This window comes from Somniosus microcephalus, chromosome 19 (genome assembly GCF_052327205.1).
Source record: "Somniosus microcephalus isolate GS21.2 chromosome 19, FLI_Smic_1.0, whole genome shotgun sequence".
Classification (NCBI taxonomy): domain Eukaryota; kingdom Metazoa; phylum Chordata; class Chondrichthyes; order Squaliformes; family Somniosidae; genus Somniosus; species Somniosus microcephalus.
Genome location: NC_141005.1, coordinates 13,791,695 through 13,935,873, shown reverse-complemented (window position 1 = coordinate 13,935,873; position 144,179 = coordinate 13,791,695).

The following is a 144,179-nucleotide window of genomic DNA, read 5'->3' as shown; positions in this document are numbered from 1 at the left end:
GCCGACCCCTCTGATCCTCTGTGCTGTCAGACTGCTAGTCTCACATCCAATCTTGGTTGAACCGTAAGTTCCTACAGCTAAACATTGGGAAGACTGAAGTCATCATCTTCTGAACCTGCCACAAGCTTCATATCTTGTCATTGACTCCCCTCCACCTCCCTGTTTGACCGAGTAGAGCTTCCAACCCTTGTCCTCTCCATCACAAAGACCGCCTCTGTAACATGGTCCACCTCAGCCCATCTGCTGCTCAAACCCTCGCTCGTACCTTTATCACCTGTAGACCTAAATACCGTTCTCCCATCCTCCACTCTCTGTAAACTTCAGCCCATCCAACACTGGGCTATCCCTATCCTATCGCACCCACCACCCCTGTCCTCGCCGACCTACATTGGCGCCCAGAGACCCAACATCTCAAATGTAAAATTCAGATAGCCAGGTGGTGAAGGATAGAAGGCTAGAGCCTAGTCTTCAGTCGCTTACAAGCCTTTATTTACAGAGACACACATTACGTACCCAACGTGCGCCCCCAAGATAAGCTTCCCCACTTCCTGAGCCTGCTCCTATATATAGGAACACAAGAGAGTCCCCAATTAATACCCATCTCCTGAATACAATTAACACCCAATTGATATACAGGACCCGAATACAGTTAACATGGACCATCGCAATCTCTGCTGCACAAAATTATCTCCGAATTCACTCGATTGCAGGGTATTTTTGCCGCTGTTCATCGTCTCTCTTTTACCACCTGGCGTGCACAGGAATCGATGTCTGACTGACTTCACAGCGAATGCCTTTCAATTGCTTTGAACGCAAGCGAATTTTCAAGAGTCCCACTTCAGAACTGGTGTCCTCTTCTGGTTAGGTGATTAAACAAATTGTCTGTAACTTAATTAAACTTTAAATAAACCTTAACAAATTAAATTAAAGTTTGATTGGCCGGGGGGTGATGATGCACTCCAGTCACCACGGCGCCCACTGGTCGGGGACGGCCTCGAGCGTGCCGGCGGACACCGCGCGCTCCGTCTCCAGGGCCACCGTAGAACTGGTGTAAAGAGACACCGCGACTTTAGGGGATCAGTTGTGGGAGCACTCTCTTAAAATTCACCACAGACCAATGAAAAGGCCTCCCGAACGTGAGGCCCACATGATGAGGCCCATCTGAGCTCATCCATCGCAACCTCCGCCTGCTTCTTCAATAATCCCAAGGTTTTCACCTTTACCTTACCTGGGAGTCCCTTCCATTTGTTGATCACTCGTCCTGTGAAGAAGAAGAATTTCCAGATACTCGTCTCAGATTTGCCTTTAACTAGTTTGAACCTGTAACCCCCCTTGCCTCAGTGCTGGAGTTTAGTACGAAGCATTGCTTCAGGTTAACTTTGTCGATACTCTTTATTGTCTCATCGTAGAATCGCACAGCAGAGAAGGAGGCCATTCGGCCCATCGTGCCTGTGCCGGCTCTTTGAAGGAGCTGTCGAATTAGTCCCACTCTCCCGCTCTTTCCCCATAGCCAAATTTGAGATTGCGTCGATTGCGCTGTTTCGAGAAGGCTCTTCAAATTCCACTCATTTTCTGATGCGCACAGGCACGTTTTTAAAGTTTTCTCATATCGAAAAGTATTTATTTTACTAAGAAACCGACTCGTGTACACCAATGAAACTATTAAATGGTTCAGTGTAGTTTTTTAAAGTCATTTTCAGTGATTTTAAATCGGGTTACTCACAGGTGAAGGACTGATTAAAAAATGCTTATTTTTTTTGTGATGAACCCATTTTCAGCTGGATTAATAAAACTGCACCAGGTCACCACTCCAGCCAATGCTTTTTTAATAGAGAACAAAGAAACAATTACGTCCTATTAGGCTGCCCGATTGAGCTGGTTCACGGAAGATTTGAACTTTGTGATTATGCAGATGAAGTTCAGCGGCAACTTGAAGCCTAACCCGAGCCAGCGCAATCCCAAGCGCATTGCGGACGCGGTTTCGCCATGCCGCCTAAGTTGTAAACTCGACCTCCAAGTTCTCTTCCAATTTCATCCATTGATGTAGCACCCCAGATCACCAAGAGGTGGCAGCATGGATGCACTTGGACCCGACTCCAGGTTTTCTCTTCCTGCGATCAGGGCCGCCCGCGGGGTTGTACAGTGACCGAATAAATCAAATTCCCTTTTAATTACGTGGGATGTTTCCCCATTGCTTTGGGCATTGTATTCCAGCTGTATTTCCCTGAAAACCAAATCCCAGCGACCCCTCGCGATAACTAAAATCATGAAATATATAGAAATTTCCATGCACTAAAGCTAAACTGATTTCATCAGTAAAATTCTATATATCAGAGCATCATTTACACATCAGGACAGAAGGCGGGGGACTGAATTGAACCTTATCGAATTATCCCGCACCCTCTAACCCTGCTTCACACTTGGTCTTCAGCCCAACAGTGTGGGACATTGACTAGTCTATCAATATTATATACATTTATAAATATTATATATCGTTATTTTGTTGAGCTTAAAGCACCACAGGGAGTTCTTTCAAACCCGGCCAAGATCGGGAGTGTGCGACCTGATGTAATGGCCTGTCCCTTTAAGCGAATGCATTTGTTTTTATCTCCCATGTCACCAACATAACTGAAATATTCCACATGCCTGAAGCAGCCACACTGTACTTGGACAGCAATACTTCAACTTGGAGCAATCTTCATGTCCCTGCTGCCCGTGTCCTAACTCGCACCAAGTCCCGGTCGCCCATCACCCCCCCGCCCCCTCCCCCCCCGTGCTCGCTGACCTACATTGGTTCCCAGGCCAGCAACGCCTCGAATTTAAATTCTCGTCCCAGTGTTCAAATACCCTCCATGGACCTACGCCCCCTGCCTATCTCTGTAACATCCTACAGCCCTCCCAGATCTCTACGCTCCTCCAATTCTGGCCTATTGCGCATCCCCGATTTTAACCGCTCCGCCATTGGCGGTCGTGCTTTCAGCTGCCTTGGCCCTAATCTCTGGAATTCCCTCCCTAAACCTCTCCGTCTCTCTGCCTCTCTTTCCTCCTTTAAAACGCTCCTTAAAACCTTTCTCTTTGGCTAAGCTTTTGGTCACCTGTCCTAATATCTCCTTATGTGGCCCGGTGTTAATTTTTTTTTGATAATCACTCCTGTAAGAGGCCGAGGGCAGAGAGATCAGGGTGGGAGTGAAGCGGAGAATTAAAGTGACACTCTGATCTCTCTGTCCTCGGCCTATTACACTGTTCCAATGAAGCTCAACGTAAGCTCGAGGAACAGCACCTCATCTTTCGATTAGACACTTTACAGCCTTCTGGACTCAACATCGAGTTCAACAATTTCAAACTATAACCCCAGCCCCCATTTTTCATGCTGTATGATTTTGCCATTCCCATTTGCAACATTTTATCTTTCCTGCCTCTTACGTAAGCACAGTATGTTCCTTCAATTCCTTCCTCCCCCCCTAACCACCCCACCCCCGGCTCTGCACCTGCTTAATATCTGTTACATCTCCAGCTTTTTCCAGTTCTGATGAAGGGTCCCAGACCTGAAACGTTAACTCTGTTTCTCTCTCCACGGATGCTGCCTGGCCTGCTGAGTATTTCCAGCATTTTCTGTTGTTATTTCAGATTTCCAGCATCTGCAGTGTTTTGCAATTGAAGAAAAAAATCATGATGGGTTTTTATTTTATTTTCTATGAACATTTTTTGTTTATCAGTTATAAAATTATTGGAGGTTGGGCGGGGGAGTGGGTGTTGTGGGGGGTGGGGGGGGGGTGGGCGCTGTTGGACCAGACGGGACAGTTGGAGGCAGGGAGGTCAAGCGATAACCACCTCCAGGAATAAGTCCAACCAGAGTTGGTGACCCCACTACGTGGCAACGTAGCGAAGCACTCCCTTCAACCGCGAGGCTCGGCTACTTCAAGAGCTCCCGCGGAGAGCGACAGTGGTGGCTGGTGGTGGCCCTTTCCCCGCACTGATCTGGCACAACGGGCGGAAGTGTCCCCGTTCACTAAGAACGAGGGAAAAATCAGCCCCATTGTTCAGCAAGAAGCTCGCGTGCAAATGCAGCTTTGGTTCAGGTCGAGCTATTGGCGCCCCCGTGTAAACCTATCATTTTCTGACCCTTTCCCGTGAAGGAAACAGAAAGGCGGGTGTCATGAATCTTATCATGACTGATGAAGTAACACTGGGCGGCCAGCTGGTGGCGCCATCCAAGGAGTATAAATACTCGGGCGTGGGCCCAGCTTGCTCAGGATGATTCTGTAACCAGGAACTAGTGATGTAACTAGAATCTCATGGTTGTGAAACAGTTGATTAAAGCCTTGTTTTATACTCAAACCAAGCACTCGGTAGTCTTTTTACATCAGCGGGCCTGCTGTCGGTGGGACGGTTGCCCGTGGTTACCGCGAGGGCACTGAGCTATTTTGTTCTCGTTCTTTTCAAAGGCAGAAAATAAAAAGGAACCAAAATAAATTAGCCATGGCATCCACAGATTGGCTGCTAATAACAACTTGCACATTGCCTGAAGTGATCAACAAAATAAAAGCTGAAAAAACAGGCGTTTTATCACAATAATTCACCGCCAGGTTTCTCTCTCCAATTTTCTCCGCTTCTGAACGCATCGATCCACAAAATAATTACCCATGAGGAAAACCATTCGGCCCATCAAAGTACATCCATCCAGAATTACCCTATAGTCCCTCTATATCAGCATCCAATTTGCATCCTTGATCTTAATCGCTCCACCATTGACGGCCGTGCCTTCAGCTGCCTAGGCCCTAAGCTCTGGAATTCCCTCCCTAAACCTCTCTGCCTCTCTACCTCTGTCTCCTCCTTTAAGAGGCGCCTTAAAACCTACCTCTTTGATCAAGCTTTTGTTCGCCCATCCTAATATCTTCTTCTTTGGCTTTGTGTCAAATTTTGTTTGATAATCGCTCCTGTGAAACACATTGGGATGTTTCACTATGTTTAAAGGTGCTATATAAATACAAGTTGTTGTTGTTGTTGTTCTTGTCTGATTCCAGGGATTTCACCTCCCCGCTCTATCTGGGATTCCACCTCCCCGCTCTATCTGGGATTTCACCTCCCCGCTCTATCTGGGATTCCACCTCCCCGCTCTATCTGGGATTTCACCTCCCCGCTCTATCTGGGATTCCGCCTCCCCGCTCTATCTGGGATTCCCCCTCCCCGCTCTATCTGGGATTCCATTCCACGAGTTAATCACTCTGTGTAAAGAACTTCCTGCTATCGATCCTAAAATTGCCCTTTAACTATAGAAAGAAAGACAGACTTGCATTTCTACAGCACCTTTCACGACCACCGGACGTCCCAAAGCGCTTTGCAGCCAATGAAGTACTTTTGGAGTGCAGTCACTGTTGTTATTTTTATTAGTTCCTGGGATGTGGGCGTCGCTGACAAGGCCAGCATTTACTGCCCATCCCCAACTGCCCTCGAGAAGGTGGCGGTGAGCCGCCTTCTTGAATAGCTGCAGTCCATGTGGTGAAGGTGCTCCCACAGTGCTGTTAGGGAGGGAGTTCCAGGATTTTGACCCAGCGACGATGATATACTTCCAAGTCAGGATGGTGTGTGACTTGGAGGTGGTGGTGTTCCCATGCGCCTGCTGCCGTTGTCCTTCTAGGTGGAAGAGGTCGCGGGTTTGAGAGGTGCTGCCGAAGAAGCCTTGGCGAGTTGCTGCAGTGCATCTTGTAGATGGTACACACTGCAGCCACGGTACGCTGATGGTGGAGGGAGTGAATGTTTAAGGTGGTGGATGGGGTGCCAATCAAGCGGGCTGCTTTGTCCTGGATGGTGTCGAGCTTCTTGAGTGTTGTTGGAGCTGCACTCATCCAGGCAAGTGGAGAGTATTCCCATCACACTCCTGTAATGTAGGAAACACGGCAGCCAATTTGCGCACAGCAAGCTCCCACAAACAGCAATGAGATAATGACCAGATAATCTGTTTTTAGTGATGTTGATTGAGGGATAAACATTGGCCCCAGGACACTGGGGAGAACTCACTTGCTCTTCTTCAAAATAGTGCCGCGGGATCTCTTACGTCCACCTGAGAGAGCAGACGGGGCCTCAGTTTAGCTCAGCACTGCACTGGGAGTGTCAGCCTAGCTTTATGTGCTCAAATCCCTGGAGTGGGACTCGAACCCACAACCTTCTAGAATCAGAGGCGAGAGTGTGCTACCCACTGAGTCACGACTGACACTGGCAGGAGAGTCAGAATTGGTAGACCAAGAACAAAAATCAGAACACCAAGCCCCCGAACCTATCAGCAGTTTTGCCATCTGTGCAGATTAATGGGAGCATGGATTTGGATTATGGATTGGGCCCCAGGAGGAGGGTATCACAGACACCTAAGTGGCCCAAGAAGACAAAAAGCTCGGGTACTCCTGCCGTAACCCACTCATTCCTATTGAGCAAACCCAGCAAGGCCCGTGTGTCCTTGAGCAAGTCTTAAAGAGGACTTCCCACCGATGGGAGCACCATTAACCGACAGCACCTGGATTATTATTATTGTTGTTGCTCTTGGTTTAAAATGGAAAGGAGTTATGTTACATAGATCAGAGGAAATTAAATACAGATTAGACAGAATTGAAGATCTCCACTCACGCCCGGAGCATTCACCTTGATCAAACACAGTCTGTTCTGTCTCCTTCGCCTCAGTATTAGCCCCCACCCCACCCACAACCTATTATCATATTGGTTAAATGATATGTTTTTAAATGAAATGTGTTTTTTTTTTCTCCAAACAATGGATTATTTAATGCTCGGCTCTGCCGGCTCAGTGAGTACAATGGACAGCACGATCCGCTCTCGGGTCCCCTGGTTCAATTCCTCATCTGTTTCTGAGGTCACAGAATCACAGGGTGACACAGCACGGAAGGAGGCCGCTCGGCCCGTCTAGCCCATCCCGGTTAACGGGCCTGACTCAGGCCAAGGTGCAGCGAGGCAGCTGGCCGGCCTCAATCTCCTCCCCGATTAAAGGGGAGAGAAGAAGGAGGAGGTTTGACTGAGGTCCCCACGCGTTATCGCTACCCAGTGACATTTGCTGGGAAAGAAAGACTTGCATTTATATAGCACCTTTCACGACCACTGGACGTCTCAAAGCGCTTTATAGCCAGTGAAGTACTATTTGAAGTGGAGTCACTGCTGTGGCAGCCAATTCGCGCACAGCAAGGTCCCACCAAAAGCAATGTGATAATGACCAGACACAGGAAACTTTTTTTTATCCGGCACCGACGAGACCGACATGGTGCCGGTTCATCAAAAATTCCGGATAACCGAAAGCTATAGTAAAAGATACGGAGAGCTGAGAGCTCCGTATAAAGCAACAAACCCTGTTGCTTAGCAACAGGTTCAGAACAATGGCCACAAGTTCCAAGTGTCTCTGTAGCTTAGCAACAGCTGCAGCCACACCCGTGCACAGCAACAGATCGAGGAAGGCAAGTAATAAAACTTACCTGAACCTACTCCTGAATTTTGCCGGTTAACCGAGATTTCCGGTTATTTAGGTGCCGGTAAATCGAAAGTTTCCTGTAATCTGTTTTAGTGATGTTGGTTGAGGGATAAATATTGGCCAGGACACAGGGGATAACTCCCTTGCTCTTACTTCCAATAGTGCCATGGGATCTTTTACATCCACCTGAGAGAGCAGACGGGGCCTCAGTTTAACCTCTCATCTGAAATATGGCACCTCCGACAGTGCCGCACTCCCTCAGCACTGCACTGGAGTGTCAGCCTAGCTTTATGTACTCAAGTCTCTGAAGTGGGACTTGAACCCATGACCTATCTAACTCAGAGGCGAGTGTGCTAGCCACTGAGCCACAGCTGATCACCCCAAGTATGTAGGTGCTGGGTGAGCTCTGTATCAGTCCCAGCTGTGATTACCCTTGTAGTCGAATAGCCTTCTGCCTGTCTAGGCTCACTCAGGAATAAGGAAAGCTGCCGGAGCCTGGGGGAATAGGGTAGAAATGGAATAAGACAGAAGTGATGAATTATACTGTTGCCTGCACATCTACAGAAAGCTGAATGTACACTAATATCCCAATATGATTTATGTTGCATTATAATTTTGAATGAAATCTAAACTAATTTTTTTACAGAGACAAATCAAGATCGGACCTGTAGGGAGCTGTGTGTGCTTTCTTTTAAAACTAGACACACTTCTAAAGGATACAAGCTCATGTAAACAATCACTGCAGTTGTAAGCTTTCAGCATCATTACGATGATCCAACTATAGTTTTACAACAGGCTCTTAATATCTTAACATAGAAATGTTCCGGAAGATTGTTAACTTTATGGAAATTTGATCCAATTTGAACTTACGCTGTGGTTTGGTGGAGTGTTGAACCGAGGCTTACTGTGTCCCACTCCAGAGGCTTGAGCGCAAAAATCTAGGCTGACACTCCAGTGCAGTGCTGAGGGAGCGCTGCACTGGCGGAGATGCCTTCTTTCATAGAATCATAGAAGATAGGAGCAGGAGTAGGCCATTCGGCCCTTCGAGCCTGCTCCGCCATTCAACGAGATCATGGCTGATCATCCAAACCCTAGCACCCGGTCCCTACGCCGACAGCCATCCCACCCAAGCCCTATCCCCGCGTATTTAATCCCCCCTAACACTAAGGGTCAATTTTTTTATCATGGCCAATCAACCTAACCCGCACATCTTTGGACTGTGGGAGGAAACTGGAGCACCCGAAGAAAACCCACGCAAACACGGGGAGAATGTGCAAATTCCACACAGACAGTCACCCGCGGCCGGATTTGAACCCAGGTCCCTGGCGCTGTGAGGCAACAGTGCTAACCACTATGCCACCGTGCTGTAACCATAGAATGTGCTGTAACCATAGAATGGTTACAGCACAGAAAGAGGCCATTCGTCCCATCGAGCCCGTGCCGGCTCTCTGTAAGAGCACTTCAGCTAGTCCCGCTCCCCCCGCCCTTTCCCCATAGCCTTGCAAATTTTTTCCTTCAGGTGCTTATCCAATTCCCTTTTGAAAGCCATGATTGAGTCTGCCTCCACCACCCTTTCAGGCAGTGCATTCCAGATTCTAACCACTCGCTGTGTAAAAAAGTTTTTCCTCATGTCGCCTTTGGTTCTTTTGCCAATCACCTTAAATCTGTGTCCTCTGGTTCTCGACCCTTCCGCCAATGGGAACAGTTTCTCTCGATCTACTCTGTCCAGACCCCTCATGATTTGGAACACCTCTATCAAATCTACTCTCAACCTTCTCTGCTCCAAGGAGAACAACCCCAGCTTCTCTAGTCTATCCACCTAACTGAAGTCCCTCATCCCTGGAACGAATCTTTTCTGCACCCTTTCAGATGAAATGTTAAACCGAGGCCCCGTCTGCTCTCTCAGGTGGATGTAAAAGATCCCATGGCACTATATCGAAGAAGAGCAGGGGGAGTTCTCCCCGGTGTCCTGGCCAATATTTATCCCTCAACCAACATCACTAAAAAACAGATTATCGGGTCATTATCACATTGCTGTTTGTGGGTGCTTGCTGTGCGCAAATTGGGCTGCCTTGTTTCCCACATTACAACAGTGACTACACTTCAGAAATACTTCATTGGCTGTAAAGCGCTTTGAGATATCCTGAGGTCATGAAAGGCGCTATAGAAATGCAAGTCTTCTGTTCTTTCTTTCAGTCATTGAGTATATTCAAGACAGAGATCGATAGATTTTTGAATATTAAGGGAATTGAGGGATATGGGGCTAGTGCAGGAAAGTGGAGATGAGGTAGAAGATCAGCCATGATCTTATTGAATGGCAGAGCAGGCTCGAAGGGCTGAATGGCCGACTCCTGCTCCTATTTCTCATGTTCTTATGTTCTTTGTATGAATTCTGAATCCCACCCTAACAAAAAGCCTCTCCCATCACCGCAAAGGGCAATGTCACTGTTACAGTTCAGACACGGATACATTCTAACTGGGACAGGGTGAAACCGAACCTGGATAAGTGAAGTATTTTGTTAACACCAACTGGGTCTGAAATTTTTCAAAATCCCTCAAATGTGTTAAATGTGTGTTCAATTTCTCCACCTTTTTTAATTAAATCTGCATTTTCTGTGGGATTTGGGGGTGAATTAACCCCTCCACGGCCTCGCCCCTCTCTATCTCTCTAACTTCCTCCAGCCCCACAACCCTCTGAGATCTCTGCGCTCCTCCAAACCTGGGCACTTGAGCATCCCCGATTTCCTTTGCCCCACCATTGGTGGCCGTGCCTTCAGCTGCCTGGGCCCTAAACTCTGGAATTCCCTCCCTAAACCTCTCCGCCTCGCTACCTCTCTTTCCTCCTTTAAGACGCTCCTTAAAACCGACCTCTTTGACCAAGCTTTTGGTCACCAGCCCTAATATCTCCTTACGTAGCTCGGTGTCAAATTTTGTTTGATAATGCTCCTGTGAAGCACCTTGGGACGTTTTACTATGGTAAAGGCGCTATATAAATGCAAATTGTTGGAGCTGGAAGGTCACAATGAAAAAACACAAATAATAGCAAAATTCTTCAACTTGTACTAACAGTAGCCAACTGGTGTTCTCAGTTCAAAAAGTATAGTTTAGACACATAACAAGTAATGACACATCTATTTCTCAGGGATCAATTTTGCTTCCAAAATCTCATTGCCTTTTATTCTACACAAAAAGTGCAATTCAATCCTCTCATGACAATAGTAGGTTGAACCTCAGCAGGTGCAATGAACATTGGAAGTTCTGACGGGAACAGGCCGATCCCATGTACATAATCGTTCGCCAACAACATTTTTATTGAACTTACAGTACCACTCCTCTGCCCCGGCCTTCTCTTACGCGGATGCACCTTAATCGCACCATGGTGCTTCTCTTTGATGGAATCTCCCGAACCCGCGGCCTCCGCCGCCTAGAAGGACAAGGGCAGCAGGCGCATGGGAACACCACCACCTCCAAGTTGCCCTCCAAGTCACACCCCATTCTGCGCTATGAGGCGAACAGCAGAGATGCATTTAAGGGGAAGCTGGATGAACGCATGAGGGAGAAAGGAATCGAAGGTTATGCTGGTACGGTGAGATGAAAAGTGGTGGGCGGAGGCTCGTGTGAAGCATAAACCATGGACCAGTTGGGCCAAATGGCCTGTTGCTGTGCGGTACATTCTATGTAATCCTGACGTGGACATATATCGGCCATTCCTTCATCCTCGCTGGGCCAAAATCCTGGAACTCCCTCCCTAACAGCACTGTGGGAGTACCTTCACCACACGGACTGCAGCGGTTCAAGAAGGCGGCTCACCACCACCTTCTCCAGGGCAACTAGGGATGGGCAATAAATGCTGGCCTGGCCAGCGACGCCCACATCCCTAGAATGAATTTTTAAAAAACCCCACCGTGCATTTTTGAGGTGGCAGCAATCGGAACAATTGGCCTGTGAGTGGCTGAAAACCAGATCCATCGGCCAGTTCTCCCCCCGCCAACTGATGGTCATAACTGGCAAGGTTGGCATGGTCACATCCCCTCTTGTGACCTGGCCGATCTCTGCCACATAATGACTCCCAACTGCTGGGCCAGCTCTGTCATCAGTCACACTGGCATCTTTGAGCATGGCCAGCTGTGGGAACTCATCCAAAATACAAGAAGGGTTAAAATGGCGCCAGACTCTGTCGAGTGCACAAGGCTGTGAGGCTGCATTTTCTATAACGGGCCCCTTACTCAATCGGACGAATGGTTTGTGGCGGAGTAGCCGCAGCAATGATATGCGGCTACCCATAAAACACACCTTGTAAAATGCTGTTGGCCATCGCAAATGTGCTGAGTAAATTATATATAGTAGTGGAAGAGAACAGCTGACCACAGGCAGCTCAGGCTATGTCACCTCCCGATATACACTGCACCGTTAGAGTCTCAGCCTTGGCTCTCTGTCTCGGCATCAGGAGGTTGTGGGTGCAGTACTGAGGAAGTGCTGCCTCTCAGATTAGATGTTAAACCGAGGCCACAAAATCCCAGTGTCAGCCATGCCTCAGTTGGTAGCGCACTTGCGTCTGAGTTAGAAGGTTGTGGGTTCAAGTCCCACTCCAGAGAGGAAAAGTTCAGTTGTTGGCGCCTTAAGAGGGCACTAGTGGGGCGCAAAACAACTAGCGCCCGGGCGTGGCGATGTTTGCGCCGCTCTTGAAATTAGCTAGACATTTTGCGGCGGCACTAAACACTACCGCCCCGATCTCCTGCGCCGGCAGATCGTGACGTCAGTCGAGTGCGCAATGCCCCAGTAGTGCCCCGGACCGGATATTGAGTGGCGCCCCCGTCTTACCGCCTGCCGCTAGCAACGCCAGGTTGAGGGGAGCGTTTTGCAGTCAGAAAGGGACTGGGGGAGTGCTATTTAAAGGCGACCGCTTCCTGCCTTTTTTTGTTGGTGAGATTTTTGCACCACGCATTCTGAGAGAGAGAGAGACTTCGGGAGAGATTCAACGCTGTGTGAAGGAGTTTTGAGTACTGAGCAGCACTTTGCAGGTTCATTTTGATTTGCCCTTCCTTGCTTCGCCAGCGCTCTGAGGTAGCACCTCGCTCCTCGGTCTTTGCGCCTTAAGACAGGGGTGAAGCGCCTGATTTAGCGCACCAATCACCTCCAGGGGCGATAAAAGCCAAGTTTGCCGTCGGAGGCGATAATTAGCGCCAGGCGCTAAACTTTGCGCACGGCCGATAATGGCGCCCCAAACGGGGCGATACTGAATTTTTCCCCCTTGAGCACAAAATTCCAGGCTGACACTCCAGTGCGGTGCTGAGGGAGTGCTGCACTGTCGGAGGTGCCGTCTTTCGAATTAGATATTAAACCGAGGCCCTGTCTGCTCTCTCAGGTGGATGTAAAAGATCCCACGGCACTATTTCGAAGAAGAACAGGGGACTTATCCCCGGTGTCCTGGCCAGAATTAATCCCTCAACCAACATCACTAAAAATTAGGGTACAGTAGCATAGCGGTTATGTTACTGGACTAGTAATCCAGAGGCCTAGACTAATGAACTGGAGACATGGGTTCAAATGGCATCCACGGCAGCTGGGGAATTTAAATTCAGTTAATTAAATAAATCTGGAATGAAAAGCTAGTATCAGTAATGGTGACTGTGAAACTACTGGGTTGTTGTAAAATCCCATCTGATTCATTAGAAGGAAATCTGCTGCCCTTACCCGGTCTGGCCTATATGTGACTCCAGACCCACAGCAATGTGGTTGACTCTTAACTGCCCCTTTGACACGGCCTAGCCAGCCACTCAGTTGTACCACACGGACTGCAGCGGTTGAAGAAGGCGGCTCACCACCACCTTCTCCAGGGCAGTTAGGGATGGGCAATAAATGCTGGCCTAATTAAAAAAAAAGCAGATTATCTGGTCATTATCACATTGCTGTTTGTGGGAACTTGCTGTGCACAGCTGCCACATTACAACAGTGACTACACTTGAAAAAGTACTTTGAACGGTGTATTTTATATAGCGTGAAAGGCGCTATATAAATGCAAGTTTTTCTTTTTTTTATGGCAGTATTTCAAAGCAGGAGAGTTGTCCTGGCCAACATACATCCAGCAAAAGAACCGCCCCAGACGACCTGGCCATTTATCTCATTGCTGTTTTTGGGACAGGCTCGGAGTAAGCCAATTGGCGGCCGCGTTTCCCGACATTATAACAGTTCAAGAGTAGCTCATTAGCAGTGGAGCGCGATGGGATGTCATGAAAGGTGCTATTTAAATTCAGGTCCTGACGCACAACTGCTTCCTCGGTCTGTGTGGACTTGTGCGGGTTGAGTGTTCCGTGCGGCTCCTGCCCAGTATTTCCATGGCTGTGGTCGGCTCCAACGAGGGAACGTTCGGCTGAATTCACGGCTCTGTGAGACCTGCAGGGAAGCTTCACCCACTGGGAGCACAGCTCGGGAATTCAGGTGCGTCGCTTGCGAGTTTCCACCAGGTTAAGGAGAGGGTATTGCGGGGGGTGGGGGGCATTGCGTCCTAATTTCTCACGTGCAGGATTGTGTGCAGTTTTGGTCACCTTATCTGAGGAAGGATGTTCTTGCCATGGAGGGAGTGCAGCGAAGATTCACCAGACTGATACCTGGGATGGCAGGAATGACGTATGAGGAGAGATTGGGTCGATTGGGCTTATACTCGCTGGAGTTTAGAAGAATGAGAGGGGATCTCATTGAAACTTATAAAATTCTAACAGGACTAGACAGACTAGATGCAGGAAGGATGTTCCCGATGGCGGGGGAGTCCAGAACCAGGGGTCACAGTCTAAGGATAAGGGGTAAGCCATTTAGGACAGAAATGAGGAGGAATTTCTTCACCCAGAGAGTGGTGAACCTGTGGAATTCTCTGCCACAGAAGGCAGTGGAGGCCAATTCATTAAATATATTCAAGAAGGAGTTAGATATATTTCTTAAGGCTAAAGGGATCAAGGGATATGGGGAGAAAGCAGGGACAGGGTACTGAATTTGGATGATCAGCCATGATCTCATTAAATGGCGGAACAGGCTCGAGGGGCCGAATGGCCTACTCCTGCTCCTATCTTCTATGTTTCTATGTTTCTATGAAAGGCTGCTCACAGGGAGCTCACAGTCATAAAGTCATTGCTCCTCAGTAAACCCATAAGCCTACCAGCGATCGTATGAGTCTGTGATCAGCAGGAGTAAACATGGGAGCAGGAGTGCTCCAGCCGACCCATCATTTAAACAGCATGGGCCTCTCTCTCCCCTCTGCCCCGGCCCGAGATCCGATTACCCCCCGTGAAACGCCTTGGGACATTTGACTACATTAAAGGTGCTATACAAATGCACGCTGTTGTTAGGTCGTCCAGAGTTGGGAAGTGAACCCGCTGGCTCTGGAACGCTTGCAGCGAGCGTGCAATCACCGCATGAGCCAGCTGCTTGTCCCAGAGTCCGATGACTCTCTGTGAAGAGACGGACCTCCTGGCGTCTAACGTTATTAATCGTCAGCGGCCATGCAGATCGCTGAACCGTTTAAACGCGGGGGGGCTGCGTTTCTTTTTTTTTACAGGTGGTACGAGGAGAAGCAGGTTACATTATTTCACCGGAACAAATAATTTAGCGTGGTGAGAAATTGGAACTCGCTACTGACATGAATCTTGTCATTCATGTGGAAATGGCTTATGAAGTAATACTGGGCGGCCTGCTGGTGGCGCTGCCCAGGGAGAGTATAAATACTCGGGCATGGGCCCAGCTTGCTCAGGACATTCTTTAACAGGAACTAGTGAAGGACCCAACTAGACCTCCATGTTGTAAAACAGTTGATTAAAGCTTTGTTTAACGCTTAGACCAAGTGCCTAGTAGTTTTCTTACGTCAGCTACCACAGGCGTAGCTGAGGCGAATTGGATAGATGCCTTAAAGGGGAAGCTAGGTAAACACATCAGGGAGAAAGGAATAGAAGGATAGGCTGATGGGGTGAGGAGGCTCATGTGGAGGCCAGTGCCCAGGAGCGACAGTGCCATTCTAAAGAGCTAGCTGTGGTAGTGAGCCCTCCGGTGTTCAGGTGCCAAGTAAGAGCCTTGCTGCACAGCCACCGTCACCTCCCTGGGCGGTGCTGCCCGTGTGAATCGAATGCCAAGAAGATCCAGGTTATGATCTGGAATGAAAGGGCGGTGGAAGCAGATTCAATAGTAATGCTCCAAAGTGAACTGGATAAAAACTTGAAGGGGGGAAAACTTGCAGGGCTACGGGGAAAGAGCAGTGGGGCGGAGTGGGGACTAATTGGACAGCTCAGTCAAAGAGCCAGCACAGGCATGATGGGCCGAACAGCCTCCTCCTGAGCTGTATCACTCTATGATGCCCAATGACAATGAGTCGATGCAGATAGAATTTGTGAAAGTTCTCTGCAAACCCTAGCGCTGCCTGGAGTTATCTTCTATGTTTCTATGTTGGATATACTTCTTAAGGCTAAAGGGATCAAGGGCTATGGGGAGAAAGCAGGGACAGGGTACTGAATTTGGATGATCAGCCATGATCTCATTGAATGGCGGAGCAGGCTCGAGGGGCTGAATGGCCTACTCCTGCTCCTATCTTCTTCTATGTTTAAAGGAACTTTGTTTATTGTGTCTGGGTTCCACGTAGACTTTTTCTTTTGGTTTCTCATCTGCTGCGCGTTTAGTGCCGGACCTTTTGTTTCTCAAAGGAGCTGGGGAATGACTCAGCTGAACCCCCCCCGCCCCCCCCTCCCCGCCCGTCCTCTCTCCCCACGCCTCACCGTGTTGTGTCTATCTGACTGATCTGCCTGAGGCTCCTTCAATCATCATCTCTTTCAGACTCTACTAGGGTATCTCCATTTACAACACCAGGTGAACTGAAGGAATTTTACATGGACAAAAAAAGAAAATGTTCAGTCATTTATTCCTCCCCTCCCCACATGCGCCGCCCTCCCCTCCCCCATCACCCGCCCCCACTCCCTTCTGCTCTTAAACAAAGTAAGAAGATGGATCCATGTCTGAGTAATGCTTCAGGCAAGGAATGTGAGAGAGATCAAGATTGGGACTCACAGTTCTGAAGAGAAAGAAAAATAAAAGGCTTCTACGATAAGAAAGGGGAAAGTATAATGAAGGCGGCCTTTATTTTCACCGTTGGAACTTGCAATTTTTTCCAGCGGCCGTCAACCATTTTTAAAAAAAAATTTGTTTGGCCTCATTAGCTGGCAGGGTCAGCCATGCCCTGCTCCCTCTCACAAAGGAAGTCACTCAGTAACCACGGCAGTGAAAAGGAACGACTGAAACGGCTCAAGAGGCCGCTGCACATTACCGCACCAGCGTGCAGTCAGACTGCAGACAAGGACCCCGCTCCGAGCTGATACCAATACCACAGCCAAGGCAGGCTCCGATGCTAAACGCAACCTTGTCTTTCAACGGCGACCTGCAAGAAAAGCCCTTCAGTGACTGTTTCCGTGCTCTGGGGAATAGAACAGCTCTATTACACGGGGCGGGGTGGGGTGGGGGGGAGGGGGGGGGGGATGTTTAACCTTTACCTGTAGATGTAGGAGGAGCATCTTATAATAAAAGTCCATTCCAGCCATATTACACTTACTGCATCAGCCACTCAGTGATTTTCAGAATTACTTTTATTTTTAATGATTCAAAAGAAACACACTTGATTGTAAATTTGTCATTTTTTAATATTAGGGCATTTCACATCTTGTGGAGAAATCTTCCGCAACAGAAATCGGGCAAATATGAAACAGCAGTACTCAAAGAAGGTTCATTCCAATATCTAGTGCCACAGCCCCCTGAAATGATCATTTTTCATTCAGTAGCATTCTTGAGAGGGTGCAGAGGAGATTTACCAGAATGGTTCCGGGGATGGGGGATCTTCGCTACAAGGACAGGTTGGAGAAGCTGGATTTGTTTTCATTAGAGCAAAGGAGGTTGAGGGGTGATTTGATCGAGGTGTACAAGATTATGACGGGTTTGGATAGGCTAGACGGGGAAAGGCTGTCCCCACTAGTTGATGGTACAAGGACTAGGGGACACAGATTTAAGGTTTTGGGCAAGAGATACAGGGGGGACGTGAGGAAAATACTTTTTTGCGCAGCGAGTGGTGAGGACCTGGAACTCGCTGCTGACGGAAGTGGTGGAAGCGGAGACACTCAATGTTTTCAAGGGGAGACTGGATAGGCACTTGCGGGAACTAAACTTGCAGGGCTACGGGGATAGAGTGGGGGAATGGGACTGACTGGATTGCTCTACAGAGAGCCGGCACGGATTCGATGGGCCGAATGGCCTCCTTCTGTGCCGTTATGACACTATGGGTAAAAATTGGGTCGCGCCCTTGGGCTACTTTTAGCGCCCCGAAAAAGTTAGAGCCCCGCGGCCGATTTTCCCAGGTAGCGCCCCGAGAGGGAGGAGGGGCACTACTGGAAGCTCCCCACTTTGCTCTTGGGGCGCTGCGAGCCAATATCGTGGCGCTACGTGCCGCGGTACTGCAGGTCCTCCTCCCCTTATTAAAGGGGGGCCTGGCGCAGCGCGTCCCGGCACCCAGCTGGGCCACCAGGGATCGGGAGTGCTGGCAAACGAGCCCAGCACTCAAGAGGTGTGCCGGGCTCACGGAGAGCAGCCGGCACCCTGCCCGGGGGCTTCACGGGGGCCAGGGACAGCAATGGGGCAGGTGCTGGCATGCAGCTAGCAGCAAAAATGGCCGCCCTCCACCTCCCCTTTAACCTACCTCCGCAGGTAGGCCCCCCTGACCCTGGCAGACATAGGCCTAGAAATTCAGTTGGCTGCGCCAGCCGTTAGCGCCTTAGGAGGAGTAGATCTCGAGCGCTAGGCGCTTAGCGCCCGGGCGCAGCGCGATCTGCGCCTCGCCCCAACTTCAGTAGACATTTAGCGCCGGCGCAAAGTCATTGCGCGCGCTCATCTGCGCGCGCAGATCATGACGTCATTTCGTTGTGCAACGCCCTTTGTGCGCCCGGAACCGGAACTTCACTCGCGCCGCCCCATTGTGCGCCTGGCGGCCCGAACGACTGTGAAGTGGAACGGTACACAGCCGAGGCGGGCCGCGAGGAGCGCAAATTAAAGGGCACTCCTGCAGTAGAAAAGGCAGCCGTTTTGCAACACTCCTTCTTTGGGAGGAGGAGGAGGAGGAGGAGGAGGAGGAGGAGGAACAACAACAAAGTGATGGAGAGAAGCCCTCCCCAAAAACACAAATACACTAGTCTCGGCCTGTCAAAAAAACAAATCCACCCTCCCCCTTTAAGAGCTCACCGGAGCCAGAGTGTCTGCCGGCAATCAGCAGCTCGCCGCACCTGCCCTGCGCCCAACTTCCGGTGTTAGCGCCCCGGGCTGCCGGCTTAGCGCCTAATGATAGTCGTGCATCGCCTGTTTTAGCGCAGCAGCAACCGCTTAGGGCGATGCAACTGAATATTGGCGAAGTGGCCTCGACTTTGCACCGGGCGCAAACTTTAGCGGCCGCCCGACTTTACCGCCCCAAAAGTGGCTATAATGAATTTCTAGGCCATAGCGTCCGGCGGTAAGTCGGGGGGCGCCACCCAATATTACAGCCGGGGCGCTGCGCACGGTGATGACATAATCGCCGGCGGCTAACGGTTAGCGCCGCCGCTAACCTCCTGCTGAATTTTGCGGAAGACGTTAAAGGCGCTGTGCCCAGGCGCTAGTTGATTTGTGTGCCGTTAGCCCTCTTAGGACGCTAATGGGAGGCACAAATTAACCGAATTTAGCCCCCATGACTCTAGACTCTCCCCTGGGAGAATAGGATCGATGGATTTACCCGTGCAATGAAGGCAGCTAGTTTTCTCGTTTAGGTAGAATAGGATCAAAATCCTGGAACTCCCTACCTAACAACATTGTTTCATTAATTAAGCTGTTCCTCAACTATTCAATTGCTCTCCATCTTCCACCCTCCACAAACTTGAGCTCATCCACAACACTGCTGCCCGTATCCTAAGTCGCACCAAGTCCCGTTCACCCATCACCTTCTGTCCTCGCTGACCTACACTGGCTCCGTCTCGATTTTAGAATTCGCATTCTTCTTTTCAAATCCCTCCATGACCTCACCCCTCCCTATCCCCTCCAGACCCACAACCCTCCGCGATCTCTGCGTTCCTCCAATTCTGGTCCCTTGCTCATCCCCGATTTTCATCGTCCCACCATTGGCGGCCGTGCCTTCAGCTGCCTGGGTCCTAAGCTCTGGAATTCCCTCCCTAAACCTCTCTGCTGCTCCACCTCTCTCTCCTCCTTTAAGACCTTAATGCCGACCGTTTTGACTAAGCATTTGGTCGCCTGTCCCAATATCTTCTTATGTGACTTGGTGCCAAATTTTTTTTGATAGCCGCTCCTTTGAAGGGTGGTTTTTCGACGTTAATGGCGCTATATAAATACAAGTTGTTGTTGTTCCTGATGTTCGAGGAGTTTTATTGGTGCAATATTAGTGTTTATTTCCCCATCATAGTGAGTAAGCTGAAAACAAACAGATCTGTCTGGGTCTAGGCGGATGAAAATTTACCAGGACCTATCAGTAAGTCTGTGAGTTCAAAGAAAATACCCAACGGAGATTGTGTGACTGGGAGGTGGGTTGTTTGTGTCCATAGATTGCACCATGTTTACCACCACCTCCAAGTTCCCCATCAAGTCACACACCACCCTGACTTGGAAATATATCGGCCATTCCTTCATCGTCGCCGGGTCAAAATCCTGGAACTCCCTCCCTAACAGCACTGTGGGAGCGCCTTCACCACACGGACTGCAGCGGTTCAAGAAGGCGGCTCACCACCACCTTCTCAAGGGGCAATTAGGGGATGGGCAATAAATGCTGGCCTTGTCAGGACCTTCCCAAAACACTGTACAGCCAATTAAGTTCTTTTGAAGTGTAGTCACTGTTGTAATGTAGGAAACGCAGCAGCCAATTTTCACACAGCAAGATCTCACAAACAGCAATGTGATGATGACCAGGTAATTTTTTTTTCAATAAATTTGGTTGAGGGATAAATACATCCACCTAAGAGAGCAGATGGGGCCTCGGTTTAATGCCTCATCCAAAAGATGGCACCTCTGACAGTGCAGGACTCCCTCAGCACTGCACTGGGAGTGTCAGTCTAGATTTTTGTGCTCAAGTCTCTGGAGTGGGACTTGAACCTATGATCTAGCCCCAGAGGCAAGGGTGCTACCCACTGAGCCGCAGCTCAGACTTTTAGCCATTAGGCCATTGGGGAGCAAGGGTTTATATATAATCTATACAGGAATCCCTCCCCAACCGCGGGGGATACCTCCCTGAAAACCCCCGTGGTTAGTAAAACCGCGGCTGGCAAATACAGTATAAATGTTCAAATAACACAATAAAAAAGAATATAAAAGCAATAAAATCATGTTATTTACCTTGATCCTAAATTAAAAACCGCGGATACGCAAAATTCACTGCCGCGGTTGGCAAAAGTTGTCGCATAGAGGAAACCGTGTATACTTGAAATCCGCGTACGGCAAAACCGCGGTTGGGGTGGGATTCCTGTATATAAATTGTGACACAGTTGGACATACATGAAATCAAAGGAAAGCATAAAACAGTTGGACATGCAAGCTTCTGTAGTGAGGCCTCTAGGATGCTCTGTGACCTCCATAGCTGCTACTCCACAGTATCAATGGGCAGGCAGATTATCTACACACATTTGAGTCATTAAGAAGTCATCGTAGAATTATAGAATCAAAGAACAGTACAGCACAGAAGGCGGCCATTCGGCCCATCGAGTCTGTGCTGGCTCTTTCGAAGAGCAATCCAGTTAGTCCTGCTTCCCCGCTCTTTCCCCCCAGATCCCTGCAATTTTTTCTCCTTCAAGTATTTATCCCATTCCCTTTTGAAGGCTACTATTGAATCTGTATCCACCGCCCTATCAGGCAGTGCATTCCAAATCCTAACCACTCGTTGCGTTAAAATATTTTTCCTCATGTTGCTTCTGGTTCTTTGGCCAATCACCTTAAGCCTGTGCCCCCTCTGGCCACTGGAAACAGTTTCTCTTTATTTACTCTGTCTAAACCCTTCATGGTTTTAAATACCTCGATCCAATCTGCTCTTAGCCTTCTCTGCTCCAAGGAGATCACGTGTTGTTATTCCTTCTTCCATCTCTGAAGCCAAGCTGTTGTGAAACTCACGGGGGGGACATTTGGTTCCAGTCAACTGAGACAAGGATTCTGGCTGATAATTGCACAATCACACCCACCCACACTCCTGCGCTCATTGGTCTACTGAGTTTCCGTAGCGTTCTTGCCCCTTTCGCATAAGTGTTGAGTAACCTTGCAATATGTTTTATGGGGCCCTTGTGCTTAAACGTTATAATTATCTCAATCGTCATGTGCAAGAGTGTTTCATAATTACATAATTTTAAAACTTTGAATCATATTATTGACAGATATATGCTTCCAAATTGCGGGCAATTGTAATGCTTCTCATTGCGTGGGCTGTAAGTGCTGAGGACTACAAATTTTTTTTTTACAGTTCCTCAGGGTGTAGAACATCAATAAAAATAGAAAGACTTGCATTTATATAGCACCTTTCACAACCTAAAGACATTCCTAAGCTCTTCAGAGCCAGCGAAGGGTGGTCACTGTTGTAATGTGGGAAACGCGGCAGCCAAATTCCGCACAGCAAGCTCCCACAAACAGCAATGCGATAATGACCAGATCGTCTGTGTAAGTGATGTTGATTGAGGGATAAATATTGGCCAGGACACCGGGGAGAGCTCCCCCCTGCTCTTCTTCGAAATAGTGCCATACTGAGGGAGTGCTGCACTGTTGGACATGGCATCTTGCAAATGAGACGTTAAACCGAGGCCCCGACTGTCCTCTCAGGTGGGCATAAAAGATCCCACGGCACGATTTCGAAGTAGAGCAGGGGAGTTATCCCTGGTGTCCTGGCCAATATTTATCCCTACAGCCAGCATAACTAAAAAACAGATTATCTGGTCGTTATCACATTGCTGTTTGTGGGAGCTTGCTGTGCACAAATTGGCTGCCGCATTTGCTACATTACAACAGTGACTTCATAAGTACTTCATTGGTGGTAAAGCGCTTTGGGACATCCTGAGGTTGTGAAAAGCGCTACATAAAGGCAAATTCTTTCTTTGTTTCCTCTTTAACATCTTGTGGACTACCACAGGAGGCCCCAAACCAAAAGCAGATTACAGGACCTAAGGCTTTATCCCTTGTCAAGATGATGGATATTCGCACTGAAGAATGGAACGCTTCCCATTTCAGCACCAAGTTCCAAGGTTAAGGATAGAATGACTCAATACAGAATGAATCTTGCTCTACTCTGCCCCACCACGGGCTGGGGTACAGTCGGGCCTCCACAGATTGGGTCATTTATCAGAATGCTTCTTGTCAGTGGGAAGCCACGCAGGTTAAAGTGATTGTCTTAAAAATCCAACTGGTTCACTCACGCCCTTCAAGGGAAGGAAGCCTCCCGTCCTTGCCCAGTCTGGGCCTATGTGTGACTCCAGTCCCCACACCAACATAGTTGACTCTCAACTGCGCTCTGAAGTGGTCGAGCAAGACACTCAGTTGTATCACACCTACCAGGGCAACAAGGGATGGACAATAAAGGCCAGCGACACGCACATCCCGAGAATGAATTGTATAAAAAGAGTCAGTCGCTGCAATTAGCAGGTATCACTCATTCATATCGGGAATTTATGTCCACTTGGGAATAATCATCAAATTGCATTTAGTAATAGTAATGTAGTAGCAGTAAAAATGTCCCAAGGCGCTTCGCAGGAACGTTATCAGGATTTGACACCGAGCCACATAAGGAGATATTACGACAGGTGACCAAAAGCTTGGTCAAAGATGTAGGTTTTAAGGAGCGTCTTAAAGGAGGAAAGAGAGGTAGAGAGGCGGAGAGGTTTAGGGAGGGAATTCCAGAGCTTAGGGCCGAGGCAGCTGAAGGCGTGGCCACCAATGGTAGAGCGATGAAAATCGGGGATGCTCAAGAGGCCAGAGTTGGAGGAGCGCAGAGATCTCAGAGGGTTGTAGGGCTGGAGGAGGTTACAGAGATAGGGAGGGGCGAGGCCGTGGACGGATTTGAACCGGGAGCCAATGTAGATCAGCGAGCACAGGGGCTGATGGGTGAACGGCACTTGGTGCGAGTTAGGACACGGGCAGCAGAGTTTTGGATGAGCTCAAGTTACATCGGATTACATCGGATATACGGCACAGAAACAGGCCATTCGGCCCAACCAGTCCATGCCGGCGTTTATGACTCGAGCCTCCTCCAGTCTTTCCTCATCTAACTCTATCAGCGTAACCCTCTATTCCCTTCTTCCTCATATGCCTGTCTAGCCTCCCCTTAAATGCACCTATACTATTCGCTTCAACCACTCCCTGTGGTAGTGAGTTCCACATTCTCACCACTCTTTGGGTAAAGAAGTTTCTTCTGAATTCCCTATTGGATTTCTTGGTGACTATCTTATATTGATGGCCTCTAGTTATGCTCTTCCCCACAAGTGGAAACACTCTCTCTGTATCCACTTGATCAAAACCTTTCATAATTTTAAAGACCTCTATTCGGTCACCCCTCGGCCTTCTTTTTTAAGAGAAAAAAGACCCAGCCTGTTGATCCTTTCCTGATGTGTATACCCATATGTTTACAGAGGGTGGTAGGCGGGAGGCCGGCCAAGGAGGAAAATGGGGAAAATCCTCTAATTCGGCACTGGTTAGGTCTAACTGGGAAACCCGACACAGAGAAGCCACAGGTCGGAACAGCTCGCACTGTTCGGAGCGCTCTTCTGAAGTTGGGGCCGAGTCACATCGACGGGACACAACTGCGAACGGTTTGTCTCTGCGTTTGTCTCTGCCACACCCGGACCATGGCCCGACGAATGGACAAACGCTCCATTCTCCAGCAACGGACACACCTCACCGTGACCGGAAATAACGTTTTCTTTTTTAATAAAACCCGAATAACATATTGTGTAAATATTGATATTAATGCCAAGAAAAATGCTTTAATGTATTACTGCATTCAGACCACACAATGCGGGATATTAAATTTATAGACTACACTAAATCACAGTTTACACTTGCAATTATAAAGCATACAGACTGTAATATTACTGCTCACACCTGCTACATTCCTCCCAAATACATCTCCTCTGTTTCAAACCCTTTGTACTAACTCTGCATCACTGATAAATAAGGCTTGTTCCAAACCCTTTCAAGCTGACATCTGTATCTAATACTGTAACAGCGATATAATGATATCTTTGTACCCACTCCGGTATAAAGATTCTCGAAAACTTGATACCCCGAGTGTTTTCTTTCGGCTTTTGTTGCCTAGCGACCGAGCGATTTAAAAAAAAACTCCTGTAAATGAATTTTCAAGGCGGCCTTTCTGGACTTTGACAATTGAAAATGGTTTGAAATTCCTTTCTGTAATAAAGGAAAATTAATCTGAACGACGGATCAAGTGAAACATTGATGCGCCAATGCAACAGCTACTTGAAGCATGAACACCGTCCTTTAAACTCCAATATAACCTGAGAGCTTGCAAAGTGGTTAAAAGTGGCTCTAAATTACACTTGGCGTCTGCAAAGGGGAATCCACATTGCATTAAAGGAACAGATCAATTGCAAAGACAGAACTTGCATTTCTATAGCGTCTTTCACGATCTCAGGACGTCCCAAAGTGCATAACCGCCCAAATTGCAGTCACTGTTGTAATGTGGGAAATGCGGCAGCCAATTTGCACACAGCAAGCTCCCACAAACAGCAATGTGATAATGACCAGATAATCTGTTTTAGAGATGTCGATTGAGGGATAAGTGTTGGCCCCAGGACCCCCGGGATAACTCCCCTGCTCTTCTTCGAAATAGTCTGTCACATCCACTTGAGAGAGCAGACGGGGCCTCGGTTTAAAGCAAATTATTATTTAAATGGAGAGAGGCGACAGAATGCTCGGTACAGAGGGATCTGAGTGTCTGCGTACTTGAAATTCAAAAAGTTAGCGTGCAGGTACAGCAAGTAATTCAGAAAGCAAATGGAATGTTGGCCTTTATTGCAAGGGGGATGGAGTATAAAAGTAGGGAAGTCTTGCTACAACTGTACAGGGCGCTGGTGAGACCACACCTGGAGTACTGCGGACAGTTTTGGTTCCCTTATTTAAGGAGGGATATACTTGCATTGGAGGCAGTTCAGAGAAGGTTCACGAGGTTGATTCCTGAGATGAAGGGGTTGTCTTATGAGGAATGTTGGGCCGATACTCATTGGAGTTTAGAAGAATGAGAGGGGATCTTATTGAAACATATAAGTTTCTGATGGGGCTTGACAGGGTAGATGCTGAGAGGATGTTTCCCCTCGTGGGGGAATCTAGAACTAGGGGGCACAGTTTCAGGATAAGGGGTCACCCATTTAAAACAGAGATGAGGAGGAATTTCTTCTCTCAGAGGGTCGTGAATCTTTGGAATTCTCTCCCCCAGAGAGCTGTGGAGGCGGAGTCAGTGAATATATTCAAGGTGGAAATAGAGAGATTTTTGAAAAACAGGGGAGTCAAAGGTTATGGGGAGCGGGCAGGAAAGTGGAGTTGAGGTCAAGATCAGCTCAGCCATGATCTCATTGAATGGCGGAGTAGGCTCGAGGGGATGCATGGCCGACTCCTGCTCCTTATGTTCTTAATATCTCATCCGAAAGACGGCACCTCCGACAGTGCAGCACTCCCTCAGTACAGCACTGGAGCATCAGCCTGGATTTTTGTGCTCGAGTCTCTGGAGTGGGACTGTGAACCCACGACCTTCTGCCTGAAAGGTGAAGGTGCTGCCCACTGAGCCACGGCTGACACCTGTAGCAAGATTGTCAAGCTGTACGGCCCAGAAGGAGCCGGTTTCGTTCCCTGGTGTGAGCTGAGTTGGTCGCTCTCGGGGGAGGCAGAAGCTGGTCCACTCCAACTGGCCTTAGAACCATGAGGTTATTGAGGTGGGGGGAGGGGTGCGGGGGGAATCAGCCAAACCTCCTGCTCCTGATTGCTATTGGTCAGCACCAGCTGGAAGGTGAACATGCCTAGTCACCAGCTGAGAAGAAAAAGGCCTTGGTGTGATGCCACTCATAGTTGAATATCCAACTGATACTCACCCTGTGGGCTTCCAGATGAAGACTGACCACTAGAGCAAGGTGCCACAGAGCTGCCGATGCCTGTAGGACCGAAGCACCAGCAGAACAAGAGGAGGAGAGGGGAGCTAATGGGGGGAAAAGAATGAAAGGGAGCTTGAAATAATAAGAGAACAAATCTTTTTTAGGGTGTGAGTAACAAGAACAAAAAAGTATCATAAAGTGTACTTTGGACTTTCACATCATCCACTCACTGGATATTATGAAGGATTTCTGTCACCCACAAACTTATAGCAGCAGGCAGAGGCGACAGCACGCGAATCCACGCCTTCGCTTGCTTAACCTCAACAACACAAGCACACGCACACACACCTGTCTCACACAACACACACCTGTCTCACACAACATGCACCTGTCCCACACACAACACACACCTGTCTCACACAACACACACCTGTCTCACACAACACACACCTGTCTCACACAACACACACCTGTCTCACACGCACACACACCTGTCTCACACAACACACACCTGTCTCACACAACATGCACCTGTCCCACACACAACACACACCTGTCTCACACAACACACACCTGTCTCACACAACACACACCTGTCTCACACAACACACATCTGTCCCACACACAACACACACCTGTCTCACACAACACACATGTGTCTCACACACAACACACACCTGTCTCACACAACACACACCTGCCCCACACACAACATGCACCTGTCTCACACAATACACACCTGTCTCACACAATACACACCTGTCCCACACACAACATGCACCTGTCTCACACGCACACACACTTGTCCCACACACAACACACACCTGTCTCACGCACAACACACACCTGTCCCACACACAACACACACTTGTCCCACACACAACACACACCTGTCCCACACACAGCACACACCTGTCCCACACACAGCACACACCTGTCCCACACACAACACACACCTGTCTCACACAACACACACCTGTCCCACACACAAGACAAACCTGTCCCACACGCAACACACACCTGTCCCACACACAGCACACACCTGTCCCACACACAACACACACCTGTCTCACACAACACACACCTGTCCCAAACACAGCACACAACTGTCCCACACACAGCACACAACTGTCCCACACACAACACACACCTGTCCCACACACAACACACACCTGTCCCACACACAACACACACCTGTCTCACACAACACACACTTGTCCCACACACAACACACACCTGTCCCACACACAACACATACCTGTCCCACACACAACACACACCTGTCTCACACAACACACACCTGTCCCACACACAACACACACCTGTCTCACACACAGTACACACCTGTCTCACACAACACACATCTGTCCCACACACCACAAGCACCTGTCTCACACGCACACACACCTGTCCCACACACAACACACACCTGTCCCACACACAACACACACCTGTCTCACACAACACGCACCTGTCCCACACACAACACACACCTGTCTCACACACAACACACACCTGTCTCACACACAACACACACCTGTCCCACACACAACACACACCTGTCTCACATGCACACACACCTGTCCCACACACAGCACACATCTGCCCCACACAACACACACCTGTCTCACACAACACATACCTGTCTCACACAACACACACCTGTCTCACACAACACACACGTGCCTCACACGCCACACACACCTGTCTCACACAACACACACCTGTCTCACACACAACACACACCTGTCTCACAAATGACACACAAGTGTCTCACACACAACACACACCTGTCTCACACACAACACACACATGTCCCACACACAACACACACCTGTCTCACACAACACAAATGTGTCTCACACAACACACACCTGTCTCACACAACACACACCTGTCTCACACACAACACACATGTCTCACGCACAACACACACGTGTCTCACACACAACACACACCTGTCCCACACACAACACGCACCTGTCTCACACGCACACACACTTGTCCCACACACAAAACACGCCTGTCCCACACACAACACACACTTGTCTGACACACAACACACACCTGTCCCACACACAACACACACCTGTCCCACACACAACACACACCTGTCTCACACACAACACACACATATCCCACACACAACACACACCTGTCTCACACAACACACACCTGTCTCACACACAACACACACCTGTCTCACACAACACACACCTGTCTCACACAACACACACATGTCTCACACACAACACACACCTGCCTCAAACAACACACACCTGGCCCACGCACAACATGCACCTGTCTCACACAACACACACCTGTCTCACACAACACACACCTGTCCCACACACAACACGCACCTGTCTCACATGCACACACACTTGTCCCACACACAAAACACACCTGTCCTACACACAACACACACCTGTCTCACACACAACACACACCTGTCCCACACACAACACACACCTGTCTCACACAACACACACCTGTCTCACACACAACACACACCTGTCTCACACACAACACACACGTGTCTCACACACAACACACACCTGTCTCACACAACACACACCTGTCTCACACAACACACACGTCTCACACACAACACACACCTGCCTCAAACAACACACACCTGGCCCACGCACAACATGCACCTCTCTCACACAACACACACCTGTCTCACACAACACACACCTGTCCCACACACAACACGCACCTGTCTCACATGCACACACACTTGTCCCACACACAAAACACACCTGTCCTACACACAACACACACCTGTCTCACACACAACACACACCTGTCCCACACACAACACACACCTGTCTCACACAACACACACCTGTCTCACACACAACACACACCTGTCTCACACACAACACACACGTGTCTCACACACAACACACACCTGTCTCACACACAACACACACCTGTCCCACACACAACACGCACCTGTCTCACACGCACACACACTTGTCCCACACACAACACACACCTGTCCCACACACAAATCACACTTGTCTGACACACAACACACACCTGTCCCACACACAACACACACCTGTCCCACACACAACACACACCTGTCTCACACACAACACACACATGTCCCACACACAACACACACCTGTCTCATGGTGTGGAGGTGCCAAATTTGGACTGGGGTGGACAAATGTAAGAAGTCACACAACACCAGTTTAGGCCAACAGCTTTATTTGAAATCACAAGCTTTCGGAGCGCTGCTCCTTCGTCAGCTGAAGTGGAGAGATGCATAAAATCACAGCTTATATAGTCAGAGAATAATATCAGATGTTTACAGGTAATCTTTCTAACTGCCATTTATCACACCTCAGCAGAGAGATAATCACAGCAATCAAAGGTGTGAATGGTGTCCAAACAGGTCAGTCAGGAAAACATTACATCAAAGAACAATGAGGTGGGGTCACAAGGGGTCAAATGTTGCAGATGCTGGGGTCTGTATGAAAAACAGACAAAAACATTTTTTTTGCTGGAAATCACAGCAGGTCCGGCCGCATCTGTGTGGAGAGAACAAGCCAGCGATGACTCGAGTCTGGATGACCCTACGTCAGGTGGGGTTACATGTAGCGTGACATGGACCCAAGATCCCGGTTGAGGCTGTCCGCATGGGTGCGGAACTTGGCTATCAGTTTCTGCTTGACGATTTTGCGTTGTCGTGCGTCTCGAAGGCCGCCTTGGAGAATGCTTACCCGAAGATCGGAGGCTGAATGTCCTTGACTGCTGAAGTGTTCCCCGACTGTGAGGGAACACTCCTGCCTGGCGATTGTTGCGCGGTGTCCAGACAGCTGTCTCACACAACACAAACGTGTCTCACACAACACACACCGGTCTCACACACAACAAAAACCTGTCTCACACAACACACACCTGTCTCACACAACAGACACGCGTCTCACACAACACACATGTGTCTCACACACAACACACACCTGTCTCAAACAACACACACCTGCCCCACACACAACATGCACCTGTCTCACACAACACACACCTGTCTCACACAACACACACCTGTCCCACACACAACACGCACCTGTCTCACACGCACACACACTTGTCCCACACACAACACACACCTGTCCTACACACAACACACACCTGTCTCACACACAACACACACCTGTCCCACACACAACACACACCTGTCCCACACACAACACACACCTGTCCCACACACAACACACACCTGTCTCACACAATACACACCTGTCCCACACACAACACACCTGTCCCACACACAACACACACCTGTCCCACACACAGCACACACCTGCCCCACACACAACACACACCTGTCTCACACAACACACACTTGCCTCACACGCAACACACACCTGTCCCACACACAACACACACCTGTCTCACACAACACACACCTGTCTCACACACAACACACACCTGTCTCACACGCACACACACTTGTCCCACACACAACACACACCTGTCCCACACACAACACACACTTGTCTGACACACAACACACACCTGTCCCACACACAACACACACCTGTCCCACACACAACACACACCTGTCTAACACAACACAAATGTGTCTCACACAACACACACCTGTCTCACACAACACACACCTGTCTCACACACAACACACACCTGTCTCACACAACACACACCTGTCTCACACAACAGACACCTGTCTCACACAACACACACATGTCTCACACACAACACACACCTGTCTCAAACAACACACACCTGGCCCACACACAACATGCACCTGTCTCACACAACACACACCTGTCTCACACAACACACACCTGTCCCACACACAACATGCACCTGTCTCACACGCACACACACTTGTCCCACACACAACACACACCTGTCTTACACACAGCACACACCTGTCTCACACACAACACACACCTGTCCCACACACAACACACACCTGTCTCACACAACACACACCTGTCTCACACACAACACACACCTGTCTGACACACAACACACACGTGTCTCACACACAACACACACCTGTCTCACACACAACACACACCTGTCCCACACACAACACGCACCTATCTCACATGCACACACACTTGTCCCACACACAACACACACCTGTCCCACACACAACACACACTTGTCTGACACACAACACACACCTGTCCCACACACAATACACACCTGTCCCACACACAACACACACATGTCTCACACACAACACACACATGTCCCACACACAACACACACCTGTCTCATGGTGTGGAGATGCCGGATTTGGACTGGGGTGGACAAATGTAAGAAGTCACACAACACCAGGTTGTAGGCCAACAGATTTATTTGAAATCACAAGCTTTCGGAGCGCTGCTCCTTCGTCAGGTGAAGTGGAGAGATGCATAAAAACACAGCTTATATAGTCAGAGAATAATGTCAGATGTTTACAGGTAATCTTTCTAACTGCCATTTATCACACCTCAGCAGAGAGATAATCACAGCAATCAAAGGTGTGAATGGTGTCCAAACAGGTCAGTCAGGAAAACATTACATCAAAGAACAATGAGGTGGGGCCACAAGTGGTCAAATGTTGCAGATGCTGGTGTCTGTATGAAAAACAGACAAAAAACATTTTTTTTGCTGGAAATCACAGCAGGTCCGGCCGCATCTGTGTGGAGAGAACAAGCCAACGACGACTCGAGTCTGGATGACCCTACGTCAGGTGGGGTTACATGTAGCATGACATGAACCCAAGATCCCGGTTGAGGCCGTCCTCATGGCTGCGGAACTTGGCTATCAGTTTCTGCTTGACGATTTTGCGTTGGCGTGTGTCTCGATGGCCGCCTTGGAGAATGCTTACCCGAAGATCGGAGGCTGAATGTCCTTGACTGCTGAAGTGTTCCCCGACTGTGAGGGAACACTCCTGCCTGGCGATTGTTGCGCGGTGTACACACACCTGTCTCACACAACACACACCTGTCTCACACACAACACACACCTGTCTCACACAACACACACCTGTCTCACACAACACACACCTGTCTCACACAACACACACCTGTCCCACACACAACACGCACCTGTCCTACACACAACACAAACCTGTCTCACACACAACACACACCTGTCCCACACCCAACATGCACCTGTCTCACACAACACACACCTTTCTCACACACAACACAAACCTGTCTCACACAACACACACCTGTCTCACACAACAGACACGTGTCTCACACAACACACATGTGTCTCACACACAACACACACCTGTCTCAAACAACACACACCTGCCCCACACACAACATGCACCTGTCTCACACAACACACACCTGTCTCACACAACACACACCTGTCCCACACACAACACGCACCTGTCTCACACGCACACACACTTGTCCCACACACAACACACACCTGTCCTACACACAACACACACCTGTCTCACACACAACACACACCTGTCCCACACACAACACACACCTGTCCCACACACAACACACACCTGTCCCACACACAACACACACACACACACCTGTCTCACACAACACTCACCTGTCCCACACACAACACACACCTGTCCCACACACAAAACACACTTGTTCCACACACAACACACACCTGTCCCACACACAGCACACACCTGCCCCACACACAACACACACCTGTCTCACACAGCACACACTTGTCTCACACGCAACACACACGTGTCTCACACACAACACACACGTGTCTCACACACAACACACACCTGTCTCACACACAACACACACCTGTCCCACACACAACATGCACCTGTCTCACACGCACACACACTTGTCCCACACACAACACACACCTGTCCCACACACAACACACACTTGTCTGACACACAACACACACCTGTTCCACACACATCACACACCTGTCCCACACACAACACACACCCGTCTCACACAACACAAACGTGTCTCACACAACACACACCTGTCTCACACAACACACACCTGTCTCACACACAACACACACCTGTCTCACACAACACACACCTGTCTCACACAACAGACACCTGTCTCACACAACACACACATGTCTCACACACACCACACACCTGTCTCAAACAACACACACCTGGCCCACACACAACATGCACCTGTCTCACACAACACACACCTGTCCCACACAACACACACCTGTCCCACACACAACACACACTTGTCTGACACACAACACACACCTTTCCCACACACAACACACACCTGTCCCACACACAACACACACCTGTCTCACACACAACACACACATGTCCCACACACAACACACACCTGTCTCATGGTGTGGAGATGCCGGATTTGGACTGGGGTGGGCAACTGTAAGAAGTCACACAACACCAGGTTATAGGCCAGCAGCTTTATTTGAAATCACAAGCTTTCGGAGCGCTGCTCCTTCGTCAGGTGAAGTGGAGAGATGCATAAAAACACAGCTTATATAGTCAGAGAATAATGTCAGATGTGTACAGGTAATCTTTCTAACTGCCATTTATCACAGTTCGGCAGAGAGATAATCACAGCAATCAAAGGTGTGAATGGTGTCCAAACAGGTCAGTCAGGAAAACATTACATCAAAGAACAATGAGGTGGGGTCACAAGTGGTCAAATGTTGCAGATGCTGGTGTCTGTCTGAAAAACAGACAAAAAACATTTTTTTTGCTGGAAATCACAGCAGGTCCGGCCGCATCTGTGTGGAGAGAACAAGCCAATGACGACTCGAGTCTGGATGACCCTACGTCAGGTGGGGTTACATGTAGCGTGACATGAACCCAAGATCCCGGTTGAGGCCGTCCTCATGGCTGCGGAACTTGGCTATCAGTTTCTGCTTGACGATTTTGCGTTGTCGTGCATCTCGAAGGCCGCCTTGGAGAATGCTTACCCGAAGATCGGAGGCTGAATGTCCTTGACTGCTGAAGTGTTCCCCGACTGTGAGGGAACACTCCTGCCTGGCGATTGTTGCGCGGTGTACACACACCTGTCTCACACAACACACACCTGTCTCACACACAACACACACCTGTCTCACACAACACACACCTGTCTCACACAACACACACCTGTCTAACACAACACACACGTGTCTCACAAACACACACCTGTCTCAAACAACACACACCTGCCCCACACACATGCACCTGTCTCACACAACACACACCTGTCTCACAACACACACCTGTCCCACACACAACACGCACCTGTCCTACACACAACACAAACCTGTCTCACACACAACACACACCTGTCCCACACAACACACACCTGTCCCACACACAGCAGACATCTGTCCCACACATAACACACACCTGTCTCACAAAACACACACCTGTCCCACACACAACACACACCTGTCCCACACACAACACACATTTGTCCCACACACAACACACACCTGTCCCACACACAACACACACTTGTCCCACACACAACACACACCTGCCCCACACACAACACAAACCTGTCTCACACAACACACATCTGGCCCACACACAACACACACCTATCCCACACACAACACACACCTGTTCCACACACAGCACACACCTGTCCCACACACAACACACACCTGTCTCACACAACACACACCTGTCCTACACACAACACACACCTGTCCCACACACAACACACACCTATATCACATGACACACACCTGTCCCACACACAACACACACCTGTCCCACACACAACACACACCTGTCCCACACACAACACACATCTGTCCCACACAACACATACCTGTCTCACACAACACACTTGTCTCACACAACACACTCATGTCTCACACACAACACACACCTGTCTCACACAACACACACCTGTCTCACACAACACACCCCTGCCCCACACACAACACACACCTGTCCCACACACAACACACACCTGTCCCACACACAACACACACCTATCTCACACACAACACACACCTGTCTCACACACAACACACACCTGTCCCACACTCAACACACACCTGTCCCACACACAACACACACCTGTCCCACACACAACACACACCTGTCCCACACACAACACACACCTGTCTCACACAACACACACCTGTCCCACACACAACACACACCTGTCCCACACACCACACACACATGTCCCACACACCACACACATGTCCCACACACAACACACACCTGTCTCACACAACACACACCTGTCCCACACACAACACGCACCTTTCCCACACACAACACACACCTGTCCCACACACAACACACACCTGTCTCACACACAACACACAACTGTCTCACACAACACACACCTGTCTCACACAATACACACCTGTCTCACACACAACACACACCTGTCTCACACAACACGCACCCGTCTCACACAACATGCACCTGTCTCACACAACATGCACCTGTCCCACACACAACACACATGTGTCTCACACAACACATACCTGGCCCACACACAACACGCACCTGTCCCACACACAACACGCACCTGTCCCACACACAATACACACGTGTCTCACACGATACACACGTCTCACACAACATGCACCTGTCCCACACACAACATGCACCTGTCCCACACACAACATGCACCTGTCCCACGCACAGGCATCTGTCTCACACACAACACACACAAGTCTGAAACCTCCCATGTACCCTCACATCAACCTGAACATGCACATCCACAAACAGCTATTCATCAAACAATATTGCCCATCTAAAGAAGGAACTTGCTTTTATACAGAACCTTACATAGGAACATAGGAACAGGAGGAGGCCATTCAGCCCCTCGAGCCTGTTCCGCCATTCAGTTAGATCATGGCTGGTCTGTATCGACCTTTCACGTCAACCTAAAGTGCTTCACATCCAATGAAGTACTTTTGAAGTGTAATCACTGTTGTAGGAAACGCAGCAGCCAATTTGCGCACAGCAAGCTCCCACAAACAGCACTGTGGTAATGACCAGATCATCTGTTTTAGCGGTTGAAGGATAAATATTGGCCAGGAGACTGGGGATAACTCCTCTGCTCTTCTTCGAACTAGTGCCACTGGACATTTTACGTCCAGCTGAGCGGCAGACGGGGCCTCGGTTTAACGTCTCAGTCAATAGGCAGATGCCCCAACAGATGCCGTGCTTGAATTTCAGCCTGGATTATGAGCTTAAGTTCTGGAGTGGGGTTTGAAGCCACCACCTCCTGAGGCAAAGAAAAGAGCACAACCCCTGAGACAAATTGGCCCAGTAATTCCGGGCACAACGCGTGAGTAAGGACGGGGTACTCACGCGTGTGCCCGGAGGAATTGCTGGTTTTCAGCATGCACAGCGCATGCGCTGAAAACCGGCATTTCCTGTCCTCTGACCCAAGGGGTTAAGAGGCAGAACGCGCACGACTGCACAGGCAAGCGCGTGCGCAGTGAAATTCCTTTTTTTTTTCAGAGTTGCGCGTGTGTAAAGGCCTCCGGTCTTTACGCATAGAAAAACCACACATAAGTACTTAGTTTTTCAGGTAAGTGGGCTTTTAGTACAATTGAGAATTTTTTTTCCCACAGGTTTGTTATTTTTAAAGAATTTACAGTAAGGTAAGTTTAGTTTTAGCCCCGATTTAAAAATTTTTTTTTTTTTTTTAATTTTAAAATTATTGTTTAAAATAGTTTTTCAGAGTTCTTTATTGTTCATTTAAGTAGTGCAATGTTTTTTTAAAATTTTCTTTCAGGTTTAAATAGAGTTTTGGGGCCAGGAGTTTTCATGAGTTTGACAGCTCTTTCTGTCAAACTCATGAATGAGTTTCCCCTCCCCTGATTGGCTGCACAGTGCTCACCTGATCCCAGCCGGCACATCGCACTAACTACGCCGCTGGATCAGGTAAGCACAGCGCGCTGACATCTGAACCGGGCCAGTGACAGGAAATGCAAGCAGGCCCGGGCTTCAGATGTCGGCGCGCAGGGTGAGTGCAGATCGGGGGCTTGCACGCGCGGCAAGCACCCGATCCTAATTTCAGGGCCAATATACGTAAGATGCAAGATAGGCACCCTCCAGTGTTGGCCTAACTGAATGAAAGTAGCCTTCACCAACATGTATTTGACGTGGAAGGTACAATATTTAACTATCTTACAGAGGCAATGCCAGAGCACGGGGAATGGTGGATTGCCCAGTCAACGTGATACTCAGTGGTGCTTTCCTCCATGGTGCTGGGCTATGGACCTCCTGTGAGTTTTCAATAACACTGGTCTTGTGAGTACAGTTAAAGACCACCTCCTTCAAACTCACTCCAAACCACATTCTTCTTCTTCTTAGGCAGTCCCTCAGGAACCGAGGATGACTTGCCTCCACACTAAAAATGAGTTTGCAGGTGACTGATTAGTCCAATGCGGGACCTACAGTCTCTGTCACAGGTGGGGCAGACGGTGGTTGAAGGGGCGGGTGGGTGGGGTGCTTGGGTTGACGTGCGCTCCTTACGCTGTTTGCGCTTGGCTTCCGCTTTCTCCCAGCGAAGAGACTCGAGGTGTTCGACGCCTTCCCGGATGCTTCTCCACTTTGTGCGGTCTTAATTGCACTCCCTCCATGGCAAGAACATCCTTCCTCAGATAAGGCGACCAAAACTGCACACAATACTCAAGGTGTGGTACAACTGCAGCAAGACATCCTTGCTCCTGTACTCGAACCCTCTCGCTATGAAGGCCAGCATAACATTTGCCTTCTTAACCACCTGCTGCACCTGCATGCTTACCTTCAGCGACTGGTGCACAAGGACACCCAGGTCTCGTTGCACTTCCCCTTTTCCCAATCTATTGCCGTTCAGATAATAATCTGTCTTCCTGTTTTTGCCACCAAAGTGGATAACCTCGCATTTATCCACATTATACTGCATCTGCCATGCATCTGCCCAATCGCCCAACCTGTCCAAATCGTACTGGAGTTTCTCTGCATCCTCCTCACAGCACACACGCCCACCCAGCTTTGTGTCGCCTGCAAACTTGGAGATATTACATCTAGTTCCCTCGTCCACATCATTAATATATATTGTGAATAACTGGGGTCCTAGCACCGATCCCTGCGGTACCCCACTAGTCACCACCTTCCACTCGTAAAAAGACCCATTTATTCCAACTTTTTGCTTCCTGTCTGCCAACCAAGTCAGTACCTTACCCCCAATCCCATGTGCTTTAACATTGCACGCTAATCTTTTATGCGGGGCCTTATCGAAAGCCTTCTGAAAGTCCAAATACACCACATCCACTGGTTCTCCCTTATCTATTCTACCAGTTACATCATCAAAAAATTCCAGTAGATTAGTCAAGCATGATTTACCTTTTGTAAATCCATGTTGACTTTGTCTGATCCTGTCACTGTTTTCCAAGTGCTCTGCTATTACATCTTTTATAATGGACTCTAGCATTTTCCCCACTACCGATGTCAGGCTTACTGGTCTATAATTCACCATTTTTTCTCTACCACCTTTTTTAAATAGTGGGGTTACATTAGCTACCCTCCAATCCATGGGAACTGTTCCAGAGTCTATAGAATTTTGGAAGATGACCAGCAATGCATCTACTATTTCTAGGGCCACTTCCTTAAGTACCCTAGGATGTAGATTATCAGGCCCTGGGGATTTATCGGCCTTCAATCCCGTCAATTTCCCTAACACCATTTCCCTACAAATACTGATTTCATTCAGTTCCTCCCTCTCATTAGACCCTATGTACCCTGACATCTCTGGGAGTTTATTTGTATCCTCCTTTGTGAAGACAGAACCAAAGTATGTATTTGGTCAGCCATGTCTTTGTTCCCCATTATAAATTCCCCTGATTCTGACTGCAAGGGGCCTATGCTTGACTTTACCAATCTTTTTCTCTTCACATATCTATAGAAGCTTATACAGTCAGTTTTTATGTTCCCTGCAAGCTTACTCTCATACTCTATTTTCCCCCTCTTAATTAATCCCTTTGTCCTCCTTTGCTGAATCCTAAACTGCTCCCAATCCTCAGGTTTGCTGCTTTTTCTGGCCAATTTATATGTTCTCTCCTTGGATCTTATGTTATCACTAATTTCCCTTGTTAGCTAATGTTGAGTCACCATTTTTGTTTTATTTTTATGCCAAACAGGGATGAACAATTTCTGTAGTTCATCCATACGATCTTTAAATGTTTGCCATTGCCTATTCACCGTCAACCCTTTAAGTAACATTCCGCTATCCATCCTAGCCAACTCGCGCCTCATACTATCATAGTTTCCTTTATTTAAATTCAGCACCCAAGTCTCTGAATCAACTACTTCTCTCTCCATCTTGGACCAGGGATTCCCGGTGTCGGGAGGGATGCTGCACTTTTTCAAGGAGGCTTTGAGGGTGTCCTTGAAGCGTTTCCTCTGCCCACCTGGGGCTCTCTTGCCGTGCCGGAGCTCCGAGTAGAGCGCTTGTTTTGGGAGTCTCGTATCGGGCGTGCGGACGATGTGACCCGTCCATCGGAGCTGATCGAGCATGGTCAAAGCTTCGATGCTGGGGATGTTGGCCTGAGCAAGAACACCTCATCCAATGGATTTGCAGGATCTTGCGGAGGCAGCGTTGGTGCTTTGAGGTGCCTGCTGTACATGGTCCAAACCACATTACAGGTAGACAATCCTTTATCTGAACTTCCGAAAACCGGAAACCTCTAAAAACCGAAAGTTTTTTCGTTCAGCGTAAGTCATGCGCACGACGCCGACCCCCACCCCCGCCCCCCGCCGACCCCCCGCTGACCCCCCGCCGACCCCTCCGCCGACGCCGACCCCCCGCTGACCCCACCGCCGACCCCCACCCCTGCCGACCCCCACCCCCGACCCCCCGACGACCCCCCCGCCGACGCCGACCCCCGCCGACCCCCACCCCCGACCCCCCGCCGACACCCACCCCCGACAAATTTCCCAGTCTTATAAAATACCTTCTGAAATCCGAAATTTTCCAAAAACCGAAACACGGCTGGTCCCGAGGTTTTCGGATAAAGGATAGTCTACCTGTATTGAGAAGATTGCACCGGTTCAAAGTGTGGCACCACATTGAACACCAGAGGCGATGTTTTGCTGTCGATCCACAAATTCCTCACAACAACCCATTTTGAATTGTCTACTTAAGTCGTTATTTACCTTGCATTATACACGGGCGATTAAAGCCCGTTTAACCTGAATCAAATATTTACACGGCAGCTAGTGCCACAAACTCTGGTCAGATGGAATGATTTGCGAGATTGACACGCAGGAGAATGACTGTTTAAATATATATTTGCACTTTGATTTGTTCATGACGAACATGTGGAAAATCCTTGAATGGAAATGATTAAAATGCAGTTTTTTCATTAGGAATTGTTTTACGGTTTGCAATAATATTATTTTTCTTAATTTGTGACGTAAGAAAACTACTGAGCACTTGGTTTGAGTGTAAAACAAGGCTTTAATCAACTGTTTCACAACCATGAGTTTCTAGTTACATCACTAGTTCCTGGTTACAGAAACATCCTGAGCAAGCTGGGCCCACGCCCGAGTATTTATACTCCTTGGATGGCGCCACCAGCTGGCCGCCCAGTGTTATTTCATGAGTCATTTCTTCATGAATGGTAAGATTCATGACAATTTGTCTTGATCTTTCTAACTCTGCATAATGCAATAAAAGCTGAGGTTTGCAGTCCAGTCATGGTCAGCCGTGGCTCAGTGGGTAGCAACCTATCCTCTGAGTCAGAAGGTTGTCGGTTCAAAGTCCCCACTCCAGAGACTTGAATATAAAAAGCTAGGCTGACACTCCCAGTGCTGCACTGAGGGAGTGCTGCGCTGTCAGAGGTACCGTCTTTCGGATGAGGCCCTGTTTTCCCTCTCAGGTGGATGTAAAAGATCCCGCAGCACTATTTGGAAGATGAGCAGGGGGGAGTTCTCCCCGGTGTCCTGGTCAGTGTTTGTCCCTCAATCAACATCACTAAAACAGATTATCTGGTCATTATCACATTGCTGTTTGTGGGAGCTTGCTGTGCACAAATTGGCTGCCGTGTTTCCCACATTACAACAGTGACTACACTTCAAAAAAAGCACTTCAGTGGCTGCAAAGCGCTTTGGATTGTGAAAGGCGCTATATAAATGCAAGTCCTCCTTTAATTCCGGGAATTTGGAGCATTGTTCTTGTGTAGATCTTTAAATCGTGCGTGCCATGAACAGTAGAATTTGAGAACTGAAAAGTTCTAGCACTTTTCTTTGAATATTCTGTGGTTTGAAAATTGCTGCCTATTTAGGAGCAAGTCCATTTTACAGCCATTTTAATCTTAATTAAGCGTCGGCCTTATTTTTTAAATGCTATAAATTACTGTCATTAAAATGGTCAAATTCAAACTGCTGGGGGTTACAGACTTGGGGTAACTGTTATACTACAGGTGCTGGTTTGAGACCAGGTACTGCGTCGAGTGAGGTGGAAGCAGAGTGAGTTAGTGTGATTGGACGCAAAGGCACAGAGTTCCAATTAGCAGCATCTAAATGTGAGCAGGGATGTGACGACAGGACAATCAGCTCTTTACTAACATTTAAAAGGCAAAAAAATTTTAATGGGCCTTTTAAACTTTGATTAACTGATCATTTATCACATTGACTACACTTCAAAAGCACTTCATTGGCTGTGAAGCGCTTTGGGACATTGTGAGGTCATGAAAGCTGTTTTTACATTGAAAAGCTGGAAAGCCGGCTGTGTGGGATCCCTGCAGTGCTCCGCGGCCACGCATCTTAAAAGGAACGTTGATACACACACACACACACACATATCTATATATATAAAAGGATCAATCTGTCTGTCTGTCTGTCTATCTGTCTGTCTGTCTGTCTGTCCTTCGGTGTGTCTGTCCGGCTATACACTCTAAAGTTATAGAGCGTACCTACACGTGCGTCACATCAAAAGAAAGCTTACGATTCTGGAACGGTCATAAGTGTATTTACGTTTCGGCGAGACAAAAATTGCGGCCGCGGTATCCAAAAAAGTTCAAAATTCTGCTCATTATCCGCTCATTAGCATAGAGTGACAGCATAGAGTGACATTAAGGTCGACCAATCGTACGGTCGAGCAACCCGACGGTCAACCAATCGCTGCGTGGCGAGGGTGGGTTCGTCGCGCGTGCGGGCGGGCCCTCCTAGAGTCGAGCGACAGGACGATTGACCAATCCTACGCTTCGGTGACATGACGGTCGACCAATCGGTGCATGTGTGGGCGGGCCTTATCATTCTGAACCGAGGTGAGCGGCTGCCATCTTGATTCCAAACTGTTCATTTCTTTTTCCCGCTTTCTGCGTGTTTCTTTTCAAATCTACATTTCCAGCAAAAAAAAAGTTGCTTTTAAAACACAAATTGTTTTTAAAAAAAGTTAATTAATTTGTACATCTTTTCTCTAACCTCTATAATTTTCCTACCTTTCACCGTTTTTGTAGGCCTCGAAGCCTCGGGCTCTCCTCCGCACCCAGGCCCGAGCTAGGCACCTCCCGGCCCCAGTCAACAAGCGGCCCCCGATCGCCGCCATCTTTGTGAAGGCTGGAGGGGCGGGCCTCAGCTGAGCGTCGCTACCGCCGCCATCTTAGTAAAGGCTGGTGCGGCGGTGGCGGCACGGTGCTCTGCGGAGCAGATGCGCGGCGGCGTCTCACTCTCCCCCCCAGTCTCTCTCTCTCTTCCCCGCGCCTCCTGAATGCGCGGGGGAAGAGGCCCGGGGCACCGTGGCCGCTTTCGGAGACTTCAACTCTGTGACAGGTGAGGAGGGTGTTTGTTGTTCACGTTGGGCGGCGGGCGGGTTCCCCGGGTGCTGATCCCTGGCGGTGTGGGTGTGGGGCCGGAGCCTGGCTCTTACCTTGCCCCGGAGAGCGGGCGGACGGTGGGGCCTGGAGTATCAGAGGGGAACAGTCAACAGACAGACGTCAGAGAGACAGAGAAATAGGGAGGGAAGAGAGGGAGAGGACAGGGAGAGGGGAGGGAGAGGGAGAGTGGGGAGAGGGGCAGGGAGGGAGAGAGGAGAGGGGCAAGGAGGGAGAGGGGAGAGAGAGAGGGTGGGGGAGGGGAGAGAGAGAGGGTGGGGGGAGGGGAGAGAGAGAGGGTGGGGGGAGGGGAGTGAGAGAGGGTGGGGGGAGGGGAGAGGGTGAGGGAGGGAGAGGACAAGGGGGGGAGGGAGGGAGAGTAAAGCAGGGGGGGAGGGAGGGAGAGAGAGTAAAGCAGGGAGAGACAGGGGGAGGGAGAGAGAGAGGGTGAGGGAGGGAGAGGGTGAGGAGAGGGGGAGGGAGGGAGAGGACAGGGGGGAGAGGGGGAGGGAGGGAGAGAGAGTAAAGCAGGGAGAGACGGGGAGGGAGAGAGAGAGGGCGAGGGAGGGACAGGGTGAGGAGAGGGGGAGGGAGGGAGAGGACAGGGGGAGAGGGGGAGGGAGGGAGAGAGAGTAAAGCAGGGAGAGACGGGGAGGGAGAGAGAGGGTGAGGGAGGGAAAGAGTGAGTGGGTGGGACAGGGAGGGAGAGCTTACCTTCTTCCTTCCTTCGCAGGGGTCCATCGGGCCACCTTCCCCCCGTCTCTCTCTCTCTCCCCCCCGTCTCTCTCTCTCTTCCCCCCCGTCTCTCTCTCTTCCCCCCCAGTCGCTCTCTCTCTTCCCCCCCAGTCGCTCTCTCTCTTCCCCCCAGTCGCTCTCTCTCTTCCCCCCCAGTCGCTCTCTCTTCCCCCCCAGTCGCTCTCTCTCTTCCCCCCCGTCGCTCTCTCTCTTCCCCCCCAGTCGCTCTCTCTCTTTCCCCCAGTCGCTCTCTCTCTTTCCCCCAGTCGCTCTCTCTCTTCCCCCCAGTCGCTCTCTCTCTTCCCCCCCAGTCGCTCTCTCTCTTCCCCCCCCAGTCGCTCTCTCTCTTCCCCCCCAGTCGCTCTCTCTCTTCCCCCCCAGTCGCTCTCTCTCTTCCCCCCCAGTCGCTCTCTCTCTTCCAACAACAACATGCCCTCGAAAAAGCCTCGGCACCACCGTGCACTCCAGCTAGTATATATATATACTAGCTGTGGGGAGCCCGGCGTTGCCAGGGCTGTTTTGGGCCGGGCGGTTTAAATCGAGTCCCAGGCTTTGGGGCCTCTCTGTGTCCCTCTGTGAATCTGCTGCCGGGCAACATTTTAAATCGAGTCCCAGGCTTTTGGGCCCTGTCTGTGTCCCTCTCTCAATCTGCTGCCGGGCAACATTTCTACCTTTTAATACCTTGAAAGATGAAAGTGAAAGTACTTATAAAACGTTTTTGGTAAATCTTATGTTATTTTTAAAAGAGATACTAACTTTTTCAAAGCTGGATGCTCAAAGTAGTTTGAGCTGGAAGCAGTGAAACAATGGCTGCCACATCCCTGAGATGAAAACGATTAGTCCCGCCCACACACACACACCGATTGGCCAACCATCAGGGGACCGTACTGTAGGATTGGTCAATCGTGACGGCACAGGATTGGTCGAACCTTGACGTCAGTCAATCAATGCTAAGTAGCAGATAATGAGTTTAATTTTGAAGGTTTTTTGCATAAGGCGCGAACAATTTTCATCCGACCGAAAAGTACATATGCTTACGACCGTCCCGGAAGCGTAAGCTTTCTTTGGAGGTAACGCGCGCGTAGGTACGCTCTATAACTTTCGAGCGCATAGCCGGACAGACGCACACGTGAGGACAGACAGACAGAAGGACAGACAGACGGAAGGACAGACAGATAGACAGACAGATCGATTCCTTTATTATATATATAGATAGATATACACAGGTCTTGTGTCTAGCATCTGTCTGCCACACTCCAACATTACACTTCAAAGTGTCACATTTTGTTATAGATGTAATCCTTTCTTTAAAAAGGAGAAAAAATTAAAGTGAAAAAGCTGAGATTGTTTGTATTTAAAATAAGTTTAACTTCACAGGTCTAAGTTTATAGATCTGTGAATTTTACTCCGGCTAGTCATTCCTTTCTAAAATTATGCTTCAGAATAAGGGAAAACAAAAGCAAAATACTGCGGATGCTGGAAATCTGAAGTAAAAACAGAAAATGACGGAAATACTCTGCAGGTCAGGCAGCATCTGTGGAGAGAGAAACAGAGTTAATGTTTCAAGTTGATGACCTTTCATCAGAACTGGAAAATGTTAGAGATATAACAGATTTTAAGCACATACAGAGGCAGGGAAAGAGGGGAGGGGAGGAAGGGACAAAAGGGAAGGTCTGTGATAGGGTGGAAGGCAGTAGAGAGTAAATGATAAAGGGGATGATGGTGCGAGGCACAAGGAGATGGTAATGGGACACGTAAAGAAACAAAAGATGGGTCTAGAATAAAGAAATGGCTCAGAACATTTGACTCAACTTTGACATTTGTATCTGTTATATTCCCAGTTTTCCTTTTTAATTCAACCGGAAATTATGGGGAATTTCACTGGTTTTTATATATTAACAATCTGACCAAGTTTAATTTGTTGCAGCCTTCATAACCATATTATACAATAAAACTGCAACACAAGGCCATAAATTATTATAAAACAGGTCAAACCCAAACCCAAACTATTTAAGCTAATCAGCAAAAGAACCAGAGGAAGAGATGAGGAGAATTTTTTTTATGCAGAGTTGTTGTGATCTGGAACGTGTACTGTATGTACCTTTAAGGGGAGAACTACTTTTTACAGCTCCTGCATACTGTAGTACCGGCAGTGACCACACCTGTATATAACCCTGAGTAGGGATCTGTACAATTAGTTTTAGAGTAACCCTCATCCAGTAAACACCTGTTGATTGTTCCCTGCAGTCTCTTGTCAAATTATTGAAGGACACACAACATCAAGATACACGGATCCAACATTGGCGACGAGAAGATTCAAACCTACCTGCAACTCTGCAGAAGATGGCCGAGTCCAGAAGCATGGGCGTCGACTATCCAGCGGAGACTCCAGCGAAACGGGCTGGCAACAGGTACTGCGCAGACCCTTCCCGGACAGCGGCGGCTAGAGCCGACCGACGGCACAGAAAAAGGCCGAGCAGCGTCGACGGGAGAAGAGAGAGGGTAGAGCGCACAGGGTGCAGCTGGTGTTCGGGACCGAGCGGCGTCGACGTGAGAAGAGAGAGAGGCGCGCAGGAAAAGGCGCAGAGCGCAGCCGGTGTTCAAGGGCCGAGCAACGTCAGCGGGGAAGAAAGGAAAGCGCGGGAGACGCCATTTTGAGCCGCAGCGGAGAAGAAGGGAGAGCGAGGGAGACGCCATTTTGAGCCGCAGCGGAGAAGAAGGGAGAGCGCGGGAGACACCATTTAGAGCCAGTCTAACCACACCCAGGGATGCCGAAGAGTGGCAGTGTCACAGCGTTCGACAATGAAGTCGAAGATTGGACGACATATGTCGAACACATAGAAGTGTACTGCAAGGCGAATGAAGTGCCAGATGACAGGAAAGCACTGGTATTGTTGAATTCAATGGGTGCAAAAACGTATGGCTTACTGCGAAACCTAGTGACCCCAGAGAAGCCAGTGGAAAAGGATTTTGAAAACATAGTGTCAATCCTACAGGACCACTTAGACCCCACACCGCTGCTGATAGCGGAAAGATTTAAGTTTCACAAAAGGAACCAGCATAAAGATGAAAGTAATGCTGAGCTTTTAACGGAACTGCGCAAGCTATCGAAACACTGTCAGTTTGGAACGGGACTAGCAGATACTTTAAGGGACAAGTTTGTGTGTGGGCTTCAAAGTGAAGGAACCCAGAAATGGCTTCTATCAGAAAAGGATCTTACGCTGGACAAGGTCTTCAGCATGGCAGTATCACACGAAGCAGCAGCACGGGGCGCGGCAGAGATACAACGGAGACCGCAAGAATATGGCACAAATGAAATGCCATACGGAACAGTGAAGTGCTATCGCTGCGGCAGAACAACACACGACTATAAGGATTGCTGGTTCAAGGACCAAGTGTGCAGACAGTGTGGAAAAGTAGGACACATAGCAAGAGTCTGCAGGTCAGAAAAGAAAACCAGCAGCAAGAAATCCCCACAGGAGAAGTACAAGAAGGTACATAAGGTGACGGAGAGTAGTGCAGACGAACAGAAAAGTGATACAGACTCTGGAAGCAAGGAGCTGGGTTGTCTGAAACTACATAATGTGATCAAAACGGAGGATCACCAAACTATCTGGGTCACGCTCAAGATAGCCGGAGTCCAAGTGAAAATGGAATTGGACACAGGATCAGCCCTAACAGTCATAAACCGAAGGGAGTACAAGCGGCTATTCTCACATATACCCTTGAGAGATACAGAGATTGTCTTGAAGACGTACACGGGGCAAAAAGTCTACCCCAAAGGAAAAATAAGGGTGAACGTTATATATAACGGCAAGGAAACACCAAAAATGGACCTATATGTATTGCCAGATGGAGGACCACCACTACTAGGACGTGAATGGATCCGGAAGATACAGCTAGATTGGCATTCCATACAAGCACTGACTGTAGATGCCAAAAAGGATGATGACGTCACACCTGGACGACTGTCAAAAATGCTAACTGACGCACAAGAAGTGTTCCAGGAGGGACTCGGAACACTAAAAGGCACAACAGCGACGATCAAAATAGAGGAAAATGCAAGCCCAAAGTTTTTTAAGGTCAGACCGGTACCTTATGCGATCCGCCCAGCCGTCGAAGCAGAGCTGGAAGGTTTGGAACGTTCAGGAGTACTGTCCAAAGTGGATTGGAGCGAGTGGGCTACACCCATCGTTCCTGTAATGAAGAGGTCGTTGAGTAATACGCCTGGGGAACCAAAGAAGGTTCGCATCTGTGGGGACTTTAAGGTGACAGTGAACCCAGTCCTTCACACTGTACAATATCCGCTTCCGCGGATTGAAGATATTTTCGCCTCGCTATCTGGAGGGAAACGCTTCACTAAGATTGATCTGGCCCAGGCGTACCTGCAAATGGAGGTAGAAGAAGCCTCGAAACAGTACCTCACGATCAACACTCATAAAGGTCTCTACCAATACAACCGGCTGGTGTTTGGGGTAGCATCAGCTCCGGCTATTTGGCAAAGGGCAATGGATCAAGTCCTGCAAGGGATTCCAGGGACCCAGTGTTATTTGGACGACATCCTGGTCACGGGCGAAAATGACAGTGATCACCTCGCCAACCTGGAGCAGGTGCTCACTAGATTGAAGGAATATGGGCTCCGAGCTAATCGCCACAAATGCGAGTTTTTCCAGAAGCAGATCTCGTATTGTGGTCACGTTATTGATGAAGAGGGGTTACATAAGTCCCCTGAAAAGATTGAGGCAGTAGTCAAGGCTCCAGCACCGGAAAATGTTTCACAACTGAGGTCGTTCCTCGGGCTGGTGAAATACTACCATAAGTTCTTGCCGAATTTTTCTGCAGTACTACACCCACTGAACACCCTACTGCAAACGGGGGTACCATGGAAATGGAATGACGAATGTAAACGAGCTTTCCAGAAGTGCAAAGAATTGATCACATCAAAAGAGGTGTTGGCTCATTTCAACCCAGCACTACCAATTCGGTTGGCGTGTGATGCATCACCCTATGGCATTGGAGCGGTGCTGTCGTGCAAATTCCCAGACGGCTTGGAGAGGCCAGTAGCCTTTGCGTCTCGGTCACTAATCTCAGCCGAGCGTAACTACGCCCAGATTGACAGGGAGGCCCTCAGCCTAGTGTGGGGAGTGAAAAAGTTCAACCACTATCTGCACGGGCAGAAGTTCACCTTGCTGACTGACCACCAACCACTTGTCTCCATCTTTAATCCAAAGAAGGGTGTTCCGGTGATGACTGCGCAACGGCTACAAAGATGGTCCCTTTTTCTAGGGGCGAACCAATATGAAATCGAGTATAAGGGCACGAAACAGCATGGAAACGCTGATGGGCTATCACGCCTGCCACTGCCTACTGCGGAGGAAGCACCAGCAGTGGACCCTGTCGAAATATTTTATTCGACTATAATTGAACACTTGCCAGTAACTAACGCTGATATAGAGAAGGAGACCCGAAATGACCCGACACTGTCTCGGGTATATGACTTGACGGTGAAGGGATGGCCAACACATGGCGACTCACTGTTGCCAGCATTCTCATCCAGAAGAGAACAGCTGTCAGTATGCCAGGGGACCTTGATGAGTGGATCCCGAGTGGTCATTCCACCCAAGTTAAGGGAGAGAGTGCTCAATGAGCTTCACGAAGGCCATCTGGGAGGGGTGAAAATGAAAAGCTTTGCTAGGGCTTATGTGTGGTGGCTGGGGATCGATCAGCAAATCGAGGACCTGACAAAGAGCTGCTCAGGATGCCAGAAGGTCCAAAATGCACCACCACATGCCCCTCTACACCCATGGGAGTGACCCTCATCTCCATGGCAACGGGTGCATATTGATTTTGCTGGTCCATTCGTGGACTCAATGTTTTTAATAGCCGTGGATGCGCACTCGAAATGGCCTGAGGTGATCAAAATGTCCTCCACCACCACGGAGAAAACTATTGCAGTCCTACGGACCATATTTGCCAGGAACGGCTTGCCAGAGCAAATTTGCTCTGATAACGGACCACAGTTTGTGTCCGAAGAGTTTCAAAGATTTATGAAAAGGAATGGGGTAAGGCATTACACATCCGCCCCGTATCATCCAGCCACAAATGGATTGGCTGAGAGGTTCGTACAAACCTTTAAAAAAGCAGTAAGGGCCATGTGCGATGACGACATTCCACTGCAGCATAAGGTGGACAATTTCCTGTTAGCCTACAGAAATGCGACACATGCAGTCACCAACCAGACCCCGGCCATGATGTTCTTTAACCGAAGGTTGAGCTCTCGTCTGGATTTGCTCAGACCAAATGTACGAAGAGATGTTGAGAATAAGCAATTCCAGCACATCAATGAGAAGCTGACAAGGAGCTTCAATGTAGGGCAACCAGTCGTGGCCCGTGACTACCGAACAGAGAAATGGCAACCAGGAACGATATGCACACGGCAGGGGCCACTAATGTACACAGTGGATGTTGGGGAGAACATTGTGAGACACCATGTTGACCAGATCCTAGAGTCACAGGAATGAGTCAACCCCATGTCTCGCGTACCTGGTGATGAACCCAACATACAGGTAGCATCTACCCCAGAAACAGTAGCATCGGAAGCTGATGAACCAACCGACGACAGGGGGCCAGAATCGCCTCCGCACCAAGAGCAAGACACTCAGGAAAGGTGCTATCCAGAAAGGATCAGGAAGCCTCCCCAAAGACTGAATTTATAAATAGACTATTTTCAGTTAATGTTGCATATTAAAAGTGTTAATTGTATTTAGTTGATATTTAATTGTTAAATGAATGTTATGGTACTGTTAATCTAAAAGGGGAGGAATTGTAGTGTATGTACCTTTAAGGGGAGAACTACTTTTTACAGCTCCTGTATACTGTAGTACCGGCAGTGACCACACCTGTATATAACCCTGAGTAGGGATCTGTACAGTTAGTTTTAGAGTAACCCTCATCCAGTAAACACCTGTTGATTGTTCCCTGCAGTCTCTTGTCAAATTATTGAAGGACACACAACATCAAGATACACGGATCCAACAGAACGCACTGCCTAAAAGGGTGGTGGAAGCAAATTCAATAGTAGCTTTCAAAAGGGAATTGGATAAAAACTTGAAAAGGAAAAATTTGCAGGGCTCTGGAGAAAAAGCGAGGGGGAGTGGGACTAATTGGAGAGCTCTTTCAAAGAGCCGGCACAGGCACGATGGGCTGAATGGCCTCCTTCTGTGCCAGATGATTCTATGTTTGGAATAGAGTCTCAGGACACAAGCTACACTTAGGGGAGATGCTGAGATGATGGCCCCGATTTTCGGCTTGTGTGGGAAATGGTCGGGTTTCCCCGAATGTGGGGTTTCTGACACACATAAAAAAGTGCCAGCCAGCTCCACGCAATTTTCCCTCAAGTGGCCAATTAATTACCAGCATGTGGGAAGCCTTGCTAATTCTCCAATTCGAGTCAGAAATCCCCACAGTATGATGTCATCATTCATGGTGCTTTCAAGATCCATAGCAAGCACTACATCCTCTGAAGGCTTCCAAACGAACCATACAGGATGGCAGAGGAGCCTGCAGCAGCTGTGGCCAGTGCCAGACCCCGAGCTGCCTCCAAATTCGACGAGGCTTCACTGCAGGCATCATTGGGTGGGGTTAGGGCCCACAGGGAGGTCCTCTTCCCTAGGTCAGGGAGGAAGAGGCCTCCCACTGAGACCAAGGCTGCATGGATGCAGGTGTCAGAAGATGCCAACTCGCTGGGAGTTGCCAGAAGAACCTTGGCATTACATCTCTAACTCCTTCCTTTACTCCCCCACAGTACCATCCAGAGCCCCCGTCCTCACTGTGGAGGAGGAAGAGGCTGTGCAGCCAGACTCCTCAGAGGAACCCAGCACCAGCGCAGACACTCACACCTCGGGGGGACCTTCGGGACATAGAGTAGTGTTGTCACCCGGTGTTTCACAGCTCACAAGTGAGCCTCAGCAGATTCTGGAGACAGGGACAGCAGTGGAGAGTCCTCGTCGGAGGGCGCAGGACTCTGCCAGCTCAGCTCAGCTGCGCTGCATGTCGACCCTCTGCCTCTGGGTCCATCCGCAAGAGAAGAGGTGATGGATCTCCATGCATAGATGCAGGAGTCTCTGGCAGGTTTTGTCTCCAGGGTCGCTGCAAGTGTGGAGCGAATGGAGGAGTCCATAGCGACCATGAGCAGAGCCTTTGTGGAGCCATTGGTGCATGAACGCATCACCATGGAAAGGTTGGCAACCTCCATGGAGGAGATAACTCGCCAGGGTACGGAAAACATGGTGAGTGCTCATAAGAGAATGACATCTCTTGAGGAGCGTTGGCCATCTGTTGAACAGAGAAACCAGATCTTCATGGAAGTCCTTCTGAGTAGGACTGCCAGTGCAGATATGGGTCCCCATGGCCCCCTAAAGCGCAGCAAGGTGCTCTCAAGCCACTTCCAAGCGCTGGCCCCTCCTGGCCTGTGCAGCTTCAGGTGAGTGAGCAGCAGGCTGGTGCTCCTGGTGCTCATCCTGCTGTTCCTGGTTCTGCTGCTGCCGCCTCTGCTGTTGGAGATCCTCTAATGCCAGGAAGGGAAGGTACCAAAGGCCTCCCATGCTTCTGGCAGATGCCTCCGTTGAGGGGGCGCTGAGTTAGGGTGGTGAGACGGGCTTCCCAGGAGATCACACTGGAGAAGTGTGTGAGGCTCCAACTTTCTACAGCTGTCCCTAAGCCTTCAAAATGTTCCCCCAAGCCTTCATCAACAAGGTCCTGCAGCCTGCAAATGCTGCCTCCTTAAATCTCTTCAGCCCTCATTGACCTGCAGCTGACAGCAAGCAAGCCAACAGTTTTCATGCCAGCTCTCATCAGCGGGGTTCCCCGCAGGCATGTTTGATGTGGGGAAAGCCCCAAAGTTGCATCGGCCCCGGAAAATCTACCTCAACAAAGAGATAATTGCTCATTACTGCTCCAACGACCAGTCCCGCCAGCGGCGGTCGGGACTGAGGCGGGTCGCGTAGAAACGGCGGTCCGAAAGTCGGACGGGGCGGGGAATCAGGCGGGGGGGGTCCCGACCTGCTTTTTCGCCGATTTTCGGCCCCCGGCCGCCTGGAAAGCCGCCCGACGGCGGCCAGAAAATCGACCCCGATGGGTAGATGAGGTTGATTGATGAAAAAAGACTTGTAGGGCCTGATGGCTTTTTTGTGTAAAAATGTTGACAATTTTCTTAGACATTTATTAAATACTGTGACTGGACTAATAATCCAGCGAACCTGAGTTCAAATCCCACCATGGCAGTTTGAGAATTTCAATTCACATCGGATTACACCGGATATACGGCACAGAAACAGGCCATTCGGCCCAACCAGTCCATGCCGGTGTTTCTGCTCCACTCGAGCCTCCTCCCGTCTTTCCTCATCTAAATCTATCAGCATAACCCTCTATTCCCTTCTCCCTCATATGCTTAGCTAACCGCCCCTTAAATGTATCTATACTATTCGCCTCAACCACTCCCTGTGGCAGCGAGTTCCACATTCTCACCACTCTCTGGGGAAAGAAGTTTCTCCTGAATTTCCTATTGGATTTCTTGGTGACTATCTTATATTGACAGCCTCTAGTTATGCTCTTCCCCACAAGTGGAAACACTGGTGGGAATTTTGCCAGCCCTGGGGAGGCAGGTTTGGAGGTGGGACTGCCGGGAAAATGGCAGAAACTGGGAGCAGGTACCGAACCCGCACCCAACCCGCCTCCATGCCATCTTCCCAGGGGGCGGGTCCCCGACACTCGCTGGGACCCGTCTCATCGAAGCGGGAAGGGGATTACAGCCACTTAACTGTCTGTTAACAAGTAGTTAACAGGTAGTTAACAGACAGTTAAGAGGATTATCCCCATTTTACCCACACAAGTGCAGGCTTCCCGACGTCAGGAAACCCCGCCAGGATCAGCGAGGCGAGCAGTGGGTCTGCAGGGGTGAGAGGGGTCGAAATGTGCGCTGTGGAGGTGAGTGATGGGTGCAAGTGTAGGGAGGTAAGTATGGGAGGTGAGTGAAAAGTGTTCGAAAAAGTTTCCTTACCTTTGTTTCTTTCTGCAGGCTTCAATCGTTGGGGATCCGGAGGCTCCGGCATCTCCACGGCAGAGATGACAGAACGGCTGCTGCATTCTCCGATACAACAGCCATCTGATTTCTGCTCTGCAAAGAGGTTTGGTGAGTCTTCAGTACAAGGACTCACCAAAGAACAGAGATTGTCAGTGCTTGACAGCTTCTCAAAGCTGTCAAACAATGACAATTCATGTGTCAAAAACTTTTGATATGTATTCAGTTAAAAAAAATGTTGATATGTATTCAGTTAAAAACATCTGAAAATAAAAAGCTAGTATCAGTAAAAGTGACCATGAAGCTGTAGAATCGTTGCAAAAAACAATCTGGTTCACTGATGTCTCGGATGCTATAAATGGGTAAAGAACACATTGATATCTTATCCCTCCCAAAAATAATCAGGAGCTGCAATGTCCAATCGGTGTCTTGTTGACGGCATCAAGTTGAACCGGCGTTTCCCCCGCCCATTAAGTTCACGGCAAGGTGAAGCTTGGACAAGTGGTTCCGGGGATGGGGGATCTTAGCTACAAGAACAGGTTGGAGATGCTGGATTTGTTTTCATTAGAGCAAAGGTGGTTGAGGGGTGATTTGATAGAGGTGTACAAGATTATGACGGGTTTGGATAGGCTAGATGGGGCCACTAGTTGATGGTACATGGACTAGGGGACACATATTTAAGGTTTTGGGCAAGAGATACAGGGGGGATGTGAGGAAAAACTTTTTTACGCAGCGAGTGGTGAGGACCTGGAACTCGCTGCCGACGGAAGTGGTGGAAGCGGAGACACTCAGAGGGAAAAATTCAGTTGTTTGCGCCTCCCGTTAGCGCCTTAAGAGGGCGCTAATGAGGCGCAAAGCAACTAGCGCCCGGGCGTGGCGATGTTTGTGCCACTTGCGAAATAAACTGGACATTTTTCGGCGGCGCTAAACACTACTGCCACGATCTCCTGCGCCGGCAGATTGTGACGTCAGTCGAGTGCGCAATGCCCCGTTATCACCCCGGACCGGATATTGAGTGGCGCCCCCTGCCTTACCGCCTGCCGCGAGCAACGACAGGTTGAGGGGAGCGTTTTGCAGTCAGAAAGGGACTGGGGGAGCGCTATTTAAAGGCGACCGCTTCCTGCCTTTTTTTGTTGGTGACATTTTTGCACCACGCATTCTGAGAGAGAGGGAGACTTCTGGAGAGATTCAACGCTGTGTGAAGGAGTTTTGGGTACTGAGCAGCACTTTGCAGGTTTATTTTGATTTGCCCTTCCTTGCTTCACCAGCGCTCTGAGGTAGCGCCTCACTCCTCGGCCTTTGCGCCTTAAGACAGGTGTGAAGCACCTGATTTAGCGCTCCAATCACCTCCAGGGGCGATAAAAGCCAAGTTTGCTGTCGGAGGCAATAATTAGTGCCAGGCGCTGAACTTTGCGCACGGCTAATAATGGCGCCCCAAATGGGGTGATACCGAATTTTTCCCCCTCAATGTTTTCAAGGGGAGACTGGATAGGCACTTGAGGGAAATATACTTGCAGGGCTACGGGGATAGAGCGGGGGAATGGGACTGACTGGATTGCTCTACAGAGAGCCGGCACGGACTCGATGGGTCGAATGGCCTCCTTCTGTGCCGTTATGACTCTATGGCTCGCGATTGTTTTCAATAACAACCTATTGTGATCATTTCAAACTGATTGCACCGGCATTTCAAATAAAGGGGCCAGGCTCTTGGGATGAACCTGGTAAGCTTTTGCTGTGTTAATGTTCCCGAGCATGCTTCAGACAGTCAAATCCCAGTCTTCACATGTTCAGACAAGCCTACTAAATAATTCTCACTGCTCAAGACTATTAGTTCGATTGTATGAATCACACACTCACACACACACACATACAATACTACCTCAACACAACCTGCTCGCAAAGCCCAGCTTCTCCGAATATTTCTTCTCGCCAGGACCTGAGCATCGCAACTTCCTTCAACCATTCCCCACTCTAGATATATAAAGAATTTCAATAATTTTGGAGCTATTTTTTTGGAAGGAGGTGGGGGTGGGGGGGGGGGGGGCGGGGGGTTGGAAGCAAAGCTCTACCTGAAAGAATCCTGTTCAAATAAAAAATATTCACTCCTTCAAACTAGTATCTTATCTAAAATAACAACGGAAAACGCTGGAAAAACTCAGCAGGCCAGGGCAGCATCCATGGAGAGAGAAACGGAGTCAACGGGCCCGATTTTGTGGCTTGTGTGGGAAATGGTCGGATTCCCCCGAATGTGGGGTTCTGACACACACAAAAAAATGTGTCAGCCAGCTCCACGCAATTTTCCCTCAAGTGGCCAATTAATTCCCAGCATGTGGGAAGCCTTGCTAATTGTCCATTTCTAGTCAGAAAGCCCCACAGTATGATGTCATCATTTGTGGTGCTTTCAAGGTCCATAGCAAGCACTGCATCCTCTGAAGGCTTCCAAACGAACCATACAGGATGGCAGAGGAGCCTGCAGCAGCTGTGGCCAGTGCTAGACCCCGAGCTGCCTTCAAATTCGACGAGGCTTCACTGCAGGCATTATTGGATGGGGTTAGGGCCCACAGGGAGGTCCTCTTCCCTAGGTCAGGCAGGAAGAGGCCTCCCACTGAGACCAAGGCTGCATGGATGCAGGTGTCAGCAGATGTCAACTCGAATGTGCATGTCACCTTGGCATCACATCTCTAACTCCTTCCTTTACTCCCCCACAGTACCATCCAGAGCCCGCGTCCTCACTGTGGAGGAGGAAGAGGCTGTGCAGCCAGACTCCTCAGAGGAAGCTCCAACCTCTGAGGGCGCAGCGTCAGCAGAAGTAAGCGCACCCAGCACCAGCGCAGACACTCACACTTCGGGGGGACCTTCGAGACATAGAGTTGTGTTGTCACCTGGTGTTTCATAGCTCACAAGTGAGCCTCAGCAGATTCTGGAGACAGGGACAGCAGTGGAGAGTCCTCGTCAGAGGGTGCAGGACTCTGCCAGCTCAGCTCAGCTGCGCTGCATGTCGACCCTCTGCCTCTGGGTCCATCCGCAAGAGAAGAGGTGATGGATCTCCATGCACAGATGCAGGAGTCTCTGGCAGGTTTTGTCTCCAGGGTCACTGCGAGTGTGGAGTGAATGGAGGAGTCCATAGCGACCATGAGCAGAGTCTTTGTGGAGTCATTGGCGCATGAACGCATCACCATGGAAAGGTTGGCAACCTCCATGGAGGAGATAACTCGCCAGGGTACGGAAAACATGGTGAGTGCTCATAAGAGAATGACATCTCTTGAGGAGCGTTGGCCATCTATTGAACAGAGAAACCAGATCTTCATGGCAGTCCTTCTGAGTAGGACTGCCAGTGCAGAAACGGGTCCCATTGGCCCCCTAAAGCGCAGCAAGATGCTCTCAAGCCACTTCCAAGCGCTGGCCCCTTCTGGCCTGTGCAGCTTCAGGTGAGTGAGCAGCATCCTGGTGCTCATCATGCTGTTCCTGGTTCTGCTGCTGCCGCCTCTGCTGCTGGAGATCCTCTAATGGCAAGAAGGGAAGGAGAAAAAGGCGTCCCATGCTTCTCGTAGATGCCTCCGCTGAGGAAGCGCTGAGTGAGGGTGCCGAGCGGTGCTTCCCAGGAGATCGCATTGGAGAAGTTTGTGAGGCTCCAACCTTCCACAGCTGTGCCTAAGCCTTGAAGAAGTAGCCCCAAGCCTTCAGCAACAAGGTCCTTCAACATACAAGTGCTGTCCCTTTAAATCGCAGCTTTTCCGAATGACCTGCGGCTGACAGCAAGCAAGCCGGCAAGCTTCATGCCAGGTTTCATCAGTGGGGTTCCCCGCAGGCGTGTTTTTTTTTATTCATTGATGGGATGTGGATGTCGCTGGCTGGCTAGGCCTGCATTTAGTGCCCATCCCTAATTGCCCTTGAGAAGAAGGTGGTGAGCCGCATTCTTGAACCGCTGCAGCCCATATGGTGTAGGTACACCCACAATGCCGTTAGGAAGGGAGTTCCAGGATTTTGGCCCAGCGACAGTGAAGGAACGGCGATACAGGCCCAAGTCAGGATGGTGTGTGGCTTGGAGGGGAACTTGTAGGTGGTGATGTTCCCATGCGTCTGCTGCCCTTGTCCTTCTAAGTGGTAGAGGTCGCGGGTTTGGAAGGTGCTGTTGAAGGAGCTTTGGCGAGTTGCTGCAGTGCATCTTGTAGATGGTACACACTGCAACCACAGTGCGCCGGTGGTGGAGGGAGTGAATGTTGAAGGTGGTGGATGGAGTGCCAATCAAGCGGGCTGCTTTATCCTGAATGGTGTCGAGCTTCTTGAGTGTTGTTGGAGCTGCACTCATCCAGGCAAGTGGAGAGTATTCCATCACACTCCTGACTTGTGCCTTGTAGATGGTGGAAAGGCTTTGGGGAGTCAGGAGGTGAGACACTCGCCGCAGAATTCCCAGCCTCTGGCCTGCTCTTGTAGCCACAGTATTTATATGGCTGGTCCAGTTCAGTTTCTGATCAATGGTAACCCCCAGGATGTTGATAGTGGGGGATTCAGCGATGGTAATGCCATTGAATGTCAAGGGGAGATGGTTAGAGTCTCGCTTGTTGGAGATGGTCATTGCCTGGCACTTGTGTGGTGCGAATGTTACTTGCCACTTGTCAGCCCAAGTCTGAATGTTGTCCAGGTCTTGCTGCATATGGACACGGACTGCGTCAGTATCTGACAAGTCTCGAATGGTGCTGAACAGTGTGCAATCATCAGCGAACATCCCCACTTCTGACCTTATTGTAAGAGCCATAAGAAGCGCCACTACACTTATGATGGAGGGAAAGTCATTGATGAAACAGCTGAAGATGGTTGGGCCTAGGACACTGCCCTGAGGAACTCCTGCAGTGATGTCATGTGATTGAGATGAATGACCTCCAATAACCACAGCCAACTTCCTTTGTGCTAGGTATGATTCCAACCAATGGAGAGTTTTCCCTTTGATTCCCATTGACTTCAGTTTTGCTAGGGCTCCTTGCTGCCACACTCGATCAAATGCTGCCTTGATGTCAAGGGCAGTCACTCTCACCTCACCTCTTGAGTTCAGCTCTTTTGTCCATGTTTGGACCAAGGCTGTAATGAGGTCAGGAGCTGAGTGGCCCTGGCGGAACCCAAACTGGGTGTCAGTTAGCAGGTTATTGCTGAGTAAGTGCCGCTTGATAGCACTGTCGACGACACCTTCCATCACTTTGCTGATGATTGAGAGTAGACTGATGGGACGGTAATTGGCCGGGTCGGATTTGTCCTGCTTTTTGTAGACAGGGAATACTTGGGCAATTTTCCACATTGCCGGGTAGATGCCAGTGTTGTAGCTGTACTGGAACAGCTTGGCTAGGGGCGCAGCTAGTTCTGGAGCACAAGTCTTCAGTACTATTGCCGGAATGTTGTCAGGGCCCATAGCCTTTGCAGTATCCAGTGTCTTCAGCCGTTTCTTGACATCACATGGAGTGAATTGAATGGGCTGAAGATGCTGGGGACCTCAGGAGGAGGCCGAGATGGATCATCCACTCGGCACTTCTGGCTGAAGATAGTTGCAAATGCTTCAGCCTTGTCTTTTGCACTCACGTGCTGGGCTCCACCATCATTGAGGATGGGGATATTTTTGGAGCCTCCTCCTCCTGTTAACTGTTTAATTGTCCACCACCACTCACGACTGGATGTGGCAGGACTGCAGAGTTTTGATTTGATCCGATGGTTGTGAGGTCGCTTAGCTCTGTCTATCGCATGTTGCTTCCGTTGTTTGGCATGCAAGTAATCCTGTGTTGTAGCCTCACCAGGTTGACACCTCATTTTTCGGTATGCCTGGTGCTGTTCCCGGCATGCTCTCCTGCACTCTTCGTTAAACCAGGGTTGATCTCCCGGCTTGATGGTAATGGTAGAGTGAGGGAAAGCCCCAAAGTTGCAACGGCCCCTGAAAATCGACTTAAACAAGGTAATAATTGCTTATTAGTGTTCCGACGGCCAGTCCCACCAGCGGCGGGCGGGACTGGTTCGGGTCACGGGGAAACAGCGGTCCGAAAGCCGGATGGGGCGGGGAATCAGGTGGGGGGGGTCGCGACCTGCTTTTTTGGCGATTTTCGGCCCCCGGCCGCCTGGAAAGCCGCCCGACGGCTGGCAGAAAATCGGGGCCAATGTTTCAGGTCAAAGACCTTTCGTCAGAACTGGAAAAAAAAGCAGGAAGAGGGATAGTGTGATAAATCCATGTAGAAGAACAAGAACTCGAAGAGGCGTTATCTTAGAATTAGCACAAGTACTTTATTAACAACTGTGTAGCAAACAAAACAGGCCTGCATCCTGCATCCTGGCATTCCACCTTTGCTGACCTTGACAGGAAGCAACCCCCTGACCTTAACTAGTGGCAGCACTGGCTACAGCACCACCTGGTGGATAACCTTAATCATAACATCCCAGATTACTATATTCCTCCTCCCTTAAGATTTCAGTATGACTTTCTTAACAACCAACCATTCCTAAGGGTCACATAAGAAGTCTCCATTCACTATGTTCCATACGTGACGAATCTAACAGGTCAGTATCAATCTCTCTGGTGGCTTGCGAGGCCTTTGTTAACGTCTAACAGTAAAGTCCCTGCTTGTTTGTGGTGAAGTCACCAGTTGCTCCTGAGCAGTGCTCAGAGTATCTGACTCTGCAACGATGGTTTCCTCTTGATGAATAGGTTCCTGTGGAATTGTCTCTGTCCCTGGTGGTGGCACCACAGATGCACTTGGATAACTGGGGGCAACCCTGTCTTCAGTCATTGCATCTGGAACCTTCATTTCAATTTCCCCTTATCTGGGAAGTATCTGATCTACATGTCTGTGTACTACCCTACCATCTCCCAACATGACCTTGTATGATACTGGACCTGCCATTGAGTCTATAAAGCCAGGAATCCACTTTGGTCCATAACTGAAATTCCTGGTAAGGACCGCATCTCCTTCTCCAAAACTTCGGCTCTTTGTTCTTTTGTCATGGTTCTCTTTTTGTTTGTTTTGTCTGTTTTCCATTTTCCTTTTTAGGTCTGGGTGGACAAGGTCAAGAGTGGAGTGTAGTCTACGACCTAATAACGTCTCAGCAGGAGAGAGTCCTGTGGTGGGTTGAGGTGTTATTCTGTAGCTGAACAAAACCCGTGACACTTTGGTTGCTAAACTCCCTTCTGCACTATTTTTCATCATCTCCTTAAATGTTTGTACAGCTCTTTTTCCGAATGGCAGGTAGTGACTAGTGGGGTACCGCAAGGATCGGTCCTAGGACCCCAGCTGTTCACAATATATATTAATGATCTGGACGAGGGAATTGGATGTAATATCTCCAAATTTGCAGACGACACAAAGCTGGGTGGGAGGGTAAGTTGCGAGGAGGATGTCACAAAACTCCAGTACGATTTGGACAGGTTAGGTGATTGGGCAGAAACATGGCAAATGCACTATAATGTGGATAAATGTGAGGTTATCCACTTTGGTGGCAAAAACAGGAAGGCACATTATTATTTGAATGGCAATAGATTGGGAGAAGTGGAAGTGCAAAGAGACCTGGGTGTTCTTGTGCACCAGTCGCTGAAGGTAAGCATGCAGGTGCAGCAGGCGGTTAAGAAGGCAAATGGTATGTTGGCCTTCGTAGCAAGAGGGTTCGAGTGCAGGAACAAGGATGTCTTGCTACAGTTGTACAGGGCCTTGGTGAGACCGCACCTTGAGTATTGTGTGCAGTTTTGGTCGCCTTACCTGAGGAAGGATGTTCTTGCCATGGAAGGAGTGCAGCGAAGATTCACCAGGCTGATACCTGGGATGGCAGGAATGACGTATGAGGAGAGATTGTGTCGATTGGGCTTATACTCACTGGAGTTTAGAAGATTGAGAGGGGATCTCATCGAAACCTATAAAATTCTGTCAGGCCTAGACAGACTAGATGCTGGAAGGATGTTCCCGATGGTCAGGGAGTCCAGAACCAAGGGTCATAGTCTAAGGATAAGGGGTAGGACATTTAGGACTGAAATGAGGAGGAATTTCTTCACCCAGAGAGTGGTGAACCTGTGGAATTCTCTGCCACAGAGGGCGGTGGAGGCCAGTTCATTAAATATATTCAAGAAAGAGTTGGATATATTTCTTAAGGCTAAAGGGATCAAGGGATATGGGGAGAAGGCAGGGACAGGGTACTGAATTTGAATGATCAGCCATGATCTCATTGAATGGCGGAGCAGGCTCGAAGGGCCGAATGGCCTACTCCTGCTCCTATCTTCTATGTTTCTATGTTTCTATGTTTCTATAAACCCTATTGGTCTTTCAGTTCCATCTTCCATGCGGTGTGAAAGAACTGCCCCCACCCCGTAAGGTGAAGCGTCACAAGAGAGAATGATGTCTTTCTCTTCATTGTAGTGAACCAGCACATCTGACGACAGCATCAATTTCTTGGACTGTTCAAATGAAACCCCCTGCTCCTCTCCCCACTGCCACTGTGTCTCCTTGTGCGGTAGTTTGTGAAGCGGTGCTAACCCTGTTGACAAGTTTGGTAAAACCCTGTTATAATAGTTCAGCAGTCCCAGGTTGCCACTTGGAGAGGCAGGGATTAATTAGGGATAGCCAGCATGACTTTGTCAAGGGAAGATCATGTCTGACCAATTTGATTGAATTTTTCGAGGGGGTGACTAGGTGTGTGGATGAGGGTAGTGCAGTGGATGTGGTTTACATAGATTTCAGTAAGGCTTTTGATAAAGTCCCGCATAGGAGACTGGTCAGGAAGGTAAGAGCCCATGGGATCCAGGGTGCCTTGGCACATTGGATCCAAAACTGGCTTAGTGGCAGAAGGCAGGTGGAAGGTTGTTTTTGTGACTGGAAGCCTGTGTCCAGTGGGGTACCACAGGGATCGGTGCTGGGTCCCTTGCTGTTTGTGGTCTACATTAATGATTTGGTTGTGAATGTAAAAGGTATGATCAGTAAGTTCGCAGATGACACGAAAATTGGTGGGGTGGTAAATAGCGAGGAGTGAAGCCTCAGGCTACAGGACGATATAGATGGGTTGGTCAGATGGGCGGAACAGTGGCAAATGGAATTTAACCCTGAAAATTGTGAGGTGATGCATTTTGGACGGACTAACAAGGCAAGGGAATACACAATGAATGGTAAGGCCCTAGGAAAGACAGAGGATCAGAGGGACCTTGGTGTGCATGTACATAGATCCCTGAAGGCAGCAGAACAGGTGGATAAGGTGGTTAAGAAGGCATATGGGATACTTGCCTTCATTAGCCGAGGCATAGAATATAAGAACAGGGAGGTTATGATGGAGCTGTACAAAACGCTGGTAAGGCCACAGCTGGAATACTGTGTGCAGTTCTGGTCGCCACACTATAGGAAGGATGTGATTGCTTTGGAGAGGGTGCAGAGGAGATTTACCAGGATGTTACCTGGGCTGGAGCGCTTCAGCTATGAAGAAAGACTGGACAGGCTGGGGTTGTTTCCCTTGGAGCAGAGAAGGCTGATTGAGGTGTACAAAATTATGAGGGGCATAGATAGGGTAGATAGAAAGGAACTTCTCCCCTTAGTAGAGGGGTCAATAACAAGGGGACATAGATTCAAGGTAAGGGGCAGGAGGTTTAGAGGGGATTTGAGGAAAAACTTTTTCACCCAGAGGGTGGTTGGAATCTGGAACTCACTGCCTGAAAGGGTGGTAGAGGCAGGAACCCTCACAACATTCAAGAAGCAATTGGATGAGCACTTGAAATGCCATAGCATACAAGGCTATGGACCAAATGCTGGAAAATGGGATTAGATTAGACAGGGCTTGATCGTCGGTGCGGACGCGATGGGCCGAAGGGCCTCTTTCTGTGCTGTATAACTCTATGACTCTATGACTCTAGGTAAGCTTTTAACTCAGCCACATTGGTAGGAGCAGGGGCATCCTGCAGTGCTTGTACTTTCTCCTTGAGTGGATGGAGCCCGGTGGCATCCACTCTGTGTCCCAGGAACACTGCCTCATTCCCCAGGAAAGTGCACTTACTCCTCTTGAGTCATAACCCTGCCCTCTCCAATCTCTGTAGTACCTCTCTCAGAGTACTCAGATGCTCCTGGTCGGTTCTTCCCGTCACCAGAATGTCATCCAGATAGATGGAAACATGTGGAATCCCTTACAGTACACCTTCGATTGTCCTCTGGAAGATAGCTGGACTAGATGAGACACCAAACGGTAAGCGGTTATATGTAAACAAGCCCTTGTGTGTATTTATGGTGACATACTTCTTGTATTCATCATCCAGTGTAATCTGCAAGTAGGCATGACTCATATCCAACTTTGTGAATTTCTTTCCTCCAGCCAGGTTTGCAAAGAGATCCTTTGTTTTGGGAATCGGATACTGCTCTAGTTTGGACACCCGATTGACTGTCAATTTATAGTCTCCACAGAGTCTTACCGAATTGTCCGGTTTTAAAACAGGTACTATGGGAGCTGCCCATTCCGAACATTTCACTGGCTCCAGTATGTTCTCTCTCAATAGACGGTCAAGCTCAGCCTCTACCTTTGGCTTCATGGCATAAGGCACAGGTCGTTGTTTAAAAAACCTTGGCGGTGCCTCCTTGTCTACATAAATCTTAGCTGGGGGACCATTAAATGTGCCAAGTTCCTCCTTGAACACATTCTCATGTTCACTCAACACTTCTTGCAAAGTCAACTGTTTGCCCTCATCTATTTGGTTTACTGCTCCCCAGTCTAATTTAAGTTCTTTTATCCAGCCCCGACCTAACAGGTTTGGTCCGGTACCCGATACTATAACTACAGGTAGCTGTTCCACTGTGTCCCTGTGCTGCACAGTTACATTAGCTGCACCTAATGTCGCTACTCGTTCACCTGTATATGTTTTAAGATGCAGAGAGCAAGACTTTAACTCTGGAACTTTTGTACGGTTCCACAATTTTGAATACTCTGCCTTGTTCATTATGGTTACACCGCACCCTGTATCGACTTCAAAGTTCACCTTAGAGTCATTTACTGTCAGTTGCAATGTCATAGGAGCCACTTTTGGGATGTTCTCTAACATGCTATACATTATGAACATGTCCTCTTCTTCCTCAGCTTCCCCGCTGATGTGGTGTGCTCCATGTTTTTTCACTTCTCTTCCTTGGTTTATCTTTCCTCCCCCTTTTGGTTTGGATTCCTCCACAGGTGATTTTGCCCTGCATGCTCGTTTTATGTGTCCTTGTTTCCCACACTTGTGGCACTGTTGCTCCAGAAACCAGCATTCACTCGCCAGGTGATCGCCCTTGCATCTATAACATGCCTTCCCATGCTCACGTTGTGGTTTCTGACGCATGTTTAACTTGTGCACAACAACCTGACTTGAAACTTGCTTAGCATTAGCCCTGTCTGAACCCTGTATTTCTTTTACATCTCGGTTCGCTGTCTCTATGGCTTGAGCAAGTTCCAATGCTTTTTCATAAGTAAGCCAAGTCTCGGATAATAATCTACGCTGCATTCGGTCGTCCATTATTCCGCAAACTAGCCTATCTCTCAGCAATTCCTTCAGGTTGTTCCCATAATTGCAATCTTGTGCCAATTTACGCAACACCGCTACATAGTCCATTACACTCGCTTCCTCTTTTCTGTTCCTTGAATTAAACTTGAACCGCTGTACAATCTCACTAGGCTTGGGGTTGAAATGTTCTTTGAGCAAGGCCACTAATTCAACAAATGATTTGTCTCCAGGCTTTTCAGGACTGAGCAGATTCCTCATCAAACTGTAGGTCTGGCTTCCCACTGAACTAAGCAGAATGGCTTTCCTTTTTCCGGCATCATTTATTTCATTTGCTTCGAAGAAATAACCCAAAACTTCACAGTATTCCTCCCAGGTTTGTGGTCGAATATCAAAAGCGGAGACCGTTCCTACCGTGGCAGCCATGCTCTCTTCCAACTGGTAGCTAACATTAGCTCGTGATATTTTTGCTTAAAAGTCCCGGCAGACTTCTCTTCTTTATTCAGGGTCCTTTTTACCTCGTCGCTAAATGTGATAAATCCATGTAGTGGAACAAGAACTCGAAGAGGCGATATCTTAGAATTAGCATGAGTACTTTATTAACAACTGTGTAGCAAACAAAACAGGCCTGCATCTTGGCATTCCACCTTTGCTGACCTTGACAGGAAGCAACCCCCTGACCTTAACCAGTGGTAGCACTGGCTACAGCACCACCTGGTGGATAACCTTAATCATAACATCCCAGATTACTAAAGATAGATTTTAAAGCAAGTGGGGGCTGGGAAAAGGGGGAGGGGATGAAAGAACAAAAGGGAAGGTCAGAGATAGGATAGAAAGCAGGAGAGATTAAGAGACATTGAGAGACAGTAAGAGATATTCAAGGAACAAAGGATGGCTCTAGATGAAAGTTCTTTATCTGAATGCACGTAGCATTCGTAACAAAATGAATGAGTTAACGGCACAAATAACGACATATGGGTATGATCTTGTGGCCATTACAGAAACATGGCTGCAGGGTGATATACCTATCAATTCGTCCAATAAAAAGCGACGAGTTAGGAACGTAACTAAAGGTTTTTATTGACTAAATAACAGAGCCCACCCTCGTGGGTGATCGGGTCCAACAAGGAGGAATACCAGCCAGTCGACTACCTTTATACCTGGGCAGGTAGGTGGAGCCATGGGCGGAGTCGGAGGTGGTCAGCCCAGGTATAACAGCGCGACAAGAGGCGACCTCGTATCGTGATACAACAGTGATAACGGTGATAACAATACAACAGTGATAACTATAGTGTAACGATAAAAGTGGTTTACCACATTCACCCCTTGTTTAGATTTGAGTCCGGCGGGGTGAAGTGTACTACCAGTTCTGGTATGTCAGTCTGTCCGGAGGCCTCGTAAGCCTCTCCGATCGTCGCAGCGGCGGTGCTGCATTATCCGGTGTTAGTGCTGGTGTCTGCGTGGTCGGCGAAGGCTCGTGGGGTTCCGGCATGCCGTCTACCTGGGCTGGAATTGGGGGGGTGGTGGGGGGGGGTAAAGGTGGTGTCTCCGGAGTGCCCGAGGGTGCGAGGTCTCGTAAGGAGACAGTGTCCTCCCGCCCGTCTGGGTAAGCCACGTAGGCGTACTGGGGGTTGGCGTGCAGGAGGTTCACCCTTTCGACCAGGGGGTCTGTTTTATGGGCCCTCACGTGCTTTCGCAGCAAGACGGGCCCCGGAGAGGTCAGCCAGGTTGGTAGGGTGGTTCCCGTAGTCGACTTCCTGGGGAAAACAAACATTCGTTCATGGGGGGTGGTGTTAACGGCAGTGCAAAGTAGTGACCGGATGGAGTGCAGCGCTGTCGGGAGGACTTCCTGCCAGCGGGAGGTTGGGAGGCCCTTAGACTTTAAGGCTAAGAGGACGGCCTTCCATACCGTCGCGTTCTCTCTTTCCACCTGGCCGTTCCCTTGGGGGTTGTAGCTGGTGGTCCTACTTGCTGCAATACCTCTCGCTAGTAGGAACTGACGGAGTTCCTCGCTCATGAAAGAGGAGCCCCGGTCACTATGTATATAGTTTGGGAACCCGAACAAGGCGAAGAGGTCGTTCAGGCATTTAATGACCGTGGTACTGGTCATGTCTGGGCAGGGGAAGGCAAAGGGGAAACGGGAGTACTCATCAACAATGTTGAGGAAGTACACATTACGGTCAGAGGACGGGAGGGGCCCCTTAAAGTCGATGCTCAGGCGCTCGAAGGGGCGGGTGGCCTTGATCAGGCTTGCTCTGTCCGGCCTAAAGAAGTGCGGTTTGCACTCGGCGCAGGTCTGGCAGTTCCTGGTTATGGTCCTGACCTCCTCGATGGAGTAGGGCAGGTTGCGGGCCTTAATGAAGTGGTAAAGTCTGGTGACCCCGGGGTGGCAGAGGTCGTTGTGGAGGGTCTGAAGTCTATCACTTTGCGCGCTGGCGCATGTAATTCGTGACAGAGCATCGGGGGGTTCGTTCAGCTTACCTGGCCGGTACAAGATATCATAATCGTAGGTGGAGAGCTCGATTCTCCACCTCAAGATCTTGTCATTCTTGATTTTGCCCCTCAGCTTGTTATTAAACATAAAAGCGACCGAACGTTGGTCGGTAAGGAGGGTAAATCGTTTGCCTGCCAGGTAGTGCCTCCAGCGTCGTACCGCCTCCACAATCGCCTGGGCCTCCTTCTCGACCGACGAGTGTCGGATCTCAGGGCCCTGTAGGGTCCTTGAGAAGAAGGCCACCGGTCTCCCCTCCTGGTTAAGGGTGGCGGCTAGGGCGAAGTCGGATGCATCGCTCTCGACTTGGAAGGGGATGGACTCATCCACTGCGTGCATAGTGGCCTTGGCAATGTCTCCCTTAATGAGGGAGAAGGCTGCGCACGCTTCCTCCGTAAGGGGGAAGGATGTGGACTTCATGAGGGGTCTGGCTTTGTCCGCATAATTGGGCACCCATTGGGCATAGTAGGCGAAGAGCCCCAGGGTTCTCTTAAGTGCCTTAGGGCAGTGGGGGAGGGGTAGCTCCATGAGGGGGCGCATTCTTTCGGGGTCGGGGCCGATGAGTCCGTTCTCTACTACACAGCCAAGGATGGCAAGGCGCGAGGTGTTAAACACACATTTCTCCTTATTGTAGGTGAGGTTCAGCCGTTGGGCTGTACGGAGGAATTTCTCCAGATTCACGTCGTGGTCCTGCCGGTCGCGGCCGCAGATGGTGACGTTATCTAGGTAGGGGAATGTGGCCTGCAGTCCGTTCTGGTCAACCATCCGGTCCATCTCCCTTTGGAAGACCGAGACCCCGTTGGTGACACCGAAGGGGACCCTAAGGAAGTGGTATAGGCGCCCATTCGCCTCGAAGGCGGTGTACTGGCGGTCCTCGGGGTGGATAGGGAGTTGGTGGTAGGCCGACTTAAGGTCGATGGTCGAGAATACGCGGTATTGTGCAATCTGATTGACCATGTCAGATATGCGGGGAAGGGGGTATGCGTCCAGCTGGGTGTATCTGTTTATGGTCTGGCTGTAGTCGATGACCAGGCGATTTTTATCGCCGGTCTTAACGACCACGACCTGGGCACGCCAGGGGCTGTTGCTCCCCTCGATGATGCCCTCCTTCAGGAGACGCTGCACCTCAGAGCTAATGAAAGCTCTGTCCCCAGCGCTGTACCGCCTGCTCTTGGTAGCGACGGGTTTGCAGTCGGGGGTGAGGTTAGCGAACAGGGAAGGTGGCGGCACCTTGAGGGTGGATAGGCTGCAGGTGTTACGCGGTGGGCGGTTTAACCTTCGCTGGTTGTCGACTGTGAGTGGGGGGAGGGGTCCACCGTATGCTAGGGTTACACTTTGGAGGTGGGATTGGAAGTCCAGCCCTAGTAGGACGGCAGCGCAGAGCTGGGGGAGGACGAGGAGTTTAAAGTTTTTATACTCTGTACCCTTAACCGACAAGGTCACAGCACAGTAGCCGCTAATGTCCGTGGCGTGGGACCTCGATGCCATCGAGATTCGGTTGCGCGTTGGCAGGACAGGGAGGGAGTAGTGGCTCACCGTGTCTGGGTGGATGAAGCTCTCCGTGCTTCCGCTGTCGAACAGGCAGGTCGTGGCGTGGCCGTTTACTTTGATGTCCATCATCGACTTGGACAGGTGGTGTGGGCGGGCTTGATCCAGAGTGACGGAGGCTAGCGTGTAGGTAAGCGAGTCGTTGTCGTCTGCGGGCGAGGCGGTCGTCGGGTCCGGGGGCCCGGTGGCAGTCGGGCGTGGTGGGTAAAATGGCGTCTCCCACGAGGTAGGACAAAATGGCGGAGAAGATGGCTGCCCCCATAACTCACATGAGGCACTATTGGGGTCGGTTGCCTTGATCAAAGATGGCCGCCCCCATGACTCACGTGTGGGGATACTGGCCTCAGTTGCCGTGAAAGAAGATGGCCGCCCCCACAGTTCGCATGAGGCACTGCTGGCCTCTGAAGATCCGCTCCTGCAGGCCTTAGAGAAATGGCCTTTCTTCCTGCAGGTTGTGCAGGTAGAGTTCCTGGCTGGGCAGCGCGACCTCGGGTGCTTCTCCTGGCCGCAAAAGAAGCAGCCGGCGGCCCGATCGCGGGTGCCCGATGTCGGAGCCGGTACCGGGGGTGGCGGGCCCGGTCGGGTCCGGGACGCCGACGCTGAGGTAGGTCCCGGGGGCGGCGTTGCGAAGGGTATTGCGGTAGGGGTCGGGCCCGAGTCCCAGGGTCGCGAGCAGTACCTGGAAAACGCCTCCTGGTCCTGATGGGCCACCTCCAGGGAGAGAGCGAGGGCTTCAGCTTTGTCCAGGTCGAGGTCTTTAGCTTCAAGCAGTCTTTGCCGTGAGTAGTCGGACCGTAGGCCTTTCACAAAGGCATCGCGGATATTATCTTCCGTATTTTCAACAGCCGTCACCGCTTTAAAGTCACAGTTCCTGCCGAGTGCTCTTAGCGCCCGTAAAAATTCAGCTACAGACTCTCCTGGCTGTTGCGGGCGGGATCTTAGGAGGTGCCTGGTGTACATGTAATTTACCGGGCTGCGGTACTGCTGTTTCAGTAGGTTGATAGCGGCCTCGTACGTAGTCGTGTCCTGGATGAGTGCGTATACTCTCGGGCTCGCTTGGGCGTTCAGAAGTCTTAGTTTGGATCTCTGCGGGGCGCCGGATTCTTCCAGGTAGGATTCGAAGCAGTCCAGCCAGTGTTTGAAGTTGAGGGCTGCGTTTGCTGCCTGTGGGTTTAGATCCAGGTACGGTGGTTTGAGGGCTTGCAGCCAAGCCGGCTGGTGTGGCTGTGCTTCTGGGAGGGCTTCTGGCTGGCCAGTAGTAGACATCTTTAAAATTTAGTCAATAAAATTGATATACCTATCAATTCGTCCAATAAAAAGCGACGAGTTAGGAACGTAACTAAAGGTTTTTATTGACTAAATAACAGAGCCCACCCTCGTGGGTGATCGGGTCCAACAAGGAGGAATACCAGCCAGTCGACTACCTTTATACCTGGGCAGGTAGGTGGAGCCATGGGCGGAGTCGGAGGTGGTCAGCCCAGGTATAACAGCGCGACAAGAGGCGACCTCGTATCGTGATACAACAGTGATAACGGTGATAACAATACAACAGTGATAACTATAGTGTAACGATAAAAGTGGTTTACCACACAGGGTGACCATGACTGGGAATTAAACATACCAGGTTATTTAACAATCAGGAAGGACAGGCAGGAAGGGAGAGGAGGTGGGGTGGCTATGTTAATAAAGGAAGGAATCACTATAATACAGAGAAATGATATTGGGTCAAAGGAGCAGGATAGTGAAACAGTTTGGGTGGAGATAAGGAATAATAAGGGGAAAAAAACACTAGGGGGTGTAGTCTATAGGCCTCCGAACAGTTGCAACACTGTTGGACGGAGTATTAATCAGGAAATAGTTGAGGCTTGTAATAAAGGAACAGCTATAATTATGGGGGATTTTAATTATCATATTAACTGGACAAATCAAATTGGGCAGAGCAGCCTTGAGGATGAGTTCATTGAGTGTATTAGGGATGGGTTTCTTGAGCAGTATGTAACTGAACCGACCAGGGGGCAAGCAACCTTAGATTTGGTCCTGTGTAATGAGACAGGATTAATTAAAAATGTCCTAGTAAAGGATCCACTTGGAATGAGTGACCATAACATGGTTGAATTCCATATTCAATTAGAGGGTGAGAAGGTTGGATCTCAAACAAGCATGCTGAGCTTGAATAAAGGAGACTATGAAGGTATGAGAGCGGAATTGATTAGAGTGGACTGGGAAAATAGATTAAAGGGTAAGACGGTACATGATCAGTGGTGTACATTTAAGGAGTTATTTTGCAACTTCCAAAAAATATATATTCCACTGAGGAAAAAAGGGTGTAAAAGAAAAGATAGCCATCCGTGGCTAAGTAAAGTAATTAAGGATAGTATCCGACTAAAAACAAGGGCATATAAGGTAGCCAAATCTAGTGGGAGGATGGAAGATTGGGAAGTCTTTAAAAGACAGCAAAAAATAACTAAAAGATTGATTAAGAAAGGGAAGATAGATTATGAAAGTAAATTAGCAAAAAATATAAAAACAGACAGCAAAAGTTTCTATAGTTATATAAAAAGAAAAAGGGTGGCTAAAGTAAATGTTGGTCCCTTAGAGGATGAGACCGGGAAATTAATGGTGGGAAATATGGAGATGGCAAAAACGCTGAACAATTATTTTGTATCAGTCTTTACAGTAGAGGACACTAAGAATATCCCAACACTGGACAAACAGGGTGCTCTAGGGGGGGGAGGAACTAAATACGATTAAAATCACTAAGGAAGTGGTACTTGGTAAAATAATGGGACTCAAGGCAGATAAATCCCCTGGACCTGATGGCTTGCATCCTAGGGTCTTGAGGGAAGTGGCGGTAGGGATTGTGGATGCATTGGTAATAATTTTCCAAAACTCCCTGGACTCAGCAAAGGTCCCGGCAGATTGGAAAACTGCTAATGTAACACCCTTATTTAAAAAGGGTAGTAGCAGAAGGCTGGAAACTATAGACCTGTTCGCCTAACATCTGTGGTTGGTAAAATGTTAGAGTCCATTATTAAGGAGACAGTAACGGGACATTTGGATAAACATAATTTAATAGGAGAAACTCAGCATGGTTTCATGAAGGGGAAGTCATGTTTGACAAATTTGCTTGAGTTTTTTGAGGAAGTAACATACAGGGTGGATAAAGGGGAACCAGTGGACGTAGTGTATTTAGACTTCCAAAGGGCATTTGACAAGGTGCCACACAAAAGATTATTGCTCAAGATAAAAAATCACGGGATTGGGGGTAATATTCTGGCGTGGGTGGAGGATTGGCTCTCTAACAGAAAGCAGAGAGTTGGGATAAATGGTTCATTCTCAGATTGGCAACCAGTAACTGGTGGTGTTCCGCAGGGGTCAGTGCTGGGTCCCCAACTCTTTACAATCTATATTGGGCCAGAAATTCCAGGCCAGAAGCGTGAGTACGGTCGGCTTACTCACGCTTCTGGCCGTTGGAAATGCCGGCGTTCAGCATGAACAGCGCATGCGGGGAACGCCGGCATTTCCACACCTCGAGCGCGTGCGGCTGCACAGGCAGCGCTTGCGCAGTGAACTTCGTGGATTTCATTCATGAAATCCGTGAGGGTAAGTCCTTAGAAGTTACACGTGAAAAAAGCAAGTGTAAAGTTGTTCATTGGCTGCGGAGGAAAATATATTTTATCGTGGAGCTTTTGAAATGCAATATTTTTGTTTGGGAAAGGGAGGGAAGTTATTTTAATAAATTTTAAGTAAGTTTTAAAGTTTAAATTTTTTTTTTTAAAGGGTTTTCAGAATGGTAGGTAGAAGGAGCAATTGTGGCTGTGTGAATGGAATGTGAGAATGAGTTATGTATGTATGTCCACATATATTCCTTTACGTATATGTATGTATGTTTTATATTCCTTTACTAATGTGTATGAATGTATGTTTTTAATTATGATTTTCCAATAAGTTACTTTCTCTGAAAGTCATAATTAAATAATACATTCATACACATAAATAAAGGAATATATACATAACACGCAAAGGAATATATACAGACATACATACTTTCAGAAGCTCCACGATAAGAAATATCTTCCTCCGCAGCCTGTGGAGCAACTGTACCCATGCTTTTTTCATGTGTAAGTTGTAATGACTGGACCTCACTGAAAGCATTAATGAAAGCGGCGAATTATACTGCGCACGCGCTGCCTGTGCAGTCGCACGCGTTCTGCCTCTGAACCCCTTCGTTCAGAGGACAGGAAATGCCGGTTTTCCCCACATGCACTGTGAATGCTGAAAACCGGCATTTCATCCGGCCAGATGCGTAAGTACCCCGACCGTACTAGCGCATTTGGAAGGGAATTACTGGGCCAACATTTTACATGTCAATAAAATAAAAAATTTAACAATTGCACGACTTGCCCCCTCGCATCTGCGACTGAGGGCCCAAGGAGGTGCATTGCGCAAGAGGTCATCATCGTACGTATCCTCACACTGTTCCCTTTGGGGAACTGTATGAAGTGGTGGAAGGATTTATGGCCGTTATTAACGCTCATTCCGTGACCGTAACCATCTTTGAACCAGCCATTAGGGTGGTTAGTCCTATGGCGGGAGGGTTTTACGGGCTACCACAACCCATCTGAGGGGGGGGGGGGGCCACCAACACCCACGGACGCAAGTATCCCGCTGGATGTCCACCCAGAATTTAAAGTTGGAGCTCCGACTCCACTTGCCGGGACTGTCTGGAGTGGGGTTCAAAACCCTACTCCTTCTGGCCCAGCGGCGGGGATGCTTACTGCTACGCAAAAGGCCCACTCCGCACAAAAGGTGACACCCATACGTTTCCTGCGCCTTTTCCCTCCCCGTGACTGGAGCCCTATGCTGCCATTTCACGTTGCTAATTGGATTGGGCCTTTGTCATAGCGGTAGGATCCCCGCCGCTGGGCCAGATCAGGGTAGGGTTTCGAACCCCGCTCCAGACAGTCCCGGCAAGTGGAGTCGGAGCTCCGGCTCTAAATTCTGGGTTGACATCCAGTGGGATATTTGCGTCCGTGGGTGTGGGTGGCCCCCCTCCTTGTATAGCTTGTGGGAGCCCGTAAAACCCTCCCGCCATAGGACTAACCACCCTAATGACTGGTTCAAAGATGGTTACGGTCACGGAATGAGCGTTAATCATGGCCATAAATCCTTCCACCACTTCATACAGTTCCCCAAAGGGAACAGTGTGAAGACACGTATGACGACGACATTGCTAAATAAATAAATGGAATTAAAAAAATTCTTTTAGGGCTTTTAAAAGTCTTTAAATTGCTTTAATTCTCTTTAAAACTACTTCAGATTACTCAAAATAATGTAAACATTTTAAAAAGTTTATAAAAGTTACCAAAATCTTCAAAAAACTTCCAAAAACCTATTTAAACTGCTGCTTTGCATGTAAAAATCCTTAGCAGCTTGACAGAAACATTGGGGGCGTGTCCAGTGAAACTGAGACCTCAAGGGGCGTGTCTCACTTACACTGCACGCTCCTGGCTTCGCGCTGGCTGCACTCCTGGGCGGCGTGACGTCATACGCTGCCCGGGAATGTGCTTTCTATTTCTGCAAGTTCAGGCGTCCCAGAAGCTGATCGGCACGAGCGCGGGGTAAGTGCAAATACGGGGCTTGCACGCGCTGCAAGCCCCGTTCTGGAATTTCTGGGCCATTAACGATTTGGAGGAGGGGACCGAGTGTAACATATCAAAGTTTGCAGATGATACAAAGATGGGACGGAAAGTAGTGAGTGAGGAGGACATAAAAAACCTGCAAAGTGACATAGACAGGCTAAGTAAGTGGGCAGAGATTTGGCAGATGGAATACAATACTGGAAAGTGTGAGGTTATGCACTTTGGCAGGAAAAATCATAGAGCAAGTTATTATCTTAATGGCAAGAAACTGGAAAGTACTGTAGTACAAAGGGATCTGGGGGTCCTGGTGCACGAAACTCAAAAAGTTAGTATGCAGGTGCAGCAAGTGATCAAGAAGGCCAATGGAATGTTGGCTTTTATTGCTAGGGGGATGGAATATAAAAACAGGGAGGTATTGCTGCAGTTGTACAAGGTATTGGTGAGACCGCACCTGGAATACTGCATACAGTTTTGGTGTCCATACTTAAGAAAAGACATACTTGCTCTCGAGTCAGTACAAAGAAGGTTCACTCGGTTAATCCCGGGGATGAGGGGGTGGTCATATGAGGAGAGGTTGAGTAGATTGGGACTCTACTCATTGGAGTTCAGAAGAATGAGAGGCGATCTTATTGAAACATATAAGATTGTGAAGGGGCTTGATCGGGTGGATGCGGTGATGATGTTCCCAATGATGGGTGAAACTAGAACTAGGGGGCATAATCTTAGAATAAGGGGCTGCTCTTTCAAAACTGAGATGAGGAGAAACTTCTTCACTCAGAGGGTGGTAGGTTTGTGGAATTTGCTGCCCCAGAAAGCTGTGGAAGCTACATCATTAAATAAATTTAAAACAGAAATAGATAGTTTCCTAGAAGTAAAGGGAATTAAGGGTTACGGGGAGCGGGCAGGAAATTGGACGTGAGTCTAGGTTTGGAATGGTCATGGCCCTGTGGGTAGTGGAGCGGGCCCAGGGGCCGTGTAGCCTGGTTCTGCTCCTACTGTGTTCTAATTCTGTGTTAGATTTCAGGAGATGGTTTTATTCCTGTTCCTGGCTGGGGTGGAGATCGCCTTTACAGAAGGTAAGTGATGTAAGAAAAAGGAGTCTTACCATCAAGTAACTTTAAAGTAAGCTTTAAGTAACTTATAAACACATTGGCCTAGAAATTGGGTTGTGGGTTCGCCAGGGCTGTAGCGCCAGAAATTTTGCGCCAGCGTTAATGCGGCAGCGCCCGACGAAAATTCGGTTGCGCCGGGCCCAGACGGCGGCGGGCGCTAAAGGAGGGTTTTAGCGCCTCAAAACGGGCGTTCAATTGGGTTTTCCGGCGCTAATCCCCCGCTGCGGCACCCGATGCGGTGCGGCAGGCTGGGGAACTGCAGGCCTCCTCCTTCTGTTAAGGAGGAGCTGCCTGCAGCCGACAACTGACCGGCGGATTCCCCCGACATCTGAGCCCGGCACCTCGGGGAAGTGCCGGGCTCGCAGCACACACACATCAGGGCCGCGGGGGGGGTGATGCAGGAGTCCGGGAAGGGGGGTGCGGGCAGGCGGCCGCCGGGAACGCGGCCGGCCGCCGCTCCACCTTTATGCGCCGGCGCAAAGGCGTGTAAGAACCCTTTCCACAATCGTTGGTTGCGCCTGCCACGGGCGAGGCGGGCGCAACTGAATTTGGGCTTGGGGCCGGGTTACCACGGCAACCGGGATGCTGCGCACACCGATGACGTCATCGGTGCCGGCGCAGCGCTACCGGCTAACGCCGATGGTAAGGCCCAAGTCAATTTCAGAAACGGCTATAATTCCAGCGCAATGCCCTCCAGCGCCGCTAATTGGGCGCTAACCCCACTCAATTTCTAGGCCACTATATACAAGAGAGGTCTTTACCATGCCTCCGGTAGAAGCCTCTTACAATACTGAACAGTCCAGTATTTATACCAGTCCAACAGGAAGTGACCTATGACAGGAAGTGAGGTATGTACACAGTTCATAGTTCATAGTTCACAGTTCACAGGAAGTGATGACATAACTTCCCGGAAGTTATTATTATTATCAGATTCTTCCCTCCTGCAGGATTAGGAGGCTGTGGTCTACCTTTTGGTCCGCAGCCGCCGAACAAGGAAGAGTCGCACCCGTTTGGATTCCCGTCGTAGAGGGTCGCTGGTCCGCTTACATGCGGTTGGCCATTGGTCAGAGTCTGTGTGGCCTGGATTGCCCTGTGAAGGGTCGGGGAGATCATGGCTTCGAGTACGAGCCCCAATAGGTTCAAAGTCGGACTGCCTCTGTTCAGAGGGAGGTGCAGAGCTGGTCTGTGGTGGATCAGTACTTTCATGCGCAGTACTGGGAGGGTCGCAACCTTGAGTACGGGGTTCTACCGGCACCAAGCTAGTTGGTGTCCGATCAGGATCCTGGAGAGGGGTACCCGATAGGTCCCAAGAGTTTCCTGGTGAAATGCCATCACCCGATGTCCCACTAGGTCCTGGTGGGCAGGGAGCCAGATCCCGTAATGATACGGTAGATTCTCGGCCGTTGGAATATCGTATGTTTGCATAGGTGGGGTTGGCATCGGTTAGTTCGACCTCGTCTACGAGAGGGTCATTTTTAGACGTCCGAACGTATCTTCGGTGTAATACAGGTCCAGGAGTAGTTAGCCATGATGGGAGTGATGTCCCATGAGATGAACGACGCTGGAATCCAAAGAACCGCTCATGAGGTGTAGTATTTGTGGCTGTAGAAAGCAGGGACCGTATAGAGTGCAATGCATCCGGAAGCACTGTTTCCCATTGCTGGTCTGGTAGGCCCCGAGATCTTAAAGCGAGACATACGGAATTCCAGATGATACCGTTATACCTCTCTACCTGCCCATTTCTGATGGGATGGTATGGTGTTGTTTTGCTTGTAGCAATTCCCCGTTCTGAGAGGTAGTCCTTGAGTTCCCTTGACATAAAGGATGGGCCCCGATCTGAGTGAATATAAGCCGGCATGCCACAGAGAGAAAATACCTGCTCAAGGCAGCAGATTACTGTGGACGCCAGCATATTGGAGCAGGGGAAGGCAAACGGAAAACGTGAATATTCGTCGATCATGGCGAGCAAATATGTGTTCCGAGTTGAAGAGGGCACTGGGCCCTTAAAATCGATGCTAAGTCGTTGCATCGGTTGGGTTGCATGTATGAGTATACCATCTGAGGGGCGGAAGAACTGAGGTTTTAATTCCGCACAAAGCCGGCATTCTGAGCATATTTTCTTTACATCTCCAGTGGAAAAAGGGAGATTCCGTGATCGTACGAAATGTAGCATGCGCGTAACGCCAGGATGACACAATCCATTGTGGACATCCATGAGAGTAGAGGATGACATAGTGGAGCAGAATGCCCGTGTGAGGGTGTCCGGGGCCACATTCTCCTTGCCAGGCCGATAGAGAATGGTATAACCAAAAGAGGCCAGTTCCATCCTCCAAAGTTGTATTTTATTATTCTTAATTTTGGTTCGTTTTCGATTATCGAGCATGAAGGTGACTGATCGTTGGTCCGTGATCAATGTAAAGTGCTGGCGAGCTAGAAAATGGTTCCACTTCCGTACTGCCTCTATGATGGCTGTGGCTTCTTTCTCAACCGGAGGATAATGTAGCTCGGCACCTTGTAAGGTCCTGGACATAAATGCTACAGGACGACCTTCCTGATTCAGAGTAGCCGAGATCGCCACCTCCGAGGCATCACATTCAACCACGAAAGGGAGATTCTCATCGATGGAGTGAAGAGCCGCTTTTTCCAACTGTTCTTTGAGAAGGTTAAAGGCTGCAACAGCCGCTGTTCCCAGTGGAAATGATCTAGCATGCAGCAAGGGTTGGATTTTGTCCGAAAAATGAGGAATCCATTTAGCGTAGTATGCAAACAGACTGAGAGCCCGACGTAAAGAAGCCGGATTCTTAGGTGACGGGAGCTCTTGGAGCGGGCGAAGTCTTTCCGGGTCTGGCTTAATGATACCATTGCCTACGCAGTAGCCAAGGATGTTGATGGTCGGTTGCGACTCAACAGATTTGGATTCATTCAGGGTCAAATTACGGCGATGGAGGGCATCCCGAAATTTTTGGAGGTTGGCGTCGTGTTCCTGTTGATCGTGACCTGCAATGGTAATGTTATCAAGATAGGGAAAAGTGTCCCTTAGGTTTTCCTGCTTAACCAGGCCATCCATTGCCCGTTGGAAGACAGCCACTCCATTAGTAACCCCGAATGGGAGGCGACGAAATTGGTACAGCCGTCCATTAGCCTCAAAGGCTGTGTACTGTTTATCTGAGGCCTTCAAGGGTACCTGATGATCGGCACTTTTAAAATCGTAAGTTGAGAACACTTTGTATTCGGCCAGTTTATTAACCATATCATCAATGCGTGGCAATGGGTAGGCGTCCAAGTCGGTATATTGATTGATGGTTTGCGAATAATCGATGCATAGTCGCTGTTTGTGAGGTTTTAGAGGGTTCTTGACAATGACGCCAGGGCGACGAACATGGTTCGATGATATCCTCTGCTAGAAGTCGAGAGATTTCAGCCGCAATAAAAGATTGGTCTTCCTGATTAAAGCGCCGTGATTTCGTTATTATTGGTTTGCATCGAGGCGGAATACTGGCAAATAATGAGGGTTCATCAAGTGAAGCTGCTGACAATGCACAAAACGGTAATTTAGACGGTATATTAGAAATAGTAAGTCTGGGTTTGGATCCACCAAACTCAATGGTGAGTTTCTTATGCTGCTTTTGGAAGTCCAGCCCTAAGAGGAGATCACTACATAAGTCCTTGAGCACCGAAAGTCGGGTGGAGGGATACATACGACCATGAAGTGTCATATCAATAACACAAAAGCCGGAGATTCTGGTATTAAGTGATGACTGAGCCATCGCAATTGCCTGGTCCGATGGGAAGACATGTAGTTTCAATTTCACAACAATCTGTTCCTTAATGAAACTATCAGTACTTCCTGAGTCAATTAAGGCATCTAAGGTATGCCCTTTAATTGAAATTTTTGTGGCTGCATGAGACAGGTTCTGTGGGCAAGCAGCTGTAATTGGTGTCGTTGCACAGAGAGTGGCTAAAACTCTCGGTGTGCTTCTTCGGGAGAGAGCTCGAGAAGAAGCTTGATAGGTCCTAGCTGGAGCATCTTGATAGGCCCTAATTGGGGCAGTTCGGTAGGCCTTAGCTGGATTGGCCCTCGTAGAGGCCCTTGATAGGCAAACTTTAGCAAAGTGTCCTTTTTTTTTGCAATAACTGCAGATTGCATTGCGAGCAGGGCAGGTTTTCCTAGGGTGAAGCATTCCTTCCTAGATTGCCAAGAGGCTGCTAAAGTGGGGTCATCCGCCTCTTCTTCATCAGAATTATCAGAATTAGATTCCCCCATGATAGGGTTCACCTGAGACCGCTTGAATTGTCTGGTTGCAGCTACAGCAGCAGATCGAGATCTGGGCAGCTGATAGAGGTCTGCATTTCTCTTTGCCAAATCCAGAGAACAAGCTAGGTCAAAAGCTTTTTGTAGCTCAAGTGTTTTACTTTCTAGTAGACGCTGGCGTATAAATGGAGAGGCAATCCCGCAGATGAAAGCATCACGAATCATTTCTTCGCGGTACAGCTCAGCTGAGGCTGCCTGAAAGTTACAATCTATGCTGAGCCTGCGAAGTTCTTGCAGGAATTCGTTAATTGATTCCCCTGGCCCTTGTTGGGCTGTGGCCAGTAGATGTCTAGCATAGACCTCATTTGGGGTCTTGGCATACAGTTTCTTAAGTGCCCGAATCACCTCATCGTAATTATCCCATTCATCAACATATTCAAACACTTTTGGGGTCACATAGTTGATAAGTATCCTCAATCTAGCAGGAGCATCCGCTTTACATTCATCCAGAAAATTCTCAAAAGTACGGTACCAATGCTTCCATACCCTGCCAGCTGCTGGTGTATTCGGGTCCAAGTCCAGACGAATAGGTCTAAGGATTCTCTCCATGATGGGTGGTTCCCTGGATCCTTAACTCCGAGTTTGTCCGAAGGTCTAGTATTTGTGAGTGTAAATATTTAAGTTACTTAAATTGATGTAAGAAAAAGGAGTCTTACCATCAAGTAACTTTAAAGTAAGCTTTAAGTAACTTATAAACACACTATATACAAGAGAGGTCTTTACCATGCCTCTGGTAGAAGCCTCTTACAATACTGAACAGTCCAGTATTTATACCAGTCCAACAGGAAGTGACATATGACAGGAAGTGAGGTATGTACACAGTTCATAGTTCATAGTTCACAGTTCACAGGAAGTGATGACATAACTTCCCGGAAGTTATTATTATTATCACAGTAAGTACTGTAGAAAATATAGGGACAGAGTGATCTCCTGGAAGAATTTCGATCGCCTAGATGGGTCGGAGAGGAATTTCCCAGATTTTTTTCTCCCAAATTGGCCATTGGGTCTTTTATCTGGTTTTTCGCCTCTCCCGGGAGATCACATGGGTTCGGGTGGATGGCGAGTGATAGAAGATTTGAGGTTAGGATCAGATCAGCCATGATCTTATTGAATGGTGGAGCGGGCTCAAGGGGCCGATTGGCCTACTCCTGCTCCTATTGCTTATGTTCTTATGTTCTTATGTAGTGTGAATGGCCCTGGCAGAATGAAGGACAGCTGCCATGATGGAAGGAAGAAAAAAGCCCAGACAAAAGTGTGGATTAAAAAAAAGAAAGGGAAAATATAAATATGATAGGGGCCAAGGTTATGATCTGAAATTGTTGAACTCTACAGTTTTTCCAGCGTTTTCTGTTGTTATTTCGGATTTCCAGCATCTGCAGCATTTTGCTATCATATCTTATCTACCCAAATTAAGCCTTCCCTGAGAAATGATCATCTTATCACGACCTCAAAGTGACAGAGTCTCCTCCCCGCGATCCTTTTCCGTCTATCACTTGTCGCCCATCCTTTGTCTTGTTTAACAGAAGTGATTTAGCCAGAGTTGGGTTCAGACGGGGTAACGGGGCTCGGCAGACAAGATCGAGCTATCCTTCAGTGCACCCGGCATCCTTGCAAAAACACGGGGAAGAGGTTTCGTCCTCTTATTCCCCGGTGTCCTGGGGCCAATATTTATCCCTCAACCAACATCATTAAAAACAGATGATCTGGTCATTATCACATTGCTGTTTGTAGGAGCTTGCTGTGCACAGATTGGCTGCTGCGTTTCCCACATTACAACAGTGACTACACTTCGAAAAGTACTTCATGGGCTGTAAAGCACTTTGAGACGTCCGGTGGCCGTGAAAGGCGCTATATAAATGCAAGTCTTTCTTTTTTTCTCACTTCCTTTTTTTTGGCAAATCAGTCCATTTGTGTTTGGATTCCTCCGTTGCCTCTGAAGTGAATTGTTTTACAATTGGCAGGCCAGATAATATAAAGCATAAGGTAATATTAGCATGGGATTGAGGATTGGTTCACGGAGAGAAAACAGAGAGTAGGAATAAACGGGTCATTTTCGGGTTGGCAGGCTGTAACTTGTGGGATACCACAAGGATCAGGGCTTGGGCCTCAGCTATTCACCATCTATGCCAATGAATTAGATGAGGGGACTGAGTGTAATGTATCCAAGTTTGCTGATGATGCAAAGCTAGATGGGAAAGTAAGCTGTGAGGAGAACGCAAAGAGACTGCGAAGGGATTATAGACAGGCTAAGTGAGTGGGCAAGAACGTAGCAGATGGAATACAATGTGGAGAAGTGCAAAGTTATCCATTTTGGTAGGAAAAGTAGAGAAGCAGTGTATTTTTTAAATGGTGAGAGATCGGGAAATGTTGGTGTTCAGAGGGATCTGGGTGTCCTTGTACACGAATCACAGAAAATTAACATGCAGGTACAGCAAGCAATTAGGAAGGCGAATGGTATGTTAGCTTTTATTGCAAGAGGTTTGGAGTACAAAAGTAAAAAAGTCTTACGACAATTATATAGGGCCTTGGTGAGACCACACCTGGAGTATTTTGTACAGTTTTGGTCTCCTTACCTAAGGAAGGATATACTTGCCATAGAGGGAGTGCAACAAAGGTTCACCAGACTGATTCCTGGGATGGGGGGATTGTCCTATGAGGAGAGATTGAGTAGACTAGGCCTACATTCTCTAGAGTTTAGAAGAATGAGAGGTGATCTCATTGAAACATACAAAATTCTTAAGGGGCTTGACAGGGTAGATGCAGGGAGGATGTTTCCCCTGGCTGGGGAGTCTAGAACACGGGGTCACAGTCTCAGAATAAAAGATCAGCCATTTAGGACTGAGATGAGGAGAAATTTCTTCATTCAAAATCTTTGGAATTCTCTACCCCAGAGGGCTGTGGATGTTCAGTCATTGAGTATATGCCACACCACCCACCCAACCACCCTCCCACCCAACCACCCTCCCACCCAACCACCCTCTCACCCAACCACCCTCCCACCCAACCACCCTCTCACCCAACCACCCTCCCACCCAAGCACCCATGCCCCACACCACCCACCCACCCAAGCACCCATGCCCCACACCACCCTCCCACCCAACCACCCAACCACCCAACCACCCTCCCACCCAACCACCCTCTCACCCAACCACCCTCCCACCCAACCACCCTCCCACCCAGCCACCCTCTCACCCAACCACCCTCCCACCCAACCACCCTCTCACCCAACCACCCTCCCACCCAACCACCCTCCCACCCAACCACCCTCCCACCCAAGCACCCATGCCCCACACCACCCTCCCACCCAAGCACCCATGCCCCACACCACCCACCCACCCAAGCACCCATGCCCCACACCACCCACCCACCCAAGCAGCCATGCCCCACACCACCCTCCCACCCAACCACCCAACCACCCAACCACCCTCCCACCCAACCACCCTCTCACCCAACCACCCTCCCACCCAACCACCCTCCCAACCAACCACCCTCCCACCCAAGCACCCATGCCCCACACCACCCACCCACCCAAGCACCCATGCCCCACACCACCCACCCACCCAAGCACCCATGCCCCACACCACCCACCCACCCAACCACCCTCCCACCCAACCACCCTCCCACCCAAGCACCCATGCCCCACACCACCCTCCCACCCAAGCACCCATGCCCCACACCACCCACCCACCCAACCACCCACCCACCCAACCACCCTCCCACCCAACCACCCTCCCACCCAAGCACCCATGCCCCACACCACCCTCCCACCCAGGCACCCATGCCCCACACCACCCTCCCACCCAGGCACCCATGCCCCACACCCCCCTCCCACCCAAGCACCCATGCCCCACACCACCCTCCCACCCAGGCACCCATGCCCCACACCACCCTCCCACCCAAGCACCCATGCCCCACACCACCCTCCCACCCAGGCACCCATGCCCCACACCACCCTCCCACCCAAGCACCCATGCCCCACACCACCCTCCCACCCAGGCACCCATGCCCCACACCACCCTCCCACCCAGGCACCCATGCCCCACACCACCCTCCCACCCAAGCACCCATGCCCCACACCACCCTCCCACCCAAGCACCCATGCCCCACACCACCCTCCCACCCAAGCACCCATGCCCCACACCACCCTCCCACCCAAGCACCCATGCCCCACACCACCCTCCCACCCAGGCACCCATGCCCCACACCACCCTCCCACCCACCCACCACACCACCCATCCATCCACCCACTCTCTACACCACCCACCCCACCACATCAACCGCACTCAAGGTGCAGCCAATCTGATTGCTGGATTGAGACAGACTCGATAGGACACACTCCACTAAAGTGATACTTTCTGGCTCATCCCTGACACAGCTCGCAAGCTGAATAGAGTGAAAGCCTGCCATATAGCCAACCCCTTAATGTTATGCCTTTTAGTTGTCAAGACATCCGATTCGATTGTTACTCTGAGCTTCCAGGTGGCTCCATGTAACAGAACTGCCTCCAGGTCATTAGCCTGGATTTGTTTCTGTTGGCAATTGTGTATATTAAAGAAAGCCAAGTTTACAATTCCAGCTTATGTTTATTAACAGAACAGGCTTAATAGCATGTTAGCAAGGCAGACTTTTATGAAAATTAAATATTGGATTTTCCAGTGTTTGTGTTTTTTTAATTAAGGATCTATTCAGTGCTGCTCAGCGATCCAGTGGGAACATGTCTGTGAAACAGGTGTGTTGCGAGGGTGTCTTTCTGTCTCGGAGACCCGTCTCACCAACAACAGCAAATGTCTTTTTCAGTTCATTATCATTTTTTATTATTCCTCCTCCTGCAGGTTCTGACTGCTAATTCTGAAGTCGGCACCAATAATCCAGAGTGCATGAGTTCAGATCCCACCACAGTACTGTAGTTTGAGAATTTGAATTCAGTTTTTAAAAAAAAAATAGAAAACTGGTGTCAGTCAAAGTGACTGTGAAGCTGTCGGATTATCGTAAAAACCCAACCAGCTTCCTGATGTCCTTCAGGGAAGGAAACCCGTCGGCCTTACTCGGTCCGGATTATATGTGAGTCCAGTCACCATGCCAACACGATTGACTTTGGTAAAAGGGGCTTGCTGATACCCCTTTTACAAAGTGAAAGTTACCCCACTTTGCTGTATTTTAATGAAGCTAGTCCTTGTTAAATGGCAGCTGAATGAGTTTCATACAGAGTTATACGAAAGGTGTTCAGTGTTTGTACACCAAAGTTCACACAGTGCATTTATAAAGACGATCAATGGGAAGGGGTAAGCCATTTAGGACTGAGATGAGGAGGAATTTCTTCACCCAGAGAGTGGTGAACGTGTGGAATTCTCTTCCACAGAAGGCAGTTGAGGCCAATTCATTAAATATATTCAAGAAGGAGTTGGGTATATTTCTTAAGGCTAAAGGGATCAAGGGATATGGGGAGAAAGCAGGGACAGGGTACTGAATTTGGATGATCCACCATGATCTCATTAATGTCGGAGCAGGCTCGAGGGGCCGAATGGCCTACTCCTGCTCCTATCTTCGTTTCTATATTTCTATGAACAATCGCAAATGTTTTCAGCAAAATTCACTCATGACTTCAATGACTATCTCAGACAAAGGAATCCACGGCTACCATATTTGGAAAGAGTTAGATCCAGGCCACAGCGTTTGCCAAAAGGATAACAGACACCACATTTTTTATTAGCTCCCAGTAAAATGGCACAAGCTCGACTTGAAGGATATAAAAGCACAAAGCCAATTACCAGGGAGTAATCCAATCGAGGGGTTCAGGTGGCATCATAAATTGTGAGAGGAAAAAAAAAACCCAGCAGTTAATGTCCGTCACCTGAACCCGGAGATTGGATTACAGTCTGATATTCAGCTACGGAATAATTACTAAGAGGAATAAGGGAACAAACTTTCTGTTAAGATGTTCTTCCTATTGCGATGGTCCATTTCTTTCATGGGGAAGTTTCCACAGGTCGTTGGAATTAGAAAGCCGGTGTAGTGTGGCGTAGGGAAAGGGGTTGTTAGTGATTGGATGACGTAGGGCTTCAGTACACTGAGTAATGTGACAGGACCTGCAGTGTTCAGTTTCTACATTCGATTATAGTAAGAAAGAAAGACTTGCATTTATATAGCGCCTTTCACGACCACTGGACGTCCCAAAGCGCTTTATAGCCAATGAAGAACTTTTTGAAGTGTAGTCACTGTTGTAATGTGGGAAACGCGGCAGCCTATTTGTGCACAGCAAGCTCCCACAAACAGCAATGTGATAATTGACATGAATCAGTCATTCATAAAAGAAAGACTTATGAAATAATACTGAGCAGCCTACGGGTGGCGCTGTCCAGGGAGAGTATAAATACTCAGGCACGGGCCCAGCTTGCGCAGGACAGTCTTAACAGGAACTAGTGAAGGACACAACTAGACCTCCATGTTGTAAAACAGTTGATTAAAGCTTTGTTTAACGCTTAGACCAAGTGCCTAGTAGTTTTCTTACATCAATAATGACCAGATATTCTGTTTTTTTTTATGTGATGCTGGTTGAGGGATAAATATTGGCCAGGACACCGGGGAGAACTCCCCCTGCTCTTCTTCGAAATGGTGGCCACGGGAACTTTTACGTCCACCTGAGAGAGCAGACGGGGCCTCGGTTTAACATCTCATCCGAAAGACAGCACCTCCGACAGTGCAGCGCTCCCTCAGCACTGCACTGGAGCGTCAGTTTAGATTGTTGTGCTCAAGTCCTTGGAGTGGGACTTGAACCCACAACCTTCTGACTCCCGAGGCGAGAGCTCAACTGAGCCCACTGGCCACGCAAGTCGGGCACTATAACTCAGGGCTATCCTCTTGCACTGCACGCCTCTCAATGCAGACACCACTGCCACACTGCACTGGAGAATACAATATTCATACTGGCTGCGTGCGTGCAATTGAAACTTGTTCTTTTGTCCAAAAGAAATGTGCAGCAAAACGACCGAAGACTTCTCTGGGATGTGCAGTGGGGACTGGCTGATGCCTGGGTAATTGTAGGGAATTAAGTTTGATATCTAGTGTGTGGTTTTAAGTTACTGAAGTGTCAGGTCCATTCTTTCTCAAGCCATTAGAGAGATTTATGATAAAGCAATTAGTGCTTGCTGAAATATTTTTATGACACATCGATGGACGCATTGTAATCCCTCTCGCTTTGTGGACCAAGACAGTGAATGAGGAACAAATTATAGACATAGCTGCAACTTGTCACTGTAAATACTTATTAAACTGTACGCCTCCACCAGCGATTAGCGCTAATACATCAGAAAGCTCAAGGGTATTCTAAAACTGGCAAGTGTAGGATCAGTCGAGGTGATCGTTGCAACACTGTCATCATTCAAATTCCACCAAGCAGAGCATCTCAATGGCAAAAAAAGCTGCTGACTACTTACTAGATATATTCCTGAGATGAGGGGGTTGACTTATGAGGAAAGGTTGAGCAGGTTGGGCCTATACTCATTGGAATTTAGAAGAATGAGAGGTGATCTTATTGAAACATATAAGATGCTGAGGAGGCTCGCCAAGGTAGATGCAGAGAGGATGTTTCCCCTCATGGGGAAATCTAGAGCTCGGGGGGCACAGTTTTAGAATAAAGGGTCGCCCTTTTAGAACTGAGATGAGGAGGAATTTCTTCTCTCAGAGGGTCGTAAATCTGTGGAATTCTCTGCCCCAGAGAGCTGTGGAGGCTGGGTCATTAAATACATTTAAGGTGGAGATAGACAGATTTTTGCAAGATAAGGGAGTGAAGGGTTATGGGGAGCGGGCAGGGAAGTGGCTTTGAGCCCGAGATCAGCCATGATTTTATTGAATGGCGGAGCAGGCTCGAGGGGCCAAGCGGCCTAATCCTGCTCCTGTTTCTTATGTTCTTATATATAGAAAAGGGAAGACTGAGGACTTGAGGAGTGGCCTAATAGAGGTCTTTAAGATAATGAGAGGATTCGATAGGGTAGACGTAGAGAAGCTGTTTCCACTTGTGGGGGAGACCAGAACTAGGGGCCATCGATCTAAGACGGTCACTGATCAATCCAATAGGGAATTCAGGAGAAGCTTCTTTACCCAGAGAGTGGTGAGAATGTGGAACTTGCTCCCACAGGGAGTGGTTGAGGCGAATAGCACAGATGCATTTAAGGGGACGCTGGGTAAACATAGAAACATAGAAGATAGGAGCAGGAGTAGGCCATTCGGCCCCTCGAGCCTGCTCCACCATTCAATGCGATCATGGCTGATCATTCAAATTCAGTACCCTGTCCCTGCCTTCTCCCCATATCCCTTGATCCCTTTAGCCTTAAGAAATATATCCAACTCCTTCTTGAATATATTTAATGAATTGGCCTCCACCGCCCTCTGTGGTAGAGAATTCCACAGGTTCACCACACTCTGGGTGAAGAAATTCCTCCTCATTTCTGTCCTAAATGGCTTACCCCTTATCCTTAGACTGTGACCCCTGGTTCTGGACTCCCCGACCATCGGGAACATCCTTCCTGCATCTAGTCTGTCCAGTCCTGTTAGAATTTTATAAGTTTCAATGAGATCCCCTCTCATTCTTCTAAACTCCAGCGAGTATAAGCCTAATCAACCCAATCTCTCCTCATACGTCATTCCTGCCATCCCAGGTATCAGCCAAACACATGAGGAAGAAAGGACTAGAAGGATAGGGTGGTGGGGTGAGATGAAGTAGATGGGAGGAGGCTCATGTGGACCAGTTGGGCCAAATGGCGTGTTTCTGTGCTGTAAAACTCTGCGCTATTCCACATAACGAAGAGTAATATTGGGCAGGGTGTAAAACCAGTGTTCCCCATGATCCCGCCATTTTCCCGCTCAGCTAGTGAGGTTGAAATTACGCCCCCCCCCCCCGCCCCTTGTAATGATGGTCTGTTTTAACAAGCGGAGACCGTTTGTAGCATGTTTTCCGGCCCTCTGCTGAGAGCACCTGAACTGCCATGACCTTGGCGAGAGATTGGCTGAATCCCCAGGGACAAGCCCGTAAGCCACGGCAGGGACACCACAGAAACCCCCGTGGATTTTCTGAGCCCTGATGTTTTCACATCGACCCTACCTCCGACCACAGGGTGCCTCGATATTTTATAGGCATCACTAAAGATTAAAGAGAACGGGGACATTTTCCCCTCCACCACCCACCCATCAATGAGTCCACTCATCAATGAGCTGTTACCTTAATCATAGAATCATAGAATGATGCAGCGCAGAAGGAGGCCATTCGGCCCATCGTGCCTGTGCCAGCTCTTTAAAGGAACAAGAACTGGGGTCTGATGACACCTTGCAGTGTGGGACTCGACGGTTGGCTGTTCAACCATGGAGGCCATCGTAGCCAAGCTCGATCCTGTTGCCCGCACAAACATTTTCAGCATGGACAACAATGAGGAGAAGGAACCCTGGCTTATTTTGCCCGCCCCCACCCCCCCCAACCCACCCCTCACTAGCTCAGAGGTGTTTGGGGCCGGTAGCTGTCCCAGACAAGATTGGTTAAATCCGTACAGGTCTGAGGTCGAAGCTGGAATGCTCCAGCCTGATTGCAGCACTGGCCGATTTCTTTATCTACTAAATCACTGGCAGAAATGTTGATCTTGTTTTTTTTTAATCTGTCAAAATGAAAAATTGTTCATTCCTCTTAACATACGATAGCGAAACAGAGCCAGGCTTCGCTGAACTGTCGATTGAAAATCGACAGCGCAAAATATGTAAACAGTGAAAAATATGAAGTTGTGCTGTACAAATAAATGCAGAAGATATTTCTGCTTGTGGGGGAATCTAAAACTAAGGGGCCATGAATGTAAGAGAGTCACCAATAAATCCAATCGGGAATTCAGGAGAAACTTCTTTACCCAGAGAGTGGTGAGAATGTGGAACTCGCTGTCACAGGGAGTGGTTGAGGCGAATAGTATAGATGCATTTAAGGGGAAGCGAGATAAACAAATGAGGGAGAAAGGAATAAAGGGTTATGTTGATGTGGTGAGATGGAGTAAGGTGGGAGGAGGCTCGTGTGGAGAATAAACACCGGCATGGAGCAGTTGGGCCGAGCTGAAGTATGAACTGAACAAAGAGGCAGAAAGAAAGAGAAGTCAAGAGACATGTGAAAAGTTGCAGCTAGAATCTACAGCAGGAGTCTCAGCCAGCAACAGCCTGCCGACCATATGTGATCCAAAAACTCTTCACATTCTCACCCACAAAGTCCTGGCAGCCCAGTTCCTTTTATGCTTGTCTCGCTGACTCGCTGCTGTGTCCTGTTGTTGGTCTGGAGGTTGGTTTAAGGCTGTTCTCAGAGCTCTAGGCCCGAGGCTCTGGAATTCCCTCCTTAAACCTCTCCGCCTTCTCTACCTCTCTCGCCCCTCCAGTGTCAGCCGTGGCTCAGTGGGTAGCACCCTTGCCTCTGAGTCAGAAGGTTGTGGGTTCAAGTCCCACTCCACGAGACAGGAGCACAAAAATCTAGGCTGACACTCCAGTGCAGTGCTGAGGGAGAGCTGCACTGTTGGAGGTGCCGTCTTTCGGATGAGACGCTAAACCGAGACCCCGTCTGCCCACTCAGGTGGACGTAAAAGATCCCATGGCATTATTTCAAAGAAGAGCAGGGGGAGTTATACCCAACATCTTGGCCAATATTTATCCTCAATCAACATAACAAAAACAGATTATCAGGTCATTATCACATTGCTCTTTGTGGGAGCTTGCTGTGCGCAAATTGGCTACCGTGTTTTCCACATTACAACTGTGACTCCACTTCAAAAAGTACTTCATTGGCTGTAAAGCACTTTGAGACGTCTGGTGGTCGTGAAAGGCGCTGTGGAAATGGTCTTTCTTTAAGATGCTCCTTAAAACCGACCTCTTTGACCAAGCTTTTGGTCACCTGTCCGAATATCACCTTATGTGGCTCTTGTGAAGCACCCTGGGATGTTTTACTACGTTAACGGCGCTACATAAACACAAGTTGTTGTTGTTGTTGGTCAATAAATTCTACACTTGGCCAATAAGATTTGTTACGCCAGTAATTTCCTTGGGTTCCGCTCCTCCAGTGTAACTTCGGCGGAAACCCCCATTTGTGTAAATTAATGGGAAAGTTGATTTAAACTTTGTTGGGGATATTCAGCACAGCTGGACTCCCCTCACAGAGCATCGCTAAGAGGCGGCCCAGGGTCCGAGAGAGGGCTATAATATCATGGACCCGATTCTCTAACCCCCCCACTCCCATCTAGTGAGGCTCCTTGCTGGGAGTGTGGCGCTGAATTTGCCCACCTGTGGCCCACAGGACATCAGAGTAGGCTTCCAAGCCACCAACGGAGACAAAAAGCTTGGTCCCTCCTGCTGTGGGAGCTTGCTGTGTGCAATTTGGCTGCCCTGTTTCCCACATTACTTCAAAAGTACTTCATTGGCTGTTAAGCGCTTTGGGACGTTTTGAGATGGTGAAAGGTGCGATATAAAATGCAGGTCTGTCTTTTTTCTTTTAATCTAATAAATTGGAAGCTGGAGTGTGCCTGCATTGTCTGAGATCTCTTTCACCCTTGGAGTCTGTACATGCCGCAGAGTGCGCATGTACATGGTCAAGCTGCAGCAGTCTGTCACCTATCATATAGGTCAAAGGTTATCCAGTCTCAAGATAGGTCAAAGTGCAATCACTGAAAAGTGCCATCAAACCTTTGCATCTCATGTGCATTTTCAGCTCAGTGGCCTGGCCATTCCATTGGGCAGTTCCCCCCCTCCCTCTGCTCCCCAGGGCCCACTGTCTTAGAGTGTGTTTTCTTATATGATTAAGTCTGTTATCAATTCCATATTACATAGAATTTACAGAAACAGGCCATTTTGGCCCAACCGGTCTGTGTCGGGGCTTATGCTCCACACGAGCCTCCTCCCACCCCTCATCATCTCACCCTATCAGCAAATCCTTCTATTCCCTTTTCCCCTCACATATTTATCCAGCTTCCCCTTAAAGGCAGCTCTTCACCTCAACCACTCCCTGCGGTGGCGAGTTCCACATTCTCACCACTCTCCTGGTAAAGAAGTTTCTCCCGAATTCCCTATTGGATTTATTAATGACTATTTTATATTTATGACCCCTAGTTCTGGTCTCCCCCCACAAGTGGAAACATCTTCTCCACCCTATCGAACCCCTTCATAATCTCTATGAGGTCCCCCCTCAGTCTTCCCTTTTTAAGAGAAAAGAGCCCCCAGCCTGTTCAATCTTTCCTGACAGGAGCTATAGCCTATTGAACGTGTGGGATATCAGTTCAAAATGGCTTCGCAGGGCAGGGGAGTGCTTTCCAGTTTTTTTTCATTTTCTGTTTTTTCGGTCGGTGATTTGAATTCTGTTCTTCTGCGTGCGCAATGGGCCCGTTACATCTGAAGTACCTGCGTGGGCGGGACTTGCTGTCACCTGAATCAGCAGGAAGTCCTGCCCCCTCTCCAGGGCCCTGACCCTCATCCCTGCAAAATGACTGGTTCATTGTGAGGGGTTACTGGCTGTCAGTCACCACTGACACAGGATCTGACCCCGTTTGACCTTCCAGTACAGAAGGCTTCATAAGATGATTGATTATGTTGGGATGTGCTACCTCAAAAAACCTAACAAAAAAAAGCTCAAACATTTAAAGAAAAAATAAACTTTGGAATCCGAGTGAAACGGACTTTTATATTACGGTTTTTCTAAACATTTCTGCAGATCTCAAAGTTGGTACTTTTAGTATTTTTAAAAAATGTTTGATTTAGCAGAGTTCTCACTTGAATCTGACATCTCATAGAATCTGACAGCACAGAAGGAGGCCATTCGGCCCATCATGCCTGTTCTCTGAAAGAGCGATCCGCTCATTCCCATTCCTTATATCCTTTTAAATTTTCCTTCTTTAAATATTAATCCATTTCTAATCTAATTCTTAAACCTCTCATGGATTCTGCTTCCACCATTTTGTGCTCCTGATTGGTCCAGAAACCTCTCTCCTTCGTAAGAGCATAAGAAATAGGAGCAGGAGTCGGCCACACGGCCCCTCGAGCCTGCTCCGCCATTCAATAAGATCATGGCTGTTCTTCGACCTCAACTCCACTTTCCCGTCCGATCCCCATATCCCTTGATTCCACTAGAGTCCAAAAATCTATCGACCTCAGCCTTGAATATACTCAACGACTGAGCATCCACAGCCCTCTGGGGCAGAGAATTCCAAAGATTCACCACCCTCTGAGTGAAGAAATTCCTCCTCAGCTCAGTCCTGAATGGCCGACCCCTTATCCTGAGACTGTGACCCCTAGTTCTGGGCTCTCCAACCAGGGTAAACAACCTCTCAGCATCTACCCTGTCAGTCTCCCTCAGAATATTATATGTTTCAATGAGACCATCTCTCATTCTTCTAAACTCCAGAGCATATAGTGGAGACTGAGCGTGGAGACCGAGGAGTTAAGGAGCGGGGAGAGAGAGAGGGACCCAGACTCATTGGTGGCAGTAGCAAGAGAGGCCCTGGGTGGAGACTGAGCACGGAGACCGAGGAGTTAAGGAACGGGGAGAGAGAGAGCGGCCCAGACTCACCGGCGGCAGCAGAGAGAAGTAAAATGTAATCTAAGTGTGACGTCACCAGAAAGCAGGTAAGTGATTGGTTGGTGCGTATTTCTCTCTTTCTCGCTTTTTTCCAAACTTAATTTTTGTGGTTTATAGTTTCTAGGATCTCTGTTGTGTAGCGGGGAATGCTAGTAAACAAGGGCCCTTGAGTATATCATTTAATTGTAGTGTAATTAGTGGCATTGATTTGATTTAATTTAATTTGAATTAATTAAAGGGTAAGTCATGGCAGCACAACTCGGCCCCGTGGCATGCTCCTCCTGCAATATGTGGGAAATCAGGGACACTTCTTGTGTCCCTGACGACCATGTGTGCAGGAAGTGTATCCAGCTGCAGCTACAGACAGACCGCATTGCAGCACTGGAGCTGTGAATGGATACATACTGGAGCATTCGCGATGCTGAGGATATCGTGGATAGCACGTTTAGGAAGTTGGTCACACCGCAAGTAAAGTCTGCACAGGCAGGAAGGGAATGGGTGACCACCAGGCAAAGTAGTAGGTGCAGGAAGGTAGTGCAGGGGTCCCCTGTGGCCATCCACCTTTCAAACAGATATACCACTTTGGATATTGTTGAGGGAGATGGCTTATTGGGGGAAGGCAGCAGCAGCCAACTTCCTGGCACCATGGGTGGTCCTGCTGCACAGGAAGGGAGGAAAAAGAGCAGGAGAGTTATAGTGATAGGGGATTCTATTGTAAGGGGAATAGATAGGCATTTCTGTGGCCGCAAACGAGACTCCAGGATGGTATGTTGCCTCCCTGGTGCAAGGGTCAAGGATGTCTCGGGGCAGCTGCAGGGCATTCTGGAAGGGGAGGGTGAACAGCCAGTTGTCATGGTGCATATAGGTACCAACGATATAGGTAAAAAACAGGATGGGGTCCTTAAAGCTGAATATAGGGAGTTAGGAGGTAAATTAAAAAATAGGACCTCAAAGGTAGTAATCTCAGGATTGCTACCAGTGCCACGTGCTAGTCAGAGTAGAAATAGAAGGATATTTCAGATGAATACGTGGCTAGAGGAATGGTGCAAGGGGGAGGGATTCAAATTCCTGGGACATTGGAAATGGTTTGGGGGAGGTGGGACCAGTACAAACTGGATGGTTTGCACCTGGGTGGGACCGGAACCGATGTCCTAGGGGGAGTGTTTGCTAGTGCTGTTGGGGAGGGTTTAAACTAAAATGGCAGGGGGTTGGGAACCTGTGCAGGGAGACAGAGGAAAGGGAAGCAAGGATAGAAACAAAAGACAGGAAGCAGAAAAGCAAAAGTGGAAGGCAGAGAAATCAAGGGTGTAAATCAAACAGGGCCACAGTAAATAATAATTCTAAAAGGACGAAGAGTGTTAAAAAATCAAGTCTGAAGGCTTTGTGTCTTAATGCAAGGAGCATTCATAATAAGGTGGATGAATTGGGGATGTTCGCTGATGATTGCACACTGTTCAGCACCATTCGAGACTCGTCAGATACTGACGCAGTCCGTGTCCATATGCAGCAAGACCTGGACAACATTCAGACTTGGGCTGACAAGTGGCAAGTAACATTCGCACCACACAAGTGCCAGGCAATGACCACCTCCAACAAGCGAGACTCTAACCATCTCCCCTTGACATTCAATGGCATTACCATCGCTGAATCCCCCACTATCAACATCCTGGGGGTTACCATTGATTAGAAACTGAACTGGACCAGCTATATAAATACTGTAGCTACAAGAGCAGGCCAGAGGCTGGGAATTCTGTGGCGAGTGTCTCACCTCCTGACTCCCCAAAGCCTTTCCACCATCTACAAGGCACAAGTCAGGAGTGTGATGGAATACTCTCCACTTGCCTGGATGAGTGCAGCTCCAACAACACTCAAGAAGCTCGACACCATTCAGGATAAAGCAGCCCGCTTGATTGGCACTCCATCCACCACCTTCAACATTCACTCCCTCCACCACCGGCGCACTGTGGCTGCAGTGTGTACCATTTACAAGATGCACTGCAGCAACTCGCCAAAGCTCCTTCAACAGCACCTTCCAAACCCACGACCTCTACCACTTAGAAGGACAAGGGCAGCAGACGCATGGGAACATCACCACCTACAAGTTCCCCTCCAAGCCACACACCATCCTGACTTGGACCTGTATCGCTGTTCCTTCACTGTCGCTGGGCCAAAATCCTGGCACTCCCTTCCTAACAGCATTGTGGGTGAACCTACACCATATAGACGCAGCGGTTCAAGAATGCGGCTCACCACCATCTTCTCAAGGGCAATTAGAGATGGGCACTAAATGCAGGCCTAGCCAGCGACGCCCACATCCCATCAATGAATACATTTTTTTTTTTTAAATTAGCTGCGCAAATAGATGTAAACGGATATGATATAATTGGGAGTACAGGGACATGGCTCCAGGGTGACCAAGACTGGGAATTCAACATCTAGGGGTATTCAATATTCAGGAAGGACAGGCAAAAAGGAAAAGGAGGTGGGGTAGCATTGCTGGTTAAAGAGGAGATTAACACAATAGTAAGGAAGGATATTAGCTCTGATGATGTGGAATCTGTATGGGCAGAGCTGAGAAATACCAAGGGGCAGAAAACGTTAGTGTGAGTTATATACAGACCCCCAAACAGTAATGCTGAGGTTGGGGATGGCATTAAACGGGAAATTAGAGATGCATGCAATAAGGGCACAGCAGTTATCATGTGTGACTTTAATCTACATATAGATTGGGCTAACCAAATTAGTAACAATACTGTGGAGGAGGAATTCCTAGAGTGTATACGGGATGGTTTCCTGGACCAATATGTCGAGGAACCAACTAGAGATCAGGCCATCTTAGACTGGGTATTATGTAATGAGAAAGGATTAATTAGCAATCTTGTTGTGCGAGGCCCCTTGGGGAGGAGCAATCATAATTTGATAGAATTCTTCATTGAAATGGAGAGTGAAGTAGTTGACTCAGAGACTAGGGTCCTGAATTTAAATAAAGGAAACTACGATGTTATGAGGCTCGAGTTGGCTAGGACAGATTGGGGAACGTTACTTAAAGGGTTGACGGTGGATAGGCAATGGCAATCATTTAAAGATCGCATGGATGTACTACAGAAATTGTTCATCCCTGTTTGGCACAAAAATAAAACAAAAAAGATGACTCAACCGTGGCTAACAAGGGAAATTAGGGATAGCATAAGATCCAAGGAGAGGACATATAATTTGGCCAGTAAAAGCAGCAAACCTGAGGATTGGGAGCAGTTTAGGATTCAGCAAAGGGGGACAAAGGGATTAATTAAGAGGGGGAAAATAGAGTATATGAGTAAGCTTGCAGGGAACATAAAAACTGACTGTAAAAGCTTCTATAGATATGTGAAGAGAAAAAGATTTGTGAAGTCAAGTGTAGGTCCCTTGCAGTCAAAATCAGGGGAATTTATAACGGGGAAGAAAGAAATGGCAGACCAATTAAATACATACTTTGGTTCTGTCTTCACAAAGGAGGACACAAATAACCTCCCAGAGATGTCGGAGAACATAGGGTCTAATGAGAGGGAGGATTTGAATGAAATCAGTATTTGTAGGGAAATGGTGTTAGGGAAATTGATGGGATTGAAGGCCGATAAATCCCCAGGGCCTGATAATCTACATCCTAGGGTACTTAAGGAAGTGGCCCTAGAAATATTCGATGCATCTTCCAAAATTCTATAGATTCTGGAACAGTTCCCATGGATTGGAGGATAGCTAATGCAGCCCCACTATTTAAAAAAGGTGGTAGAGAGAAAACGGGGAATTATAGACTGGTAAGCCTGATATCAGTAGTGGGGAAAATGCTAGAGTCCATTATAAAAGATATAATAATAGAGCACTTGGAAAACAGTGACAAGATCGGACAAAGTCAGCATGGATTTACAGAAGGTAAATCATGCTTGACTAATCTACTGGAATTTTTTGATGATGTAACTGGTAGAATAGATAAGGGAGAAGCAGTGGATGTGGTGTATTTGGACTTTCAGAAGGCTTTCGATAAGGTCCTGCATAAGAGATTAGCGTGTAAAGTTAAAGCACAAGGGATTGGGGGCAAGGTACTGACTTGGATAGAGAACTGGTTGGCAGACAGGAAGCAAAGAGTTGGAATAAATGGGTCTTTTTCCGAGTGACAGGCAGTGACTAGTGGGGTACCGCAGGGATCGGTGTTAGGACCCCAGCTATTCACAATATATATAAATGATCTAGACGAGGGAACTAGATGTAATATCTCCAAGTTTGCAGACGACACAAAGCTGGGTGGGCGTGTGTGCTGTGAGGAGGATGCAGAGAAACTCCAGTATGATTTGGCCAGGTTGGGTGATTGGGCAGATGCATGGCGAATGCAGTATAATGTGGATAAATGCAAAGTTATCCACTTCGGTGGCAAAAACAGGAAGACAGATTATTATCTGAACGGCAATAGATTGGGAAAATGGGAAGCGCAACGAGACCTGGGTGTCCTTGTGCTGAAGGTAAGCATGCAGGTGCAGCAGGCGGTTAAGAAGGCAAATGGTATGTTGGCCTTCATAGCGAGAGGATTCGAGTACAGGAGCAAGGATGTCTTGCTGCAGTTGTACAGGGCCTTGGTGAGACCACACCTTGCGTATTGTGTGCAGTTTTGGTCACCTTATCTGAGGAAGGATGTTCTTGCCATGGAGTGAGTGCAGCGAAGATTCACCAGACTGATACCTGGGATGGCAGGAATGACGTATGAAGAGAGATTGGGTCGATTAGGCTTATATTCGCTAGAGTTTAGAAGAATGAGAGGGGATCTCATTGAAACTTATAAAATTCTAACAGGACTAGACAGACTAGATGCAGGAAGGATCTTCTTGATGGCGGGGGCGTCCAGAACCAGGGGTCACAGTCTAAGGATAAGGGTAAGCCATTTAGGACTGAGATGAGGAGGAATTTCTTCACCCAGAGAGTGGTGAAGCTGTGGAATTCTCTACCACACAATACAGTGGAGGCCAATTCATTAAATATATTCAAGAAGGAGTTCGATATATTTCTTAAGGCTAACGGGATCAAGGGATATGGGGAGAAAGCAGGGACAGGGTACTAAATTTTGATGATCAGCCATGATCTCATTAAATGGCAGAACAGGCTCGAGGGGCCGAATGGCCTACTCCTGCTCCTATCTTCTATGTTTCTATGCTCTGTGGCACATCGCGCCGCGGTACTGCAGGCCTTCCTCCCCTTCTTAAAGGGGAGGGGCCCAGCGCAGCGTAACCTGTGGCCCAGCTGGGCCACCAGGGATCGGAGTGCTGGCAAAAGAGCCCGGCACGCAAGAGAAGTGCCGGGCTCACGGATCACAGCTGGCTATCTGAGGGGTGGGTGGGTGGGGGTGTTTCAGAGAAGGCCGGGAACAGCAGAGGGGGCAAGTGCTGGCAGGCAGCCAGCAACAAAAATGGCCGCCCAGCACCTTCCCTTTAATTAGCGCCGCCCCGGCCGCAGGTAGACCCCCCCCTGACACCGTCGGACATAGCGTCCGGCAGTAAGTCAAGGGGGCGCTACCGAAGATTGCAGCCGGGGCGCAAGTGGGGCGCTGCGCACGGCGATGATGTCATCGGCGGCGGTGCAGCGCCGCGGGGCGCTAACGGTTACCGTCACCGCTAACCGCCCGCTGAATTTCGCGGGAGGCGTTGGCGGCGCTGAGCCCAGGCGCGAGTTGCTTTGCGCCCCGTTAGAGCCTCTTAGGACGCTAGCGGGAGGCGCAAAGCAACCAAAGTTTTAGGCCAAGTGATTTTGAGCCTGGGAAAGGCTCCTGCAAGGCCCCTTTAATTTGACAAAGATGACAACTATTTCAGATATGATAATAAAATGTTGCCCCAAATGGATAATTTGACTGCCTTGTCTCCTGGCACTGCTGACCCATCACCAGATAAATGGGTCCACGTCATTTTTTTCCAGTCCCCTTGTACCTAACGAGTAGAGTCAAGGGGAGGCAGACAATAGAAGTGCAAAAATGGATGGTGTTTTCATTATTAAAATACATTTTGTAAAAAGGTATGAAAGGAAAAGACCCCATCTTTCGAACGTGCCTCGTACTTACAAGGTCACGGGTTCAACTTGTAGACAAATCAAATTCCTCACACAAATGTGGGCTTCGGAGGGAATTTCGTGAGTCAAGGCTGATCCACAGATAAGAATGTTATTGCTGCAATAAAAAGCTTGTTCATTCAATTTGTGGCAATGGCTTTTCAGTCCATGTCGATGAGTAAGCCAAAGACATTCAAAGATTGTCAGTTATGGACCTTGAAGATGTTATGAAGGCATGACTGCACGGATCCAAAAGAAATCAATCATGAAAGTAGCCTCACCTGTCACTATGAGTTTCATTCAGCTTTACAAGATCACAAATTCTGAGATCGCTTCAGAAGGTTATCTTGTGAATGATTGCACAATGAAACCTGCCGATTAGAGCTGTATGTTCTTACCGACTGTAACATACGGGTGGCTACTGTTTGAAGATGGAGGGGCCGATTTTAATGAAGGGCAGTATCAGTGCGGGGTCGGGGGGAAATGGCGGGGGGGACGTGGGGGAGGGAAGTGGGGGGGGAAAGTGGGGGAGGGAAGTGGGGGGCAAAATGGGGGGGAAGTGGGGGAGGGAAAGTGGGGGGGGAAGTGTGGGGGGAAAGTGGGGGAAAGTGGGGGGGAAAGTGTGGGGGGGAAGTGGGGGAGGGAAGTGGGGGGGGAAGTGGGGGGGGAAGTGGGGGGGAACGGGATGGCCGAGGTGAATGGGGAAACCCTAACCCTCCGCAGCGTGAGGCTCGGGAGGTGTCTGACTGCCACAGCTCATCAGTCTCCTGCCCGAATCTGACGGGCAGCACGGGCGGGATTTCGATTGGCCAAAGGAGCGAAGGGAGTTCCCGGCACTAAGGCAATTGGTTTGGGAAAGGTGAATGAGATGGACTGAATGGCCTCCCTCATTTGAAATATCAACAAAAAAAAATAGAGAAACACAAGATAAACTGAGGAGATTGAGGGCTGGAGGCAACGAGCTTTTCCGTGTATCTTGTCCAAGAGTGCAAGAGAGGAGCTGGAATAAGGTGGGAGAATGGAGAAAACCAGGTGGGGACCTATGTGACTGACCTTCTGATCTGATTGTTAAAAAGGTGCAGAAATGTCTAAATTTAGAAGTCCATTTAACCATTCCTCGGGTGTGTTGCACAGTGGGAGCAACAGAGTAAGCTGGTGGATTATAGAAAGTTAGGCCGCTGAGTCACATCATGTTTTTATCCTGATTGGTTAATTGTGGCCATGCCTAGGGTGTACTTAGATGATGCTGCTCCACCTCTCTCTCCTCCTTGAAGACACTCCTCAAATTAAAGAGCTCCACTTGCCTGGATGAGTGCAGCTCCAACAACACTCAAGAAGCTCAACACCATCCAGGACAAAGCAGCCCGCTTGATTGGCACCACATCCACCACCTTAAACATTCACTCCCTCCACCACCGGTGCACCATGGCTGCACTGTGTACCATCTACAAGATGCACTGCAGCAACTCGCCAATGCTTCTTCGGTAGCACCTCCCAAACCCGCAATCTCGTCCACCTAGAAGGACAAGGGCAGCAGGCACATGGGAACGCCACCACCTCCAAGTTCCCCTCCAAGTCACACACCATCCTGACTTGGAAGTATATTGCTGATCCTTCATCGTCGCTGGGTCAAAATCCTGGAACTCCCTCCCTAACAGCACTGTGGGAGTACCTTCACCACACGGACTGCAGCGGTTCAAGAAGGCGGCTCACCACCACCTTCTCGAGGGCAATTAGGGATGGGCAATAAATGCTGGTCTTGCCAGCGACGCCCACATCCTATGAACGAATATAAAAAAGAACCTACCTCTTTGACCAAGCTTTTGGTCACCTGTCCTAATATCTCCTTGTGTGGCTCAGCGTCGAATTTTGTCTGATTTACGCTCCTGTGAAGCGCCTTGGGATGTTTTTCTACTTTAAAGGCGCTATATAAATGCAAGCTGTTGTTTTTTCCGCACTAATCAGTGGATTAAAATAAAAGGTGAATTGACGGTGAGCTCTATAGCACAGGTCGTTAGGTTAACTTCTCAATCAACGAACCTAGGTCAAGTACTTAGGCTTCGCTTAATGATTGTGTGGAAGTACTTCAGTTTCAGGATTTTTTTGATTAACTTGGGGCCAACCTATCATGATCAGGCATTTCTCTGTTGGCGCAGTTAGAGACTGTGGGCTCTATGATGTGGTTGATAGTTGCGCAATACAGGGATGGGACTGTTTGTTCAAAGGAGCCTCCGCTTCAAAAAGGGAAAGTTGGGAATAACCCACAGATGCCTTAGCCGTGTGTCTGATATGACGGGACCTTACAGGCCAGGATAAGTCACTTGGGTCCTCAGCCTGTTATGGTGGACATCAACTTGTATGGTGCCTCCGATTTCCCACCATATTCTGCCCTTGCAGCGCGTTCCTATGCAGAGCTAGACAGGTAACTAACAACTTGATATTTTCCCATAAAAATCACAAGGCTTGACTTTTCTTGTAAACTTTACTGAAAGATTCTTATTGTGAAACTGAAATACAACACAGAAATGGAAGCACACATTAGTACACAAGCACATAACTGATATGCATACACAAATTTAGGTAAGCCTGAGCAACACAGTACATTTGGCATGTAACTTACCAAAACACGTGGAAACACAGCTTACTGTGAATATACATTTAGCAAACTGAAAGGCATTCTCTTACATTCACTTTAAATTAGCCCTGTACATAGTGCATCAAAATACAGCTACAAGTTAACCAGCTAGACACAGAGAGCGAGGTTTGCTTACAGAGAAAGGTTACATTTTCTGCAAAATATAGTGTACACTAATCATCTATAACATTCTCAAGTACTTACAGACAAATAGTGTCCAAGGCCGGAGCGTAACAAGAAAATAACTGCCAGACCATGTGTCGAGCTGCAGGTCTTGTGCTAATACAGTAGTTTACTTTACTGCACTTTACTGCGCTTTACTGCACTTTACTGCGCTTTACTGCACTTGCTAGGTACCAAATATCCACTAGGTGGCGGCACACAATGGAAATCGACCCAAATTACTCAAACCCCTGAATTAACTTGAAAACTAACATAAATTCCTAAAGGAAGGCAGCACACTCCCTGCTTGGTACAATTCCATTGTACCACTACAGATACAAAATAAAACTTAAGAAAACGTCCTTTGGCTGCAAACATACTCAGAATCCTTTCTCTAGGTTTCTTCAGAAAGGAGGACTACGATCTCTGAGACTGGCCTCAGAAACACTTTGACAGTACCCTCCTTGACAATCTTCACCTCCACCTTGCGGACCCTCTTGTCCCTGCTCGGCAGAGTTTTGACAACCAGTCTCACTGGCCATTCATTTCTGTGTGCTTGGCTGTCTTTCAGCAAGACAACATCTCCCACTTTGACATTTGGCTTGTCTTCTGTCCATTTCCTACGGCTCTGTAGGGTGGACAAATACTCTCTTCTCCATCTCTTCCAAAAAGTGTCTGCAAGACACTGGACTTGCTTCCACTGCTTCCCGTGCAGCTCAGCCATGTCGAAGTTTCCAGAGGGGGCTGAAATAGCACTCATCTTTTGAGTCAGGAGCATCGCTGGGGTGAGGACTGCAGGCATGTCTGGGTCGGTGGACACCAGCACCAGGGGTCTTGCATTCATGATCGCCATGACTTCAGCCATGAGAGTGCTCAAGACGTCGTGTGTGAGATGAGTGGGTCCCGTCCGAAGCAGCATAGCATCCAGAATACGCCTGGCAACACCGATGAGCCTCTCCCATGAACCACCCATGTGGGATGAATGTGGGGGGTTAAACACCCACGTGCATCCTTTCTTTTGGAGGTAGCTTCTTACCGCTGCATCATCCGTGGGGATGTCCAACTCCTTACAGGCACCCATGAAGTTAATCCCTCTGTCGGAGCGGAGAAGTTTGGCTGGACCACGGATTGAGAAAAACCTCCTCAGGGCATTGATGGTTAGGAAAGCTGTGTCGTCCATGGATAGTGCTGGCTTGTCATCATCCTTGGACCTTTCAAACACTGAGCATCCTAGGCTGTCTGTGCTCAGTGAGGCCTGCCTCTTCCTCACAGGCAGAGGAGGTTGACCTATGATGCTGCGTCATGCCATCGTAGTCTTCCTTTACCTGGACCCTGTTTGGGCATGGGCTGAGACAGGATGTGCGCCCGTTGTGTAACACGTTTGCTTTATAGACGTTGACATCCGTTGGGTTGTGGACTGTTCCCAGGCAAACTCCACCCACGAGGACCCATCCCAGGTCAAGCCGCTGCGCATAAGGAGCATTGTGGGACCCGTTGATTTGCTCACGCACCTTGTGCACCCTTAAGATATCTCTTCCCAAGAGCAGGAGGATTGGAGCATCCGGGTCCACAGCTGGAATCTTGTTGGCAACTGGCTGTAGGTGGGGCTGATGGCGTGCGACCTCTGGGGAGGGAATTTCCGTCCTATCATCTGGCATCATGTCACACTCAATTAAGGCGGGGAGGGGAAGCTGTAGTTTCCCATCCATGGACTCGATCATGAAGTTGCCAACTCTCCTACCCGTAGTCTCTGTTGTCCCTGAACAGGTTTTTAGCGTGTATGGAGCTGCGCTGCCCTTGGCTTCAAAGAGATTGAAGAATTCTGTCTTCGCATGAGACTTGTTACTTTGCTCATCAAGCACTGCGTACATCTTGATTGCCTTCTCCTTTCTCCCTGCAGGATATGCTTTAACCAAGCAGATTTTGGAGCATGAGCGTGGGCTGCTTGCATTTCCACAAACCTCCGTACACTTGGAGGTGACTGAAGAAGATGCGCTTTCGCTTTGCTCCCCGCTATCCTCTTTGTCAACCGCAGCACTCTCGGTGGTCGAAGGAGGAGGACCTGGATGCAGGGCTGCGATGTGTTTTTCACTGTTGCACTCGAAGCACTTGATTGTCGCCTTGCAGTCTTTTGCCATGTGCATACTCAACCCACAACACCTGAAGCAGATGCGATTCTCTTTCAGGTATGATTTGCGCTCATCAATAGGCTTGCCTCTAAAGCTTCGACACTTTTTGAGTGGGTGGGGCTTCTTGTGTATTGGACACTGACGATCTGGGTCATCCGCTTTATTCCCAGCAGAACTGGATTGGTTGACTGAGGGTTCGGCTGGAACATCTGTTTTGTGCACGCTCACAGAGGCTTTGTTGCTGTACTTTGTGGGTTTCTCTGTTCTCAAAGGAGCGTAACTGCTGGAGGTGGAGAAGGTGAAACTTGGATCATTCCTCACCTTTGCCTGTTGTTGGACGAACCTGGAGAAGAGAGAGAAGGGGGGAAATGCCATTCCGTAGTCCTCCTTGTACTTGGATCCCTTAGCTATCCATTTCTCTTGAAGGTTGTAGGGGAGCTTTTCCACTATTGGGTTTACCCCACGAGCTGTATCCAAATACGAGAGGCCTGTCAGGTAACCTTCTCCCTTAGCACACTCCAGTTCGAGGAGAATGTCACCCAGTTCTCGAAGCTCGACATTATCTTTGTTGGTTAGTTTCGGAAAGTCCTCAATCTTCTTAAGCAGTGCGTGTTCAATGACTTCTGGCGTCCCATAACAATCTTCGAGACGTTGCCAAACCAGGTTGAGGCCTGCTGTGGGATTGCGGAGGTGCGCTGAGCAAATTCTCCTCGCCTGTTCTGACGACTCAGCTCCGAGCCACTTTGTCACCAAATCTAGTTCTTCTCTGGCTGACAGATTCAAGTCCTTGGTGGTACTCAGGAAGGACGCTTTCCATGACCAATAATTTTCAGGACGGTCATCAAATTCTAGAAGACCTGAACTTAACAATTCTCGGCGGATGAGGTACCTAGCGAGGTCTTGTGCACCTTGTGGCTCGGGTGAGGACTGCTTGGCTGGATTGGCCGAGTGCTGTGGAGGTCTCTGCAGGTAAGTCTTACTTGTTTCTTCTCTTTTAAGCTCAGTGTCTCTGAAAACAGGCTGTTTGTTACTGTGGTGAATAGCTGGTTCTGCGTCGAGATACCTGGATGTTTCCTTGAAGAACAATTTGGAGTGTTGTTGGACATACTCACTTGTACTTTGCACTGGACTGAGGGGCTGTTCTGGAACATATGGTTCATGGCTGTGCTCCCTGCCTTTATTCTCCTCACCTTCTTCATAAGCTGCAGCTTCAGCTTCAGCGGCAGCGGCAGCTCTCTGGCTTTGGAGAATGTGGAGACTGGCATCGAGGTCAGCTCTCTGCTTCATCACACTAGCGTCGAGGTCAGCTCTCTGCTTCATCACACTAGTGTCGAGGTCGGCTCTCTGCTTCATCACACTAGCTTCGTTTTCAGCGAAGGACAATTGAGCCTGGACAGCTTTTGCCTTGGCATGTGCTTTGGCGGCTGCAGAAGCTGTCGATGACGACGGTCTGCTGGACCGCCGAGATGATCTAGAGGATGCTTTAGAGGACTGTGACTTGGCATCATTTGCTCAAAGAGGCTCATGCTTCTCGGTTGGCTGGTCGACGTCCTCTATGTTATATTGTCTTTCCTGAGCGTAGACTCATGGTAGCTGAGTGGTATTTTCTTGTGCTTGAGCCCGCTGTGCTGTTGTCTTTTCACTATTCTGCCCTTGCAGCGCGTTCCTATGCAGAGCTAGACAGGTAGCTAACAACTTGATATCTTCCCATAAAAATCACAAGGCTTGACTTTTCTTGTAAACTTTACTGAAAGATTCTTATTGTGAAGCTGAAATACAATACAGAAATGGAAGCACACATTAGTATACAAGCACATAACTGATATGCATACACAAATTTAGGTAAGCCTGAGCAACACAGTACATTTGGCATGTAACTTACCAAAACATGTGGAAACACAGCTTACTGTGAATATACATTTAGCAAACTGAAAGGCATTCTCTTACATTCACTTTAAATTAGCCCTGTACATAGTGCATCAAAATACAGCTACAAGTTAACCAGCTAGACACAGAGAGCGAGGTTTGCTTACAGAGAAAGGTTACATTTTCTGCAAAATATAGTGTACACTAATCATCTATAACATTCTCAAGTACTTACAGACAAATAGTGTCCAAGGCCGGAGCGTAACAAGAAAATAACTGCCAGACCATGTGTCGAGCTGCAGGTCTTGTGCTAATACAGTAGTTTACTTTACTGCACTTTACTGCGCTTTACTGCACTTTACTGCGCTTTACTGCACTTGCTAGGTACCAAATATCCACTAGGTGGCGGCACACAATGGAAATCGACCCAAATTACTCAAACCCCTGAATTAACTTGAAAACTAACATAAATTCCTAAAGGAAGGCAGCACACTCCCTGCTTGGTACAATTCCATTGTACCACTACAGATACAAAATAAAACTTAAGAAAACGTCCTTTGGCTGCAAACATACTCAGAATCCTTTCTCTAGGTTTCTTCAGAAAGGAGGACTACGATCTCTGAGACTGGCCTCAGAAACACTTTGACAGTACCCTCCTTGACAATCTTCACCTCCACCTTGCGGACCCTCTTGTCCCTGCTCGGCAGAGTTTTGACAACCAGTCTCACTGGCCATTCATTTCTGTGTGCTTGGCTGTCTTTCAGCAAGACAACATCTCCCACTTTGACATTTGGCTTGTCTTCTGTCCATTTCCTACGGCTCTGTAGGGTGGACAAATACTCTCTTCTCCATCTCTTCCAAAAAGTGTCTGCAAGACACTGGACTTGCTTCCACTGCTTCCCGTGCAGCTCAGCCATGTCGAAGTTTCCAGAGGGGGCTGAAATAGCACTCATCTTTTGAGTCAGGAGCATCGCTGGGGTGAGGACTGCAGGCATGTCTGGGTCGGTGGACACCAGCACCAGGGGTCTTGCATTCATGATCGCCATGACTTCAGCCATGAGAGTGCTCAAGACGTCGTGTGTGAGATGAGTGGGTCCCGTCCGAAGCAGCATAGCATCCAGAATACGCCTGGCAACACCGATGAGCCTCTCCCATGAACCACCCATGTGGGATGAATGTGGGGGGTTAAACACCCACGTGCATCCTTTCTTTTGGAGGTAGCTTCTTACCGCTGCATCATCCGTGGGGATGTCCAACTCCTTACAGGCACCCATGAAGTTAATCCCTCTGTCGGAGCGGAGAAGTTTGGCTGGACCACGGATTGAGAAAAACCTCCTCAGGGCATTGATGGTTAGGAAAGCTGTGTCGTCCATGGATAGTGCTGGCTTGTCATCATCCTTGGACCTTTCAAACACTGAGCATCCTAGGCTGTCTGTGCTCAGTGAGGCCTGCCTCTTCCTCACAGGCAGAGGAGGTTGACCTATGATGCTGCGTCATGCCATCGTAGTCTTCCTTTACCTGGACCCTGTTTGGGCATGGGCTGAGACAGGATGTGCGCCCGTTGTGTAACACGTTTGCTTTATAGACGTTGACATCCGTTGGGTTGTGGACTGTTCCCAGGCAAACTCCACCCACGAGGACCCATCCCAGGTCAAGCCGCTGCGCATAAGGAGCATTGTGGGACCCGTTGATTTGCTCACGCACCTTGTGCACCCTTAAGATATCTCTTCCCAAGAGCAGGAGGATTGGAGCATCCGGGTCCACAGCTGGAATCTTGTTGGCAACTGGCTGTAGGTGGGGCTGATGGCGTGCGACCTCTGGGGAGGGAATTTCCGTCCTATCATCTGGCATCATGTCACACTCAATTAAGGCGGGGAGGGGAAGCTGTAGTTTCCCATCCATGGACTCGATCATGAAGTTGCCAACTCTCCTACCCGTAGTCTCTGTTGTCCCTGAACAGGTTTTTAGCGTGTATGGAGCTGCGCTGCCCTTGGCTTCAAAGAGATTGAAGAATTCTGTCTTCGCATGAGACTTGTTACTTTGCTCATCAAGCACTGCGTACATCTTGATTGCCTTCTCCTTTCTCCCTGCAGGATATGCTTTAACCAAGCAGATTTTGGAGCATGAGCGTGGGCTGCTTGCATTTCCACAAACCTCCGTACACTTGGAGGTGACTGAAGAAGATGCGCTTTCGCTTTGCTCCCCGCTATCCTCTTTGTCAACCGCAGCACTCTCGGTGGTCGAAGGAGGAGGACCTGGATGCAGGGCTGCGATGTGTTTTTCACTGTTGCACTCGAAGCACTTGATTGTCGCCTTGCAGTCTTTTGCCATGTGCATACTCAACCCACAACACCTGAAGCAGATGCGATTCTCTTTCAGGTATGATTTGCGCTCATCAATAGGCTTGCCTCTAAAGCTTCGACACTTTTTGAGTGGGTGGGGCTTCTTGTGTATTGGACACTGACGATCTGGGTCATCCGCTTTATTCCCAGCAGAACTGGATTGGTTGACTGAGGGTTCGGCTGGAACATCTGTTTTGTGCACGCTCACAGAGGCTTTGTTGCTGTACTTTGTGGGTTTCTCTGTTCTCAAAGGAGCGTAACTGCTGGAGGTGGAGAAGGTGAAACTTGGATCATTCCTCACCTTTGCCTGTTGTTGGACGAACCTGGAGAAGAGAGAGAAGGGGGGAAATGCCATTCCGTAGTCCTCCTTGTACTTGGATCCCTTAGCTATCCATTTCTCTTGAAGGTTGTAGGGGAGCTTTTCCACTATTGGGTTTACCCCACGAGCTGTATCCAAATACGAGAGGCCTGTCAGGTAACCTTCTCCCTTAGCACACTCCAGTTCGAGGAGAATGTCACCCAGTTCTCGAAGCTCGACATTATCTTTGTTGGTTAGTTTCGGAAAGTCCTCAATCTTCTTAAGCAGTGCGTGTTCAATGACTTCTGGCGTCCCATAACAATCTTCGAGACGTTGCCAAACCAGGTTGAGGCCTGCTGTGGGATTGCGGAGGTGCGCTGAGCAAATTCTCCTCGCCTGTTCTGACGACTCAGCTCCGAGCCACTTTGTCACCAAATCTAGTTCTTCTCTGGCTGACAGATTCAAGTCCTTGGTGGTACTCAGGAAGGACGCTTTCCATGACCAATAATTTTCAGGACGGTCATCAAATTCTAGAAGACCTGAACTTAACAATTCTCGGCGGATGAGGTACCTAGCGAGGTCTTGTGCACCTTGTGGCTCGGGTGAGGACTGCTTGGCTGGATTGGCCGAGTGCTGTGGAGGTCTCTGCAGGTAAGTCTTACTTGTTTCTTCTCTTTTAAGCTCAGTGTCTCTGAAAACAGGCTGTTTGTTACTGTGGTGAATAGCTGGTTCTGCGTCGAGATACCTGGATGTTTCCTTGAAGAACAATTTGGAGTGTTGTTGGACATACTCACTTGTACTTTGCACTGGACTGAGGGGCTGTTCTGGAACATATGGTTCATGGCTGTGCTCCCTGCCTTTATTCTCCTCACCTTCTTCATAAGCTGCAGCTTCAGCTTCAGCGGCAGCGGCAGCTCTCTGGCTTTGGAGAATGTGGAGACTGGCATCGAGGTCAGCTCTCTGCTTCATCACACTAGCGTCGAGGTCAGCTCTCTGCTTCATCACACTAGTGTCGAGGTCGGCTCTCTGCTTCATCACACTAGCTTCGTTTTCAGCGAAGGACAATTGAGCCTGGACAGCTTTTGCCTTGGCATGTGCTTTGGCGGCTGCAGAAGCTGTCGATGACGACGGTCTGCTGGACCGCCGAGATGATCTAGAGGATGCTTTAGAGGACTGTGACTTGGCATCATTTGCTCAAAGAGGCTCATGCTTCTCGGTTGGCTGGTCGACGTCCTCTATGTTATATTGTCTTTCCTGAGCGTAGACTCATGGTAGCTGAGTGGTATTTTCTTGTGCTTGAGCCCGCTGTGCTGTTGTCTTTTCACTATTCTGCCCTTGCAGCGCGTTCCTATGCAGAGCTAGACAGGTAGCTAACAACTTGATATCTTCCCATAAAAATCACAAGGCTTGACTTTTCTTGTAAACTTTACTGAAAGATTCTTATTGTGAAGCTGAAATACAATACAGAAATGGAAGCACACATTAGTATACAAGCACATAACTGATATGCATACACAAATTTAGGTAAGCCTGAGCAACACAGTACATTTGGCATGTAACTTACCAAAACATGTGGAAACACAGCTTACTGTGAATATACATTTAGCAAACTGAAAGGCATTCTCTTACATTCACTTTAAATTAGCCCTGTACATAGTGCATCAAAATACAGCTACAAGTAACCAGCTAGACACAGAGAGCGAGGTTTGCTTACAGAGAAAGGTTACAAACTAAACATTTTCTGCAAAATATAGTGTACACTAATCATCTATAACATTCTCAAGTACTTACAGACAAATAGTGTCCAAGGCCGGAGCGTAACAAGAAAATAACTGCCTGACCATGTGTCGAGCTGCAGGTCTTGTGCTAATACAGTAGTTTACTTTACTGCACTTTACTGCGCTTTACTGCACTTTACTGCGCTTTACTGCACTTGCTAGGTACCAAATATCCACTAGGTGGCGGCACACAATGGAAATCGACCCAAATTACTCAAACCCCTGAATTAACTTGAAAACTAACATAAATTCCTAAAGGAAGGCAGCACACACCAACTTGATCGTAACTAAGTACTACTTCTTGTCAGGAGCACATGGTGTAAATTGTAGGCGAGATAACTTTCCTTTGTCAGGAATGAAGCTCTGAAGCAATAAACGACACTGAGTACATGGCGTAATCCGAGGCAAGCAGTTATAATGCATGAAACTACCATGTCCAAGGACATTTCAGGTAGGAATAATTGTATTTAATTGTACAAATTGATTCATAGTCATAGTTTAACCATGAAGCCTAATATTCAGCCAACTGTAGTGGTTGTTGTGTTGTCTATAATCAGGCACCATTAGGACAATTTTAATACCAGCGTCATGCGATCCAGTTCTTGTATCGTGATTGGGCAATGGGGTACCAGGCGTTATGCTGTGTGAAGATGTGGGTATATTAAAGAAAGACAGAAAGACTCCCATTTCTATAGCATCTTTCACAACCACCGGACGACCAAAAATGCTTTACAGCCAATGAAGTACTATTGAAGTGTGGTCACTGTTGTAATGTAGGAAACGCAGCAGCCAATTTGTACACAGTAAGCTCCCACAAGCAGCAATGTGAAAATGACCAGATAATGTGTTTTATTAGTGATGTTAATTGAGGGATAAATATTGGTCAGGACACTAGGGATAACTCCCCTGCTCTTCTTTGAAATATTGCCATAGGATCTTTTATGTCCACCTGAGTGAGCAGACAGGGCCTCGGTTTAACGTCGCATCTGAAAGACGGCACCTCCGACAGTGCAGCACTCCCTCAGCACTGCACTGGAGCGTCAGCCTGGATTTAGTGCTCAAAGTCTCTGGCGTGGGGCTTGAGCCCACAATCTTCTGACTCAGGGGTGAGAGAGTGCTGCCCACTGAGCCACAGTTGACACTGAGCATTACGTCAGTCATATGGTATTAGCGGTCTGTTGTGATTGGCTAATGCTTCTACTGGACATGATAGTCCAGACCCAAAACAACATCTGGGGCAACTTAGGTGTGGTCAGCTACCGGGTCAAAGCTGCTCACCTGGTGGCTCAATGGGTAAATGTGCTCCCAGATGAAGGAAAGCCTGAAATTCAACCTCACGAGGCATTGAGGTTGTGCAATGTCATCTGGGGTTGGAATTGGGGACTTAGATAAGGAGATCCTTGTGGAAGTTGAACATGATGTAGATGTGAGGAGGCTGCGTGTCATAGGATTGTGAGAACAGGAGAACAAGACCACTGATTGGAAGAAACTATATTTTTCCCACTGGATACTGCCAGAAATGAAAACCAGTTGAGGATGAGATAATTGACCCCCTTTGAAAACTTCCACCAGGTGACCTGATAGAGGACTTCAGGATTACGAAGGTTTATGATAAGATAAACAGTGACAAATTCTTTCCACTGGGACATAAGACATTATCTTAAATTTGTGCCCTGTTGTTAGTCACAAAAAGAGTTAAAGGGGATGTTCAGACAGACTAGATGCAGGAAGGATGTTCCTGATGGCGGGGGAGTCCAGAACCAGGGGTCACAGTCTAAAGATAAGGGGTAAGCCATTTAGGACAGAGATGAGGAGGAATTTATTCACCCAGAGAGTGGTGAACCTGTGGAATTCTCTACTACAGAAGGCAGTTGAGGCCAACTTATTAAATATATTCAAGAAGGAGTTAGATATATTTCTTAAGGCTAAAGGGATCAAGGGATATGGGGAGAAAGCAGGGACAGGGTACTGAATTTGGATGATCAGCCACGATCTCATTAAATGGCGGAACAGGCTCGAGGGGCCGAATGGCCTACTCCTGCTCCTATCTTCTATGTTTCTATGTTCAGACAAATACCGGTTACACAGAGGGTGGTTATAATGTGGAATTCTATGCCACAAAGCACCAGTGTCGAACAACTTCCAAAAGGCGTTTGATAAAGTGCCACATAATAGGCTCACCAGCAAAGTTGAAGCCCATGGAATAAAAGGGACAGTGGCAGTCTGGATATGAAATTGACTAAGTGGCAGGATACAGAGAGTAGTGGTGAACGATTGTTTACCGGACTAGAGGAAGTTATAAAATGGTGTTTCCCAGGGGTCGGTACTGGGACCATTGCTTTTCTTGCTATATATTAATGACTTGGACTTGGGTGTACAGGACACAATTTCAAAATTTGCAGATGACACAAAACTTGGAAGTACAGTATAGTGAACAGTGAGGAGGATAGTGATAGACTTCAGGAAGATATAGACAGGCTGATGAAATGGGATGACACATAGCAGATGAAATTTAATGCAGAAAAGTGCGAAGTGATACATTTTGGTAGGAAGAACGAGGAGAGGCAATATAAACTAAAGGGTACAATCCTAAAGGGGGTGCATGAACCGAGAGGCCTGGGAGTAAATGTGCACAAATTTTGAAGGTGGCAGGGCAGGTTGAGAAAGCGGTTAAAAAAGCATACGGGATCCTGGGCTTCATAAATAGAGGCGCAGGGTAGGATTTTCATTGGGCCGTGGAGGCAGGATTGGAGGCGTGTGGGGGGTTAAAATCGCGAAATCAGGGGGCATGAACCCATCCTGCCCCCAACCCACCTCCATGCCAGTTTCAAAGGAGGCGGATACCCGACCTGTGCTGGGAGTCGCCTCCCCGAGGCGGGAAGGGGATTAGTGCCAATTAACTGCCTGTTAACATGTAGTTAACAGGCAGTTTTTAGCCTAATCCCTATTTTTATTCCTGAAGTGTGGGATTCCTGACGGCTCCAAACCACGTCAAGTTGGCGAGGCGGACCGTCGGGCTGAAGGGCTTGGAGGGTTCGAGATGTCCGGTGTTCAGGTGAGTGATGGGTGTATGATTGCAGAGGTAAGTGTGTTTGGTGTGTGTAAAGTGTTTAAAGAAGTTTAATTACCTTTAATTACCTTTACAGCCTTCCTTCCTTCACGTCTCGGGAGTCCCTCATCTCACCGGCACAGAAAGCAGAATGGCCGCGAGCTGTCAAAAGTTGCAGCATTCAGCTTTCTGTTCTGGAGATCTCTCTAAATCAGCCTGAGCGGAAGGAATTAACTTCGTGTACAGATCGTCAGTGTTTGACAGCTTCAAAGAGCTGTCAAACACTGATATTTCATCTGTCAAAAGTTCTTGACAGATGAAATGTCAATCTGTGACGTTACCTGTTGCTGGGTGGCCCTTAATTGGCCTGCTGAGCCCGCTGGGCGGGCTCAACAAGGTCAATCAAGTGAAAATCGCGTGGGTTGGCCACACCTCGATGGAGGCGGGACTACAACCCCAAAAGTTGTAGTCCCGCCTCCTACATGCCTTCAGTATCAAAATCCAGCCCATAGAATACAAAAGTATGGAAGTTATGATGAACCTTTATAAAATACTGGTTCAGCCACAACTGGAGTATTGTGTCCAATTTTGGGCACCACACTTTAGGAAGGATGTGAAGACCTTAGAGAGGGTGCAGAAAAGATTTACAAGAATGGTTTCAGGGATGAGGGACTTCAGTTACGTGGATAGACTGGAGAAGCTGGGGTTGTTCTCCTTGGAGCAGAGAAGATTGAGAGGAGATTTGATAGAGGTGCTCAAAATCATGAGGGGTCTAGACAGAGTAGATAGAGAGAAACTGTTCCCATTGGCAGAAGGGTCAAGAACCAGAGGACACAGATTTAAGGTGATTGGCAAAAGAACCAAAGGCGACATGAGGAAAAACTTTTTTACTCAGCGAGTGGTTAGGATCTTGAATGCACTGCCTGAAAGGGTGGTGGAGGTAGACTCAATCACGGCTTTCAAAAGGGAATTGGATAAGTACCTGAAGGGAAAATTTTTGCAAGGCTACGGGGAAAGGGCAGGGGAGTGGGACTAGCTGAAGTGCTCTCGCAGAGAGCTGGCACGGGCCGAATGGCCTCCTTCTGTGCTGTAACCATTCTATGATTCTATATTATTTTAAAAGGAAATTAGATAGTTCCATGGAATACAGGAACATTACTAGGTATGGGGAGCGAGTGTGAGAAGGGGATTAAAATAAGTGGCGAGAAAGACATGCACAGACGTGATGGGCTGAATGACATGTATCTGTGCTGCAACAAGCCACGATCCTATGGTGTAAGAGTTTTATCAGGGTGATTGTTCCCAGCTCTCAAAACTAATCTTTGTTTTAGATCATAGAATCATAGAATGTTACAGCACAGGAGGAGGCCATTTGGCCCAGCGCGCTTGTCCCGGCTCTCTGAAGGAGCTCTCCAATTAGTTCCACTCCCCCACCCTGCAACTGATTCCTTTTCAAGTATTTCTCCAATTCCCTTTTGAAAGTTACTACTGAATCTGCTTCTACCGCCCTTTCAGGCAGCGCGTTCCAGATCACAGCAACTCGCTGCGTTAAAATGTTTCCTTATCTCCCCTCAACAACAACAACAACAGCTTGTATTTATATAGCGCCTTTAACGTAGTAAAACGTTCCAAGGCGCTTCACAGGAGTATTAAAAGACAAAAATTTTGACATCGAGCCACATAAGGAGAAATTAGGGCAGGCGACCAAAAGCTTGGTCAAAGAGGTAGGTTTTAAGGAGCGTCTTAAAGGAGGAAAGAGAGGTAGCGAGGCGGAGAGGTTTAGGCAGGGAATTCCAGAGCTTAAGGCCCAGACAAATGAAGGCACGGCCACCAAAGTTGGAGCGATTATAATCAGGGATGCTTAAGAGGGCAGAATTAGAGGAGCGCAGATATCTCGGGGAGTTGTGGAGCTGAAGGAGATTACAGAGATAGGGAGGGGCGAGGCCATGGAGGGATTTGAAAACAAGGATGAGAATTTTGAAATCGAGGTGTTGCCGGACTGGGAGCCAATGTAGGTCAGCGAGCACAGGGGTGATGGGTGAGCGGGACTTGGTGCGAGTGAGGACACGGGCAGCCGAGTTTTGGATGACCTTAAGTTTACGTAGGGTAGAATGTGGGAGGCCAGCCTTGGGATGTTTTAATACGTTAAAGGCGCTATATAAATACAAGTTGTTGTTGTTGTGATTGAATGTGCATTGGAATAGTCAAGTCTGGTTCACGTATATGTGTTACTTTCTCCAGAATATTGCAAAGCCTGCATTTGCCTACCTATCCTCACTGACCTCTTCTTTGCTGTCCAATAAATTAAAGCTTTGCTTTGTACTGTAGTATGTCGTTGACTTCAGTCTATTGATGATTTTACCTGTGTGAGCTTTGCCACAGATTTCCCTTAAGGGTGACTGGAACTTGGCAAGTAGATGGAAGGACTGCAGGTTCCATCCTTAATGAACCTAATTATACCCCTTGGATGTCAAGGCTGAACTGCTGTAGTGCAAGACAACATGGGTAGTCTGCAATAACAACAGAAAACACTGGAAAAACTCAGCAGGCCAGGCAGCATCCGTGGAGAGAGAAACAGAGTTAACGTTGGCCCAGAAATTCGGGTCTCCATGGGTGAGTACGCACGAGGTACTCACCCGTAAGCCCAATGGAAGTGCCGGTTTCCTGCATGCGCTGCGCATGCGCGGGAAACCGACACTTCCGTTCTCCTGAACGAAGGGGTTCAGAGGTCGAACGCGTGCGCAGGAGAGGCTGCGCGTGCGCATCGAACTTACTTTTTTTTGCAGGTTTTCCCGGGAAGGTAAGTCTCCAGAAGTTACACATATAAAAAGCAGGCGTAAGGCCTGCTTTTAACAAGGTAAGTGGTGAATCAATTAAAATTAAAACATTTTTTCCACCGGTTTATTATTTTTAAATACTTTAAAGAAAGGTAAGTTTATTTTTAGCCCCGTTAGAAAATAAAATGATTTTTTCCAAAAATTTAAATTATTGTTTAAAATAGTCATTTCATGTAATTTATAGTTTATTTAAAAAATGTGATGTTTTTAAAAAATTTATTTGAAGATTTAGTGATGTTTTGGGGCTTATAGTATTTATAAGTTTGGCAGCCCTTCCTGTCAAACTTATGAATGAAGCATTCCCTGCTCCGATTGGCTCTCCATGGCCCACGTGATCCCAGGGGACGCATCGAACTAACTGCGCCCCTGGGATACGCAAGCACTGCACGCCGGCAGCTGGACCAGGCCCAGGATCGGAGTCCCACGCGGGCCCACAGCTCAATGGCCGGCGCGCTAGGTAAGTGCAGGTCGGGGGCTTACACCCACGGGAAGCCCCCGACCCGAATTTCAGGGCCATAGTTTCAGGTCTGGGAACCTTCATCAGAACTGGAAAAAGCTGGATATGTAACAGGTATTAAGCAGGTGCAGAGACAGGGGGGGAGGAAGGAATTGAAGGAACAAACTGTGCTTTTGTAAGAGGCAGGAAAGATATTAATCCAGAACTTCGGGTCTCCACGGGTGAGTATGCGCTGGGTACTCACGCGTAGGCCCAACAAAAGTGCCGGTTTCGTGCATGCACTGCGCATGTGCGGGAAAGCGGAACTTCCGTTCCCTTAAAGGAAGGGGTTCACAGGTCGAACACGTGCGCCGGAGAGGCAGCGCGTACGCCTGGAACTTCCGTTTTTTTTGCAGGTTTCTCCGGGAGGGTAAGTCGCCAGGAGCTACGCTTTTAAAGAGCAGTCGCAAGGCCTGCTTTTAACAAGGTAAGTGGTGAATTAATTAAAATTAAAACATTTTTTCCACAGGTTTATTATTTTTAAATACTTTAAAGAAAGGTAAGTTTATTTTTAGCCCTGTTAGAAACTGTAATTAATTTTTTCAAAAATTTAAATTATTGTTTAAAATAGTTATTTTATGTAATTTATACTTATTTTAAAAATGTGATTTAAAAAAAATGTATTTGAAGTTTTAGTTATGTTTTGGGGCTGAATTGTATTCATAAATTTGACAGGTTTTCCTGTCAAATCTATGAATACAGATTCCGTGCTACCATTGGCTCTCCATGGCCCACGTGATCCCAGGGGATGCTTCGAACTAACTGCGCCCCTGGGATACGCAAGCACCGCGTGCCGGCAGTTGGAGGAGGCCCAGGATCGGAATCCCACGTGGGCCCACAGCTCAACGGCCGGCGCGCTAGGTAAGTGCAGGTCGGAGGCTTGCACCCGTGGGAAGCCCCCGACCCGAATTTCTGGGCCTTATGTTTAGGCACTAATCGATTCGGCACTTTAAAGCCTTCTGGCCTCAACATTGAGTTCAACAATTTCAAACTATAACCCCTGTCCCCATTTTTCATGCTGTATGATTTTGCCATTCCCATTTGCAACATTTTATCTTTCCTGCCTCTTACATAAGCACAGTATGTTCCTTCAATTTCTTCCTCCCCACCGCCCCCCCGCGACGCCCCCCCCCACCCCGTCTCTGCACCTGCTCAATATCTGTTACATCTCCAGCTTTTTCCAATTCTGATGAAGGGTCCCAGACCTGAAACGTTAACTCTGTCTCTCTCTCCACAGATGCTGCCTGGCCTGCTGAGTGTTTCCCAGCATTTTCTGTTGTTATTTCAGATTTCCAGCATCCGCAGTATTTTACTATTGTATGGGTAGTCTGCACGCTGCTTTGCCCAGCAGGCAAAAGGAGGATTTGCCCTTGTCTGGGGAAGGTCGTCAGTTGTAGGGTTAATGCTAATTATGTTGCCTTATGTGCATTAATACAAGATGGGTGGGTCCCACTGTGTTATAGAACGGGTCGGAAACTACCAGCGCTCCTGACAACAGACAGCCAAGATGTGGCTTCATGTGTGGGCTTGACGCGACACAAAGGGTTCATTGATAGTCTTCTTTTTTGTTGTTGTTGTAAAGAAACCTCGCTATACCCCTTAATTATTGTGTCTGTTTTTGTTGAAAATAATAGATATCTATTTGACATACTCTTAAACTAGGCAAATTTATATTTTCTCCTACGGGGCAAAAAAAATTGGTGTGTTCTGCAGCACGAGGCTGAGAAGGGAGGTCCAGCAACAGGTTTCAGGTTCTCCTATTCTTTACTTCTAAGAAAATAGACAGTTTGACTAGGCTAAAGGATTCGGCTGAAGGACTAGTATGAATGCAACACATGTTTGTTCCCCGCCACCCGACACGGGACGTCACATGGGATCATACGAACATACGAATTAGGAGCAGGAATAGGCCACTCGGCCCCTCAAGCCTGCTCCGCCATTCAATAAGATCATGGCTGATCCGATTACTACACATTCCCACCTACCCCCGATAACCTTTCACCCCCTTGCTTATCAAGAATCTATCCACCTCTGCCTTAAAAATATTCAAAGACTCTGCTTCCACCGCCCTCTGAGGAAGAGAGTTCCAAAGACTCACGACCCTCTGGGAGAAAAAAATTCTCCTCATCTCTGTCTTAAATGGGCGACCCCTTACTTATAGCAGAATTAAACAACAACGACTTGCATTTATATAGCGCCTTTAACGCAGTAAAACGTCCCAAGGCGCTTCTCAGGAGCGATTATCAAACAAAATTTAACACCGAGCCCCATGAGGAGATATTGGGACAGGTGACCAAAAGCTTGGTCAAAGAGGTAGGTTTTAAGGAGCATCCTAAAGGAGGAGAGAGAGGTAGAGAGGTTTAAGGAGGGAATTCCAGAGCTTAGGGCCCAGGCGGCTAAACGTAGGGTGTTGGACGAATGGAGTCAATTTCTTTTACGTGTGTGAGAAGTGCCACAATGACCAAAAGGAAGAAAGAAAGAAAACGACTTGCATTTCTACAGCGCCTTTCATGACCTCAGGACGTCCCAAAGTGCTTTACAGCCAATGAAGTATTTTTGAAGTGTAGTCACTGTTGTAATGTAGGAAACACAGCTGGCAATTTGCGCACAGCAAGCTCCCACAAACAGCAATGTGATAATGACCAGATAATCTGTTGGAGTGATGTTGGTTGAGGAATAAATATTGGCCAGTGGAAATATTGACTTCAACGGAAATAAATAAAATCGGGAGAGATGTTAAACGGACTGCTGTTTCGCTATCACTCATTTTACACTAGCGCACAAAGTCAATATTACCCCCATGTAATCAGTATCTTCTCAAAAAAGGGGAACTTGTCAGTGTTAAATAAAATGGCCAGAGCTTCCAAAAATAAAAATCAGAATGCGCTGGAGGCACTCCGCAACCCTCGAGAAAACCCAGGGCTGTTAACGTTCCAGGTACAAACCCTTCCCGGGAGCCGTTCCAGGTAGGTTTTAGACCTAAAATGACAACTGACTCAGCCGCCCATGTCCTAACCTGCACAATGTCCCGTTCACCCATCACCCCTGTGCTCGCTGACCTACATTGGTTGGGCAACGCCTCGATTTTAAAAGTTTCCTCCTTGTTTTCAAACCCCTCCATGGTCTCGCCCCCCCTCCCTATCTCTGTAATCTCCTCCGGTCCCACAACCCCCCGAGATCTTCGCGCTCCTCTAATTCTGGCCTCTTGCACATCCTCGATTTTAATCGCTCCACCATTGGCGGCCGTGTCTTCAGCTGCCTGGGCCCTAAGCTCTGGAATTCCCTCCCTAAACCTCTCCGCCTCGCTACCACTCTCTCCTCTTTTAAGATGCTCCTTAAAACCTACCTCTTTGACCAAGCTTTTGGTCACCTGTCCTAAATAACCCTTTACGTGGCTCGGTGTCAAATTTAGTTGTGATAATCGCTCCTGTGAAACGTCTTGGTGACGTTTTAACTACATTGAAGGCGCTGTATAAATGCAAGTTGTTTTTGTTGACTGGTGTTTTCTGCCGAGTGGCTCTGGCGTCTCCCGGTTTGGGAATCAGATTTCCAGCGTCTTCCGTGTTTCACTCCTTCCTTCTGACAGAACCGGCTATCAATAGCGAGCGCACTCTCAGTGTCACAGCTGCGAGTCCGCTCGCCAGGCCTTGTGGATTGCAAGGGCTTTGTTCCCTTTCCCTATGCAGGCGGTGTCCTCTATTGTTCCGCGTAACTTTGAGCGCACAGCAACAAAGCCTTAAGTATTTAAGAACCAATATCAGTGCCTGATCCGCACCTTTCAGTCAGATTGACAAGTACATTACATTTTTCAAGCCTTCTAATTGCCTCTGAGTGTCGGATTCTACACAAGGCTGCCAGCTTGCCAAAAGCAGCCTTTGGTTCAAAGAGAATTTCTTTGAATAAGAAAAAAAAAACACTGCCCATATTTGTTTAAAATGTTCCGGCTTGTTTTGGGTTTCTGAAAGCCAGGCGATCAGAGGAAAGTAAATCCCAGCCTTTATGTGAGGGTATCTGATCACTTTACAATTCTAGATAACCAGTCTTCGTAGCGAGAGGGTTCGAGTACAGGAACAAGGATGTCTTGCTGCAGTTGTACAGGGCCTTGGTGAGACCACACCTTGAGTATTGTGTGCAGTTCTGGTCGCCTTATCGGAGGAAGGATGTTCTTGCCATGGAGGGAGTGCAGCGAAGATTCACCAGGCTGATACCTGGGATGGCAGGAATGACGTATGAGGAGAGATTGGGTAGATTGGGCTTATATTCACTGGAGTTTAGAAGAATGAGAGGGGATCTCATAGAAACTTATAAAATTCTAACAGGACTAGACAGACTAGATGCAGGAAGGATGTTCACGATGGTCGGGGAGTCCAGAACCAGGGGTCACAGTCTAAGGATAATGGGTAAGCCATGTAGGACAGAGATGAGGAGGAATTTCTTCACCCAGAGAGTGGTGAACCTGTGGAATTCTCTACCTCACAGGGCAGTTGAGGCCAATTCATTAAATATATTCAAGAAGGAGTTAGATATATTTCTTAAGGCTAAAGGGATCAAGGGATATGGGGAGAAAGCAGGGACAGGGTACTGAATTTGGATGATCAGCCATGATCTCATTGAATGGCGGAGCAGGCTCGAGGGGCCGAATGCCCTACTCCTGCTCCTATTGTCTATGTTTCTATGTTTCTATGTCCATCTTGCCTGTGCTGGCCCTTTGAGAGATCTGTCCAATTAGTCCCACTGGCCTACTCTTTCCCCACAGCCCTGCAAACGTTACCTTCTCAACTGTATACCAAATCCCTTGATTAACGATTAGATCTCATCTGTCTTGTTCCTCTCTTCCTCCCAAATATATCTTCCTGCTCATGTGACGCTCCCTAGCCAGGAGAGCTGGTCAGATTGTCTTGGTTCTATTCGCGACTTCAATCCCATTCTGGTTTGCTGATAACCGGGAGCTGTTGTGACGGCTCCGGCATGTCTATCCCTTCCTTTTGGTAAGTACCTGATGAGCCAACTAAGATCAAAAGCTCTGCAGTTGAGAGACGCCAAGGGACCAATGTTAATAGGCACTGGGACTAAGACTAGCCCATTAACTACAGCAGTTTAGCCAGTTGTCAAAAGACAGAAGAAATCTGAAAATGAAGGGTTCAATGGAAAACTTCAATATGGGGAGAAGGCAAGGACAGGGTACTGAAATTGGATGATCAGCCATGATCTCATTGAATGGCGGAGCAGGCTCGAGGGGCCGAATGGCCTACTCCTGCTCCTATCTTCTATGTTTCTATGTTAAGAACAATGGGGATGCATCATTGTTGTCACAGTTTGGTTGATGACCTGGTGGAGCGGATCACGTTATAGAACCTGCCTAAGTTTCATTCTAAGCAGTGAAGATGAAAAGCTGCCACCCCCGTGCACCCCACCCCCCCCCCAGCCCCACAACCACCACCCCTCCCGCTCCATGGAGTCCATCGTCATGCTGGAAAATGGCCAACAATTGAGAAACATCATTAAGTACAAAAGCCAGCTTAGGAAAGAAAAAGAAAGGAAGAACCAGCTTTTAGATAGTGCCGTTCATGTCTCAAGGTCATCCAACCAATGAGATACCTTTTGAAGTGTGGGGCTGGATTTTGCCAATGGGGAGCTTTTGGAGGCGGGACTCCCACTTGTCGGGTTTCAGTCCCGCCTCCATCAACTTCTGGCCAACCCACGCTATTTTCCCTTGATTGACCTTGTTAAGCCCGCCCAGCGGGCCCAGCAGGCCAAATAAGGGAAAGCCAGTTACAGAGAACGTCAGCGTATGATGTTTCATCCGTCAAAAGCTTTTGACAGATGAATTGTCATTGTTTGACAGCTCTGTGAAGCTGTCAAACACTGACATTCTCTGTAGTTTGATGAGTTCTTGAATTCAAGACCTCATCAAACCTCTTTCTTTTGTAGAAATTAGATGGTTGTTGCATTGGAGAATGCAGCAGCCATCTGTCATCTCTACCGCAGAGGTGCGAGACTCTCCGCATACCCACCGACTGAAGCCTGCAGGAGGAAACAAAGGTAAATACACTTTTTCTAACACTTTGCACTTACCTCAGATACTCACCTCTCCACATTTGCACCCATCACTCACCTCCCCAGCGCACTTTTGGACCCCTCCGACCCCCGCAGACCCACTACTCGCCTCGGTGACCCTGGCGGGTTTTGGAGCCTTTGGGAAGCCCGCGCTTGTGTGGGCAAAATGGGGATAATTGTATTTTCTGCCTGTTAACTACCTGGTTAACAGGCAGTTAAGTGGCTGTAATCCCTTCCTGCCTCCAAGGAGATGGGACCCGGCGCGGGACGGCTACCCGCCTCCTGGCAAGATGGCACGGTGGCGGGTTGGGCACCCGCCCCCAAATTCTGCCATTTTCCCGGCAGCCCCGCCTCCAAACCCACCTCTCCAGGGCTGGCAATATCCAGCCCGCAGTCACTGCTGTATTGCAGGCAAACGTAGCAGCCAATTTGCGCACAGCAAGGTCCCACAAACAGCAATGAGATGACTGCCCAGTTAAATCTGGTTTGGCGGTGTTGGGTGAGAGATGAATGTTGGTCAGCTCACTGGGAACACTTGCTGCCCTTTATTGAGAAAGTGCCATGGGGTCTGTTAAGGCCATAATCAACAGCGAGAGAAGCCTCAGTTTGACATCATATCTGAAAAAGTCTCATTTCAAAAATGAATGCTTGTTAGCTAGATTTTTCACATTTAATTTACAGAGCTCGTTGACTGACAAAGTGATGTGTTGATAAAAGGTGAGATCTTCCAAAGAATGAACCGCGCCAAAGGTCACTTTTTAGAAGTGTCTGAGGGTAAAGCACACTGCTAAACTGAAAATGTCATCACTACATTCCATGCAAGTGCTGTCTTATTAGTTCCCTACAGCACATAACATGACAGCACATTTGGTTATTATTCAGATTCCGATTGGCTGAAATAAAAGATTTTCAGGGAAGTAATTGCATAGGAACAGGAGGCCATTCAGCCCCTCGAGCCTGCTCCACCATTCAGGGAGATCATGGCTGATCTGAATCTCAACTCCAGCTACCCACCTTGGTTCCGTAGTCCCTTACTGCCCTGACCTAACAAAAATCCATCAATCTCAGTTTTGACATTTTTAATTGGCCCCCAGCCTCAACAGCTTTCTGGAAGGAGGGAGTTCCAGATTTCCACTGCCCTTTGTGTGAAGAAGTGCTCTCTGGAAGTACGCAAGAGTGATGTGGTAAAGGATGCGATGACTGAGGTGGAGGTTTAGTATTAGCTCCTGATTTAAGCCGGAACTTTCTGTACCTGGGCGGGCCGGGTGTGGGCGGTCGGGTCACGACCCCCGTTGCTGCTTCCATCCCGCTCCAGAAATCGACTTTGCGCTAATGGGGCCTATTAAGTCCACCCTGTGTGTTACCCGGCCCAATTAAATGGTGCGGGTCTGATGGCGTCATCCAGGATGTGTTTTCGGCCGGCAGATTTAAAGGAGCAATGGCCACTTGAAGGTTCATCCCGGGGTGTGCAGTCACTGCGCTAGAGCTCTTGATTGTTCCAAACACTTGGAAACATGACTGCATAGAGGCAGAGGGCTGCACCCAGGTTCTCCAATGACTCCCTACATATTCTTGTGGAGGGAGTCAGAGCACACAGGGAGGCCCTCTTCCCTTCCAATGGGCAGAAGAGACCTCGCCAGGAGACAAAAAGAGCCTGGCTCGAGATAGCAGAGGAGGTCAACAGCAGGGATGTGGTCAGGAGGACCTGGGTGCAGTGCCGCAAATGTGTCAATGATCTCATTAGATCAGGGAGGGTGTGTACAAAGCCACACTCAACTTCATCCTGCTGTGCCTCTCATCACATCTCCATCACTCTACCTTCCCTACCCTACTCCTGCACAGCCTTACTCACACCAACATACCTTGCACCTCCACCCATCCCTCTCTCTCTATCTACATTATCACATTCCCATCTTACTAGCCACCCCTCACACTCACCCTCATCCTAACGCAATTATACCAACTAACACCACACAAGGAGGCCACTTGGCATTGGCACCCCACTCCATCATATTCACCCTCTACAGATCTAACCCATCCATTCTTTACACTCATTCCATCACTCTCACTCAACCTCCTCTTCTTTCTCTCCTTTCAGGAAAAGACAGCTCACAATAAGAGGGAGAGGGAGAGAACGGGAGGTGGACCTCCATCATTGGCGACCCTCACAACAGCAGAGGAGGCTGCGTTAGAAGTATCGGGAGTCGGCGAGCAGCTCGAGGTAGGAGACGGAGAGAGGGGGACATCTCAGCAACCTGGGGACAGAATTACATATCAGACAGCCACATGGCGTAAATCAGCCATTCATCTGGGGACTGATGTTATCAGCCATTGAATGGTCATCATGTGCATAATGGTATCCGTACCTATTATTCATCTGGCATATCGAACTCATCTCTCTACTCTCCCACAGGTCCATCAAGAGCCACCCCCCACTCCCTCCCTCACCACCCCCCCACTGTCCAGGAGGAAGAGGAAGACAACTCCTCAGAGGAGCCTCCAGCCTCTGAGGGCGCACCGTCACCAGACATGAGCGCACCCAGCACCAGCGCAGAGACGCACACCTCGGTGGGTCCCACGCGAGATAGAGTCGTGTTGTCACCTGGTGTGTCACAAGTCACAAGTGAGCAAGAGGAGATGGTGGGGACAGGGACAGCAGTGAGACTCCTCACCGGAGGGTGCAGGACGCTCCCAGCTCTGCTCAGCTGCATGCAGACGCTGAGCCTCGGGGGCCATCCAGAAAGAGAGCGATCCTGGAGGTGCAGCAAGAAGTGCAGGAGGCTCTGACAGGTTTTGCGGCCGCGGTGTCTGCAAATGTGCAGAGAATGGAGGAGTCCATCTCCAACATGAGCACCACTGTGTCGCAGGCGATGGCGATTGTAGGCTCCTCCATGGAAAGGATGGCCACCTGCATGGAGCATATGTCCATATGTACTCCTTTGAGCAACCCATAAACAAATAGACTGTAACAGCATATGGGTGTACAGCATAAAGTGAAGTAAATCTGGCCATGGTGAGGCCATCCCTGGCCTCGCGGGCAGCAATGCGCACGGGTGCTGATGCCCTCTGTCCTGTACAGCATCAGGTGATTGCGGAGAAGGTTGGTGTTGTTGTTGGTGCTGCTGGTGTGCCTGGTGCTGCTGGTGTTGGGGCTGATTGTGGTGGGATTCTGAGGACCAAGGTGAGAGAGTATAAATGGCACCCATGCTGATGGAATAGATGGCAGGTCAAGTAGCGTTGACAGAAGCAATTTGTCAATGGTGAAAGAGGTTCTTCCAGTGAGGTGACACTGGATGGAAACTATGCTGGAAACACCAGCAGAAAGTTAAATCTGTGCTGGGAATGCAGTGAGCAACAGCTTCTGCCTGAGGAAAGCGATCAGCTGTGAGGTGGGAGCTTTTATAGTACATTTCATGCTGCCAACTAATCAGCTGGAGCAATGGCCACTCAACTCCTGCCTCAAGGTGACAGACGTGGTTTCCGAGCTGCGTGGATTCCGTGGCCATGCAGGGAAATTTGAAAGGTAGATGGAAAAAGGTGCTTCAGTGTCTGGTGACAAGTTGATAATGATTTAAATTAGCTCACCCGCCTCTGCCGTTCGGGTCGCTGCTGCGCTGGCAAATGCGCCCGAGGGAAAGGCGCACGGGGGACGGGATGACGGTGGGTTCAAGACCCGCTCCGACTTTTTTCAAATTTCCCACTCCACTCGCCTCCGATCGCGCCTGCATGGACCCCAGATAATTCTGTCCCTAGTGTCAACAGTGATAATGAGGTCGAGTTCAGAATCCAATCTGGTGCTTCATTGGCTGGGAAGTGCTTTGGGACATCCTGAGGTTGTGAAAGGCGCTATAGAAATGCACGTCTTTCTTTTTAAAAGGACAGAAAAGTGGACAAATAATAAGAGGATGAAAAGATGCTGTCTGCTTTTCCCCCTGTATAAACTTCATCGTGTCAATTCTCACTTTGGAAAGATGCAACTTTAGCCAAGAATTGGCCCAGTAGGTTTTAAAGAGACATGTTAACGACACGTGGCTTCAGGGTTGGACTGCTCACTCAGTGTTTCCATCGACCGTTTCACTCAGGCTGCCCCTAGAGGGTGCAATTCACCAGCCTGGTGTGGGTCAACATGAAGCAGATTAGAGCGATGGGGGAGGGGTGGGGTGGAGGAGGGCGGGGGGGAGGAGGAGGGGGAGGGCGGGGGGAGGAGTGGGGGAGGGGAGGAGGAGCAGGAGGGGGAGGGGGGAGGAGAGGGGAGGGGAGGAGTGGGGGAGGGCGGGGGGAGGAGGGGAGTGTTGGGGAGGGGGGATGGAGTGAGGGAGGGGTCAGAGAGGGGAGGGGGCGGGAGCGGGAGGGGAGGGGAGGGGGAGCAGAGGGGAGGGGGAGGAGAGGGGAGGGAGGGGAAGGGGAGGGGAGGAGGGAGGGAATGAAGAGGGGAGGAGAGGGGTGTGTGAGCGTAGAGGAGCGGAGGGGGAGGGGAGGGGACAGGGAGGGGGAGCGGTCAGAGAAGGGACGGAGTGGGGGAGGGGAGGGAGAGTAGGAGCGGAGGGGGAGGGGACGGAGAGAGGGAGGGGCCGGAGAGAGGGAGAGGGGGAGGGGAGGGAGGGGGGAGGGGAGGAGATGGAGAGGGGGTGTTTCCATTTTCACATTGTTCAAGCACACAGTACAAAATCAAAAGGTTTACTTTGGGGCATACTCTTTTGAGGATAACTGGAAAATTCAGTATATATTTCATGGACAAAAGACCCTTTTAACCCTCCCCCCAGGTCCTTATTTTTAGTATTTCCTCTTGCCCTAAGGTTAGATCCATGTCCACAGTATCCTGGTGAGTTAACCAGGACAGACATTGATGATATGCATGTGGTGGATTGTGTAGTCCGATTGACTGAAAAGGATAGGGTACTGACTGGTATATATATATGCACACACACTCACTCAATCATTCACATAACAACAACAACTTGCATTTATACAGCACCATTAACATAGTAAAACATCCCAAGATGCTTCACAGGAGCGATTATCAAACAAAATTTGACACCAAGCCACATAAGGAGATATTAGGACCAGTGACAAAAGCTCGTTCAAAGGGGTAGGTTTTAAGGAATGTCTTAAAGGAGGAGAGAGGGGCGGAGAGGTTTAGGGAGAGAATTCCAGAGCTTAGGACCCAGGCAGCTGAATGCACGGCCACCAATGATGCAGTGATTATAATCGGGGATGCGGAAGAGGGCAGAATTGGAGGAGCGCAGAGATCTCGGGGGGTTGTGGGGCTGGAGGAGATTACAGAGATAGGGAGGGGCGAGGCCCTGGAGGGATTTGAAAACAAGGATGTGAATTTTAAAACCGTGACGTTGCTTAACCGGGAGCCAGTGTAGGTCAGCGAGCACAGGGGTGATGGGTGAACGGGACTTGGTGCGAGTTAGGACACGGGCAGCCGAGTTTTGGATGAGCTCAAGTTTACGTAGGGTAGAATGTGGGAGGCCAGCCAGGTGTGTGTTGGAATAGTGAAGTCTGGAGGTAACAAAGGCAGGGATGAGGGTTTCAGCAACAGATGAACTGAGGCAAGGGCGGAGACTGGCGATGTTACGGAGGTGGAAGAAGGTGGTTTTGGTGATGGAGCAGATATGTGGTCGGAAGCTCATCTCAGGGTCAAATAGGACACCAAAGTTGCGAACAGTCTGGTTCAGCCTCAGACAGTGGCACGAGAGTGGGGTTGGAGTTTGTGGCGGGGACCAAAGACAATGGCTTCGGTCTTCCCAATGTTTAGTTGGAGGAAATTTTTGCTCATCCAGTACTGGATGGCGGACAAGCTGAGTGAAAAATCCGAGGCAGTGCAGGGGTGGAGAGAGCTGGTGGTGAGGTGGAGATGGTGGTGAGGAGGAGATGGTGGTGAGGAGGAGATAGTGGTGAGGTGGAGATGGTGGTGAGGAGGAGATAGTGGTGAGGTGGAGATGGTGGTGAGGAGATGGTGGTGAGATGGAGATGGTGGTGAGGTGGAGATGGTGGTGAGGTGGAGATAGTGGTGAGGTGGAGATGGTGGTGAGGTGGAGATGGTGGTGAGGTGGAGATGGTGGTGAGATGGAGATGGTGGTGAGGTGGAGATGGTGGTGAGGTGGAGATAGTGGTGAGGTGGAGATAGTGGTGAGGAGATGGTGGTGAGGTGGAGATGGTGGTGAGGAGATGGTGGTGAGATGAAGATGGTGGTGAGGTGGAGATGGTGGTGAGGTGGAGATAGTGGTGAGGAGGAGATAGTGGTGAGGTGGAGATGGTGGTGAGGAGGAGATAGTGGTGAGGTGGAGATAGTGGTGAGGAGGAGATAGTGGTGAGGTGGAGATAGTGGTGAGGAGGAGATGGTGGTGAGGAGGAGATAGTGGTGAGGAAATGGTGGTGAGGAGGAGATAGTGGTGAGGAGGAGATGGTGGTGAGGAGGAGATAGTGGTGAGGTGGAGATGGTGGTGAGGAGATGGTGGTGAGGTGGAGATGGTGGTGAGGTGGAGATGGTGGTGAGGTGGAGATGGTAGCGAGGTGGAGATGGTAGTGAGGTGGAGATGGTAGTGAGGTGGAGATGGTGGTGAGGAGGTGGTGGTGGTGAGGTAGAGCTGGGTGTCGTCAGCGTACATGTGGAACCTGCCACTCCATTTTCGGATGATGTCGCCGAGGGGCAGCGTGTGGATGAGTAATAGGAGGGGGGCCAAGGATAGACCCTTGGGGGACCCCAGAGGTTATGGTGCAGGAGTGGGAAGAGAAGCCGTTGCAGGAGATTCTCTGGCAATGACTGGATAGATAGGAATGGAACCAGGCGAGTGCAGTCCCACCCAGCTGGACGGCGGAGGCGAGGCGTTGGCGGAGGATGGAGTGGTCAGCTGTGTCAACGGCTGCAGAACCATGTCAAGGGTTGAAGGACAGATGGAGAAGGATGAGGAGGGATAGTTTACCACGATCACAGTCACATAGGATGTCATCCACTCACACACACGCAGCTTGTAGTGTCCTTGACAAGCACTATAACGCGCTGATTTTGCCACACTATTTCACTGGCCATAGAAATCCCCTACAATCAGCTTCCAATGATTTCTCAGTGAAGCGTGCTGTGCAATCGTTAACCCTTCAGTTGAACCTTCACGCCTCACCGAGGTGGACTGTTGCCACCCGGCATCTGCACGTACACCCGTTTGACCAGCGAAGAAAACTGACCCCAAACAAAATGAAACCCGGCCCCAGGTGAAGCTGACATAGAAACATAGAAACATAGAAGATAGGAGCAGGAGTAGGCCATTCGGCCTTTCGAGCCTGCTCCGCCATTCAATGAGATCATGGCTGATCATCCAAATTCAGTACCCTGTCCCTGCCTTCTCCCCATATCCCTTGATCCCTTTAGCCTTAAGAAATATATCCAACTCTTTCTTGAATATACTTAATGAACTGGCCTCCACCGCCCTCTGTGGCAGAGAATTCCACAGGTTCACCACTCTCTGGGTGAAGAAATTCCTCCTCATTTCAGTCCTAAATGGCTTACCCCTTATCCTTAGACTATGACCCCTGGTTCTGGACTCCCCGGTCATCAGAAACATCCTTCCTGCATCTAGTCTGTCCAGGCCTGACAGAATTTTATAGGTTTCGATGAGATCCCCTCTCAATCTTCTAAACTCCAGTGAGTATAAGCCCAATCGACACAATCTCTCCTCATACGTCATTCCTGCCATCCCAGGTATCAGCCTGGTGAATCTTCGCTGCACTCCTTCCATGGCAAGAACATCCTTCCTCAGGTAAGGCGACCAAAACTGCACACAATACTCAAGGTGTGGTCTCACCAAGGCCCTGTACAACTGTAGCAAGACATCTTTGTTCTTGTACTCGAACCCTCTTGCTACGAAGGCCAACACACCATTTGCCTTCTTAACCGCCTGCTGCACCTGCATGCTTACCTTCAGCGACTGGTGCACAAGAACACCCAGGTCTCTTTGCACTTCCCCTTCTCCCAATCTATTGCCATTCAAATAATAATCTGCCTTCCTGTTTTTGCCACCAAAGTGGATAACCTCACATTTATCCACATTATAGTGCATTTGCCATGTTTCTGCCCAATCACCCAACCTGTCCAAATCGTACTGGAGTTTCACGACATCCTTCTCACAGCATACCCTCCCACCCAGCTTTGTGTCGTCTGCAAATTTGGAGATATTACATCCAATTCCCTCATCCAGATCATTAATATATATTGTGAACAGCTGGGGTCCTAGGACCGATCCTTGCGGTACCCCACTAGTCACTGCCTGCCACTCGGAAAACGACCCGTTTATTCCAACTCTTTGCTTTCTGTCCGCTAACCAGTTCTCTATCCAAGTCAATACCTTGCCCCCAATCCCATGTGCCTTAATTTTGCACGGGAGTGATTAACCCTTCAGTGATTGCAGGATTTGAGGCTTCAGGTGATTTCACTGCTCAAGGGAAGGGTTCCTTCCACAACATTAACCAATCCTTTCCTTTCAGATGCTGACTAACCTGCAAAGTATTTCCAGAACTTTCTATATCTTTATTGTAAGTTTCTTGTTGTTTAGTACATTATTTGAAGCCTCCCATCTGAACAACGTCGTGTATTTCCCCCTCTCCCTCAATTGATTTGCCCGCTGTATTAACCCCTAATCTGCTGAATCTCCATGTAGATAACACAGCTAACGCCATTACTAACCCTTTTAAGAGTTTAAACATAGAAACATAGAAGATAGGAGCAGGAGTAGGTCATTCGGCCCCTCGAACCTGCTCTGCCATTTAATGAGATCATGGCTGATCATCCAAAATCAGTACCCTGTCCCTGCTTTCTCCCCATATCCCTTGATCCCTTTAGCCTTAAGAAATATATCTAACTCCTTCTTGAATATATTTAATATAAGTTGGCCTCAACTGCCTTGTGTGGTAGAGAATTCCACAGGTTCACCACTCTCTGGGTGAAGAAATTCCTCCTCATCTCTGTCCTAAATGGCTTACCCCTTATCCTTAGACTGTGACCCCTGGTTCTGGACTCCCCGACCATCAGGAACATCCTTCCTGCTTCTAATCTGTCTAGTCCTGTTAGAATTTTATAAGTTTCAATGAGATCCCCTCTCATTCTTCTAAACTCTAGCGAGTATAAGCCCAATCGACCCAATCTCTCCTCATACGTTAAAGTTCAAAGAGTGGTGAGAATGTGGAGCTCGCGACCACAGGGAGTGGTTGAGGCGAGTAGCACAGATGCCTTTAAGGGGAAGCTGGATAAACACATGAGGGAGAAAGGGAATAGAAGGATATGCTGATAGGTTGAGATGAAGAGGGGTGGGGTGGGGCTGGTGTGGAACGCGGACCAGTTGGGCCGAATGGCCTGTTTCTGTGCTGTAAAACCCGATTTAATTCAATGTAACTGTTGCTTTTTTTTCAAGCAAAACAAGTAAGATTGAAGAGTGAAGATAATTAAACATGCCTCCTGAAAATTTAAAGGCTTTTGCAGTACTATAATGTCTACTCGGCATCTCAATAATGGGAGCACAGGAGCATTCCGGCCATTCTGTGCTGATAAGAAACCGGAATTCCCGTCCAAAACCCATCAAGATGATAGAACTAGTAAAATAAAGATGAAAAATGGTAGGGGAAGTAGCTTGAAGTTCATTCCTGATTTTCCCCAAAGTTCAGGGCTGCCTTCGAGAGCCTGTTTTCAATTAAAGCTCTGCCCTTACTGAGATTGCGATACCTCCACTGACAAATCAGCCAGAGGGATACAGACTTCCAGCACAAGCTGCTCGGCCCCCTCCCCTCCCCCCCAACCAGACCTCATCCAGGCCACAGCAGCCCCATCTGTTCCAACTCCGACTTGACGCGCCTTGATGCCAAGTCAATCCAAGAACGATTGCAAGCCTCATTTCCAAGCACAAGGGACATCAGTACGCGTGTGGGCACCTGGTACTCGGGTTGGCTGCTCAGGTGGTGCCAGCCACGTGGCTCAGTGGGCAGCACTCTCGCGCCTCTTGAATCAGATACGTCGTGGGTTCAAGTCCCACTCCAGAGACTTGAGCAGAGCATCTAGGCTGACGCTCCCAGTGCGGCGCTGAGGGAGTGCCGCATTGTCGGAGGTGCCGTCTTTCGGATGAGACGTTAAACTGAGGCCCCGTCTGCCATCTCAGGTGGAATTAAGTGACCCCGCGGCCACTAGTTCGAAGAAGAGCAGGGGAGTTTTCCCCCGGTGTCCTGGCCAATGTTTATCCCTCAACCAACACCGCTAAAGCAGATTATCCAGTCAGTATCACAGGGCTGTTTGTGGGATCTTGCTGTGTGATAATTGGCTGCCGTGTTTCCCACATTACAGCAGTGACTACATTTCAAAAGTACTTCATTGGCTGTAAAGCACTCTGGGACATCCTGAGGTGGTGAAAGGCGCTATAGAAATGCAAGTCTTTCTCCCCTCTCCTTGTCCCTGTAATTGCTCCCTCTCTCGGACTGGAGAATCCGGCAGCATTCCCGCACCCAAATCTTTGCCCACATCAGTTCAGCCAGCAGCAGGGGTTCGAAGTTGGAAGGATTGGGCTGTAGAGCAGCGAGTCTAAACCTGCACTGGGCGCTTTGTTTTTGCAATTGTTGAGTCATGCTGGTTTGTGATGTTGTTCCTCTCCTGTATTTCCATCTCGTGTGTGACCACATACATAGCATGAATTCTACTCTACACACAAGAATCTATAGCACAGTCAATGAGCTGAGTGCACTACTGCCGCACCTACAGTATAGTGTGTTGGGCCAACATTTACCCCTCAACCAACGTCACTAAAACAGATTATCCGGTCATTATCACATTGCTGTTTGTGGGAGCTTGCTGTGCGCAAATTGGCTGCCGCATTTCCTACATTACAACAGTGACTACACTTCAAAGGTACTTCATTGGCTGTAAAGTGCTTTGGGATGCAATGAACCCATAGAGATGGCAACATAACTAGTCTCTGCCTGTAATGGTTGTGAGATATGAAGGAAAGAAAGACAAACTTACATTTATATAGCAACTTCCACGACCTTAGGATGTCCCACGACTTCAGGACTTCCCAGCCAATGAATTACATTTTGAAGCGTAGTCACTGTTGTAATGTAGGAAACGTGGCAGCCAATTTGCGCACAGCAAGCTCCCACAAACAGCAATGTGACAATTTGTTTTTAGGTGTTGGTTGAGGGATAAGTATTGGCCTCGACTGGGGATAACATCCCTGCCCTTCTTCAAAGTAGTGCCATGAGATCTTTTAGTTCCACCTGAGAGGGCAGACTGTTTAACGTCTCACCTGAAAGACGGCACCTCCGACAGCGCAGCACTCCCTCAGCACTGCACTGGGATTGTTGGCCTGGATCACACGCTCACATCTCTGGAGAGGAAGTTGAACCTCTGACCCAGAGGTGAAAGTGCTACTGACTGAGCCAAGGCTGACGTCTTTTATTACGGGAGACTTCATCATTGATTGAGCATCTGATGAAGATCAGAAACTTAACTGGACCAGCCACGTAAATACTGTGGCAACAAGAGCAGGTCAGAGGCTGGGTATTCTGCGGCGAGTGTCTCACCTCCTGACTCCCCAAACCCTTTCCACCATCTACAAGGCACAAGTCAGGAGTGTGATGGAATACTCTCCACTTGCCTGGATGAGTGCAGCTCCAACAACACTCAACAAGCTCGACACCATCCAGGACAAAGCAGCCCGTTTGATTGGCACCCCATCTACCACCTCAAACATTCACTCCCTGCACCACCGGTGCACCGTGGCTACAGTGTGTACCATCTACAAGATGCACTGCAGCAATTCGCCAAGGCTTCTTCGACAGCACCTCCCAAACCCGCGACCTCTACCACCTTGAAGAACAAGGGCAACAGGTGCATGGGAACACCACCACCTCCAAGCTCCCCTCCAAGTCACACACCATCCTGATTTGGAAATATATCAGCCGATCCTTCATCGTCGCTGGGTCAAAATCCTGGAACTCCCTCCCTAACAGCACTGCGGGAGTACCTTCACCGCACGGACTGCAGCGGTTCAAGAAGGTAGCTCACCACCACCTTCTCCAGGGTAATTAGGGATGGGCAATAAATGCCGGCCTTGCCAGCGACGCCCACATCTCATAAACAAATTTTTAAAAAGCTATAATTATGAATATGCTATGAATATTTTAGATAACATGTCTGCTCCATATGGTCAGTCGCATTCATTTAGTGGTTACATACAAGGTGGAAGAGATGTGCAGGTTAATAATAAATGGATTGAAAGGACATTTTAAAAATGGAGACCAGTTGCTGCTGACAAAGTAATGACATGGCTGTGACCTTTGACTGTTGCTGCCTGTAATTCCATGACCGTTAGACTTGTCACAAAAGGGAGATTCAATACGATGAGTTTGGAATAAAGAGACGTACAGTTAGCCCTGCTTGAGTGAGAGCCCGATGAGTGATTAGGGCTGGTAAATGAGCACAAGTTGAAGGCAGGCTTTCTGTTGGCAATTTTATTAATTGCCCCCAGCCAGGATGTGCCATCTCCCTTTGGAAGTAAAAATGACTGCAGATTCAAACAGTAAAAGACAACAAATGTGGGTTTTATTTTTAAACCTTCAATAAAAAAATCGAATCAGCAATTAGGTTTTTAAAAGTTTAAAAGTACCTACAAAATAAATTGGTGGGCAGTTTCACGGTTAGTTAAAGCTGCGGAGTTTAACCGAACCAGGGACAGACGTGGGCTGAGCTGCCGAGACATTTAGACATTTTCTATCTGCAACAACAACTTGTATTTCTATAGCGCCTTTAACATAGTAAAACGTCCCAAGGCGGTTCACAGGAGCGATTATCAAACAGAATTTGACACCGAGCCACATAGGAGATATTAGGGCAGGTGACCAAAAGCTTGGTCGAAGAGGTAGGTTTTAAGGAGCGTCTTAAAGGAGGAGAGAGAGACGGAGAGGTTTAGGGAGGGAATTTCAGAGTTTGGGGCCCAGGCAGCTGAAGGCACGGCCACCAATGGTGGAATGATTAAAATCGGGGATGCGGAAGAGGCCAGAATTGGAGGAGTGCCGAAATCTCGGAAGGGCTCGAGGAGGTTAGAGAGATCGGGAGGGGGGATGAGGTGGGGGTGGGGGGTGCGCGAGGAGGCCATGGAGGGATTTGAACACAAACATGAGAATTTTAGAATCGAGGCATTGCCTGACCGGGTGCCAGTGTAGGACAGCGGGCACAGGGGGCGATGGGTCATAGAGTCATAGACTCATAGAGTTATACAGCACAGAAAGAGGCCCTTCGGCCCATCGCGTCCACGCCGGCCATCAATCCCTGTCTAATCTAATCCCATTTTCCAGCATTTGGTCCATAGCCTTGTATGTTATGGCATTTCAAGTGCTCATCCAAATGCTTCTTGAATGTTGTGAGGGTTCCTGCCTCTACCACCCTTTCAGGCAGTGAGTTCCAGATTCCAACCACCCTCTGGGTGAAAAAGTTCTTCCTCAAATCCCCTCTAAACCTCCTGCCCCTTACCTTGAATCTATGCCCCCTTGTTATTGACCCCTCTACTAAAGGAAAAAGTTCCTTTCTATCTACCCTATCTATGCCCCTCATAATTTTGTACACCTCAATCAGGTCCCCCCTCAGCCTTCTCTGCTCCAAGGAAAACAACCCCAGCCCGTCCAGTCTTTCTTCATAGCTGAAGCGCTCCAGCCCAGGTAACATCCTGGTGAATCTCCTCTGCACCCACTCCAATGCAATCACATCCTTCCTATAGTGTGGCGACCAGAACTGCACACAGTATTCCAGCTGTGGCCTAACCAGCGTTTTGTACAGCTCCATCATAACCTCCCTGCTCTTATATTATATGCCTTGGCTAATGAAGGCAGGCATCCCATATGCCTTTTTAACCACCTTATCCACCTGTTCTGCTGCCTTCAGGGATCTATGTACATGCACACCAAGGTCCCTCTGATCCTCTGTCTTTCCTAGGGTCCTATCAGTCATTGTGTATTCCCTTGCCTTGTTAGTCCCTCCAAAATGCATCACCTCACACTTTTCAGGGTTAAATTCCATTTGCCACTGTTCTGCCCATCTGACCAACCCGTCTATATCGTCCTGCAGACTGAGGCTACCCTTATTACTATTCAATTCAATTCTAATTTCTGCCAATTTTTGACCCTCAGCCTTGCTTTTCTTGTTCTTTCTGCCGTTTCCCCGCCCCACTCCAGCCCACTTCACCGCGCTCTGACAGAAGCGGAGAGCTCTTCAATCCCGATGATGCACCGAGTGTATATTAGGAATATTGTTAGCTGAGCTGAGCCGGGTAGTGATAGGACTGCTGGCTGCTGCAATCGACTCAGCGCCCTAAATTAGGGAGGGCCAAACTGTGAGTGCGTACATGTGTACGTGTGAGTGTGAATGAGTGTGTGAGTGTGAATGAACGTGTGTGTGAGTTTAACTGTGAGTGTGTGTGAGTGAATGTGTGAATGAATGTGTGTGAGTGAATGTGTGAATGAATGTGAGTGAGTGTGTGAGTGAATGTGTGTGAGTAAATGTGTGAATGAATGTGAATGTGTGAATGAATGTGTGTGAGTGTGTGAGTGAATGTGTGAGTGAATGTGTGAATGAATGTGAGTGAGTGAATGTGTGTGAGTGTGTAAGTGTGTGATTGTGTGAATGAATGTGTGTGTGAATGTGTGTGTGAATGAGTGTGTGAGTGAATGAGTGTGAATGAATGTTTGTGTGAGTGTGTGAATGTGTGTGAGTGAGTGAGTGTGTGAATGAATGTGTGTGTGATTGAGTGTGTGAGTGACTGTGTTTGAATGAATGCGTGTGAATGACTGTGTGTAAGTGTATGAGTGTGAATCTGAGTGAGTGTGTGAGTGAATGAGTGTGTGAGTGTGTGAATGTGTGTGAATAAATGTGAGTGTGAGTGTGTGAATGTGTGTGAGTGAGTGTGTGAGTGAATGTGTGTGAATGAATGTGAGTGACTGTGTGAATGAATGTGAGTGAATGAATGTGTGTGTGTGAGTGAATGTGTGTGAATGAATGTGAGTGTGAGTGTGTGAATGTGTGTGAGTGAGTGAGTGTGTGAGTGAACGAATGTGTGTATGAGTGAATGTGTGTGAATGAATGTGTGTGTGAGTGTGAGTGAATGTGTGTGAATCTGAGTGAGTGTGTGTGAATGACTGTGAGTGAGTGTATGAGTGTGAATCTGAGTGAGTGTGTGAGTGTGTGAGCGAGTGTGCAGGTGAGTGTGCGGGTGAGTGTGCGAGTGAGTGAGTGTGTGTGAGTGTGTGAGTGAGAGTGCAAATGAGTGTGTGAGTGCATGTGTGAGTGAGTGTGCGAGTGAGTGTGTGAGTGAGTGTGTGTGCAAGTGAGTGTGCAAGTGAGTGTGCGAGTGAGTGTGTGCGTGAGTGAGTGTGCGAGTGAGTGTGCAAGTGAGTGTGCGGTCTTTAGGTGAGGATTGCAGCATGTTAGGTTGTGAAGCCCATCCCCACACTTCACCAGCTCAATCTCCACTGCAGTGATCCAGCCTGCTGACACACTGCTAGGACTAACTTGACTAATGGCCATTTGGACAAAGTACTAGGGGGCAGTTTTAACTGTAGCCCAGCTGGGAGGGGCAGAGGAATCAGAAAAATGCACATCACTTTGGATGGAAACACGGGGGTAGAGTTGAACTTTCCGTGATGGGTAAAGGACGTTAGACGCCCAGTATACACCACACCTTCGAGGGTTTATAACTGCTACTGACTTAAAACTACCCCCATGAGCAGGACACAACCTGCCCCTCAGGACATTAGACGACCCTTCAATGCTGGTCATCATCAAAGAGGTTTTACCCGAGAGGACAAAAGAACCAAAAGAGACAAAGCAAGAAATTTGGTCCGTGACTCAAAGGAGCACGTGCAGATTTTAGTCTGAAAATTGTAAATGAGTGAAGTCTTAGAGACACGTATCGGGTTTAAGAAAGGACCTTAAATATGGACTGAATGGGCTTCACGAGGGATACACTGGAGAGAGAAACAATCAGTGAGGCTTAAAGTCTTGTTGAACCCCACAAATCCATCATTGCTGGTATTACAAAACATTCTCCAATTTCACTGTTGGCAAACTCCAGCATGGTAATCCCCCTCTTCTAAAAGAAACTAATTTTTTTTAAATGCTGTACAGTAGCCTCTCTGTGCGATGTCTGATGCACCGTGACCTTTGATATAACACACGTTGTCCATCAGATCTTCGCCACTGAAGAATTAGATCTCAGCATAGCTTGTCCAATGTTCCTCAAGGATCTCAGAGGCACCATTACAGAGAGGGCACGCTGTTATCAAACCCGTGGTAGAGTTGTACTTCTGACAAGAAAGGTATGAAACCTGCTTCCCACAGCATGCAAAAACCTACAGCATTTCATGGCTCAGCTATGGAACCTCCCTTGGTTGTTTTTACAACCCGGTTCAGTTAGAGGAAATCTGTCAACATTGGTAATGCTTAAAAAAAATGAGACACATCTGCTCTGCAGTAAGCATGGACAGCCAATCACAGAGCAGTACAGAATACTCAGCAAGAAAAAACACCGCCGGGGTGGAAATAGTATCGGAGAGAAATTTTACATGGTGGATTATGGGGCAAGGCGCAGTGTCTGGGAGTGGGCTGGTGGTAGAGCTCCATCCATTGCAGATGACAAATCGGAACCATTTCTTGCCCCACTAATGAGGCACAGTGACTGGTGTGTCCAACAGCAACTCCCAATCCACAAGCACAGACCAAAGAACTCTCTCGGCATATTTACACCAAGACATGGTGCGGCTGTTGACTTGTCTATTCAACACCTTTCTTGTTCTTTTTTTAAATGTTCCTCTCCCCACCCCTCCCATTCTCCCCCTTCCCCCCCTTCTACCCCCTTCCCTCCCCTCCCCTCCCATTCTCCCTCTCCCCTCCCCTTCTACCCCCTTCCCTCCCCTCCCCTCCCATTCTCCCCCTCCCCTCCCCTTCTACCCCCTTCCCTCCCCTCCCCTCCCATTCTCCCCCACCCCTCCCAATCTGCGCCCTCCCCCATTCTCCCCCCCATTCTACCCCGACCATTCTCTCCCCTCCCCCCATTCTCCCCCTCCCCTCCCCTCCCATTCTCCCCCTCTGCTCCCCTCCCATTCTCTCCCCTCCCCCCATTCTCCCCCTCCCCCCCATTCTCCCCCTCCCATTCTCTCCCCTCCTGTTCTCTTCTCACCCCTCCCATTCTCCCCTCCCCTCCCATTCTCTCCCTCCCCTCTCATTCACCCCCTACTCTGCCTATTCTCCCCCACTCCTCCCATTCTCTCCCCTCCCCACCCATTCTCTCCCCACCCCCTCTCATTCTCCCCCTCCACTCCCCTCCCCTTCTACCCCCTCCCCCCATTCTCCCCCCATTCTCTCCCCTCCAATTCTCTCCCCTCCCATTCTCTCCCCACCCTTCCCATTCTCCCCCTCACATTCTCTCCCCTCCAATTCTCTCCCCTCCCATTCTCTCCCCACCCTTCCCATTCTCCCCCTCCCATTCTCCCCCTCACATTCTCTCCCCTCCCATTCTCTCCCCTCCCCTCCCATTCTCTCCCCACCCTTCCCATTCCCACCCCTCCCATTCTCTCCCCTCCCCTCCCATTCTCTTCCCCCCCGCCCCTTCTCTCCCCTCCCCTCCCATTCTCTCCCCTCCCCTCCCATTCTCTCCCCTCCCCTCCCATTCTCTCCCCTCCCCTCCCATTCTCTCCCCACCCCTCCCATTCTCTCCCCTCCCCTCCCATTCTCTCCCCTCCCCGCCGATATTCTTCCCACCTCTTCAGTTCTCTCCCCTCCTCTCCACAACCTGCAGCCCTGTGCTGGGTTATTGCTCCACAGACACTGGCTGCTCTCTGGTATCTCGCTGAAGTGCTCCCTTCTCACAAGCGAAGCTAGATAACGAGCGTGGGCCAGCTGCTGGACTGTACGCGGCAGCCCCGGGGCTGGTCAGGTCTTGCTCTCGCGGGAAGTTTACGCAGATGCTCTTTCCAGCAGGAGACGCTGTTCCGTGAACTGAAACAGAAGCTCTGGCTGCTTTCAGCTTCCACCAGGAGTCCAATCGAAGTGTTTTTCTATCACCACCTGAGCTGGGATCAGCTAACCGAGCACAGACGTAGGGTTGAACCTCCAGCCTTCCAGATCGGTATGGGGCAGCGTCACACCGAGCAGCGCCCTTATTAACTGAGCCAGTGTGGAACAACCTTTCCCATTCTAACGACTAATTCCATATAAACTGAATCCACTGTATTATTTACTGATGTTTAAATGTTTATCACGTGACAAACTTGTTTTAATTCATTCTGGTGATCTGGTCATCCCTAGTTGCCCTTGAGAAGGTGGTGGTGAGCCGCCTTCTTGAACCGCTGCAGTCCGTGTGGTGAAGGTACTCCCACAGTGCTGTTAGGGAGGGAGTTCCAGAATTTTGACCCCGCGACGATGAAGGATCGGCGATATACTTCCAGGTCAGGATGGTGTGTGACTTGGAGGGGAACTTGCAGGTGATGGTGTTCCCTTGCTCCTGCTGCCCTTGCCCTTCTAGGTGGTGGAGGTCGCGGGTTTGGGAGGTGCTGCCGAAGAAGCCTTGGCGAGTTGCTGCAGTGCATCTTGTAGATGGTACACACTGCAGCCACGGTACGAAAACTCGCTGTGATTATATCACAAGCTAATGCCTCAGTGTGAACTCATGGGTTAACAATGATTGCTGGCATCTGTCTCGATTGTGGCTTTTGGCCTAAAACAAGTCCCATAATAGAATAAAGACACTCCCTTCAACACCGTATATATTTTAATGCTGTTTGAGCTTTGCAGTCAAAGTTTATGATATTTCAGAATAGTTTACTGCCCCATAATCACTCCCATGTATCAGTTATTCTCTATTGCAACTAAAAGAGTGGAACAGAAAAGGCCATTCAGCCCATCTAGTCCATTTCCTTCAATGGGCTGTGTACAATTCGCATTGTCACAGCCTCCTCTTGAACATAGGAACAGGAGGAGGCCATTCAGCTCTGAGAGCCTGTTCTGCCATTCAGTTAGATCATGGCTGATCTGTATCTTAACTCCATGAACCCGCCTTGGTTCCATAGCAGTCAATACACTTGCTTAACAAAAATCTATCTTGACATATTTAAATTTCAAGAGGGAGGTGATGAAACCAGCGGAAACTTCCAAGAAACTTAAACTGTGAACTTCCTCCAGAGAACACTCAACAAGGTGCCTTTCGGTGCTCCATTAACAAACTAGTTGTTTAAGTTTATCCTCAGACCCTTTAATCACATACCTAGCCGGATATTCATCCAACTCCTCTTTAAAGGAGGTCACTGATTTAACAATAACTGATGTAAATTAAATAACCCACTGGGAGGGGGCGGGGCCGGGAGGAGAGAAAGACTTTCGACAAATCTCTAATCTTGACCACAGCTACAAATGATTGAACATGAGTAAATAAAGAGAAACTGTTTCCAATGGCTGAAGGGTCGATAACCAGAGGACACAGATTTAAGGTGATTGGCCAAAGAACCAGAGGCGACATGAGGAAAAACTTGTTTACGCATAAGATTTGGAATGCGCTGCCTGATAGGGCGGCGGTAACAGATTCAATAGTAGCCTTCAAAAGGGAACTGGATAAATACTTGAAGGAGAAAAAATTGCAGGGATATGGGGGAAGAGTGGGGGGAGTGGGACTAACTGGATTGCTCTTCGAAAGAACCGGCGCAGACTTGATGGGCCGAATGGCCTCCTGTGCTGTATTTTTCAATGATTCTATGAGGGCATATTGACTACTTTACAACGTTTCCTACATTACAACAGTGATTACACTTCAAAAGTACTTCATCGGTTGTGAAGCACTTTGGGACGTCCTGAGGTGGTAAAAGGCGCTAGAGAAATGCAAGCCTTTCCTTTCTTTCCCTTTATACGTAGAATCTGTCAAATTTCCCAGACATATTAATAAACGGGTTGTTAAAACCGAGCACCAAAGTAAACCGTCTGCTTGTGGGCACAGGTGTTGACAAATGCTGCAGACTGATTACTGAACTGATAAACAGACATTGCCTGTAGCAGATGTTAGGTGCGTTTTCTTGTTCTATGTGTAGAGACTTGTTAATCTCCTCACTGGTACTAATATGCAACTGTGGACAGCATTATCTGTGCCACTGTTTTC